Source organism: Primulina eburnea, chromosome 11, assembly GCF_022965805.1.
Source record: "Primulina eburnea isolate SZY01 chromosome 11, ASM2296580v1, whole genome shotgun sequence".
NCBI classification, from domain to species: Eukaryota; Viridiplantae; Streptophyta; class Magnoliopsida; order Lamiales; family Gesneriaceae; genus Primulina; species Primulina eburnea.
The window spans coordinates 36667626-36811804 of record NC_133111.1 but is presented as its reverse complement, the minus strand read 5'-3'; the positions used below and the strand labels follow the sequence as shown (position 1 = coordinate 36811804).

Below are 144179 nucleotides of genomic sequence, written 5' to 3'. Positions count from 1 at the left end.
GACGAAGCTCTTCGAATGCGAATGCATATCGATGTTACTTAATTGAAACATAATTTGCCCAATAATCTTGCTTACAAAACAACTTCTGCAATACAGATGAAATCACTTCAATAGACAGTTTAAATGAGTTGCCAGTGAAGCTAGCACATCGATGCATCAGCAAACCTGGAATGGCTGCAACATTTGAATTCTTGCATCAAAATTTCTTTCAAAATATGAGAAGGTTTTTATGCACTCACAGGTTTCTTAACAAAAGTCAAGCCCTTTTCGATATTGGCCTTAAGCTCAGGCTTAAGAGCTTCCAAAGCCTTCTGTTCGTATTCGGATAATCCTTCGAGATCCGATGTAATCACAGACTCAACCCCGTCTCTTCCAAGCTTCACCCTGGACGCAAAAAAAGGAAGCTCTGTCAAATCAGACTCAATAAAAGAGCATTCGTAGACATCACTATCGCCGTCAAGAGCGCGGAGTGACGACTCGACGAATCGTGCTGCAGCATATGCCATTGAAAGAGTGGCAGATCCAGCCCCAGCCTTAGCATCCACGACTTCCGTCCCAGCATTTTGAATCCTCCGCGTAAGCTCTTCCACTTCTTTATCAGTGAAAATAGTGGCGGGTTTCGTTTTCGACAAAAGGGGCAAAATAGTGATACCAGAATGGCCGCCGATGACAGGGACATCAACATCCAGAAGCTTCACCTTTTTCTTCTCAGCAACAAATGTATTAGCTCTTACGACATCGAGAGCTGTAACACCAAAGAGCTTATTTGGGTTATACACCCCTTTTTGCTTCAAGACTTCTGCTGCTATAGGGACCGTTGAGTTGACGGGATTGCTAATAATATGGATCAAAGCATCGGGGCAGTTTTCAGCAACGGCCTCGACTAAAGACTTGACTATATTTGCGTTTATAGTGAAAAGGTCATCTCTGGTCATACCCGGCTTTCGTGGAACACCAGCAGGTATGACTACAACATTTACACCCTTTAAAGAATCAGCCAACTCAGATGAGCCCGTGAAATCAGCAACTCCAGACGGTGTGTTGCAGTGACTGAGGTCAGTAGCAACACCCTTTACATTCGCTACATCATAAAGATTCAATGTCGAAACTAGTGGTGACATCTTGACCAGAAGGGAAAGTGGCTGGCCTATACCACCACCGGCTCCAAGAATCGCTACTTTATAGGCTGCAGAAGGTCGAACATAATTGTATGATCTTTGATTATGATTTCGAGCTTTTGGAGAACACGAGTACTTGAGTGATGTGTGACTTACACCACCTAAGAATGAAGATTGCGATGCACAATTCAAGGTTTTGGTAGAATAGAAATAGCTGCTTAAAGCCTTTGATTGTGAAAGCAGACCAATTCGGGGACCAGAAGATGCGGTAGACCTAATCGAAAAGGTGGTCGTTGCCATAACCCAAACTGCAAGAGAAAAAATATTTATGATACAGTTAACATATCAAACAAAATGTCCAACACAGACGATCTGAGAGAGAAACAAATCTATTCAGAATAACAGTGCTAATGCTTAAACAGTGCTAAAAGGAAGGAAAGGAAAATGATCCTTTTGCACAGTTTTGCAACACAAAAGAAAAACAGGCATAATATTGTTATCGAGGAGGATCCACTGAGATAGGTATTCGTTTCATCACAAGATGATCACATCCTAACCCCGGCTACTCCCTTCGACTACATACCTTGGTCTACCACTGCCTTCAATTCAAATAACGAAGGGGTGCGTTCGGAATCAGAGTATTCGAAATCATGTATTTCAAATCCATTTCACTTGTGTGGTTGGATTTGATTTCGGGAATCTTAAATTCACCTCAGTAATGGATGCAGCTCAAAATAGCAGATGATTAAACCAAAAATCCTATGTTATGAAATTAAGAGCGATAAAGCTTTGCATAACGAAAATCCCATTACGTTGCTGTATCTCAAATTTCGAAACAGGGCATTTTCATCAAAGATTCAAGAACATCAGGAAATGTTGGATCAATACACAATTTTTCAAAAATAAATTTTTTAAAAACTCGACAAAAACCATTCCATCGACTTAAAAAGCCCATTTCCTTGATTCCAAGAACATGTGATCTCAGAGCAGCTCAAATAACTGGGAATCCTCATTTCAACAAAAAATGGGCTAGATCTACACCTTCCATGGATCAAAAAACCTCTCTACTTGAAATTAAAAATGAAACAATAAACACAGAAACAAAATATCGAACCTTTTCGACAGTTGAACTTTGTGAAACCGAAGAATCGCAACTTTGTACAGTGTGTGTAGCTGCTGTATTACTATATACGTCGTGGGAATCTACTGATGTATATATAGTCGCAGTTCTTCGAACGAATTCCGCATTTTAAATGCTATTTGTCTTTTCTTTCTTTTTTTCGTATTGTGACAGCTCTTTGATTCGAATAAAGCATGCGTAGAGTTCAAAACATAGTGATTGATGTGTGAGGGGTTTTATCCCAACACATCATTTTCATCCTAAAAATAACATTTAGAGAGTCAATTTTGCACTCGATTATGAGTAGTTTTGTCCATAACGATGAATCAGACTCTGACATTAAGTTAAGATTGATATTTGAACACAATTCAATCTCAAAATCTAACTCAAATAAAGAAGATTATCAAATTCCACATATATAATTCTCAGATATTTTATCGAACTGTTTGCTAAAAATAATAATTTGTGCTTTATTTAATTAAAACCTGATAATGAAAAGCATGATGATATCTTTTTTGACGGTTAACTTAATGATCTCTAACTCTAATCATTCTTAGAGGGTTTTTAGTTAAAAAAAAAAAACATTCTTAGAATTTGGTTCAAACGATATATGGAATAGAGTGAGTCTTATGTGAGGTTGTTCAAGTCAGCCTGCGTAGAGAGAGCCCTAGAGAGAGAATTTTTTGAAAATGCTCTCTCCCTTGTGCACCCCGCTTTCTCGTTCGTCACCAATATTCCATCTTAATCCTTAGTCATTCTCCTTCGTCGATCGGTATTAGCGCTGGTCGGTACCGGAGCACGGCTGCCGGTTCAGCGCCGAGATGATTCCGAGCTATTCCAGGAATCGGCGGCATGATTTCTATGATCCAAAGATACGTATTTTTGAAGAAACGGTAAAGATTGAGTTTAAAACTTTCTCCCTGAGATTGGGTAATGTGGGTCAGTCGATTTGGTGGTCAGAGCGCACAAGGAAAACCAGCTACATGCTGGACTTCGAGTGTGATGAGGCGCGATGGATTAGTCAAAGATTCAGGGAGTACACTGATTCGTATCAGTCAGGCTCGGACTTTCGAAGGTTTAGAGGCAAGAATGCGGTTATCACGACACAGGTTTTTGATAATAAACGTGGAAGATTTATAGAGCTATCCAAGTACAATATTCATGGAAGAAGACAGTCTACGATTGTTCCTAGTGGTTTTAATTTAGAGGGGTGGATAAAGATTACAAATGCACTGGACAAGTTGATGGCAGGGAATTTCTACAAGGGGAATCCGAGTTTTAATCGTGTTCCAGGTGCAGAAAAATTGAAGCCGAAGCTTCATCAGCAACAGATGAATTTTCAGGGGAGGAATGTTAACTTGGAAACGACTAGAGTGCCGGAAGATTGCGATAAGGTGAGAACGAAGAAGAACTGGAATGAGGCAATCATAGTAACCAGAGATAGAGTTAATTCTTCTTGGGAATTAATCGAAAGAGTGCTTGGGAAAGAAACACAAAGGAAAATTGAGCTACTTCCTTTTCAAGCAAATAAAGCACTATGGTGGTCTTCCAATGCGGCTGAGTTCTCCTATTTCGTCAATTTGAAAAGAGGATTTTTTGATTACGGAGTGACCTTGGAATTCGAAGGCTGGTCTGAAGATGTTAACATGCAGGACCCGATGGAAAGATGCTGTAATAGCTGGATTTGGATTAGTGGGGTGCCTTGGGATCTATGGTCTCCTGCTACGTTCCAACTGATTGGTGAGCAATGCGGGGGATTGTTGGCTATCAGCGTTGACACTCTACATCTCAGGGTTCTCGGGGCAGCGAAGATAAAGGTGAAAGGTACTCAAGGAGGCTTTATTCATACTAAGATGAATATACCAATGGAAGGGAGGAACATAGGAATCAGTATTAGGGTGGAATCCTTTGACATCAATGGTTATGAGAAATACGAAAGGCAGACATACGCTCAAGTCTTAGTGAATGGGAAAAAAATGATGGCGGGATGGGGAAATAATAACATTTACAGGAATCTTCTTGCACAGGAGGTATTAAATAGCAAGCAGCCTAAAGGAAAAGCTATATTAGATGCAAAACAAGGACAAGAAAAATTCACGGAAGACATAAAGGTCAGAGATGAATCAGCAGGTTCAGGACAGAAGCTGGAAGTTACAAGTGGGTTCCATATATCAAAGGAAAAGACAAAAATTCCAGATAAAGCTCCATCTACAATGCAACATTCACAAGGGGGAAAAGTGACCACTATTTTGAGCAATATCGATCCAAAAGCTGCAACAAAATTCAGAGCAGGTTCTATTGGATCCATGAATAAGCAGCAGGAGGGTGGCCACGGTTCTTCGATCGATAATGAGAGGTTTAGCACTAAGATGAATAGATTTTGGAAAACGTACTGCAGAAGAGGAAAGATGGGTGATAAGGAGATGCAAGAGTCAATGGTGTCGGTGGGGAAGCCAGTGGTGGATATAAATATCGGGGGAGACCATCGGCCGAACTTGGATGATCATTTGGAAGATTTACAGGGAAATGATACTGATGTCCCAGAAGATGAAATGAAGGAAGCGGAAATTTATTACTCCGAATCAGAGAGTAACAGCTCACTCTACTATGAAGAATCTGTTGAAGCTGAAGAAGCTGAACCAGTAGACTTGGCGGGGTTTTTCTCATCGGAGGAAGGTAACAACTCAAAGCCTAATACACCAGAAAAATCGATGCCTAATGTGGGACAGGTACTTCATCGTATTCAAAATTCTAATCTATCTCATTCCTCTTCAGTTCAATCTGTACTTCCTTCTTCATTTCCAGTTTTGGGTATTTCTAGTGGTTTTTTAGGAGGGGGGCTAAGCCGGGTTGATGGTAAGCCTGATTACGAGAGAGATGTACTACCAATGGCTGTGGTGGGGGAGGAAAATTGTGAAGGAAGGGTGGATACAGGAACTGAGTGTGATGAGCAGAGGATTAAAAGGGATAGCAGGCATTCTGTTAATTCTGAGGATGAGGAAAAAAGAATTCTTTGTGACTCAAACGACGATACAGGAAGTCAGTCGAGGGGTTTTAGCGTTAATTTATGAAGCTATTCTCGTGGAATATCAGAGGAGGTGGGGCAGTGAGAAGAAGACAGTTGGTCAAGACAGTTATTAGGCATGAAAAACCGGACATTGTGGTTCTTCTGGAAACAAAGCGTGAAATAATCGATAGGAAATTCGTTGCAAGCGTGTGGAAATCTAGATTTGTTGAATGGGTGTGTTTGCCATCGGTTGGAAGTTCAGGAGGCATTCTTGTGTTGTGGGATCCTCGCGAGATTATCGTCCTTAATAATTTGATTGGGGAGTTCTCTGTCTCAATTGAAATCAAACAAAATGAAGGGGTTACGTGGTGGTTTTCAGCAATTTATGGCCCAGTTACACCGACGCTTCGAGAGAACTTTTGGGATGAACTAGCGGGATTGAAAACGCTTTGTGGAAATAATTGGTGTTTATGGGGTGGTTTCAATGTGGTGAGGAATGTAGGGGAGAAATTGAATAGCCAATCAGTAACTACTAGTATGTCATGTTTCAATGCGTTGGTGGAAGAGTTGGAGCTCCATGATCCACCGTTAATCAATGGGAAGTTCACTTGGTCTAATTTCAGAGCGGTGCCAATTTGTTGTCGTCTGGATAGATTCTTTTTCTCAGGAGGTTGGAGTGATTTATTCTCTACGGTTAGACAAACAATGTTACCGAGAATCACATCGGATCACTGTCCTGTTTTACTGGATGATACCAAGCTGAAATGGGGACCTTCACCCTTTAGATTTGAAAATGCTTGGTTATCACATCGTCAATTTAAAGATCAAGTCAGAATGTGGTGGACGGATGGGGTATGCCAGGGGTGGGAAGGGTATAAATTCATGCAAAAATTGAAACATACAAAAAAAACATATCGGTTTGGAATAAAGAAGTGTTTGGAGACGTGGGGGTCAAGTTCAATGAGTTGACCAACAAGATAGATCGGTTGGATGGGATTGAGACACGAGGTAGTTGGTCGGAAGATTTGAACCAGGAGAGGAAGGATTTGAGGTGTGAGTTGGAAACAGTAGCCTTTAAACAATTTCAGATCAGTAGCCAAAAAGCGAAAATTAAGTGGCTAAAGCAGGGGGATCAAAATTCGAAATTCTTCCACTCATTGCTCAATCACAGAAGGAGTAGATCTTTGATAGAGAAAGTGGAATTGGATGACGGAAGGGTGGTCACAGATGCAAAACAAATCGAACAGGAAATCTTAGGGTTCTATGGGTATTTGTTTAGGGAATCGGATAGTGATGGATTTAGTGTTGAGGAGGTGGAAAGGGGTCTAGATGGTTTGGAGTGGTCCCCTTTACATCAAGTTGAGGCTGAGGAGCTGGAAAAATCTTTCGATGAGGACGAGATCAAACGAGCAGTTTTTCACAGTGATGGTTCAAAAGCACCAGGGCCGGATGGTTTTACGATGGCATTCTTTCAAAGTAACTGGGATACGGTGCGAGTGGATTTGTTGAAAGTTTTTGCGGAATTCTACAAAGATGGAATTGTTAATGGGATTACTAATGAGACTTACTTATGTCTTATTCCAAAGAAAAATGATGCGAGGAAGATAAATGATTTTAGACCGATAAGTTTGATTACGAGCTTGTATAAAATATTGGCAAAGGTACTAACGAACAGAATGAAAGGAATTTTGGGGAAAACGATCGCGGAAAATCAAAGTGCCTTTATTAAAGGAAGACATATATTGGATTGTTGCCTAATAGCTAATGAAATTGTGGAAGAATATCGTCGGAAAAAAAAGAAAGGTATGGTGCTGAAAATAGACTTGGAAAAGGCGTATGACAATGTCGATTGGAGGTTTCTGGATCTTGTTCTTCGAAGGAAAGGATTTGGGGAGAGATGGAGACGATGGATGAGGGGATGTGTGTCAAATGTATCTTTCTCAATCTTTATTAATGGGAAACCGTGTGGGAAAATCAAAGGGGGAAGAGGATTAAGACAAGGGGATCCGCTATCACCGTTTTTATTTAATCTAGTGGTTGATGGATTGGGGAGGATGGTGGACAAGGCAAGGAGGGAGAATTTAATTGAGGGATTCGAAGTTGGTAAGGAGAAGGTTGGTATATCGCATCTTCAATTTGCAGATGATACGTTGTTCTTCGGTAATTCAAAAAATGATTTGTTGGCTTTGGTAGAGATTATCAAACGATTTGGAAAATATTCTGGGTTGAAGATTAATTTAGGGAAAAGTGTGGTTTTGGGATTGAATTGTTCGGAAGAAGAAGTAGATGATTTGGCCTTGTCTAGTGGATGCAAAAAGGAGAATTGGCCTATCAAGTACTTAGGGTTGCCATTGGGGGGCAATCCAACCAACCTGGTCTTTTGGGAACCGGTTCTCACCAAGATGTCCAAGAAATTGGCTACTTGGAAAAAAGCTTTCTTATCCAGGGGTGGTCGGCTTATTTTGATTAAGAGCGTGCTTTGTGCGATGCCTTCTTATTTCATGTCATTGTTTAAAGTTCCGAAGAAGGTGGCTGCATTGATGGAGAAATTGATGAGGGATTTTTTGTGGGATGGTGGTGACGGCGAAAAACATTGTCATGTCGTCGGATGGAAGCAAGTGTGCAAACCTAAGGACAAAGGCGGATTAGGTTTGGGAGATATTTGCCTAAGAAATAAGGCCTTACTTGGGAAATGGTGGTGGAGAGGATCGATGGATAGTGGAAATTTGTGGAAGGCAATTATCAAGAGCATATACGGGACTCAGGATAATGGGTGGGATTTGGGGTTGGCGGTCAAAGTGACTTACAGAAGCCCTTGGAAGTGCATCTCTCGGTCTTATCAGTCTTTTCATCAACTTATTAGGCTAGTGCCTAGGCAGGGGAATAATATTCGCTTTTGGGAGGATGTTTGGGAGGGTGAGATTTCTTTCAAATTTAGATTCCCTTCTCTGTTTCGCATTTCAGTTGATACCAATAAGCTAATCAATCGATTCTTCCAGGTTGTTAGCGTTGGGAATTCTTCGTCAATAGTTTGGGATGTTAGATTTAGAAGAGATCTTAGTGAGAGGGAGTTCGAGGAATTTACTGAGTTGATGACTGTGTTACAGTGTGTTAGATTGCAGATGGGGGTAGAGGATTACAGAGTATGGTTGGGTGATTCCTCGGGGTTGTTTTCTGTCAGTTCCTTTTACAACTCGTTTTTTACTCAATCTAATTTCCATTCCTCTTGTATTTCTAATAATATCTGGAAAGTACAAGTCCCACAGAAGGTTAAGATGTTCTCGTGGATCGTGGCATTGGGTAAACTTCCTACGTGCGACTCCGTGCAGAAGAGGTGGAAGGAATGTGTATTGAAGCCGCAATGGTGTTGCTTATGCCGAAGTGATGAAGAGGACCAGGACCATTTACTCTTGCATTGTCCATTTTCTACTGTCATTTGGTCGAAAGTCTTAAAAGAGTTGGGCTTGCAATGGGTGGCTCCGAGACACGCTACGGACTTGTTCTACTCGGGTTCGGGGAGTCAAAACCAAAAAAAATCCAGCGACTTCTGGCACCTTATTATACATTTCATATTTTGGTCCTTGTGGTTGGAAAGGAACAAAAGAATCTTCGAGGATGTTGAGGATTCCGTCGAGCAAGTATGGGAAAAAATAAAGATAAGGATTGCAGCGTGGGCTTCAAATTTGGAACAATATTCTCACCTAAGGGTTTCGGATTTAGTGAGAGACTGGAAATTCATTCTCGTTTGATATTGTATTGAGTTTTTATTGTTCTTGGGATAAAGAATTCATTGCTTAAGATGATTAGTTGCTAGGCTTTCTTATCGTTATTGTAATTTGGCGGTGGATTACTTATCCAAGCCTTTGTTGTAACATTGTTTTAATATAATATATTAATGTTTCCTATCAAAAAAAAAGTCTTATGTGAGACCGTCTCATGGATCTTAATCTGTGAGACGGGTCAACTCTACCCATATTCACAATAAAAAGTAATACTCTTAGCATAAAAAGTAATACTTTTTCATGGATGACCCAAATAGAGATCCGTCTCACGAAATACGACCCGTGAGACCGTCTCATACAAGTTTTTGTCTATGGAATAATGATGTATAATCAAATATTGTCGGATCCTTCTCAACATACATGCCTAAAAAATATTTGATGACCAACATCGTGAATTTTACAAACAACCGAAAAAAAAAGTTTAACCAAAAGAGATTTTTTTAACATTTTCAACAAAAAAATATTTTTTTTAATGAAAAAATTATGGAAAGTCTTAAGCACACAATTACTTGATTTTGATTTTTTTAAACAAATATTGAGCTCTTGTCAGATAATTTATAAGTTGGTTTATAAGTTGGTTTTATATAACCAGTATTATTTATTAATGCTTTATATAATATAAACTGTTAAATAATATAAAATAAATAAATAATTAAATTTACCCTTTTTTCATTTTTTTTTTAAAAAAAATGATTTATAGTCGATGAATTAAAGCAATCATATACCTATATAAGGTAGTCCAATGAGTCATTGAGTCCGAATTTTATTAATCTAATTATAAACCTAAGTAATAATATTTTTTAAAAAAGGTCCATTTACAGGGTCTCTAGTTTGCTTTGGCTGCTCAGCCATGCTAAGAGACGCAATCGATATTGTTGTATAAGGATATCAAATGGACCTATCGACTATAATGTCTGACAATTTAAAATTTTCACAACTAATATGTTGTGAGTAGGTTCAAGTGCAATGGTTTAATTGACTATATTCGTCGGATGAGTTGACTTAGCTTATATTAATAATAAAATTAATATTTTTTTATTCAAATAAACATATATGACATAATATATTTTTAATATAAAAATAATATTTTCATCAGTTTGATCGGAGATCCGTCGTAATAAGTTGATTGTAAGATTATCACACATGAGTTTTTGTGATATATAATAATGTATTTATTTTATAGGGAAAATAGTCAAAATGGTCCTTTAAGTTTGTGTATTTTATGTTTTGGTTCAATAAATATTCAAATTTAGACTTTGGTTCTGTAATTTAGGTCATGTTTTGGTTTTTGGTATTTTTTCGTTAAAGTGCTGAGGTGAAGCCGGAAAATATTATTGTGACACCGAAAAAGTTGACGTGTTCGCATCATGTCAGCACTCTATAAAAAGGGACCAAAGCCAAAACAAAACGTAACTTAAATTATCAAAACCCAAATTTGAATATTAAAAGCATAAATAATGAAATAAAAAACACATGAATATCATGTTTTTAACGTAGTTCATTCAAAAGATTTAAGTCAGCGGGGCCACACTCATATATCAAATGAATCTATTAAATATAAAATGTTATCATACAAAGACTTATTCAAACTAAAAAAAACTTCATCTTTTTATTGACGCCTCTATAATGAAGACACTTAGTATACTTCACTTCATGAGCGTCACTCGTAGGGATGACAACTTTCTCCACGGGAAAAACCCGAAACGGAGATGGGGATCCCCGATTTTTTCGGGTTTGGGTTCGGGGATTTGTTTTTTAAATCCTCGATGTAGTTCGGGGCAGATATGAGATTGTTATCCCCATCCCCAAACTCGTCCCGAAAATAATATCAATAATAAAATGAGTGAGTCTCATGTGAGACCGTCTCACGGATCATAATCCGTGAGACGGGTCAACCCTACCCATATTCATTTTAAAAAGTAATACTCTTAGTATAAAATGTAATATTTTTTCATTGGTGACCCAAATAAGAGATCCGTCTCACAAATACGACCCGTGAGATCATCTCACACAAGTTTTTGTCATGATTTTATTGTGTTTAATTTTGGTAAAGATACATATTTTATCTCATGATATATTTGAATCACATACATATATTTCATTTTGATATCTTGAGATTTGATGTTAATTATTTTGATTATTATATATAATATTTTAGGAAAAAGATGTATGTGTTTGTTTGATAAGATCGATGAATAGGTATTTGAAAAGTATCTAGGTTTGTGCTGTAAATTTTCTAAACTCTGTATGTGAATGATGAGATACATGTAATATTTGTTTAACTTTTTGAGGAGATTTCATGTAGATATATGATTGCTAATGTCCATATTATGATATGAAAATATCAGTTGTAATATGAGAATTTTGGTGGGGGAAAATGTATATTGGTCATTGTGCATAGCGACAATTGCTACAACAAAGTTCTGACAACACCACTTTTATCATTATGGTTTTGAGGTTTCAGTTACTGGTGGTGCAAACACATTCAACATGACGTGATTCATTCCTCATGGATAGGAATGTGATTTTCTTGGGTGAGAATTGTCCGTGTTATCGAAAGGAGTTCGATTGAGGCAGATTACGAAGACGAGTGACTAGGGATGGCAATGGAGCGGACGGGAGCGGGTTTGGTATCCCCATCTCCGTCTCCGAATTCCATCACCACCCTCATACCCGTCCCGATCCCCGTTTTTTCGGGTTCGGAGAATCCCCAAACCAAAATTTAGGGGATCAACTTCTATCTCATTTAAAAAATGTTAATATGGCATGATGATGACGGATTCAGAGATTTTCTGAAACAAAAATTTATTATTATCAGTGATAATATTAATATTTTTTTAAAAAATAATATTATTATATTATTGATACTAATAATACTATTATTTTATTAGGCAAAAACTTGTGTGAGACGGTCTCACGGGTCGTATTTATGAGACGATCTTTTATTTGGGTCACCCATGAAAAAATATTACTTTTATGCTAAAAGTATTACTTTTTATTGTGAATATGGATAGGGTTGATCCGTCTCACAGATTATGATCCGTGAGACGCTCTCACATGAGACTCACTCTTTTCCAAAACAAACCAATAATAAATATACAAATAACAAAATATACATATAAGATGATAATAAATTGAATGATATAAATAACAAAATAATATATAACTTCAATTATTATAGACCTCGACCTAAATTATTGATGCAACAAATAGTATATTGTCATATACGTATATATGTATGTATGTTCGGTGTATCCATCCATGTCTTGATTAGATTATTGACTTATCTTCATTCCATTTACATCATGATAATGATGTTTAATAGAAGTTGAAAAAATCAACACTTCTTTTATATGCCTTTATTGAATTTTAAAATATTTTGATAATTATAGCGAATTAGTTTGAATTAATACTTAGCAAAAACCATGCTGTTAAAATTAAGAGTAGGTCTCATATAAGACCATCTCACAGATCTTAATCTGTGAGACGGGTTAACCCTATGGATATTCACAATAAAAAGTAATACTTTTAGCATAAAAAGTAATACTTTTTCATGGATGACCTAAATAAGAGGTCCGTCTCACAAATACGACTCATGAGACCGTCTCACACAAGTTTTTGTCTAAAATTAAATAGTTAAATGGATATGGAATATATTCAATCCTGATTTAAAAAAATTTAATATAATACTGAAATGTTATTAACTATTTGATTACTGTATAATGCAAATTCTTTGTATTTTTAGGAATTTTAAAACTTTTCGTGGCACATTTATTTTATTTTTATTATTTAGTTTTGAAATGTTAACTTTTTGTCTTGTGTAGCTTGTCCCAACACCACCCTTTTTATTCGGCTTGTCTATCAATTGTACCATGAAATGTCAATTCATTTTCTTTTGAGTAGATCTCTTGTGAGACGATTTCACGAATCTTTATCTGTAAAACGGATCAACACTACCGATATTCACAATAAAAAATAATATTCGTAGCATAATAAGTAATACTTTTTCATAAATGACTCAAATAAGAGACTCGTCTCACAAAATACGACCCGTGAGACCGTCTCACGCAAGTTTTTGTATTTTTTTAATTAATAATATTTTGATCACTTATATTATCAGATATATATTCTCACTATTTTGAGCTTCTCGCAATACACATCATATATAATTTTTTTTTTACTTCTTTTTCCATTCTTCTCACGACCACATACATCACGTACGCTCACGGCCCACTAATAATTGAATCTCGAGGTTAGTCTAAAAAGCTAACACATGAATTTGAACCATTCTTGGTAACATTATCCTCCAAGTTTTTGAATTGGTCCAAAAAGAGCAAAGGCAAAAAAGGACAAGGATTGTTCAAATGCGGGGAACCAAGGCAAGAATCTTGGCTTCTAAACAATGATGTTTCCATACATTCTTTTGTTCAAACCTGTCAGAGTCTTCTAAAACAGTCTTCAGTTGCTACTTTGACAGGCTCATGATTGGGATAAATCTTAACTTCTCGATATGTTATGGGGCCCTTTGTGCTTTATTGCTTTAACCCCAAAACAAAAGGAGATGCAAATAAGACATCAGAAACACCAAGAGGCACAGTTCAAGACAGAACTCTTATTCTTTTATCATTCTTTTTTCAGCAAGAAGTTGTTTTTGTAGTGCAAAATATGAGCAGCATGGCTTGCAAGATCATCATCCTTCTCATATTTTTTTGCGTTGGGTGCTTGTGTATTCGAACTGACCGAGCCTCGGGATTGAGAAGTGCCAGTGTACCACATGTTGATGCCTTGCAAGAATTGAATGTGCCCACCAGTATCGCCCCAGCACCTGCTATGAGTTTCGCTCCATATCAATCGGAAAAGAGAAGGTTTCGACGAGGACCAGACCCTATTCACAACAAATGTTGATGTATATATGCTGCAAATTCAAAGGCAAGAGTCGATGTAGAGATTATCATGGATGCAGAAAGTAAGGGTGATCAATTTTTGCTGCTTCGAAGTTTAAAGACATTTTTTTTTTCAATTTTCAATTGTTTCTTTTGCTTTAAATGAATGCCGTCTGTAATATAGAAACCTCATTTAATGTAACTTGGTCGAGTACGCAACAATTATATCAGATTTTTTCTCTATCTTTGGACGATTTTGCCATAATTCTCCTTTGTTAGTAACTTTTCTCTTATCGCCAATTCGAAAATAGGGATCAATAAGCTCGCTCTACAAAATCTAAGCAAGAATCCCATTTGAACTTTCTTTGAACAGAATGTGCCCAAAAATGGTATGGTAAAGAGGTACAAATATATATGCATGATGGTCAAACTTTCTCTTCAAATTTTCAAGTACTTACCACCTAGCACCTATGAAGTCACTTGGTTCCTTAGACAATCTGTGATCGTCTGTACCTATTCTTCCGGTGAACATTCAACTGAGTGAACGATTTTTTTCGATAGACTGACTGCCAAATCATATCGACAGCATCACACGGCCGACTTGGATATTGGTATTCAAAGTGACTGCTAACTTCTTTTAATCTTTCCCACATTTTGGTCCACTTTTCTCGTGTGAGCCCTCTGAGCAAACTCAGGAGGTAACCCTTTTTCACAGCATCAACAGCTCTTACAAATATGCAGAATTCTGAATAATCGAGGATGTCTTCAAACGGTAGCTCAATGTCGTCACTAATTATGACAGGAACACAGTGACTAGCAATAGCATCAAATAGACGATTTGATGAAGGTGTATCTCCAGCTATATTCAGGCAAAATTTGGACGAGGCCATCCCTTTGCTAGCCTGCTTTATCCCGTTTGCCTGAGAGCTTCCGAATTGGAAGTGTACATCTTTCTCGTCCTTGAGAAGGTGGTATAGTTCTTGTCGAATAACGCCACCCTGAGCACCCAACAAATATTCGTGAGTACAATAAATTTGTCAGTATTACTTGTTCCAAGCACTCAAGCGTAAGCTATCTCAGATCAGGAATCTGTGACAACATGGATTCAGTTTTCACGAATCAATCTAAGAGAAAAGATAGAAGGCCGTATCATTTACACTTGTGATGAGAAAATCCACATCAACCGAAAGCAAACAAAAAACATATCAAGTACAATTATCATTTGTTATTTTATCCAGCCATCTAAGGATAAGTGGTAAGAAAATTCGAACCACATATAATAAAACCATTAATCATAATAAAAAGTTAAAAACAAATATAAAAAAAGGTTCTTGATAATGGCAAAGTAGATACATAAACTTACATCTTTCCGATAAATTGCTCCTTGAAAATACACCAATGTGGGTCGTTCACTAAATGTAGCCGAATCCACTGATGGAACTGTCCTTACCATATGCTTGTAAGGAGCAATTATATCCTTGTCCAGGTTTGCTATTTCAACCGGGTATCTACCAAAATCTGAAAGCACAAACATTGCTGAACCAAGCTTTTTGCGAGCAACCAACATACTGTTTGGATGGTGAGCTACAATCAAATGATCCCTCCCGCTCGATCGTTTCCACTCTTTCCGACCTTCCAGAAACTCCACCAGTTGTTCTTGGAGCAACCTATCAACACTTACCATTTGCTTCCCATGATTCTTCGAATGCCGGTTGTAACTCAAAGACGAGAAGAAGGGAACAAATATTACTTCCGATTCGCTTGAATTCTGCACTCTAATTGCACCACATGCCCTTGTTACATCTTCTGTAACCGAGGCAAGAAGATCAAGAGTCAGCCAGTACTCTGTACTATGTTGTAAATTTAAACCACCGGGTAAGATGGGATTGAATTTTCATAACTCACATTAGGCCATATTTGATTTTTTCCTCCCTTCCATCCCAATAACCCAAAGTGAAACTCGGGAGGCAAGTCATACATATACACCTTAAGACGAGCCCGATCCTTCACATAACTTCCTCTCATACTTCTCCAGTTCCTCTACATTATTCATCGGATTAGAAACTTGATCAGCCACTTCTTGACTGGCACTATCTTTTATCACCAAAGTTTCGGTCAGGGAGGTGCGGACATTTGGTTTTGAATAAGTCGATGCATTGTTAACGACAATATACTGAAAAACTGATTTACCAATGGAAGAATCGTCACACAACTCAAGAAGGGACAACGAAGAGAGCATCAAAAGCGACACCAAAAAGGCAATCAGGAAATAAAGTAGCCTTGAGGGCAGCATTCTTTTTTCTGAAACTGAAGACATCGCTTAATCTTTCAAAATTTATACTTTGTCATCAAGATCAAAGACAGTATATACAAATGGATCCTAAATCCCAAATTTCATTTGGCAATATTCAACAAAAATCGACAAGTAAATATATTTTGGAGGTTACATACAAAACCCAAATATCTTGCTGTCACTTGCAAGGTAGGGATTCCTTCATAAATTTAATATTTTTATCCTAATTCCAACAACCAGTCTCCTTCTTCATCAACCCCCAAAACAAAAACCAGAACTCAAAAAAAAAATCTCTGTCACCTCAAAAATCCTCTTAAATACATATGCAAATGCAGTAAATACATCCAAAAATCAAACCTGCAGATACGTAAACAAAAACACAGAACCCATTTAGTGTCTTCATCATTTACAGCTCTGCAAAAAGCAACAATACACGCACATATACATACACAAAAGACTACTATTACACAGAACCCACTGTTGTTTTGTTTTTTCATTCATTTGGATCATCAAGATTCATAATTTTTCTCGACATGAAAAAAGAAAAATAAAAAAGAAAAAGGTGGCAAAGAAAATTACCTTCAGCTAGAGCGTAGAATCTTGACGTGGGGCACCCGAATGCCAAACCTCTTAAATTCCCCGTTTTCTAATCCTCCTGTGATGCAATTTGTTCATACGTACTTGTCTTAAATACAAATACAAATTAACTTAAATGACACCACATATTTACATAAACAACATTTTTTTATATAATCGAAGGAGACAACTGGTGCGGTAGATAAGAGAAGGCTATTTGCGTGTCCGCATTCCGTGTATGTGTATCTATATACAATTTTAATATATTGTTCATCGTGTTTGATCAGATCATCTGAAAGATAATTGTCACATCAACGATCGACAAACAATATATAAAAATTATATATATATATATAAATATATTTGATTCTAAAAATTTGAAATAAATTTCAGTTCAGGTAAGAGATAATTCAACTTTAAATCTTATCAAATCATGAAAAAATTTATTTTAGAAAACTCAACACTTTAGAATAATTTCGATGTATTTCGCACATTCATCGTCAAATAAAAGTTTAATTTGGATTTGGTCAAGATTCCAAATTTCCAATCAACTGGCAACAGTGAGATTCGGACTTTGGTAATATGATCGAGATTCCCAAACTTGGGCTCCCTCAAAATTTTGTCAAATATTTACTATAAAATTTTGTGAGTGTATTCAATTTAGAGTTTTGATAATTTTTTATGACTTTTTCAAATGATAGATTTTTATTAACTTTTACAGAATTCACAGATTTATGTGGATTTATGTAGTCTTTTTTGCAAAATTTTTGTAGACTTTTGTGAACTTTTTTTTGAATTTTATAAATTTTGTAATTAATTATAACATATTATTTTTTATTAATTTCTTTGAACCAATAATTAATTGACACACACACACATATATATATAACATATTCAGTTTGAAATTATTTTTAATATTTATATTAATAAATAAATTTACTTATTTAAAAGTTAAATCATGTAATTCTTAAATGTGTATATGTGGGTTTGTATGCATGTTTGTAAATTTTTTAAAAGACATCAATTGATTAACAGGTAACCTTGTTTTTAAATTGATAATATACATGTGAAAAAAATATTATTTAGTATTGTGGGAATATAATTTTGTATAAAATATCATAACTCACATATTAATTGAAAATGCTAAAATGAATTTAAAAAATCATGGTTGTTACGAGACCATTCAAATTATTAAGAATTAAACAACATTTTTTGGATCATCTTTTATTATTATTGAATATTATATTAATTTGTATTAATCATAAATTAAAAATCACAAAATCAATTTTAGAATTCAAAATTTCTTGTGATATTAAAATAAAATATCATTAAATGAATAATCAGCCAAAAATGAAAAATTTGAAAAGAAAAGATGAAAATAAATATAAAGATACAATTCGAAAATTTGAGAGAGATGTAGAAATAGATGAGAGAAGAGAAAACAATAAGAGATGTGATGTGAAGCGATAAAGAAAAAAATAAATAGCTTGTGTATGAGTTAGAAGTTTTAAAAATCATCCAAATCTTTGGTTGAATCAAATACAATTTTTACAATTTATAGTTGTACATTAAACTTTAATGTTTGTATGTTAATGAATTTCACAAAGTTATTAAAAGTCAATGGAAAATTTGAATATCTATAGACTTTTATAGAATTTTTAAAAGTCAATGTTGAATACCACTCGACTTTTTAAAACTCTATGAAAGTCTATTTTGAATATCATTAAACTTCTATAGAGTATATAAAAGTCTTAATTGAATACATCTAGACTTTTAAAATCTACAAAAGTGATTAAAAGTCAATAAATCCCCTATATTGAATACACCCCCTTTGGTATTAATGGTTATTAAAATTAATTTTCGCAAGTCGAAATAAGACATATATTAATTCAAACTTAATGGCTTTAATCAATTATTAGAAGAAAAAAAAGTAGTATATTATATTTAAAATTTAATCAAGCCATTATAAACAAATTATTTGCATTTGTTGTTTTTTATTCATTTAATTTGAAACTAACCAATCTATATTGGTATATTAAAAGAATACAATGATAGAAATTAATAACCAAGATCCTCGAATTCTATTAATTTTTCAAATATTAATTTTAAAAAGTATGGTGTTTTATAACAATTTTTGGGTAGCGAGTGATATGATCCATTAAAATTTGGATAAAATTAATATAATTTTAAACGTAGCAACGAATTTGTGATAAAGGAGATTTTTTACAATATCTAATGTTAAATAAAATAAGTATATATATGATAATAAATAAAAATACTTTCGATGCCATAAAAGTTAGTTATCATAAGAATCTTATGCTTTTGTTATAATATAGGACTAAGTCTCTTATAAGACGGTCTCACGAATCTTTATTTAGAGATGTGTTAACCTTCCGATATTCATAATAAAAAGTATAACTCTTAGCAAAAAAAGTAACATTTTTCATGGATGACTCAAATAAGAGACCGTCTCACAAAATATGACTCGTAAGACCGTCTCATACAAATTTTGCCATAATAAAGAATTATCTGAAAATTACTTATCATAAGAATCTTATGATTTTCTAAAATCTAATGTTATAATATTTTATCAATCATACTCCAGCTCCAACTTCATCTCCTTAATTTCATGATAAAAACCACGTTTCAACCATTTCACTTCATTTTCTTCCCAACACTCATCCAATTCTTCATTGTCCTCACAACTGATCCTTATTCATTTTCGGATAACCAATTGACCGCTCACGAAGATATCCATGTCCAATATGTTGAATACATCACTATTTTGATGTCATCCAAGTTTCTGAAAATCGTCGCCTTCAACTTCTTTTGCATCCCGCCACACTATTTCAAGTGGCAAGTGTATTTCAATATATTTTTAAAATTCTTCAAGGCATAAATGCTTTAGAATTTTTCATGCTTTCATGTTCATGCACTCGAGGTGTTTGGCATTTTATTTGAATGAGGATTGTGAGTCTAATTTTATGACTTACATCAAAATATGTTGATTCAATAGCTTTGAAACTTGAAGCTATGTTATGCAAGATTTTTTTCTTGTGGCTCATCATATTCCAGCTATTTGAGTTTTTGTTTGGCTTAAGATCTTCCGTAGAAAGATAATTCTCACTTATTTCAACGATCTACTCCATCTTCTACAGAGCCTGACTTGTAGCTCCCCTCTCAAGTTCTATTTTCTTTCTAGCTTCTACAGCAGCTTCTGCTTTTCTTTGAGCCAATTCTGCAAACTTAGCTTCAGCTTTCAAGCATGCTTTCCTTCTCCTCTATGCCTCTCAATCTCCTCCCTCTTTGAACTTACATCTTTGACACCTACAACACTTGAGCTACTAAAGTCGTCTGATTCAGCCACTGCCTCCACTGCTTGTCGATAATCTGGAAAAGGCCTAGATGAATAATCATTGAAATTTTTCCATGTATTCCTATTCATGTCAGCTGACACAGTCTTTGGACATTTCTTGATGCTTCAACATGCATTTTTTTTCATGTTTTCATTTATTTGTGTGTACACTTACATCCAGTACAACAAAACATTTGCAAAATTTCCTTTAGGATTAACTTCAAATGCTCGGTACATTTATTTCCCCAAGGTTATTTCCACCCAAAACCTATTTTAGGCCAATAGAAATTCTTTGGATGGTCTGTTTTGCTTGCGTCCTTGGTAACTTTTTCACATCACATTTCTCTAAATGAATGCTTTCTTTGATTACGTATGTTGTGCTACCATTTGATCATTAATATCTTTGTTGATCATCACTCCAATTATTTTTCACCTCGTTCTCATTTATTTGCAGGTAACATAGTTAGATAAATATGATGATTTGATAACCTCAAAGGCACATGCTACCTTAAAAACCAATGGTGATGAAAAATCTTTCATCATGGGAGTGCCGCTGGCCAATCCAAAAGAAAATTACCAAGCTTAAGTGCATATCTTTACAAGCGACTGAACATATACATATGGAGTGTTACGCACATTGAGAGGAAATAAACACGTAGACTGCATTCGTTTGCCATGATTTGACCAATATTTTTCTGATTTTTAGATTTGAGAAAGTGGCTTGAAAGCCAAACTTTCTTTTTGAAAACATGTTACAGTCATTACATCTGTTGTCTGGGGTATATTTGGACTTTTTGGTATTTTGACATGTATCATAAGAGAAACTCTGTTGAATTATTTTAAAAAATGACCAAACAACCTGTTTTAACCATTGAAAAAATATAAAGCCGCTATGAAACATACCATATAATTTTCTAAAAAAAACACATAAGAACCACAACATCATTTAACAACACTTATCGATATTTCACGAATGACATCAACCAATCATTTTATCACTAATTTGGGATAATAAAAACAATAAATCCTGCAAATACGTCCTCGAAATTTGGTAAAAAAAGAAACTCCATGACCTATGATTTTTATTTATTGACAAGTGCCCAATTATTATTTACCAGTAAGTTTTGTAGAAATGACTTACAAGTCTATTCCTCACATCCTTACAAACTTTCTTCATATACCATCAACTTTATAAACAAAATAGAATAAAACTAATTAAAATGATATTACAACTTATTTCATACGATATTGACCAACCATAAAACATCTTATCTTCTCTTAATAATTCAGTTTTCTGAACTTTTTGCCTCATGCTCTCCCTTGTGAAACAATCTATGTTCTTTTTCAAAATCTCTATCATTTTCTTTCCCCGCGTCTTCCTCTAACAACATACTAATATCAGTGGGTTTAGGGCATTCTGTAGTTCCCAAGTTCACTTCTTCTATGAGATCTTGGGTCTCCGGCTGTCGATATTCCATTTGAGACGGAGGTAAAATTTGATCCTCAAATTGTAACTATATTTCCTTATTATCTCTACATTCTTCCTAAAATATTATTTCAGCTCTATCAATGTCTCACAACTCATTAGATTGCACTTCATTCACCAAATGCTGCAATGTGGCTTTCCACGCAGAACCATATTTTTTTAGTGAACTTAATCACCGACCTCCTCAATAATAAGTCGAACCATGGGTGTAGGAGAGACCATGGACCTTCTCAACTGCTTCTTTAATTTTCTGAGTATCCATGTACACTTCCTCTAGTTATCCATTCACCTCGTAGTTGTGAAATTTAATTTGATCGAAAGCTCTATCATAATATCTAGCATATATAGCATTGGAGTTAGATTGATATGACTGACAATCAGCCTGTACTCCTTAGAGTGGATCGAGACCATACAGTGACATTTGCTGATAATACCCTCAAAGTCTTTGTAGACTCTCTGGTAAAAGCTACAACAAATACTTACGTAGGAATCGGGACTTCCACACTCTTTTCCAAATTTTGAAGGATCCTGTAATGTAGAACATGAACAACAGAACATTAACAATGGATCCATTGTCTATAAACACTCTGGAAACAAGCTTCCCATTAACATGGCATGTGGTGCGGTGTAAAGTGACTTGTTATGTTTAGAAATCTCAGTTTTAGGCTTTTTGATAACCACTTTTCTGCCTTCATCAATGAGAACTCCTATGCAATGCTTCAGTGTCTCATTTTGAATAGTTTATACCAGGAATAATGTTAAAGATACAACCAAAATATCGTACAACGATATTTACAACAATTATATCTTGATATTTTGTAATTATTTCGTGAGATTTTGTATTGAATTAATCATAAAATTTTGATAAATGGAATTTTGTATTGAATTTTTTGTATTGTAGGAATTGTTGTATAAATTTGGTTTACATATAGAGTTACTCTTATATCATTCCCCACCTTTGAAAGAATATTAGACTCATACATCCTCTTGCATTTAAAAAACTCATCGGATAACACCAAAGTACATGTGGTACAGTCAGATGAAACAAGAATATGTCCTACTTTGAAGATAGATTTTTTTATTGTACCATTTCTTCCATCAGATAACAAATCATCCTCATCATCTTAAATGACCTTTCTTTCAAACTTCTTATTTTTTAAAGATTTTTCGCCTCTGTTCTAAGTTCTACAGCCCTTTCTCTTAAAAATCTTCGCTTTTGTGTCCAGGACAGAGGCTTTGCAAACTTTAGATATTTTTCACGATGCCACTGTACATTGGGTGGTGTCATTGGAGGAACCACGAACCGTGGTTTTCTTTCTTTCCTTTGATGAATGATCAGGGGTGGCTTTTTCCGCGGTGAGAATGCCCATTGGTCAACCCTTATTCCATAATCAATTGGTTTAGCATAGGAACTTTCACCAAGGTATTATTTCACCGACCTTTTGACGATGAATATTCTATCATAACTTGCATTCCCTCATCTATCAAGTGTCTCCCTTTAGAGTATCGTTGATCTTCCATCAGAAAACATTTTTTTTATAACTCTGACTTCAAATATCATTTTACTGGGCACCCAACACTTCTTTATAACACTTCTCGGCCTGATGGATTTATCTCCCACCACATTCATCCTCCTTTCATTGAGCAAAACACACAAATCGGTGTTATTTACATTCATATTGGCCGTTGGGGGAAAATGATCTTCCACAGTCACTATCTTACTTTTCTAAGGGAACTTTAAAAATTCTCTTATTGATCATTTCTTATAAGACATTTTTAAAAACCCAACAATAACCAATATTATGATTGAAAGAGTTGTGATACTCATAATAGTCTCTTCCCTTCACTTGATAGTTAGTTGGCAGCTTATGAGTTGTAGGATACCTTGTCCCCGGGCATTAATCCTTGAATTCAGAACTAACATTCCTCGTATCCCTCCACCTCATACATTCCAGGTTGCAGATTAAGATATGTCACAATTAAAAATCTGACTAACGGTTTGTTTGTCATTATTGTGGTTTTTTTGAAACAAAAATATGACCATTGGAAAAGTTTTGTATTGTTTCTGCTATTGAAACGGTCATTTTCGCTTTGATGACCACTTTTTCATAGCTTAATTGATTTTGAGCTCTCCTGCCAGTTAATTTCGTCAGCTAGACTGATCATTGGGATTTTTACATTGGGCTTAAGAAATTTATAAAAAATTGTATTACTTGTGAAAATATATTTTGTTCGAGTCCATACTTTATCTCTACTGCAGCCCTCTTTACATTGGGCTTTCGAATTTCTCTGTCGAAAACAAAAACAAGTCCATAAAGATTTTGCTATTTATGTCTTTACAAAATATTCTTATGTTTCTCGAATTCTCAATTCGTTGTCAATTTTCCAACACAATACTGTTGCTAACATAACAGATTCAAGCTTTACAACATCGTAAAGTAAATTAACTGGGATTTCTATTTATGGAAATATGACGTAAACTAATAGTATTAGGAAAAATCATGCATGCAAAATTTGTCACGGTAACCATAGAGAACCTTTGCTCCTCCAACCTTAAAAACGCAACCAACTCACCATAAGGACATATTTTTTGAAATAACGACTTTAAAATACTCATAATTGATAAATACTCTTCAAACCATATCAGTTTTGAGAAACTAATGAGATAATGTTTATATGTAGTATTATCTTTTGAAAAACCATACAGATATTACAAATGCAATGGTTAATTGAATGCATATGTAGACGCGAATTAGAGGTGAAAGTCTTGCACATTGTCCATCCTTGATTCACTTATCAAGGATCCTAGTTTTGAGCTCTACATTTTGGTCTCCACGACCTCTTTTTACAGGGGTCGACGAGATATCGCTGTCACCAGACTTCTCCACTAGAACTTTGCTTTCAACATGGTGTTTGCGTTTCTTTGAAATCTCAGCATTCTCATGCTCGGGTGGAAGGCCAGGCGAACTATATTCCTTCAAAGCACTTTGATTGTTGTCTTCTGTTTTCTCGTTTGACAAGTTGACTGCAGAATTATCAAGCATAGCATCACCGATGATGTCTATAGCTTTTGATACCCCAATATCAGTGGAGCCCTCATCGTCGTTTTTTTTCCTCATCAAGCCCCGATTGTAGTTTTTCGATCACTTCCATGAGTTCCCTGTTGACCTAAAAGGGGAGAAATAATGTGACTCTTTAATTCAAGAAAATACCAAGGGAGCAACTTGGAGTTGCAGCAACACAATTGGTTTGATTGTTTTCAGATAACTATGGAACTCTTTATCCAAACTCTTCATGCGTGACTGATGTTGAGAGCATGAATTGTACCTGAGGATTTTGGAGGAACTCAGATATATCAGTTGGGCATGAAGGGCATTTCATTATGTTCTTTTGTGAACGGAGTTTTCGTCCATTGTGGCACATCCTCTCTTTTGTGAATGTTTGACCGGCAAATGCATTTTCCAGACAAGGCTTACAAAAGTTATGAGCGCATGGAGTGGTCAGGGGAAGATTCATCACTTTATCACAAAGAAGGCAGCTGAACCCTGTATGAGAGTCGTAGTTATTGAATTATTCATCTAGCCAACTAATTCAACTCCATCATCATAGAAATATGAACACAATATCGGGGGAAAATATCCTTCATCATCTGAATGAATATGTGTTACTTTGGACGTGTCTAGAAACAAACCACCACTATCGAAAAATCAAACTTTCAGAAGATGCATGCTTTGTGCGAAACTGCACAAGTTTCTTGAAACACTCAAACTAGAGACTGCAGAAACAATTATTGTGAGAAGTTGATAATAGCCAGCGAAGGGTAAAATATCATCCTCGAGGATTTAATATGCTAAAAACAAGTAAAAGCATAGTTTATGCAGGCATAGATCAGTGAAGGATTTTATACCTTTCAACAATTTCTCTTTCATTGAAGTGTTCTGTGCTTTCCTTATAACCTTTCTGGCATTCTCTCGGTCCTCCAGATTGACATTCGCTACTTTTTCTTCGCTGAGAGGTGGTGGTTTTTTCCATTTCCAGCAAGTCTTTTCTTCCTGAAATTAAAATAACTAGTGATAGATAAAGAAACCCTTTTGTCGTAAACTTTATAAGCAGCATCAACAAGTTCCTTGAGGAAATGGAAAATTGAATAAGAAGATATGGAAAGGAGAGCTTGCAGTTATTTTAGGTCCAAAAATGAAAACTAACTGAAAAATCGACTGAATGACTTCTTCAATGCTTTATACAAATCAATTTCAGATTGATTTATATCAGCAACCATTCAGAGACAATTTTATTCATAAAAACCCAAGAAACAAATAGGAGAGAGGCACTTGTCATTTGTCAAGATGTTTGGCTCAAATGGTAGATGTACTTCTGGAAGGGAAAGTTATGAAGATCAGGATTGCATGGGAACAAGCAAAGCAAGATAGTAGTTCTACTCACATCATAATCCCACGCGGGACTTTCCACCCTTTCAAAAACATCAATTGCATGCTTTAGCTCAGAAATGTTTGGCAATAGTCTTGGCCGATCCCCGTGCTCATCACTAAACATGATGATGAAAACGTTTAAGGAATTCCTCTTAAATAAAACTATTATCATGACCAAGTTCAAACCTTGTCCATGGCGCTGGCTCATTGTCACATCTGACAAATAAGTATCTGCAAACCTTGTATCCCTGATGCAGAAGGAAAGTAAAAATTAACAACCATAACAAAAGAAATCTCAATAAAGTGAAGCTACTTTAGCACAAAAATATACCTGTTTTCCAACTTTTCTCCAACATTTCTCAAGCCTGTAGATTCCATCATAGCGGTACCCCTTCTCCGGGGCATAGGGAGAACGCTTATCCTTCTCAGATCTGTTCAATGCAGATGAAGGAAACCAACTGCTCTAAGGTTTTATAAAATAATCTGATTAATTGGTTTCATGCAGCACTACCAGTGAAGCTGATTGTTAGGCTGAGGTTCCTTTGGGATATTTAGGATGTTGAAGTGGTATAAGTTCATGATGCCCAAGGTCCAGGTCCACAAGGGAAGCACAACAATTACGAATAGACATCATTGTGTTATCAGAGCTCATATTAAGTGAAAAAGACTTTATGTTTCCAATTGTAGATTAGCAATGAATTCAACAAATAGGTTCAAAAATTAAAATCTTATAGTTATAGTCATGGGTACCCTGAATGTTCGAGTTGATAGATGAGGTATTTCCAATCTTGGCAAGGAATACTTTAGGGGAGTGTGTTTAGAATTCCTAATGAAATTTATATAAATGTTTCAAACTGCTTTTCCAATGTTTGAGAGAAGCACAATAACAAATCATTTCAAAAATATCAACCCCCATATTTATTCCTTTTATAGTTATATATAGATATTAGAGATAAAAAAAAACATAGCAGTTGAGAATAATATTAGGTCAATATTTTGAACAATTAGAAAGAGATCTGAACTTATGCTATTGTCTAGATTTTTGTACTAGGATGAATAAGCTCAACTAACAAAACGGAGTGAGGAAAAAAGGTAGTAAATAGTAATAATATATCACCTGACTACTCGAACTGGATACCCTTTGTCGCAGCTAACTCGTAGAGCCTGGTTCCCTTCTTTAAATTCCTGATCAAATGACTGCTCCTTATTAGTACGTTTATTTCCGCTAAGGTCTCGACCACCACTGCACAGACAAGATAATAACAATAAAATCAATACTTTTATATGAGCAAAGAACATGCATTCAGATCACTGAGATTAATTGTAAACAACAGAAATTCCTAAAAGGGTAGCAACAGAAAAGGAGTAAGGAAGGCTTGGATTTGATGTCATTTCAAGGATCATTTGTGAAAATCATAAATTAAGACAACAAAATAAGTAGGTTGGAAACAAAAAGATCATAGAAAATAATAAAAGATTCATAATAATTTGGAAAATAATGGAACAAGAAGAATGGTATTTTAGTATGCAGATTTCTAATTTGCTTTGACAAAAGAAAAACTAATTCAGTAACATTCCATATCTCAAGAGTACAAGCTATACAGCTACTGCATGGATATCAACATTAAGTTTCTATTTTAAAGCCATGGCACTTTAGTCTTCAGGTAAATGTAACTGGCAAATAAAGATCCAAGAAAACTAAAACACGAACAAGATCAACATGCAATTGGCAGAAGATAAACCTGCCAGTGTAGATAAACCATTCGCCACAGTCTTCATCATCCTCATAACCACCGGAAATTACAACCGACTGTGCACCATAATGTGCCCTTCCACCGATGCCAGCAACAGGAGGGTAGTGCACTCCCCACTGCCGGCAGTCCATACGCAAATCCCAAGTCTCTCCAACCAAAACCCCCTGGTTCCTCTCTGGATCATTCTCTGCTGGTATAGGTCCGAAGTGGTCTTTAGGGACAGTGACAAAAATCCTTCCACTTGAAGCATTGGCCATCCCAGCTCTTTTTGCCCTTTCAGTAGTAAATGCCCTATCAGGACGGTCTTGGTTATGCAGAAAATGATAAACAATTTGAGGCCCTCCAGAGGTTACAGATCTTGCCAGTTTCGCCATTCGGATGGCAGCTATTAGTGTGGAGTTGATGCGAGGCTGAATGGCCATTTTGCGGGGAATGCTGCTACGACACTTTATACATGTGTGATTTCCTCTCTTAGTCCAGGTTTCAAAGCACTTCAAGCAAAAATTGTGTCCACATGGCGTCTGACAAATTGAAACAAGAAATAATCAATGCAAGCATGTACGTTGGCTCTTCACTTTTTTTCTGCAGGCTCCATGAAGGATATGGGAATTTCACATTAAACAATAAGAGCTCGATTTTAAATGAATTCAACAATTTCATAATACACACATGTGAGAGATTATTTATTTTTGTTGCACATTAGCACTACTTGTTAAAATTCAAAATACAATTTACTTCAGGTATGAAAATTGTTGTCTTTTTTGGAAGGACTTCATTGGAATTGATAACGTGTTTGTAAGTGAGTTCATGGAAACATGCAGGTGCATGCAGTTGTTTGTTGATAGACAGAATGGTTTTGAAATATGTAATTTGCTAAAGAAGGGTTCATCTTTAGTTTGAACAAAGTCGACCAAGCATAGTTGTCAAAAGCATAATGTCTGCGCTTAAGCGCACGGCTTCCATGAAGCGTGCACTTCAGCATATTCGCGCTTCACATCGAAGTGCGCTTCAGACATTATTTGAAACACAGAGATGATTTCTATATTTGATATTTTATGTATAACATTTTAAAAAAAATAATTTATTTATTTTTGAGAATATTTTATTTATCGAGCTTTGTTTCCATAAAGTGTGCACTTTACACTTAAATCCCAAGGCACGTAAGTGCTTAAATGTGCTTTACGCTTTTAATTACTATGCAACCAATTGACTATTGTAATTCACTCATTCATGAATCAGGACAAGTTGTTGAATAAACAGCATGATGCAAACTTTCTTTATAATCATACAAAATATAATCAAAGTTCTCTAAATGTACTATTGACATATCCATCAGCCACCTAGCATACACCAAAGCATGCAATCTTAAAATACAATAGAGCATAACACTTTACTTCCTACAATTTAGCACCCAGAATGCTACCAGACCCCTGATGCTGTTGATATAAATAAGGAGGGACTGATTAAGGAAAAGTAATTACATGTCTGGTCACTGAGAATCTACTATATAAAAATCCTTGTTTATTTTTGAAAAAATGAATAAGTAGAGGGAGTGGGACAATAAACTATGATTAGTTATGCATGAAATAAATGGCCACATGAATCTACCTCCGTGAATATTTCATGTTAGCGATTTGCATTGCCACTTGCTCTATTTTATTTTTTTCCATAATAGTAACACCTCTCGTTTGATGGTATCAGTTATTTGTATTTAGAGTAGAAATAATTAAATACATGATATCCTTCCATCTGTGTTAGAGAACAGATTATTATGATAAATATTTATGCTGTTTCGCATTATGTAATAACACACGTTAATGTTTCTAACTTATATGCAAGCCTTGGAAACATGGATGGATGTAAAAATCCGTGGCATGGAACTTCAATCTTTCAAGAAGATCTGTTATCATGTCAATGGATATACGTTACAGCTTCCACTGATTTTTATATAACCGCAATAGCCTCTCAATTAATTATATCAGTTATTAATGCTAGGAGTAGGATCATAATTAAATACATACATGTCATCCAGTATTCTCAGTTCTATTTCTATTTGTGTTGTGGAACAAATGATAATGATAAATATTTTTTTCTTTCATACCTAAGTATCAGTCTGTTCTGCCCATTAAAAAATAACATATGTTCCCATGTTTTCAGCTTATAACCTTTACAAAATGGAACTATGGAGCAGAAGAAAAAGTTCATGCCCATTCATTGCACGAGTGTTCCTGTTGGTCCCACTTGCGGTAATTTGATATTACAAAACCCGAAAATAAAGAATAAACTAGTTACGGAGATTTACGTGGAAAACCTCCTAAAAATTATTAGAGGTAAAAACCACGGGCAAGATGAAAAGAATTTCACTATAATCTTTTATGGTGTACAACACTACTCACTGTGTTTTCAAAGATAACACACACTCTCTTAATACAGGAGAACAAAATACATCACAAATATTATAGAACTAATAGGATGAGAGAAAACTCGAAGAAGGGGTGATTTAAGAATGAAAGGGGGGATCTCTATTTATAGAACCCCTTGTCCGTGTGAAAACGCGTTTTCTTCTTTGAATTTTCATGAGTCAAATAATGCGAACCCCACGTTTTTTCCATCTTCAAATTATTTAGTCAAATTAATGCACCGCACATTAATTGCATGTCAAATCATTCTTCTACCGAACATTTCTCCCACTTGGAGCTTAGATTGAGAATCAAATATATCTCCATACGTCATTTCAATCTTGTCATTCCCCGCTGATTACGTTTCCGCTAACCACTTGAGGATCTACACCACTCAAACTTATCAGTGTTCACTGGCTTGGTCAAAAAATCAGCTATGTAATCTTTTGTATGGATCTTTTGCATATCCACACTTTCTTCTTCTACTACTTCCCGCACAAAGTGAAATTGGACTCCAATGTGTTTCGTCCTGGAATGAAATGCTGGATTCATTGCAACTGTGCAAGGAACTCTGACTATCACAAAACAAAGAAACGTTCTCTTGTTTGTGCCCGATCTCCTCCAATAATTTTTCATCCATATTGCCTCCTTACCCTCTTTTGTAGATAATGCCACAACTGTCTGCAGTTTTGAAACCCATCTTACAACTATCCCTGCAAGCGTAAACACATAACCAGTAGTAGATTTTCTCTTATCAGAATCATCTGCATAATCTGAATCGACATAGCATCTGAGTTTAAAATCCGATCCACCATAACACAATGCAGCATTTGAGGTACCCTTAATGTATCTAAGGATCCTCTTAACAGTAACACAATGCTCTCGTCTAGAATTCGCCATATACCTGACTAACTGCTCCTGCTGCTTGAGCAATGTCCGGTCTTGTACATATCGTGGCGAACATCAAACTTTTCAATGTTGATGCATATGGTACTCGAGACATCTCCATCCTCTTAACTTCACTGCTAGGACACATCTCGGATGATAACTTGAAGTTAACAGAAGAAGGAGTCGATATTGGCTTACTATCTTGCATGTTGAAGCGTGACAAGACTTTCTTCAAATAATTTTTCTGCGAAAGCCAAATCTTTCTGTTACTTCTGTCTCAGGTGAACTTGCATCCCTAGAATCTTTTTTGCTGGTCCCAAGTCCTTCATATCAAATTCCCTAGCCAACTGTGTCTTTAATCCTTGGACCTGATCTTTGTTGGGGCCTCCTACCAACATATCGTCCACATACAACAGCAAAATAATATAATCATCAACAGACCTTCTTGAAATATGTACAAGGGTCTGCGCTCAATCTATTGTATCAAAGCCTCATGATATAGGAATCAAATCTCTCGTACCAACACTTTGGTGCATGTTTGAGACCGTACAGAGATTTGTTCAACCTGCAAATCAAGTTCTCTTTGCTTTTTTCTGCAAAACCTTCTGGCTGGAGCATATAGATTTCTTTTCAAGATCTCCATGAAGAAATGCCGTTTTCACATCTAGCTGTTCTAGATGTAGGTCAAACACCGCACACAATGTCAACACTGCTCTGACTGTTGTAAGCCAAACCACAGGAGAAAATATCTCATTTAAGTCGGTGTCTTTTTTCTGAACATACCCTTTTACTACCAATCTAGCACGATACCGTTCCACTTGGTTATTACCATCACGCTTGATTTTATAGACCCCTTTGTCGCTTGATTTTATAGACCCATTTCTTTCCAATGGCTTTACTCCCTCGTAGTAGTGTAACAAGATCCCAAGTTTTATTCTTGTCCAATGCCTCCAATTCTTCTTGCATTGCTATCATCCACAAGAATACATCTGAGCTTTGAGTAGCCTCGTGGAAACTTGATGGCTCGCCATCATCTGATAATAGACAATATGCAATATTGTTTTCAGTGATATAATCTGAAAGCCAACCTGGTGGTATTCTGTCTCGAGTTGACTGTCTCACATTGGAAACTTCAGACTCAACATGTTCTTGTTCTTCGTGCTCTAGTACTGCTTCACAAAAAACTTGACCTTCGTCTGTCTTATTTTCCACCTGCAAAATAGTATTTTCTGAATTCGGTGTGCCTTTGTCTCCCTTTACTTTATCTTCCTCGAAGATAACATCCCTACTGATGACAAGCTTGTGAACAGTAGGATCCCACAAGCAAAACCCCTTTACTCTATCAGCATAACCCAAGAAGATATTTTCTGGATTTCGAATCCAACTTCGATCTTTCTTGCTCATTATACAGAATGTACACAGGACTTCCAAATGTATGCAAATGAGAATAATTTGTCGGCTTCCCAGTCCACATCTCCATCGGAGTCTTCAGATCAATCGCTACTGATAAAGAACGATTGATAATATAACAAGCGGTTTTGACTGCTTCCGCCCAAAACGACTTTTCTAGACCTGCAGTCTTCAACATAGCTCTTGTTCTGTCCAACAAGGTTTTTTTCATCCGCTCTGCCTACTCCATTCTGTTGAGGTGTGTAAGTCGTCGTGAACTGTCTTTTGATGTCTTCATGTTGACAATATACATCAAACTCGTCACTGATATATTCTCCTTCATTGTCAGTCCTCAAACACTTGATTTTCTTTTCAGAATCAAGTTCAACCAGCGGTTGAAATCTTGAAAACCTGGAAAACATCTGATTTCTTCTTGATTGGATACACCTAACATCTCCTAGAGAAATCATCAATGAACGAGACAAAGTATTTCGCTCCTCCTAGGGATACAACCGGTGCCTGCCAAACATCCGAATGAATCAGCTCCAATATGTTTTGTTCCTGACAGTAGAAGTGTCCAAACTTTAATATGTGTTGTTTACGAGACACAGTGCTCACAAAAGGGTAGTGACACTTTTGTAAGTCCCTGGCATCAGCTTCTGTTCTGAGAGAATTTTCAACCCCTCGTTCTGACATATGCCCGAGATTTCTATGTCATAACACTGTTAATTCTTCTCTTGAACCAATTGATGCAACAGCTAGTTCCGCCTCTTTGTGTATTTCTCCCAATAGTACATACAGATTTGCAGCAACTTTTTCCGCCTTCATATCCACAAGCGCACCCTTCACAATTTTCATGATTTCGTTCTGGATACGAATTTTGCACTCGATATCATCTAATTGCCCCAAGGACAAAAGATTTTTCGTCAGTTCTTTCACATGTCGTACCTCATGTATAGGTGCAATGGTACCATCAAACATTTTTATTTTGATAGTACCGACCCCAGCAATTTCCAAAACATGATCATATCCCATGAATACAGATCCTCCTGAGACTGATTCATAATGATCAAATCATTCTCTCTGAGACGTCATGTGCCACGTCGCTCCTAAATCCATAATCCATGTATCACAAAAATTGTTTCTGTCTTCTGCAACAGTTGCTGCTTCGCTGAATAATAATTCACCACCGCATGAAGTACTGGCCACGCTTCCTTGAGAACTTTTGTCGATACTCGTACACTCTTTCTTGAAGTGTCAGTTTACCGCCACATTTAAAGCAGTAAATATTTTTCTTCTTACTTCTCGACTTTGATCTACCTCGTCTTTGACTCCCACTGGAGTCACGATCCATAAATCTTCCTCTTATCATCGGCAAAGTCTCTGCCTGCTTCGAAGTTACCAACATGTCTTCCTTATTCTTGCGCCGGCTTTCTTCACCGAGAACCGCAGTTAAAACATTATCGAATTTTAGAAACCCATAAAAATATTGTATTGATGATAAGTTGATCATATCAATCTAGTAGACTTTGAAATAGAAGCTCTGCACTGTTCATTTTCCCCTATTTTATGCCCCATGGAAGTGAGTTGGGCAAATAGAGTATTAATGTGTTGATATAGTCGGTCTCGATGAAGATTCCGCCATTCGAAGAGTATAAAGTCTTCTCTTTAGGAAAATCATGTTGTGTAGAGACTTGACCTCTTACATCTTTGTCAGAATATCTCAGATAACTTATTTTGTTTTTTATCTCAGAGATACTTGACAATACTTCGTCTGCTATAACCAAGTGTAAATTGGCAACAGCATTGTCATTCATCTCATTCCACTTTCCATCATCCATAACTTCTACCGGTCTATCTCCAATAGCCGCCAAGCAATCCTCCTTTCACAAAACTGCTTGTATCTTTATTTTCCACAGCATAAAATTGCTTCCGTTGAACTTTGCTATCTCGTAGCTGCCCATCATTATGTCTACAACAATTAAGTAGACTGAACAAAATAATTCTGCCTTAATAAAAAAATCTCAAAAAATATTTTCTGATATGGAAGATTAGTCTAGGCTGCAACCACAAAGCATACTCAAAATTTTAAAAAAATTTAAACCAAGGCTCTGATATCACTTGTTGGTCTCACTTGCGGTAATTTGAGATAATAAAATCAGAAAATAAAGAATAAACTGGACACCGAGATTTACGTGGAAAATCCCTAAAAATTATTAGGGTAAAAACCACGGGCAAGATGAAAAGAATTCTACTATAATATTTTGTGGTGTACAACTCACTCACTGTGTTTCCAAAGAGAACATGCACTCTCTTAATACAGGAGAACTAATAGGATGAGAGAAAACTAGAAGAAGAGATGATTTAAGAATAAAAGAGGGAGAGCTCTATTTATAGAGCCCCTTGTCCGTGTGAAAACGCATATAAAAACGTATTTTCTCCTCTGAATTTTCCTGAGTCAAATAATGACAACCCCACGTTTTTTCCATCTTCAAATTATTTAGTCAAATGACAAAAACTTGTGTGAGACGGTCTCACGGGTCATATTTGTGAAACGGGTCTCTTATTTGGGTTATCCATGAAAAAGTACTATTTTTTATGCTAAGAGTATTACTTTTTATTGTGAATATGGGTAGAGTTGACCCGTTTCACATGTTAAGATCCGTGATGGTCTGACATGAGATCCACTCTAGTCAAATTAATGTACTGCACATTAATTGCATGTCAAATAATTCTTCTACCGACAGTTCCATCGAACCATCTCACTTGGTTACACACTTGCACAGACACTAACCTTCCATTATTTTTTAAGACACGAATCAGAACAAAGCACTGAACAATAAGCAGGAGATCGAATGTCCACGTGAATATGCATATGATTGTCTGTAAGATGAATATATTCAGATAATGAAGTACGAGCAAACATTCAAATTAAAGGAGGCAAAAATAATAATTAATTGAGAGAGAGATGGTCATGCCGTGACAGGCCTTTCCGGAAGCTGCATACAAAAGGAACACTTAAAGCTCTCGCCCACCAATCCCAATATATCATTCACTTTCTCCTCCTTTTCTTCCTCATTCACTTCGATTCCATTACTTAAAAGCTCTTGCCTTTTCCTCGCCTTTCCCATTTCTGATAGCGAATCATCGGCCTCAATCTCACGGATCCTGGCAAAAAGTTGTTCATTCTCCGAAACGGTAGGCGCCGGAGCTCCAGCCATTCCGTCTCCGGTGCAGTCAGGACACTCGAAATGCAAGGCCGAAGCCATGGTTTCCGGTAGCACAGATAGGCAGTCCACGTGCCAAGGGGTGGCACACGTGCCGCAGATAAGCGTCGCCTGCTCCGGCGGCTTTGTTTTGCACAGCATGCAGTTGCCGTCTGCGTCCAAGGGGAGGTGAAAGGTGGTTTGCGCCATGGATGAGATGATCACTCCTCCGCCGCGTAGGGTTTGTGGGAGTTGTGCTGCGGAAAGGGAAAGCCAAGTGGTAAGCAATGGAGCGGGATAGGGGGTAACGATATGAAGAAGATTGAATTTTGAACTAGACGTAATCAGGCCTTTTCACTTTTTTTAAATGTAAAATAAAATAGTGATTATAATATAATTTTATATATTTTGATTCATGTTTTTTTCCCAATAATTTATCAGAAATAATATAAAATTACAAGATATTATTATTTTGATCGATTTTTACTAATTACTATTAATATTTACTCATTTCAAATAAAATATATAGACTATATTTCATGTATATTAAATTCTAGTCTTTAAGTTTGTGTTTGGTTCAAGTGATAGGATTATTGAATGATTAGTACGTAAATGATAAGATAAATGATTATTTAAAAGGTTTGTAAGATTTGCTGAAAATATTGTTTTGTTTGGTTTGATTTTGTTGGGTGTGATAAATGAATCAACTAATTTTCAACTACCAAATATACCCTTTGACATCGTTTTGACCTTATTAAATTAAGACCCACTTTTGTCTCCTTTCCTCACATTGTCTTCTACCACATTCCTCCACCAAATCTTCCATCACAACCCTAGGCGACATCACCGTAAACATGTCTGCATAGATATAAGAATTCTTCATCCAAATCTGTGGATCGTGATGCGTTCCAGGTGAATCAAACATCCGAAGGCTTCAAATTTCTCTTGTGCACAGATTATGTAGAAAAAAATAATATTCAGTTCATGTTTCCTTATTTTTATAAAATAAATTCTGAAATCGACTAAAAAGTTCAGCCAATGAGAAGTATTACAAAGAGAATTACTAGGGTTTCGTCGAACACGGAAAAAACAAACAGAAAGGAGAGTACGATTTGAAGTGAACTATGTCAACCAAAAGTAGGAAAAATAAGATTTTTGGCAGAGAAGCTAAACAGAAAGCAACCTCATTTAACGACACATCGAGAGATTACTCAGATTGATGCAAAAATGGGCGAAGTGCATCCCCAAAATTTAACCTCAGCAAATTTAAAATCGATAAAAGTTTCTGCAAATTAAAGTGTGAATGAAAGAAATTTAAACGTTACAAAAACCTGCTAACCGAAGAGTTGAACGGGGAAAGAAAATGTCGCCGACACACTCAGTGTTCTTCGTCCGCTGTTGCTCAGTTGGGAGGAGACTTTTTGGTTGGCCTTCTGGGGTGGATGAAAGGGTATTGTAGGAAAACACACGGTAGATACAAATCACGACTATTAATAATGGGCTTTGCCAAGGTTTATTTTAACTAGCCTAATACCCTTTAGTCCATTGGACATTGGATTGGGTGGGTTTACTTGAAATGTACAAATCAGGACTATTAATAATGGGCTTGCCAAGGTTTATTTTAACTAACCTAATACCTTTAGTCCATTGGACATTGGATTGGGTTGGGTTTACTTGAAAATGAACCAAGCAGTGGATAGTGATGGACAGAATTAGACAAACATATTTAATCAGGCCTACCAAACATTGCCTTAGTAGTTAAAAGTGATTGTTTTTTTTTAATAAAAAGCAAGCATAGTCCACAAAATTAATTAGAGACTAAGTTTAGCCAAGAAAAACTTTTCCAAGAAACCAACTTTCTCTTTCATCTCGATCATATTTGTCTATGTCCCTATGAGCTTAGCTCAGTTGATCAGAAGCAGTGAATCTTGGAGCAATGATCAGGGATCGAGTCTCGCAAGCGGCAGTGTGGGAGTTAAATTCCTTCCAATGAGGGGGAGCTCTTTGTGCGTGCGTAGCGTAAGGTCTAGCTGCTACTGGTTGGCTGAGTCACTATGATTTACCTCCTCTCACAATCCTATCGGGCCGGAGGTGAGGGACACCTAAAGTGAGCGATTTCACCTTTTAGAGCAATACATATGCTTTTATTCCTTTCACTGGTTGATCGACGAGTTCATTGGCAAGTGAAGCAATAAATGTAACTTCAAGGTACGTCACTAGCCTAGGTACTAGAGACTAGAGTGAAGACGTGTCGAAGTGAGAGCCCTCGGAATTATATAAATACCACTTGAGAAATTTAGAATAAAACAACTAGTTAGCGAAACATAAATAACAATCCATTTACAAATACAATGCATAAATATAGTATTTCTTTGCAATAATAATTGTGATCTTGATGCCTAAATAAGTGCTTTATATTATGTATTATGAATTATTTGATGTATTTAATACAACAAATTGTTATTTATTTGTGTTTTTCACTAGAAAGAATAATGCATAGCATACTTGACATATTGCATGCACGAGTACCTGATTTTGAGGAAATGAAATATTTTGTTTGCTACTATTAGGGCACCGAGGTATACAAGGAAAGCTGATTATGTGATATGTTGGACTTGGGTGGGATACATCTCGAGTGATTACAGGGGTTGATAGCAGGCGTGCATTTGATAATCACGAGGGAATGAACCAGGACTTGACGGAAATCTTCTTATGATCGATACGTCAGCAACGAACTTCATAGATGACCGACCATATGAGCTAATAGGGGGCGTGTCTTTTGAGATAATGAGATGATGGTTCATTCGACAGTGCCGATTTTTTCATAGCATGCATGTTTTTTATTTATTGGCATTAACTCACGTAGGTTATGCATTGTAGGTGTAACGCCTGAAAATTGGTGTACGTAAACCGCATGCATGAAAATTATTAAATTGCTAAAATATTTTAATTAAATGATATATTAGATTGACTAAATGATTAATTGTGTAATTTTTCATGGTTCATAATTTAAGTATTTTCAGACGAATATCGAAGGTTGGGCGGGACTGAAGAACGGAGACGATTAAAGTGTTAAAAATTTAAAAGCTAATTTTTTTTTTAGTTAAGAAAATATTTATTTTAAATATTTTAAGAATTATTGAATTTTTAAAGTCAAATTTAAATTAATTAATAGGAGCAAGAAAATTATGTATTTTATAAGATATTTTTTTAGAAATAGATAATTTTAAATCTTTTAATTTGAGCCTTAATGATTTTATTAATATTAATTGTAATGCCCGAGATTTCATCATTATAATCAGACGTTGATTAATTGACATGATTGAAATTATAAGAATTTAAATGAACCAATATGCCGAGACCGAGCGTCGTTGCATGATTAGCCAAGGATTTGGGCAGCACCTCCGGCGCTCGAGCGGTAGAAAACAACCGCCCGAGCGCCAATGTCTCGGTAATTCATCGTTCGAGCAGAAGGTTCGGCGCCCGGGCGGTAGATTTGACCGCCCGAGCGCCAAGGGTGCGACTTGAAATTGTTGGACAGAAGATACCGCGCTCGAGCGGTAGATTTGCACCGCTCGAGCGCCGACCGAAAGTCACGAAAAGTAAACACGTTTCGTTTGCATGCAAGCTTGGATATATATATGTATATTACGTTTCATTTCCTCAGAAAACGAGGAAGGATCAAGAGAGAAGCTTCAGGAAGTTAGTAGAAAATCCTTACGCCTTTTGTGAGAAATCCGCCCGTCTGATTTTGAATCCGACTTCAGTACTGTGTTCTTATCAACACAGGCTACAACTGGACGTAAGTTTTGTTACGTTTAGACAAGATTTGAATTTATGATATTGTCAGAATTTAATATGATTCAGATATGGTGTTTCTGCTACCGTAGACATTATAGAATTGAAGTCAGATTAAAGAGCAGACCGTTTCTGTAATTGTTATGATTTTTGAAAGATATTGACTGAGATTCTATATCAAAATTGTGTTAATATTCAGAGTATGAATTATGTGACACAGATTATGAGTTCCAGTATTACATTGGTGATGTTCAGATTGACGGGGTTATTCAGACTATATTGTTATGCCGTAGAAACATCAGTTGACTTAGATTGATCAGATTCAGATATGATATCGATTAGACTGGGATATTATTGATATGACTCAGATTGTATCTTGTTCAGACATTGATCAGATTTTATACTGAATTGAGTATTGATCAGAACAGATTGTATATGGAATTATTCACTGATACAGCGTATTCAATATTGTCATTTCAGATTCGAGATGGACAGAGTTGAATACAGGTCTTCGTCATCATCAGACCGGGACGACAAAGGTATAATTCATGTGATATCTGGGAAGATACAACTCAAATCAGATCTCATTTGAGTTTCCCAATAAAATCACATACTTGATTATTGTTTGTCTCTTGATATGATTATGATTTGTTTATAGACTTTATATTCAAATCTTTTGGAAATGAGCATGCTTTGTTTACAGATTGTTATACATTGCATTTGAGATAGGAAAGTTTGACAGATAGTCAGACTTCTAGACGTTCGGTGTATCGTACATAGGAGCAGACACCCTCCGATGGTAGCACCACGATACAGCCATGGCCGAAGTCTAGGAATAAGACGTACAGTTACCACGATTGGTTGAGTAGGTAACAGCCATTGACGTCTTATTCATCACGGGATCCCTAGAGTTATAGTTGAGTCGAGTCTAGACATGATTTGACTAGAACTGCATGTGTTTATAGAGGTGGTTTCATAGACTATGAAACCCATGTTTATTGCTTTCAGTTATGATAGCATGTTCATATGATATGATTTGAATTGCATGATGATCTGAACTGAGTCGTATGCTTATTTTGAGTAGATTCCATAGATTATGAAATCTATTGCTTTGAATATATTCATGATAGCATGTTTTATGATTTAGATTGTTTATATACATGTTACCATGTTTTATACTGGGATTTATTCTCACCGGAGTTATCCGGCTGTTGTCTTGTTTTGTATGTGTGCATGACAACAGGTGGGGCTGGATCAGGGTCAAGATGAGAAAGAGGCTGGACTAGATAGCGTGGTGATTCCGGACTTACTGTAGACTTGTTTTATTACTTGAACTTAGTAACTAAACTTTAGACTGAAGTTGTACAGTATTGTACTTTTCTACTGAATTGTAGTTGTTATACAGAGATGTATATTATTTAGATTCCATTACCTTTTGCATTTACATTTTTAAAATAAAAATTTTTAGACCCTGTTTATCAGAACTGATAATTAAATCCCAACGATGATTAAGAAGAGGATTAGCGACCGGGTCCCCACATTAATGGATCTAATTAATTATTTAAAAAATATGGTTAATTGAGCCCATTAATTAAGTGTTTAGGAAACCTTTTTAAATTTTCTTTAAAAGAGTCCTACAACACATGCACAAAATTCATATTTTTCGAGAAGAACACCACAACACACACATTGGCCGAGAGTTTTCTTGCCTTTGGATTCGATCTTTCTTGTTGGTTTCTTTGATCCAACCATCACCAATCTTTCATCCAACGTGGTACCATCTATTCACGATGAAAGTTCCGTTTCCCCAGGGTAAACGTGATGAGGGTGAGTGTTTTGTGTATCAGAAAATAGGTGTTGTGCGTAGGTATTGTAACACCCACGACAACATGCAGCGGAAATTATAGTTTAACACATTAACATACAACTGGAATGATAATCATATGAAAGACGAAATATAAATTATGTACAAGTATAAAATACTTGCGCGATGCCTCAGGGCAAAATAATTCACTAGAAAAACTTGTAAGTTTACAAAAACCAATACTAGTGAAAGAATAAAACAACTCCCTAACTAAGGCGAGTAAAAACCAATTGCATCATAAACCTCTAACAAACCGTATAACCAATATACAGAGGATGCATAAACTGAGAAGTGAAAAATCTTAACAAAAATTAACACACTAATCAAAGCAGTGATTAGGCGTTGTCTTCAAAAACCCGTTGTATGCACTTCACAGCAACACTTTAATACTTGCACGAGATTGCTTCGATCTCGGAAACTCCCCGTACGAATTCGTCTCTCACGAGGATTCTTATGCTCTCCATCTCTCTCTAATCCTTTGAGTCATATATATATATATATATATATATATATATATATATATATATATATATATATATATATATATATATATATATATATATATATATATATTCATTAGGAAACAAACTCTTTTAAAAGAAGGATAATATCTTAAAGATATTGTGATATCATATCTTAAATATATTATGAGATCATATCAAATATAGTCTTATATCAAATATTGAATTTCCACGAGATCATATCATCAATTTCAAGATTATTCTCATGTCTAGAAAGGCAAAATATTAAAGATAAAAAAAAAAAATATCAAGGAATAAAATTCCTTTCAATCTCCCCTTTTTTGCTTTTCTGGACAAAACAACCCAAAAATGGTTGTACGGCTCAGCTCCCCCTGAGTTAGCAAATCAGTGACTCAGCCAACTTTAGTTGACTCTCCCTGAATTCTACCGTTAAGCCTCCTCTGAACCCAAACACAATTAAAACAGATGTTGTATGTTAGATGTTGCAACATTCAGATCATAACATCGAAACAGTTTATTAATCAGGAGAAACTAAGATTAGAGAAAATAAAAATAGCTAAAGCAGTTCATTAATCAGGAAAAACTAAGATCAAAGAAAGTAAAAACAACTAAAGTACAAAACCATCAAGATGGAAATTTCATTATCCTTCATTACTGCCAGCATCATCATCATCAGCCATTTTTGCTCCACTAGTTCCAGTTTTATCTCCTCCCCCTTTTTGTCCAGAATGGTCAGCAACATCCAGTATAAGCTCACAATCAGCCACTTGATTTTCATAATGTTCAATGGTCTTCTTGGCATTTTCAATTTGTTGTCGACCATAGGCAATCTGAGCTTGAATATATGAGATAGACAGTCTTACATAACCAGTAGGAGAGACATCTGAAGTAGGCGATTTAGCAATCTCAGGCACAGGCTCAGATGTTGTATCACCAGTGTTTCCAACATCCGGAGCAACACTAGAATTCAGCCAAGGCAGATCGATCTTTCTGTTGCCTTTGAAATAAGCATTAGAAATCTTCAGAGAATCTCCGACAGGACAGTGGTCTTCATCAATATCCCTAATGAAACATTGAGATTCCAAGATTCCATAAATCAGTGAAGGGTAAGGCAACTTAGTTTTCTTGAAGTCACCTTCAGCATATTGCAATGCTGTCTTAAACACCAGCTTCCCAAAGTTAAAGGCACGTCCAGTACCAATACAAAACAACACCAGGGCCTGAGTTCTAGTCACAGTAGTAGAATTGGTTGACGGTGTCTAATTCCAAATTGAGGTCTTGTGCAGCACAGAGAAAAACAAAGTGAGATTAGCAACACTCAACTTCTTGGGATGGTCAGGGAACACTTTGATCAGGCCTCTAGTGAGCACAGAGGTTACAACATTTATGTCCAGATTCTCTTCAACTTCCTCAACATCAGGAGTGTTGTAGAATGCATTAATCACAGAAGGTGAGAATTTGTAGATACGATCACGAACAAACACTCTCCCATACTTCACAGATTCCTCATCTCCAACACTGCTCAGGAGATTGCAGTAGAATTCCAACACCACATGGTGGCAGTAGGGCATAACTGTAGTGACAGTGGAGAGCAACATTTGGTTCTTTAGGAACTCAATCAAATTGTGTTTCCCATATGCATCCACATCAATATTTTTCTCCTCAATCAGCTCTCTCTCAATAAACAAGGGCCACAATGCCAAGGCATCTTCAGGATAAAACTTGGGGGAAAAAGACTTACTTAAATCATAGTCAGCAGAGTCAATGTTGTGCTCGGTGTTGTCAACATCCACCTCAACACCGGCAGCAGCAGCAGTGACATCTTCAGAAGACTCACTTTCTTCAGAGCCAATATCTTCTGATCCAGCATCATCTTGTTTTTCAGATTCAAAATCAGACACAAAGGATGAAGAGGAATAATCAGAAGCTCTAGGCCGGTTGTCCTCAAATTCTCTCATCATTTCTGAATCAGGTTCATCATCCTTAGAAATTTGTTTCTTGACAGCCTTTTCTTCTTTAAGTTGAGCAAGAAACTCGGCCAGAGATTGTTCATCTTCTTCAGGCTCAGCAGGGAAGCTTTCTTCTGCAACATTTTGTGGATCTGTGACGGGGCTTTGCTCTTGAACATCAGAAGTAGAACTGGGTTCTTTTGCAGCAATAGTTGGTTTGGGGCAAGCCACCAACTCAAAATCATCATCATCGGAGTCATCTCCAAATGAGAAATCAGGGTCCAGAAGATTTGAGGAGGTAGATGCCCGAGGCTTCTTGGTTGGAACAAAGTCAAGGTCCTGCTTGTCTCTTTGACCTTCGGCGCAGAGGAGCAGGGGAAAAAGCTTTATTCAGGGCTTCAAAATCCGGTGGATTCTCAACGTTGATTTCATTCCTAGGTTCACCGGGGGCGATTATTTCCAGCGGAGTTGGTTCTTCTGGCACACCCACAATTTCCAGGCCCTCAACATTGGCTTCGGCGGTGGGTGTTGTGCCCGATGACTCTCCACGCATGCTCGCGGTCATTTCACTCCTAATGTCGTGGGGATCGAAGCCAGCCATCTGGGAAATCAAGAACAACAGAGGTAGAGTGGTTCGAAGGACACAAAAAATTGCGAAGAGCAGAGACAATTTGCGCGAAAAAAAATTGAATAGTGAGGGCAGGTGAAATTTCAGAATCTGAGGGAAAATAATAAACGGTAAAGTTATTCCTCATCAATTCCTAATTATTTAAGCACAACCCTCCAACAGTAACATTCTGTTGAGCCGCAACTTCAGCACCTTTCCAAATCAATTTTTACTCTCCCCCAATGGTAACTTTCTGAAATAGTGCAATCATTATTTCAAGAAATCAGTCAGGATAAAACACCACGTCGAATTAACCCCACAAATAGTTAGAGATCAAGATATTTCAAAATTAAGTTGGTTAGGGTTTTCTTCGTATTTCATAAATTAAAATCTGATAGCTCACTGGACTCGATGAATTCACATACCATCAGAATGAATGACTTAAATTTATGCCTAAAATATGATCAAGAATGAAATTCACATGCATGTGATCAAACTGTGATCTGTCTGTACTTGGGTGTTGGTAACACCTCCTGGCAACACTCACAATTTGGACTCAAACTTTCTAGAACATTTTTAATTCAGACATGGTAGCTCCCACTCTAGAAGAACGGTCTACATTGGACTCCTCTAGGTAGCTTTTTCCATCTGTATTTTGACTTAGAAGTGGTAGCTCTCACTCTAGAAGAACGGTCTTCATTGGACTCCTCTAGGTAGCTTTTTCCATTTTTTTCAAAACATTTTTGTTCAATTTTTCTCCTCTTTTCTGTTTTTCACCTTATTGCTCAAGAATCTTCCAAGTCATTTCCCACATTGGACAAGATCATGTGATACACGAACATCCTCAATTACTTAATGACTTAGATTGAGCATAATCCACATTTTAGAAAATTTTGAGAGAAAGTTTGATTCTCAACTGAGAGCACATCATTTAGTGTCCTTCACTTGTACAGGATTCACACAAAACATGATGAATGTAATATCTCTAGCATCCTAAAAATATAGTGCACATGCATGCTGAGTGTTGTCCACAGATGTTGTAACACCCAGGACAACATCCGTGAGTGATCATTGTGCACACAAGCTGAGAGACTTCCTAAGATTGGAAAATCTCTCAAAATCTAATGGTTTTGTAAAAATATCAGCCAGTTGATTCTCAGTTCCAACAAATTCTATTCTAATTGTACCTTTCTCAACCAAATCTCAAATAAAGTGATGTCTAATGTCTATGTGTTTTGTTTGAGAGTGTTGTACTGGATTTTTTGAAATATCAATTGCACTTGAATTGTCACAGTATACAATTAAGGTGTCACTGTTGAAACCATAATATTTAATCATTTGATTCATCCACAAGAGTTGTGAGCAGCAACTAGCAGCTGCAACATATTCAGATTCAGCAGTGGTCAGAGACACACAATTTTGCTTTCTACTATACCATGACACCAAATTGTTACCAAGATAAAAACATTCACCAGTGGTACTCTTCCTATCATCTTGGTTTCCAACCCAGTCAGCATCACTAAAACCCACAAAATTGGTGTCTGTTTCTTTGGTGTACCACAACCCTATGTCAACTGTCCCAACTATATATCTCAGAATTCTTTTGACAGCTTTTAAATGAGTGACTTTAGGATCAGCCTGGTACCTGGCACACAAACATACACTAAACATGATGTCGGGATGACTAGCACTCAAGTAAAGAAGACTGCCTATGATGCTGCGATACTGGGTGTTGTCAACACCTGCGGCAACATCGTCTTTAGACAATTTTTCAGTCGACCCCATTGGAGTTTTCATGTGTTTACTATTCTCAGCAGAAATTTCTTTACCAAATTCTTAGCATACTTGGATTGACATAGAAAAATACCATCATGCATTTGTTTAATTTGCAATCCAAGAAAGAAACTTAATTCTCCTACCATGCTCATTTCAAATGTGGTAGACATGCATTTAAAAAAAACATCAACATGCTTTTGAGAAGAAGCGCAAAAAATGATGGCATCCACATAAATCTGACACACAAGAATATCATGTTTCGAATTTTGAATAAAAAAGGTTTTATCAACTTCACCTCGTTTGAAGCCCAAGTCAAGCAGATATTCAGTAAGCCTACCATACCATGCTCGTGGAGCTTGTTTTAGTCCATAAAGTGCCTTCTTCAACTTGTAGACATGGTCCGGGTGGTGTGGATCTTCAAATCCTTTAGGTTGGCTTACATAAGCTTCCTCATTCAAAATGTCGTTCAAGAATGCACTTTTCACATCCATTTGATATAGTTTTATGTTCATGTGACAAGCAACGACAAGTAAAAGTCGGACTGATTCAATTCGGGCAACATGTGCAAATGTCTCATCAAAATCAATCCTTTCAACTTGTGTATACCCCTGAGCAACTAGCCTTGCTTGTTTCTCACAACAATTCCAGATTCATCAGTTTTTTTCTTAAAAATCCATTTAGTACCAATAACATTCACATTATCAGGTCTACAAACCAAATCCCATACATCATTCCTAACAAATTGTTCATGTTCCTCATGCATCGCATTGACCCAAAATTCATCTTTTAAGGCTTCATTTATATTTTTGGGTTCAATGAGTGAAACAAAATAAGAATGACTTACTTGATAGTACACGGAAGTCATGCATACTAGACCAATCATTTTTCGATAATCTATTTTCTCCTTTCTTTTAGTTTGCATTCCTTCAAATGCTTCTCCAATGATCTGAGATGATGGATGATTTTTCTGAATCTTACTGGGAATATCCATCCCTTCATTGTCTCAGGTGTTACAACACCGGGTACACCATCTGTGTTAGGCAGTGTCTCACTTATGTTCAGTAGCCCATCAACATCATCCTCGTTTGTTTTTCCAGTTAGATCTGCAAGATCATCAAAAACAACGTTAATAGATTCCATAGTCGTTCTTGTTCTAAGATTATACATGCGATATGCACGAATATTGGATGAATAACCAAGGAATAAACACTTATCACTTTTTGAATCAAACTTTGCAAGATGGTATCGGTCATTTAAAACATAACATACACACCCAAAAACATGAAAGTACTTTAGGTTTGGCCTCTTTCCCATGATAATTTCATAGGATATCATAGTAAAACCACTCCTTAGGTACACACGATTTGAAATATGACATGCTGTGTTTAAGGCCTCAGCCCAAAATCGTTTTGAAATATTCTTCGAACTTAACATGACCCTAGCCATTTCTTGCAATGTCCTATTCTTCCTTTCGGCTATTCCATTTTGTTGAGAGGTTTTAGGGGCAGAAAATTCATGAGTTATCCATCTCTTTTCACAGAATGATGTAAAGTGTGAATTTTCAAATTCCTTTGTCCTTATTTTACCAACCCTTAAATCATGTAGATTAGTAATCTTGGCATGTAATTTCTTAAAAGCAGCAAATGTGTCGGATTTTTCTCTAAGAAAATTTACCAATGTAAAACGAGAAAAATCATCCACACAAACACATGAATACTTCTTACCTCCAAGGCTTTCCACTTCCATTGGACCCATAAGATCCATGTGCAAAAGTTCAAGACACCGTGTTGTCCCAAAGTGTTGCAACACTTGATGGGGAACACGTGTTTGCTTACCCTTTTAACATGCACCACAAACATAAGGAATTCCAGAGGATAAATTAGGCATACCTCTCACAGCATCGTACTTACCAAGGTTCTTTAATGTCTTGAAGTTTGCATGACCCAATTTTTGATGCCAAAATTTTAATTCACTCACCTTTGAATGATTGCACACAAGGTCCTCTCCAAGTTGATAACAGTTGTCAGCGGAACTTGTACCTGTCAAAATACAAGTATTAGTGTTATCAAAAACCTCACAATTGTCTTTATCAAAATTAACATGTAAACCATCATCACAAAGTTGACTTACGCTTATTAAGTTTGAGTTAAGTCCCTCGACATGAAGCACATTGTGTAGATTAAGAAATCCATCAAAATTCAAGGTCTCTTTGCCAGCAAGTCTTCCTTTAGCACCTCCACCATACGTCACATGACCATTCCTCAGTTCAACATAGTCAATCAAATGGTCTTTAGAACCTGTCATATGGCGTGAACATCCACTGTCAAAGTATCATATTCTTGCAATGTTAGTCTTTAACGAAGTATAGATAACAGCACATTGAATATTAGCCTTTGGCGCCCAAACCCTTTTTACCGATGGTTTCCTATTGGCAGTGTTGTGCCGGGTGTTGTTCAATACTTGAGGCAACACCTGTTCAGATTCCCATTTCTTGTAGTCATCTCTCAGTTTAAAACAGTAGGGTTTGATATGTCCTGTTCTAGAACAATAGTGACAGATAAAGTGGCGTTTCCTGGAATTGGACTTCTTGGTAGATATTTGCCTTTTTGATGAGACACCTTTGTCAGTGTGTGTAGTATTAGAGATTTCAGCACTTTTTTTGACAAAGACAGTTGGTTTTCTTTCAGCATTGGAAGATTCTCTAGTTTCAAACAGGCTATTTGTATAACCAAGTCCAGCTTTGTCATTCTTTCCAATCATCAAGAGTGAATCAAGTTTGGGTGAACTTGAATTAAGTTTAGCAAGAATTTGAGTTGCTTCTCCAAGCTCTTCCTTGACTTTGCATAATTCCAGATCTTTCTTGCTTAAGATTACTTCAAGTCGTGATACTTGTCACTTCAGCTCAGTATTCTCTTTGGAGAGAATTGCATTCTCTTTATTTCTTTTGATCCAGTCTTCATACAATTCTTCATACATTGTCTGCACACTTTCCAGAGTGACTTCATCACCATCAACTTCTTGGGTTTCAGACTGACTTGATTCACCAAGGGTTGTAGAATTGAGACACACTGAATTTGAAGAGATGTTGCGACCAGGTATTGCAGCACCTGTGGCAACACCCAAAGGATTGATTTGCATTAAACGTTTCTCCTTGATCACAGCAGACAACGATGTGTGTTATTCAAATTCATTTGATCTTTGATCATCATCAGACTCTTCATCACTCAAGGTGACAACCATGCCTTTGTTTTTCCGAAGTCGATTGGCACACTCATTGGCATAGTGTCCAAATCCAGAGCACTCTCTACATTGTACTGAATCCAGGTTTCTAACATTTGATTGAATTTGCAATTCATTCCTTGGTCGAAATTGTCCTTTCATAAGAGTAAACTTTTGAGCTTTTGCAGACGTGGTGATATTGGGTACCACGGATTTTTGTCCAATATTCTTTTTCTCTTTCATTTTCTTCAGGTAATCACCAAATTTCTTAGTAATTAGAGAGATAGAATCTTCACCTAAATCAGACTCATTCACCTCTTTAGATATTTGAAGGATTTCATCATAAGAGTCGGTTGAAAATTCAAGGGCTATTGTCTTCCCTTTATCCTTCTTTTGTAAATCAAGATTCATCTCAAACGTTCTGAGAGAACTCATTAATTCATCTAGGTTGATTGTTGAAGTGTCTTTAGATTCTTCAATTGCACAAACTTTGACATTAAATCTCTCAGGAAGAGATCTTAAAACTTTGTCCACCAATCTTTCATTGGACATGGGATCTCCAAGACTGTGAGCTTCATTAGATAGTTGTCTCAAACGGCTATCCTACTCAAGAATAGAATCCTTGTTCTCCATTCTCAAGCTTTCAAATTTTGATGCCACAATCCTTAGTCTAGTTTTGCGCACACTCTCGGATCCTTCACAATGTCTCTGGAGTATATCCCAAGCTTCTTTGGCACAGACATAATTGGTGATTAGATTAAACATCCTTGTGTCAATAGACGAAAATATAGCATTGAGAGCCTTGGAATTAAAATTTGAAGTTTGCACTTCATCGATTGTTCATGTACTTTCAGGTTTGAGCCGAGTGTCTCCATCAGCATCCTCAATCTTTGGTGGACTCCAACCATCAAGTACACGTTGACAAGCTCTTTCTTCAATGGATTTAATGAAAACCCTCATTTTTACTTTCCACAATGCATAGTTTGATCCATCCAACACGGGAGGTCTAAAAACAGTGTTTGTTGATGCATCCATAAACTTTTTTTTTAATTTATTTTACCTGTGAAAACAAAACAAGATCTCACTTAGTAGCGTCAAGTGGAGGCTCTGATACCAATTGAAAGATCCGTTTCCCCAGGGTAAACATGATGAAGGTGAGTGTTGTGTGTATCAGAAAGTAGGTGTTGTGCGTAGGTGTTGTAACACCCACGACAACATGCAGCGGAAATTATAGTTTAACACATTAACACACAACTGGAATGATAATCATATGAGAGACGAGATATAAATTATGCACAAGTATAAAATACTTGCGCGGTGCCTCAGGGCAAAATAATTCACTAGAAAAACTTGTAAGTTTACAAAAACCAATACTAGTGAAAGAATAAAACAACTCCCTAACTAAGGCGAGTAAAAACCAATTGCATCCCAAACCTCTAACAAACCGTATAACCAATATACAGAGGATGCATAAACTGAGAAGTGAAAAATCTTAACAAAAATTAACACACTAATAAAAGCAGTGATTAGGCGTTGTCTTCAAAAACCCGTTGTATGCACTTCACAGTAACACTTTAATACTATCACGAGATTGCTTCGATCTCGGAAACTCCCCGTATGAATTCGTCTCTCACCAGGATTCTTATGCTTTCCATCTCTCTCTAATCCTTTGAGTCCTATATATATATCCATTTCATTAGGAAACAAACTCTTTTAAAAGAAGGATAATATCTTAAAGATATTGTGATATCATATTTTAAAGATATTATGATATCATATCAAATATAGTCTTATATCAAATATTGAATTTACACGAGATCATATCATCAATTTCGAGATTATTCTCATGTCTAGAAAGGCAAAATACTAAAGATAAAAAAGGAAAATATATCAAGGAATACAATTCCTTTCACACGCCACTTTTACACAAAAGAAACGATCGAAAATTTGTTACGATCGCCCGTCGACTTCCCCGCAACAATTATCGATGGTTCGATCGTTTAAAAATGCGAAGGCATGTTTTTAAAACTTTCTTTATGCACCATTCATTCCATATTATTGTGATTTTTGAATTATTCATGAAATGATTGGATATGCAAAATTAAGATCAAAACAAATTAGGAAACGTTTTTCTGAAAATTCTTGTGCATGAAGCTGTCATTCTTGAGTTTCTTGGCTTTCTTGATTTGAACCTTCGGTAAATCCCTCCGACTTATTGATGCGGTGTATGGTTAGATTATGGAGTGTGTCTAGATGGCGGTAGAGGGTTTGGTAAGGACTGGAACCGAATCTGGTACACCAAGAAGTCGTGGGAAGTCATCCAAGCGTGAGGTTTGGTTTTCAGTCACGGTGATGGTTTTGTGGCGCAGTTTGGTGTATGAGTCGGCTTGGGGCCTGGGGCTAGGGTCTGGTGCACGTCTAAGGGTCCTAGGATGAGCCTATTTATGGTGGTTCATGGCCTGGAATGGCAGCTAAGAGGATGAGAAAGGAAAGCCGCAGATGTGCAGTTGTGGTTCACGTGAGAGCAGGTCACGCTTGTGGGTTTGGGGCGGTTGCTGAACAGGACCAGGGCGTGGGGTAGTGTCTTGGGTCGTGCGTTAGGGTCCTAGGGAAGGCATGGTGGTGTTGGTTCAGGGCTGGGTTGGATAGGGAAGTTGGCTGGACCAAGAAGCAACCAACTGCGCAGATGGGAGTCGGTTTAAGCTAGTCACGACTCTTGCTTGTTTTGAGGCTTAGGAGTTGGTTCTGAGTTTGAAAGGGGTTGATCATGGTCTTAATTTATGTCTAAGGGTCGAGTGTGGGGCCTGTTTCGGGTCCGGTTTGAGTCGGTTTAAGCATGAAGTCGTTAGAAGTGTTTATGTATCGAAACGTGCCTCCTTGGGCAGTTTCATTCATGGGCCGTGGGGTTCACGTTTTAGGTGGTTCGAGCATGATTCAGGTCCTGGATAGGGCTTGGACAGTAGATTAGAGATGAAAAGGCAATGTTTAAAGTTGGGAAGGAAATATTAAGTTTTGAATTTATTCGGTTTGAAAACGCTTCACGGTTTAGCTATTAAGTCAATAAATCGAAAGGCTCGAGTTTACGCTTAAGAAAAATATTAGAAGTCAAATTTAAGATTATATGATGCTATGGGATAGGATTGAGTCAATAAAAGTAAGAAAAAGTTAAAATTGGGAAATTTCGTTCCATAGATAAAATGGTCATTTTACGTCCCGAGTAGTTAGAAAGGTCTGGCAGAGTCCCGAAGGTTCATAATACGTGAAAAAATGATATTTTAAATGTTTGTGCTTAATCTACGATATTTTTTACGATATATGCTAAAGTTGTACGACTTTTCCTGAAAAATGTTATTTTACGAGTTTTGAAGGATACAATATTTTATAAATAAAAGGAAAAAATATTTTGAAGGATATGAATTGACTGTGACAAATATAATATGATATGATACGATATGATTAATGATATCATGAGGGAGAAAGCCTGAGAGGGAGTCCGACAATCGTATTTTCATTGTTGGCCACGGCCCAGTGACGAAAGTTAATGTCGCCCCGCCCCCATGTACAACCCGTCTAACCCGCCTAACCCGAATTTTATTTATTTATTTTAAAAAATAAATTAAAAATTTGAAAAAATAAAAAAATAATAATAATATTTTAACTTAAACACATAATAACAAAATTTTCGATTTAAATTTGAAAGTTTAATCGTAGAAAATTAAAGTATATTTACTAAATCAAATAAACAATTGTTAAAAAAAAATAAAAAATGTACAAAATAAATATTAAATGATGAAAATTTATCATATAAATATACAATTAATTTTTTTTCAAACATACAATATATAAAAATATAGGTAACATTTTCAAAAAAAAAAATCGGGTCAACCCGCGACCCAACCCGAAACCCGTCTAACCTGACACTAACCCGAACCCACACAACATGAACCCGGCCCGAACCCGAAAAACACCAACCCGAACCTGATGTTGGGTCGTGTCGAGTTGACGGATCGTGTTATATTTTGACACCCCTAATTTTGAGGGAGGTGCTGACGCTTGAGTGGATCGAGTCCGGCAATTACTTCAGAGGACATTTATTTTCCGCACTTACTTAGTATTTAAAAGTTTACGCGAAGATTTTGAGGATTATTTATTTAGAGATTTTATGCTTTATTTTGAAGTCTAGTTTTGAATTATTTAAATGTTGACGTATGATTCTGGTGGTCGACGAGTTGTGGATTTTTATGCATATTAGATTTTTAAATGTGGAGTTATTTTTAAGGGAGTTTCGAATTTTATGGTTTATAAAATTTTTAAAAAAAACTTTAGCAGAATTTTAAAGTTAAAAAGTAAGGGACGTTTCAGTTGGTATCAGAGCGAATGATCACGAAAGGGTTGTGTTATTGTCACTCCGAGAAGCTCGAGAAGTCATGCCTCAAGTCTTTGAGTTTTCACTGCTTTAAATTTTATATGCTGAATTTTAAATGCTTTTATGATACACGAATTAGGAGGTTAGACGTATTTTAAAATTTAAAATGCATGTTAGTCTCGTGGTTTGGACGATGTGTACAGTTATGCTTCAAAGACGTGAGGAAATTTTGATTTTTGTGTATCTCAAAATTTTTCACTACCTAAGATTTAGTTGAGGCGAATTGAACTTGGTGATTTAGGACCGCATGTTTCGAATTCTATATAGTGTAGGAAGAGAATTTTGAAGTTGATGGTGTGGTTGAACTTTAAGGATTCATGAACTTAGGGACTGAATTAAAATAATTTGAGAGAATTAATTGCAAGTTTTCGGAAATGTTGAGGGTGATTTAGCTATAATTCAAAAATATAGGGGCTTAGTTGTATGAATCTGAAAACTTGGAGGGGTAAAATGCGAAATTTTATGGTTAAATTGGAGAATTCTTGGGTCTTGATTGCAAATTTTAGGATTATTATGGGGTCATTTTATCAATCTTCAAAAGTTAAGGGAGACGTTCTGCATTAAATTTGATAGGTTGAGGGGTTGGAATGCGATAATTTAGGCTTAATCGAATCATCCGAGAAATTTGAGATTTAGGTTGCATTTTTTTGAAAAATAAAAAAAGGACTATTTGAATATAGTCAGCAAGTAAATTACCAATTAAGAAGGTTTACATAAGAAGTTGTGATTGATGACACTAGACAGATATGTAAGCATGACAATGTCATAGGAGGAACGAGAAATATTGGTATTAGAGATTTTTGATGAGAAATTGAGATTTGTCAAATTAATAATTTTTGGGTATCATATTGGATTATAAATAATTACAATTGTGTTATAGGTGTTATAAGTGTGTCGTGAAACAAAAAGGATATAAATATTAAAAATAAGATTTAATCAACAATCGCTATTGTATCGGAAAGTTTGGGGAGTTTATGTTTTAGATTTCAGAATTTTAGTAAGATATTTGAGGGGACCGATGACTAAAGGAGAAAATCAGTAAATGAAATTCATTTATATTAGGATATTAGGCATAAAACTAGTGAATGTTATGAAGGATTCAAGGAATACAAGCTAAGAATATCGGAGTTCGTATAATTTTTCTAAGCTTCAATTTATATAATTTGAGAAAAATATTATTTCTGGACTATACGAGGTAATTGCGAAATTTGAGAAGTAAGTTAAAAGAAAGAATTTCATTTTTGGTTGACATTGCAATTGTTGTGATTTCTAAAGTCTGAAAACCTCTATTTTTGAACTTTGTCGCTAAACCTTATAATGATGAATGTTGGTCCCACGTGCGGAATTTGAGATAGTAAAAACCCGAAAATAAAGAATAAACTGGACACCGAGATTTACGTGGAAAACCCCTAAAAATAATTAGGGTAAAAACCACGGGCAAGATGAAAAGAATTTCCACTATAATATTTTGTGGTGTACAACTCACTCACTGTGTTTCCAAAGAGAACACACACTCTCTTAATACAGGAGAACAAACACCTCACAAATATTATAGAACTAAGCACTCAAATGCTTATAAGATGAGAGAAAACTCGAAGAAGGGATAATTTCAGAATGAAAGAATGAGCTCTATTTATAGAACCCCTGGACCGTGTGAACACGCGTTAAAAACGCGTATTCTTTTTAAACACGTTCCCTGCCAATTCATTTTGAAGACCACACGTTTGCAATTCAAATTCTTCGGCTCATCCAATCAAAAGAGTCTGCACCAACATTAAATGCCCACTTGGCCACTTGGTCGACATTTCTCCCACTTGGAGATTTGATTGAGAATCAAACACATCTCCACACATCCTTTCAATCTTGCCATTCCCTGCTGCTTACGTTTTCGCTAGACCACTTGAGAATCTACACCACTCAAACTTATCAGTGTTCACTGGCTTGGTCAGAAAATCAGCTATGTTGTCATTTGTATGGATCTTCTGCATATCCACGCTTCCTTCTTCTACTACTTCTCGCACAAAGTGAAATTGTACTCCAATGTGTTTAGTCCTGGAATGAAAGGCTGGATTCCTTGCGATGTGCAAGGCACTCTGACTGTCACAAAACAAAGGAACATTCTCTTGTTTGTGTCCGATCTCCTCCAATAACCTTTTAATCCATATTGCCTCCTTGCAACCTTGAGTAGCTGCCATGTATTCTGCCTCTGTTGTAGATAACGCCACAACTGTCTGCAGTTTTGAAACCCAGCTTACTGCTCCTCCTGCAAGCGTAAACACATAACCAGTAGTAGATTTCCTCTTATCAGGATCACCTGCATAATCTGAATCGACATAGCCCCTGAGTGTAAAATCCGATCCTCCATAACATAATGCAGCATTCGAGGTACCCTTAATGTATCGAAGGATCCTCTTAACAGTGCTCCAATGCTCTCGTCCAGGATTCGCCATATACCGACTAACTGCTCCCACTGCTTGAGCAATGTCCGGTCTTGTACATATCATGGCGAACATCAAACTTCCCACTGCTGATGCATACGGTACTCGAGACATCTCCATCCTCTCTGCTTCACTGCTAGGACACATCTCGGAGGATAACTTGAAGTTAACAGGAAGAGGGGTGGAAATTGGCTTACTATCTTGCATGTTGAAGCGTTGCAAGATTTTCTTCAAATAATTTTTCTGGGAAAGCCAAATCTTTCTGTTACTTCTGTCTCGGTGAACTTGCATCCCTAGAATCTTGTTTGCTGGTCCCAAGTCCTTCATATCAAATTCCCTAGCCAATTGTGCCTTCAATCCTTGGACCTGATCTTTGTTGGGGCCTGCTACCAACATGTCGTCCACATACAACAGCAAAATGATATAATCATCACCAGACCTCTTGAAATACGTACAAGGGTCTGCACTCAATCTGTTGTATCCAAGGCTCATGATATAGGAATCAAATCTCTTGTACCAACACCTCGGCGCCTGTTTGAGACCGTACAGAGATTTCTTCAACCTGCAAACCAAGTTCTCTTTGCCTATTTCTGCAAAACCTTCTGGCTGGAGCATATAGATTTCTTCTTCAAGATCTCCATGAAGAAACGCCGTTTTCACATCTAGCTGTTCTAGATGTAGGTCAAACACCGCACACAATGCCAACACCACTCTGACTGTTGTAAGTCGAACCACAGGAGAAAATATCTCATTGAAGTCGATGCCTTCTTTCTGAGCATACCCTTTTACCACCAATCTAGCACGATACCGCTCCACTTGGTTATTGCCATCACGCTTGATCTTATAGACCCATCTGTTTCCAATGGCTTTCCTTCCTCGTGGTAGTGTAACAAGATCCCAAGTTTTATTCCTGTCTAATGCCTCCAACTCTTCTTGCATTGCTATCATCCACAAAGATACATCCGAGCTTTGAGTAGCCTCGTGGAAACTCGATGGCTCACCATCCTCTGATAATAGACAATATGCAATGTTGCTTTCAGTGACATAATCTGAAAGCCAACCTGGTGGTCTTCTGTCTCGAGTTGACTGCCTCACATTGGAAACCTCAGACTCAACATGTTCTTGTTCTTCGTGCTCTGGTAGTGCTTCACAAGAAACTTGACCTTCGTCTGTCTTATTCTCCACCTGAAATATAGTAGTTTCTGAATTCTGTGTGCCTTTGTCTCCCTTTATTTTATCTTCCTCGAAGATAACATCCCTGCTGATGACAAGCTTGTGAACAGTAGGATCCCACAAGCGAAACCCCTTTACTCCATCAGCATAACCCAAGAAGATACATTTTCTGGATTTCGAATCCAACTTCGATCTTTCTTGCTCATTGTACAAAACGTATACCGGACTTCCAAATGTATGCAAATGAGAATAATCTGTCGGCTTCCCGGTCCACATCTCCATCGGAGTCTTCAGATCAATCGCCACTGAAGGAGAACGATTGATAATATAACAAGCGGTTTTGACTGCCTCCGCCCAAAATGACTTTTCTAGACCCGCAGTTCTCAACATAGCTCTTGTTCTGTCCAACAAGGTCCTGTTCATCCGCTCCGCCACTCCATTCTGTTGAGGTGTGTAAGCCGTCGTGAACTGTCTCTTGATGCCCTCATGTTGACAAAATGCATCAAACTCGTCACTGGTATATTCTCCTCCATTGTCAGTCCTCAGACACTTGATTTTCTTTTCTGAATCAAGTTCAACCCGCGCTTTGAAATCTTTGAAGATCTGGAAAACATCTGATTTCTTCTTGATCGGATACACCCAACATCTCCTAGAGAAATCATCAATGAACGAGACAAAGTATCTCGCTCCTCCTAGGGATACAACCGGTGCTTGCCAAACATCCGAATGAATCAGCTCCAATATGCTTTTGCTCCTGGCAGTAGAAGTGCCAAACTTTAATCTGTGTTGTTTACTGGTAACACAGTGCTCACAAAAGGGTAGTGATACTTTTGTAAGTCCCGGCAGTAGCTTCCGTTCTGAGAGAATTTTCAAACCCCGTTCTGACATATGCCCGAGCTTTCTATGCCATAACACTGTTAATTCTTCTCCTGAACCAATTGATGCAACAGCTAGTTCTGCCTCTTTGTGTGTTTCTCCCAAAAGTACATACAGATTTGCAGCAACCTTTTCCGCCTTCATAACCACAAGCACGCCCTTCACAATTTTCATGATCCCGTTCTCGATCCGAGTTTTGCACCCGATTTCATCCAATTGTCCCAAGGACAAAAGATTTTTCGTCAGTCCTTTCACATGTCGTACCTCCTGTATGGTGCGAATGGTGCCATCAAACATTTTAATTTTGATAGTACCGACCCCAGCGATTTCCAAGGCATGATCATTTCCCATGAATACAGATCCTCCTGAGACTGGTTCATAATGATCAAACCATTCTCTCCGAGACGTCATATGCCACGTCGCTCCTGAATCCATAATCCATGTGTCACAAAATTTGTGTCTGCCTTCTGCAACTGTTGCTGCTTCGCTGAATAATATTTCACCACTGCCTGAAGTACTGGCCACATTTCCTTGAGAACTCTTCTCGATACTCGTACACTCTTTCTTGAAGTGCCCTTTACCGCCACATTTAAAGCAGTAAATATTTTTCTTCTTACTTCTCGACTTTGATCTACCTCGCCTTTGGCTCCCACTGGAGTCACGGTCCATGAATCTTCCTCTTATCATCGGTAACGCCTCTGCCTGCTTCGAGGATACCAACCTATCTTCCTTATTCTTGCGCCGGCTTTCTTCTCCGAGAACCGCAGTTAAGACATCGTCGAATCTTAGAAAGCCCATAAGAATATTGTTGGTAATGTTGATGATAAGTTGATCATATGAATCTGGTAGACTTTGAAGTAGAAGCTCCGCACGTTCATTTTCCCCTATTTTATGCCCCATGGAAGTGAGTTGGGCAAATAGAGTATTTAGTGTATTGATATGGTCGGTCATCGATGAGGATTCCGCCATCCGAAGAGTATAAAGCCTTCTCTTTAGGAAAATCATATTGTGTAGCGACTTGACCTCGTACATCTTTGTTAGAGTATCCCAGATAACTTTAGCTGTTTTTATCTCAGAGATACTTGACAAAACTTCGTCTGCTATAGCCAAGTGTAAATTGGCAACAGCGTTGTCATTCATCTCATTCCACTTTCCATCATCCGCAATCTCCACCGGTCTGTCTCCAATAGCCGCCAAGCAATTCTCCTTTCTTAAAATTGCTTGTATCTTTATTTTCCACAGCATAAAATTGCTTCCGTTGAACTTTGCTATCTCGTACCTTCCCGCCATTACGTCTACAACAATTTTAGTAGACCGGACAAAATAATCTCGCCTTAAATAAAAAATCTCGAAAAATCTTTTCTGATGTGGAAGATCAGTCTAGGCTGCAACCACAGAGCATACTCAGAATCTTAAGAAATTTTAAACCAAGGCTCTGATACCACTTGTTGGTCCCACGTGCGGAATTTGAGATAGTAAAAACCCGAAAATAAAGAATAAACTGGACACCGAGATTTACGTGGAAAACCCCTAAAAATAATTAGGGTAAAAACCACGGGCAAGATGAAAAGAATTTCCACTATAATATTTTGTGGTGTACAACTCACTCACTGTGTTTCCAAAGAGAACACACACTCTCTTAATACAGGAGAACAAACACCTCACAAATATTATAGAACTAAGCACTCAAATGCTTATAAGATGAGAGAAAACTCGAAGAAGGGATAATTTCAGAATGAAAGAATGAGCTCTATTTATAGAACCCCTGGACCGTGTGAACACGCGTTAAAAACGCGTATTCTTTTTAAACACGTTCCCTGCCAATTCATTTTGAAGACCACACGTTTGCAATTCAAATTCTTCGGCTCATCCAATCAAAAGAGTCTGCACCAACATTAAATGCCCACTTGGCCACTTGGTCGACAATGAATTCATTTATGGAAATATTTAAAGTTATTAAGAAACAACTTGTAGTGTCATAATTTTTTATTTTTTATTTTTTAGATTATGAAATTGAGAATCTAAGCTCTAATTAGTAATTAAGAGTATAGTTTTTAGTATGAGATATTTATTTTGGGATCAATTGGAAATATGTGTTGGGATTATGTAGTAAGTTTTATTAGATAAATAATTTATAATTTTATGGATGCTAAGTTCCATGGACTATGAGATTTATGGGAATGGATGATACTAAAGCTCCTTGGATCAATTTTCATGTTCTAGTATAAAAATTATTTTTGGGTTAATGATTAACCTTGTGAATATTAAGTTTAGATTTTAAGAATGTTAAACACTTAAGTTGATATACGTATAACCTTGAATTATCTTGACTACAATAAATTAAGGAATGAAATTTTCAGGATAAGGGAATTAATCTAATTTTTTTTGGAATAACAAATAGATAACTACCTTACATAAAAATAAGTCACAGAATATAGATAGGCATCAAGGAAAGAGTAGCATAATAAGTATACGATACCAATAGTAAATTATTGAAACGTCTCCTACATTTTAACTTTGAAATCTTACTAACTTTTTTTATATACATACTTTCGAAATTCAACATTTAAAATAATTTAACATTTCCATAAATCAAGATACTTTAACATTTAAAATCTCAAGTGCATAAAAATCTCTAAGTCGTCAATTAACAAAGTTCAACTTCAACATTTAACATGATCAAACTATCTTCAAAATAAAGTATAAAAATATCTAATTAAATAATTAACAAAATCCTTTAAAACTTAAACTATCAATCTAATGCGGAAAATAAAATCCATCGGGAGTGTACTGTCTACCTCGGTCTACTCAAGCGTCAGCTCCTCCCTCAATATCTTCATCATCTGCAGCGTTCAAACATAGTGAATCTAATGATTCAGCACGCTCTAAACATGAGTAACAAATAAAACATATACAAGCACATGCATTAAAATCATAATTTTATTCAAAATAACTTGTAATCATAAAAAATCATAAATCGTTTATCATTTGGGTAAAGTTTGATCCTTGAAAGTGAATAGCATTTATCCTCTGGTTGACTGATCAGTCTTAGGTCAACATTGCGCATGGGGACGGTCACTAGGCACCGACGTAAAATGAAAATACGATCGTTGCTACATATTGCGACGGTTTTCCAAATTAGCGATGGTTTTTTACCGTCGCTAATTTTAGCGACGGGTTCTGAGTAAGCGACGGTTTAAGATATACGGTCGCTAATCAGCGACGGTTTTAATTAGCGACGGTTTACAAAATCCGACGTAATTTTTTAAATAAATAAAAAAGTAATTTTATAATTTAATAAATGTACCAAAAGAACTTACAATCTGAATAAGCTAATAATATTCATGATCTTAACTTACATTTAAAAATTACCAATAATTAAAGCGAAAAAACTTACATTAAATAGAAACTAAAATCGTCTAAGAAAGAAACATTTATCGTAGATGTGAAACGTTGTGGAGGAAAATGGACCGAAAATGCGTATATTTATAGATAGTTTGCGACAGTTTTTTATTAATAGCGACGGTTGTTCTTAAATCGTCGCTAATAAAAAACTGTCGCTATTTAAAATATTGCGCCAGTTTTTGTTTAAACCGTCGCTATTTTAAAAATTATGTTGTCTTTGCTAAAAAAAATACTTTTTAACAACAGTTTACATTAAAACCGTTGTAAACAAGTAAAGAAAAACCGTTGTCTTTTGAATATTGTTAAAGGCATATTTTCTTGTAGTGCATGCCTATACTATACGGGATTCAACTGTAAAATTTTATCATCAAGATTTGTATCAAATTTCATTCATATCGGGGATTATTGGAAATTTGAATCAAATTTAGAGTTTGAATGAAAGTTTTGGCTCATGAATGTGAGAGTGTCTTTTTGGTTCTCCACATTCTTGAGTTAGTTGTGGCTCATGGTTGTGTAAGTATCTTTTGACTTTACACATTTTTTAGTTAATTGAAGATTCTTGGTTCTTCATATTCTTGAGTTAATTGCAAGACTAATTGATTTAGGTAATCTTGCATGACTTTTGGTTTGCATTTTGGAGCTTATAAATAGTATGACAATTTCCTCTATCCACATATATAAAATATATTTTACAAACACACTAAAAATCTCACTTAAGCATTATTTTGTATTTCATATTATTAACTTTTCATTTGGCCTCGTTTAAATTTTGGTGATAAAGTGAATACACATTTTCAGTTCGCTGGTGTAGTTAATTCGTGCTCAGTTGCTGCATGGTTTTGTCGTTGTATCCTGGGAAACAGTTGTCCGTCCTCAGGGTCGATCCTAACAATATTTGGGCCTGAGTCTAACTTTTAAAAAGAGGCTTTCGAATCATAATGTGTGTTCATATTTTTTTCGTTCCATAGAAATATTTCAAATTAAATCAATACTTCAAAGACAATATAAAAAACTAAGGAATAAAAATATCAAACATGTCCAAAATGATCACTAAAATACAACCCGCCTAACAGTTTTAGAGCTAAAAATACTAATCAAGTTGTTCAGCAATTTTTTTCTCAATCGATAACATAGCCAACCCATTTAATCTTTCTCGTAACATGGTTGATCGGAGAAAAGTTTTGATGAGTTTTGTAGAACCCGTAAATTTGACTGCGTATAAGCCATGCATAATTCTAGTATTTAAAATTTAAAATGATTTTATTGTATGAGTATTTAAATTCTTTTCTTTAAATTTATTTATTTTACGCAGTAGTTTAATTGTTATCTTTTCAGTTAAATAAGTGAGGCCGGACTGGAGATGAAGTATTGAGATAAGTGAATAAAGACTTATTTAAGAAGTGGTAATTTACCATGTTAGTAAATATAATTTAAAAAGTTGGCATGCATGCAAGTTATTAAACTTTTTTGGTATTTTATTTAATTGTTTTTAAAGCATTAAATGCATGTTTATTTTATTAATTGGAATTTAATTATTTTTATGCATTTCATGCATAATTCATGCACGATAAGAGTTAATTCATGAAATGTTATAAGTTCATGAATTAGGGTTTCTAAGTGCATTTCACGCTCGAACGAAGGACGGAGACCGGAGAATTTTTAGGAAAATTATTTTTATTACACGAGTTATTTTTATAAATTAATTTAAAGTATTTTTAAGTGTATTTTTCAAAAATGGGAATTTTTGGGGTATTTTTACCCGCAGGACTGTATTTTTAACGGTACGCAAATTTTATCGAATCGGGGGACTTTTTATTGGTTCGGCTAATATTTTCAAAATCTTTTCAACTCGAAATATTTTACGGGAGTGTGTTTGGATTAAATGGACCGAATTTTAAGTCTATTGGGCCTAATTCTCTTTTAATCTTTTAATTAAACAAAATTGGCCCATTAACTATTTGTTTACTATATAATAATCTCCTAATGACTCCTAGTGGTGTCAAGGTGCTGTCATGTGGTTTAGAAAAGTTGCTGGACGTTCGGGTGAAGGGGCGAGAAGAGGGTCTTCGGGAGTGGCTCGATTCTTGGTCTCCTTCTCACCAGTCGTGCGAGGGCCTCCTCCAGCCCTGGACCAGACCCTGGTGGGTCTGAGTCAGGGTCTAGGACGGCTTGAGCCGTGATGAAAACCAGGGCGCAGGCGATCCACCGTAAGAGAAGCGATTTGGCTCGGTAGGGAGTGTGTTGCGCTTTCTTGATTACTAGCGGTTAGGAGATTGCATGGGGCTGGGTTCTTGGTGCAGGGGTGTTCCTTAGTGTCTGGAATAAGTCCACAGTAGGTGAATTCATGGCTGGAATGACGGGTACAGCTTGAGGCGAGAGTTTTTGAAAGATAGGTGCACATGAGGTGGCTAGAAAAGAGAGGACCGAGAGTTTTGGCATTTTGGGAAATTTTAGCCGTGGGTTTAGGGGTCTAATGATAGTGTTTTAGGATTTATTAAAGTTTTTTTAAGGTATAGTATAAGTTGGAGAAAATTTGGTTAAGTTTCGGTTCGATTCGGGTTAAAACCGGGACTCCGGTCCAAGTTTTAAAACAAATAGATTAAGTTGGTTTTTGGGCTCGAGTTTACGACTAGGAATACTTATAAAAATATTTTGGGACATTTTAAGGGTTTTGGTAAGCTTCGTGTTAATTTTAGAGGTCCAGGGTTGAAACGATAATTTTTGGGTTCCAGGGGCAAAATGGTCATTTTGCACCCGGGGTGAGAATTTGGTCATGGCAGCGCCCTGAGCACAAATAATAATATTTTTAAATGTTCATGCATCACGTTTACGATTTTTACGCTATTATAATAATTATGGTGCATGCTTAATTTAAAGGAATTAAGTGAGGAAGAGAAAAGCACTCCGTCTCCGCTGCGCCGCGTCGTTATTTTGTTTGTTTTCTGTCAAAACAAACCAAGGCATGTTTATATCTTCTTTCACTCTTCAATCAAGTCATATAGGTATTTTTAAATATCGCAAGTACATGATTTTAATGCAAGAAGATCGAAAGTGTTCATATTTAATTATGTTATTTAATTATATTACGTGCAAATACAAATTTTGAGATTTATGCGATATTGCTTGTGGTCACTTTACTATCAGTATTAAATCCGGTCCCCAGTATCGGTCCGGTCACCAGTTACCGGTTAGTTCAGTTGTTTCACCCAGTACTGTGGCAGTAGTCTGATCAGACGTAAATCCGATCCCCAGTATCGGTCCGGTCCCCAGTATCGGTCAGCTCAGTTCAGTTCAGTTCAGGGACCACTTGCATAGACCATAATCTCACCAGAAAATTTATTACAAGCTATTTCAGTACAGGGCTCCAGGGAGCAAACATTTTCACTATGATTTTCAGTTCAGTTATGCACGTATTATAATTGCTCATGATAAATTATTTTCACGATTATGCCTCATGACATGATAATTTTACTCCCATGCAAATTTTACTATATTATTTACTCGTTATTTACGATATATGCATGTTGAGTCTTTAGACTCACTAGACTTGATTGTTGTAGGCACTGATGATGTCGGGACCGAGGGCGGGGACCAGTGAGCTAGCTTGGGTCGGCAGTAGTGGCACCCGAGGACCTCATTTACAGCAGTTGCCATTTTTTATGCTCAAACTTTTTATCGGCTGTTGGATTATTTTAAATTATTATTTGGCAAACAAATATTTTCTTCCGCTGCAAATTTTGAACATTAAACTTGATTTATCAATTTAATTCGTGAATGAGGCAATTTTGATTATATTAAAAAAAGAAAATTTTAAATGTTTCCGCAAATTTTCAAACACGAATTTTCGAGCCGTTATAAGTTTTATCTTTGAGAAACTTCGCTATGTACTTGTTACTGTGACCGGGACAGTCAACAAGATTTTATAAGCAATATGAGCATTTGAAAGCCGAATAAGTATTACATTCACCAAAATTTCAGTCAAAAAACGTAGATTATAGATACCACATAAAGCCCCGAAGAAAGTAAAAAACTACAATAAAAAATTAAAAGCCCGGACAAAGCAAATATAAGAAAATAGACTTACAGCTCCTCACGGGTCTTTCAATCAAACCTAGAGACGACGCAACGACTGAAGTCGATTAAAGCTTGTCTGCAGATGAATATTGAGGAATAAATCGATAACATGCTAAGCAAGTTCCATTTAATAAATACTTGATTTAGGGCTATCTAATAACTAGTATTATATATAATATTTTTTAAAAAAAAATTTTGGGCCCCAAAAAGATATGGGGCTGAGTCATTGGACTCATTTGCCTCCTAATAAGCACGGCCCTGACAACATGCCGACCCAATTATATGATATCCAAAGCAATAATATCAGGGCTGATCTTAACAATATTTGGGCCTGAGTCTAACTTTTAAAAAGAGGAATCTGAATCATAATGTGTGTTCATATTTTTTTCATTCCATAGCAATTTTTCAAATTAAATCAATATGTCAAAGACAATATAAAAAACTAAGGAATAAAAATATCAAACATGTCCAAAATGATCACTAAAAAACAACCCGCCTAACAGTTTTAGAGCTAAAAATACTAATCAAGTTGTTCAGTAATTTCTTTATCAATCGATAACATAGCCAACACATTCAATATTTCTCGTGACATGGTTGATCGGAGAAAAGTTTTGATGAGTTTTATCTTTGAGAAACTTCGCTCTGTACTTGCTACTGTGATCGGGACAGTCAACAAGATTTTATAAGCAATATGAGCATTTGAAAGCCGGATAAGTATTACATCCACTAAAATTTCAGTCAAAAAACGTAGATTATAGATACCACATAAAACCCCGAAGAAAGTAAAAAATTACAATAAAAATTTAGAAGCCCGAACAAAACAAATACAAGAAAATAGACTTACAGCTCCTCACGAGTCTTTCAATCCAACCTAGAGACGACGCAACGACTGAAGTCGATTAAGGCTTTTCTGCAAATGAATATTGAGGAATAAATCGATAACATGTTAAGCAAGTTCCATTTAATAAATACTTGGTTTAGGGATATCTAATAACTCGTAGTATATATAATATTTTTTTATAAAAATTTTTGAGCCCCAAAAAAAGAGATGAGGCTGAGTCATGAGATTCATTTGCCTCCTAATAAGCATGACCTTGTCTGTCCTGATCCTCGAAGTACCTTTGGAGATGACAAATCTGTTTAAAGAAATTGTACGTCGTACAGGCCTCAATTTGCTTTACTATTTTAGTTTTGCATGACGTATTTCTCATGACATTGTTTATTAGTTTATGTTCAAATTTATGTATCTTTTACAAGTTTAATGTACTTTATTTCTCAATCGAGAACAACGACATTTGCTTACATTTTTTACCATGAGGATTTTCTTGTAAATATCTATGAGATTGTGAATATGAATTCGATGATGTTGATTCTATTCTTTGCGATGTAGAATGATATAATCATTGAGCCTGTTGTGTCTCTAGATGTTATATAAAAGAGAGATGTGTCGATTTATATATATATATATATATATATATATATATATATGTGTGTGTGTGTGTGTGTGTGTGTGTGTGTCTCATCAGAGTTCTTGTGTGTGTAGCATTTAACTCATTGGAGTATATGTGGAATTATAATAATTATTTCATGCATCCAATTCAATTACTCTATTTATATATTTTTATAATTAACTATAACTATTTATATTCAATTTTTAAAATATAATTATTTAATTTCAAAATCATATGAACAATTAGACGTACGAATTTTACACCATTCTCTAAAGAATGCTACAATTACACCACATATTTGAAATTGGGTCGTGCTATGTATACAAATTATGTTACAGATTAGGTTACAAAATGCATTTAGAATAATAAAAAAAAAAAACTATCTTAAATATATTTTTGAAAAGATTTTTTCAAAATAAAATGTTTATACGATTTTATAATTTCAAATATATTTTATAAATTTTTCTTTAAAATTTGAATTTGACCTTGCAAATTATATAACATATTTGACCTCAATTTTAATTTTGAAAATCTACTATATTAATGAGACATTGTTCAAATAACCTTTTCTTTTCTTTTGGCAAAAACTTGTGTGAGACGGTCTCGTGGGTCGTATTTTGTGAAACGAATCTCTTATTTGGGTCATCTATGAAAAAATATTATTTTTTATGTTAAAAATATTATTTTTTATTGTGAATGTCAGCAGAGTTGACACATCTCTTAAATAAAGATCATAAGACTGTTTCACAAAACACATACTCTTTCTTTTTTCGTAATAACTTGTATGGGCCTACAAATCTTTTAACAATTTGCAATCAGAAATATGTAATTAGTACACCTTTAAGTCCAGGAACATCCCTCAACTCTACAATCACTTGTGTCATTGAGTCGAGCCAATTTTTATATAACTAATATATTATTTTGTTCGAGCTTATTCTAATTTTTATAATAAATATAAATCATAAATTTAATTTTTATCTAAAAACTAATTCATTAAGCTTATCAATGAACAAGTTTACATACTAACAAGCCAAATATTATAAAATTTGGAGTGAATCTCATGTGAGACCGTCTCACGGATCTTAATATGTGAGATGAGTCAACCCTACCTATATTCACAATAAAAAGTAATACTCTTAGGCTGCGTTTGATTGGAAGGATAGGATAAACTAATGATTAATATGTAAATTATAAAGAAAATGATTGTGGTAGGATTGTAATATATGGTGTAAAATAATATTATGTTTGGTAAGATTTTTAAGTGTAGGATAATTTTGAATTTTTTGATGAAAAGGCAAAATTGCCCTTTCCCTTCGCGACGGCGGCGGCGACAGTGGCGGCCTGAAACGGCAGGCGGGAGGCGGCGGCCAGAAACGGCCGCCGGAAATGTCGACCGGCGCCGGAAATAGTCGGCACGGCCGACGACGATCGTGGCGGCGGCGTCGGCGGTCGGTGGCGGGAAGTGGTGGTGAGTTTGAATATAAGAGAAGGGTAAAATTGGAAAATAGGAAGGATTAAGAGTTGGATAAATAATCCTAGGGGGTGAGGAGGTATTATTTTAACCTACCTAATATATCCTAATCATTCATAGGAGGGATTGACTTGATTAAATAATCACGCGTACCAAACAACTGACTAGGTAGGATAAAATAATCTATCCCGGCTAATCATCCGAACCAAACGCGGCCTTAGCATAAAAAGTAATACCTTTTCATGGATGACCAAAATAAGAGATCCGTCTCACAAATACGACATGTGAGACCGTCTCACACAAGTTTTTGCCTAAAATTTGAACTTGATTTGTTTATCTGTTAACAAATTTTATTAAAAAAATAAAACAAACTTTTATAAAACAAATTTTGAATAAATCACGAACGATTTAATTCATTTTCTATGATTCCATACAAAAACACGTAATTTTGACTTAAGAAATCATATGATTAACTGCCTGTCAGCGGGCCCACATGGGTCCAAAGGGAACTGGAAAAACAGTGAAGAAGAAGATGATGCACAGAATTCGGATTGGAAGATATGGGGTTGCTGGAGAGCGCAGCGACGCCGTATCTGGGCATGGTGCTGGCCACAACCGCTCAAGTGGGGCTGATTATAATCAGCAAGAGGGCCATGGCCAGCTGGGATGACTACGTTCACATTTGTGGCCTACTCCAATGCTCTTGCTTCGCTTATACTCCTCCCTCTTTCTATCATAATTCACAGGTTTGATCAATTCTTGCAATCCCTTTCATTTTTTTGTTTAAATTGGGAAAATTACTGGGTTAATGCCCGGAGAAACCCTGTTTTCCTAACTTGGGTACTGTTCTTTGGCTATGGGTTTTGATGAATGATGGTTTGCAGGTCTTCTAGCAGGCCTCCGCTTACTGTCTGGCTCATTTGTGGCTTTTTTATTTTGGGAGTTTTTGGGTATGTTTCTTGATACCCTTGCTTCTTTTTCTCTGTTTTGAATGGATGTATATTGGAGAAGGGATCGTGTCTTTGGTTCGTGAAGGAAGGTGGTGATTTTATTGGGAGGATGGTGTTGTCATTGATTGACCAGCATGGCAAGTAGGCTACAACGCTAAAGATCCAAAATTTATATTCAAATTTCAAACTATAAATTTCAGCTCCCAAAATACATTAAGTTATCCACTCGTTGCTCCCTTTACTAATACCTAAGTTTCCTCCTAGTTTACCTTCTTCGTGTTTACTTGAATGATCATTGGTTTTAACTATTCTTCTGTTTATTATCGCTTTGCAGATGCTCGGCGCAGCTGACTGGCTATACTGGAATTAATTTAACCAATGCTGCATTTGCATCAGCCATGCTTAATCTGATTCCAGGATTTACCTTCATACTTGCCCTCATTTCCGGGTTTATTATTCTCATCTTAATTTTGGGCTTATGTTGTTTTTGTGCGTGTGTGTTTGTTTTCCAAATTCCAACTTATGAACTGAGACTTGTTCATGCTACTTGGGCGAAGCTGTGTAGATTTATATTCTTGAATGCACTCTACTCATTTTAATTCAAATGGTAGAAATATTAACACTAGGAATTTCTCCAATCTTTTTAATTTGGATTGAGCTGTAGCATTCTCTATGAATTGTCACTGTAAGTTTAGCACTTCACCTTATATTACCAAATTTATTTAATCTCCAATCCTATCCCTTGAAGGAACGATAATATCTTGAACATGTTATTTTGGTTAACTGTGTTAAAGAGAGATTAACTGGACTTATAAATGAAACCGCAATAAAGTTTGTATCTTCAAGTTATGTCTTCGCGTGTTATATGTTTGATTAAGCTATTTACTAGGTGAATTTCGCATTTTATTGTAAATTATGACACAAAATGATTTAATCGCTTGCTATCTTGTTATCAAAATTTTAAGTAGCTGGAACTGTTATATGCCTGAGAAAGGTGATGATTCTGTGTACATTTTAACTTGGTGGTTGTTAGGATGGAAAAGCTAGCTTGTAGAAGTTCAAGTTTTATGGCAAAAGCCATTGGAACAGTAGTGTCCATTACTGGTGCCTTTATTGTAACTCTCTACAAAGGCCCTCAAATCCTTGCTCCCTTGTCGTCATCAGAGTCGAATGATATGTATCTTCAGTCATCACAATCAAACTGGATAGTTGGAGGATTATTCCTTGCAGTGGATTGTGCATTGTCTTCTGGCTATATAATTGTACAGGTATTTTTCTTTACAAAAGATTTTAAATAAGAGATGAGATGCCTTTTGATGAGGAGAAACTTTCTCACTGCGATAGTTGTAGAAATTAGCATCTATTTGTGCGGATGAAGGTGATAATATAGCCGATTATGTAATGGTGGTAACTTGGGCTGATCATTTTTGTGAAGCTAGTAATGTGAAGTAATTGTTAGTAAAATTAATTGTGCTAAGTTTCTCAACAACTCTCTCTTTGTGACAGTCTACGAACATTTTCTATGCAGGCACTAATTCTGACGAAATACCCAGCAGAGTTGATTGTGGTCTTCTTTTACTGCTTCTTTGCTGCCATTTTATCTATAGTAGCCTCTCTGATTGTTGATAAAAACCTAAGCGCTTGGGCATTGCAGCCTAACATCAGATTGATTGCTGTTCTATACTCGGTACCATTTCTCCAACTCATTTGAGATCCATATTTTTTCATCCCACTCATATCATCATCATTTGAACAATAATATCACGCAGTTTCATTGAATTTAAGCTTTGTTGTTCATCAACAGGAAAGAAATACGATCATTTTCTTAAATGTTATTTTCGAACATGCACTGGTGCAATTCAATTCAGGAATTGGATTATCATACTTTTAAAAGATTTTTCCTTTTTTTACAAAAGAAATACATCAACCTTGCTCTTTTTTTAGGGAGTTTTCGGTTCTGCATTCCAAGTTGGTGTAACCGCATGGTGTCTAGGGAGAAAGGGTCCACTTTTTGTTGCTGTGTTTCATCCACTGAGCATTGTAATATCAGCTGCAATGGGTTTTCTCTTCTTGGGAGATATTCTGTATCTTGGAAGGTAAGTGTGTCTTGTGTCTCGGGCGTAAAAGAAAGTTCAAGAAATTTAACGGAAATCATTTGAATCTTGTGCAGTTTAATGGGTTCCGTTATTATTGTTGTCGGATTCTACTCCGTGATGTGGGGTAAGGCAAAAGAAATCTTGGTGATTGAGAATGACATCGACATAAGTTCTGAATCAACCAGCGAAAAAGCTCCCCTTTTGCCAATCAGGAATGATAGCACATAAAATTTCAGAGCTGAAAGCTTTGGATTGCGAATTACGAACGGTTTGATTCTTTCTCAATGTAATTTTTCCTAAGATAGAAGAAACAGTTTGCATTTCCTTCCACCATAAATTCAAGAATTTAGTCACCTTGAATGAAGATGAACTATATATCATGGTGAACTCCAGAGCGTGTTAAATGTATGGAGAAACAAAAAGAAAGCTTAAATCTTATATAAGGCGGCCAGATCCTTGATGATACACAACTGTAGTCAAAGATTCTGTGTTAGCATCCTGTGGTTTTCGTGTTACTGTAATTGTTAGCCGGAGCGATTGTAGAACAAAATCTTTGTCATCAAAATACTGTGTATAAACATAATTCTGAACATTTTTAATTTGCCTTCAACTATCTCAAGTCACTTATTTCGTTCATACTAGTAGCAAAGCAAGTGCGTTGCAAGTGGGTAGCGAACTTAAATGCGCTATGGATATTGATAATAAATTTGCAAAAAAATGTAGACACATAAATTTTCACAAATTATTCAATAATAAATATTATTTAACATCTTATCTATCATTTTAAACAACCATGATTTAATTTCTTCAATTCTTTTTTTGTATGATTTTCGAATCTTTCAGTATTTTTTTCATTTTTTTTTTCATGTTTCTTTTTTCAATTAAATTTAGTAATCATATCATTATATCTAATTTTCATGTTTTTTTTTTCGTTTTCGGATTTGATTTTGATTAATCTCTTTGATCCTTGCGTGTTTTTTCTTTGGTTTTCTTATTTTATTTATTTGAGTTATTCACGCTTCGGGTCTAACTCCATTTTTTTTATGAAGTCTCACTCGGTTTCATATTATATTATATTTATTTTGCATTAAAAAGATAATTAAGTGTATGAATTAATTGTTAATGAGAAAGAATGTATGCATGAATTTTGAAGTATAATGAATAGAAAAACAAGGAAAAAAATGAAGTGATTAAAATAAATGTTATGTATATATTAATTTTAAAATTATTGATATAATTACTTGATATAAAAATAGGAGAAAATACATGAAAATGCAAAAGCACGTAATAATGAAGATAGATATTTTATCAAAGAAGCAAAATAAAAAATTTCCAAATAATTCATCATTAGAAAAATCTAAAATATAATTGTATTTTCTTTCAGTTAAAACATCATAAAATATAAAAAAAAATATGGATATATTCACATAATTCAAAAACTAATTTAGAATATATATATACACACAAAATATATGTAATCATTAAAAAATAATATATAGTAAAACAATATTTTGAATAATGTCGAATCTTACAAAAATAATTAAGCTACTGTCACTACATCTTCAATTAATTTGATGTATTTTATAAGTCCATATAATAGTTAAAATTATCCTAAGAGATATAAAAAAAACTTTTAAAATAGTAAATAATGTCAAATATTACAAACAAATTAAGAATTGATAGAAAAAATGACGAAAGATTTCAAAATTTTCATAATTTAGAATTTATAATTCATGATTTGAAAAAGATAAAAAAATAAAATTAAATAATTTATTTTGTTTATTAAAACATTTTGTAATGAAAGTTTTCTTGAATATTTTCTATTAATATTTGACTTAATGTATTTAAGAAAAAATTCAAATTCAAACTTTATTATTTAATTAAATTAATGTAATATTAGTTGAGTCATGATAGAAATAAATCTTGTATAATAGAGCATTTGTCGTTTTACCAACTTGTCGTAACAATGCTCTAACATTAACTAAAATATTTTAAAACCATACAGTAGCTCAAACGTGACGTTTCGATTGCTCTATCCCGCATCAACAATTATTGTATCCCCAAAAATTATATTATTTGCAATCAATGAGAATCGAACTCGTGACATTAACTCTGATACCAATTATTGGACCAGATATTTTGTCGTTTTACCAAAGTTATAGCTGATAGTAAATGTGCAACTAAAATATTTTAAACGGTATACTAGCTCAATCGTCATGGTTCGATCGATGTATCTAACAAAGACAATTATTGCACTTCAACAATCTCACTCTTAATAATTACATAATTTGCAATCTATGAAAATCGATTTCATGACTATGGTTTTGTTGTAGGATCACACAATTGCGGCTTTACCAAAAGTTATAATATGTGGTACTGGTGCAATATTAACTAAAATCTTTTAAAATCGTACAGTAACTCAAATGTCACGTTTCGATTGTTATACCTCACATGGACAATTATTGCACCTGAAAAATCCAATATGGATGTTATTTTACATGAGAAAATATTTCTCTAAATCAAATATATTCTCACTAATCAAATAATTTCATTGAATAAAAAGTAATTTTAATTAATAATAATAATTTATATAGAAATATTAATTGTTAGGGTGCCCTATGTCCTCACTTATGCTCCATTAAATTATAATCAAAGTAATAATACACAGTAAATTAGTAAACTTAACTTAGTTAACTTAGCAAGGAGTAATATTAAATAACAATTATGCTATCTTGAAATGTGAAAAATAGTTTTTTTATGTATATTAATTCATCATATATAATGAGAAATTAATTAATATGTAAAAAATATGAAAAAAAATTAAGTATATACAATGAAAAATTAATTAATAGTTTGAAAAAAACAAACAAGACAACAAATCAATATATATACGACGATTTCATAGTAAAATAATGCTAATACAATCATAATTTGTATTATGTTTAGAACATAACTGAAAATTAGATAACAAAATATATAATAACAAGAAATTTAATTTTAAAAACATTAATACGTAAAATATTATCATAACACATAATGATAAGTGAAATGATTAAATTATTGAGCTACTGTTTATTTAATTATTACTTAAAGCAATTTTTTGAAATTGTCAACATTTAGCATTTCTTATCATCTACATAAAAATATCAAGAACTTCATAAATTTTTTGATATTAACCAATAAAATTAATTTAAATACATAAATAAATTCTTAAGTTCTTTAAAAAAATTATTTTATCATAATCTAATGTTCTTGTAATAATCTAAGAAAGTTGGAAACATATAATAGAGTTGAAAAGTTCACAAAATTTATTAGTTATATCAGAAATATTAAACATTTTATTTGAATTTTTCAAATTTTAGTCTTTCTTACTATCTAAATAAAAATTTCAAGAGTTTCACACATTTATAAATATTAATTAATAAAAATAATTTAAATTAAATATATAAAAATTCATTAAAAAAATAATATCATGCGTTTATAATAGTATGAAAAAATTGAAAAATAGAGTTAAAGAGCTCAGACATTTTATTATTTATATTTTAAAAATTAAAGCGGCTTACATCCATACATGACACCAAGTTTTCTATTCCGCACGATGAGAGGTACAAATAGCAAAACCATAATTAAAAAATAATTCATTAAAAAAATAATCTTAGAAAATTACTACAAAACCACAATCACGGAATAATTCGATTAATATTTTACAATAAAAAAGTATTCTTACAAATAATATTTCACATATTTCAATATCTACATTATGTATGATACTTCTTAGTTCATATTTAAAAATCAATTTTTTACAGAAGTGATGTATTTATATATAAAAGAAAAGAAAATAAAACTTAAAAATATTAAATATTCATTAATAAAAATCCACTCGTTTTAGTAGCAATAAAGAAAACTAAATTAAAAGTCATATGTTTATACATATGTTAGATTAGAATATAATTGTTTGTACAATATTTGGTGTTGCGGGCGTGCCAGGTGCGAAAATGCACCGATTTGTGTGAAAATGATAAAATCTAACTTCTAAATATTCAAGCGGCGTGAATTCTAAATTCGACCGTCAGTTATAGTCTCCTAAAACAAATGCAATGCCAAAAATAAAGAAAACTATTGGAAATTGATGCAAATAAGCCCCTGACATGATTTTGAATTTACAAAACTGTAGGAATTCATTAATGACATGAAAAATATAATAAATTGTTGCTGAAATCTAGAATGAGAAGACGTAAAATGCTAGAAATATACTGAAACGCTTGAAACTAATGCTTGAAGATTGAAAATTTTGCAAAGAGTATTTTTGCAGATTTGTCTGTAGAGTTGTGTTGTGTGTGTCGTTTGCCGATTCCTCCATTTTCTTTACTGTGCGGTGCGGTTCGTTCCACTCCCCCATGACTCACGATCTTTTCCCATTTTCTCCAACAATCTCCTCCTCTCTCCACGATCTCTTGGACGTTATCTGCTTATTTAAATACACTAATGGGCTTCTTCTTTTTCTCTATCAATTTAAATTTTTGGGCTTAGACAATTAGTTGGGCTCAATTTAATTTTTGGTGCAAACAAATGCCCCCCGCAAGCATTGGCCCATTGGGCCAAAATGCTTGTGTACGAGCCCAATTTTAATTGTACTTGTAGCGGCCCGTGATTTTATTTGTATGTGAGTTGGGCTTATGATAGTGGGTTGAATAACCCAAGCCCATTCACAATTGGATTTCAAGCCACTGTCTCTTGGTTTTCTTCATTCCCGCTTTCTTCATTCTCCAGATTCAAAACTCCCTATTCCACTTTCTTCAACCTCTCTGCCTCTCCTTTGTCCGATTACTCTCGCTACCGCTGGAAGATCGCTGCCCTTAGAGCTTGCTCGCATTTCCTTCGCTGGCGTTTCTCCTGCTCCATCTTGCATAATCCCACACCTCACTTTCTTCATTTAATTTCTAGATTTTAAAATCTGGCCACAACCCCTCTTCACCATTGTGCCTTCATGGTGTTTGTGAATTTGATCCAATGAGAAATACATTAAAATTTTGTTGTTTTCATTCTCGGCTAGACAAACTCCCCAACCGTCGTGGCTCCCCGGTTCACCACAGCTTCTATCGGAATCTGCTCGCCCTGCAAGAGCGAACACTACTATCTTCTCGAGCCATGATTTTGCGGCTACCACGACCTTACAAGATTTTCCTTCGGTTGTTTCTGCTTCTTCTACAGCTATTGGTAATCTTTCTCCATTTTTCTCGAGTACTATGTGATGCTATTCTTCCTTGAAATTTCTTGCTGTCTTTATTGGAGTAGACTCTTTACTTCTTTCTGCTTTGCATTATTAACCCTGAGGCACTTTGACTCTCCTGGAGAAATTTGAGGGAATGACGACTGGTTTGCCACAATATTGATCACTGCCATGTTACTCTATGTTATTTCCATGTTGGCTCCTTGTAGATGTTTACATGCCACTGCCTTTGTTTCTTTTCTAGTATCGAGTTCCTGTGGGGAGTTGGGTGGTTTTGTGTACCCCACCGACAAACAACTGATTCAAGCCATGTGTTGGCATAACTCCCCGCTAGATCACTGACTCTCTTATTCAATGAACGTGCATATGGCCATGAATTGGTAGCCAAGACGTAACTCTAATATTTTCTTTGTGTGTTGCACATCACTTGGGTCACATTCCCCATACCCAAGCAGCCATTTGCATGCATTGCACTTCAGTTGGACCCCTTTCCCTCATACACGTTTACTTACTGTTCTTGCATGCGGTGATTCCGCCTTTGAGTTGTTGACTGTTGGTTTTGTGTTGTGGTTGTTGGGTGATGGATGTGGAATGAGGGTGGGTTTGTATGTGAGGTTGTGTATTGGAGGTTGGGAAGGAGTTTCTGTTCGTTCTTAATCCATTTAACTCAACTCATTTCAATAGCTTCAATCAAAACCATAGGTTGGCTTAAAACTCCCCGCTCGCGATTATTTCCTCCCCTGATCTCTTATCAAAACAAAATGAATTCAATATGATAAAAGTGGCCTCCTGGCCAACTTGAATTGATCATCTTTATTTTTAAACCATAACGAATATTTACACTAGTGGCCCTAAGGCCTACTTCAAACAAAATCTCACAACCTGAAGCTAAAAACATACAAAAATGGCTGGTTAGCCTATTTTTCTTCCATCTTGGGGTCCGCATAACGTCCTTGTTCTCTTCTGTTCTTCATTATTACTCGATGTTGCGTTCGGTGAGCCCAACTCCCCGCTCGGTATGTTTCTTTCTTGCCCTTTTCTAAGTGGCCTAATGGCCACGGGTCTGTCACTGCACATGCAAGCAACCATTTATGCAGTGGCTGTATAGGCTACTTCACCATGATTTCTGGTAACATAAAAACATTGAAAATATCGACCGAATTCATATATAATGAGTGGCCGTAAAGCCGACTCCCTAGTGAAATAAATGGTCTTCCAAATAATGAAAGTGGCTTACTGTCCCACTTTCTCCGATCAATTTTATTTTGTTGAATCATAAACAACAGATATTTATTTCAGTGGCCCTAAGGCCTACATCACGTGACATCTTGAAATAAGGAACTTAATATATACAAAAGTGGCCCCGAAGGCCAACTCCCCACTGAAGAAGGCCAACTCTACTTGCTTTTATTTCCTCACCTGACTCCCTAATGAAACAAGATACATCCAAAATGATGAAAGTGGTCTATTGGCCCACTTCATTTGATCAGTCTCATTATTGAACCATAAACAACGGATATTTACATCAGTGGCCCCAAGGCCCACATCACATTTAAGTCTCAAAATGAAGAACTACACATATACAAAAGTGGCCAATAAGCCTACTCTTATATTAAAACAAAACTTCCACGCTCTTCTGTTGTTTGCACAATGTTCTCATTCTGCTCTGTTATTTCTTCATTCCTCATTGTTGTCTGGTTTGGTGAGCTTTAACTCTTCTTCTAATTTGTTCAGTACCTGCTGCACATGTGCCTTCCATATAGAGGTTGCAGCTACCTCTTTTCCTTTTTGGTTCATTTCAATCCTCAACCTCTTCAATAAGGGATTGAATTATCGGCCTAGGCGGCACGATAACAATAGGCTTAAGGATTCTTTCCAACACCGAGCTTGGAGTTGGTGTTTGCATGTACAATGGACTTTCTTTCTTGCTATTGCTACGAATTTTGATAGGCCCAAAATCCCCATTGTAATATTTGGCCTCCACTGCACTTGCACTTGTTTGAAACGGCTGTCCATCAGCTTCTACAACCTCCACATCATCTCCTTTCCAAAATAACAACAGTTGGTGCATTGAGGATGGGATGCACTGGTTTGCATGGATCCAATCTCTGCCTAACAATACTTGGAAGTTGGCGGAGGAGTTCACCACAAAGAATGCACATAAAGACGACATGCTCCCTACAGTAACATCAGCGGGGAACACTCCAATGGTCTTGGTGGTTTCCCCGGTAAACGCAGCAACAGAAACCTCAGTAGGGATCAAATCTTCTTCAGTTTTGCCAAGACTTTTTAACATCCTTACTGGAAGAACATTCACGACTGAGCCATTGTCAATCAAGACCCTAGACACTGGTTTTCCATTGACATGGGCCTTGATGTACAACGGCCTTATGTGCTTGGTCATGACCGGTGTAGGCTTCTCAAGTATCACCTGTTGAGGCTTATTTGGGTGGCCCTCCTTGATAATCACTCTCGAACTCCCTTCAGGGAGTTTATCGGCATGCTCTTTCTTTTGCACTGATTCTTGGGACATCAACTCCCCATCCTCTTCTTCCATCATCTTAAATCTCTGAGGTAGTATCACTACTCCTGTGGCACAATCCACAGTGATGTGAAACTCTCCAACGTAAAAATTGATCGTTTTTTCTCTTTGATCGTCCTCCTCACTTAACAGATCGTCATCAGCGTCTACTAACTTATCCTCAGTAGCCGATCTTCCAAACTTGGATTTACTCCCCACCTGATCTCTGATGACTGGACTATCAATTGTGGGTTTTTTTTCTCAATTTAGCTGACTCTTCTCTCCTTGCAATAGCTCTTTCTCTCAATAGCCGTCTCTTTTGAGTCCTAGTCGGTGGCCTAGGGAACGTTTTGTGTTGGGCCATCCTCCAAGACTCACTGAACTCCCCTCTAGCCAAAAGGACGTATCTGGGCCTTTCTCTCCTGCTCTCAATCATTTTTCCTTTTGATATTTCATCCACACGCCACTCTCTATCTTGGTCAGCTGACTTTTTCTTGATTTCCATCTGTCGCGGCTCTACTCCATATGTATCTCTCTTGTTCGAGTATCTTTGGTATTGATTGCAAGATGACTCCCCTCTGAACCCTTGATTCTCATGCACTGGTCTCTCGAAGAAATGTTGGTTCCTCGGCCGATAGGCCGCGGATTCACCAATATTTCTAGGGAAATGCTGTTGAACTGTTCTTACTCGATCAGTACTATTCCTTCCATTAGCTTCAAACAGTTGACCCTTTGGGATCCAACATTTCTTAATTATTAGGTCTTTCACTGCAAAGGATCGGCTTCTTTTCTCCTTGAGAAGATTCTTCAAATCTGTCACATTCACATGAACAGAAGCTACTGGGAGAAAAGAATCATCATCCACTGCCATGGAATCATGTTTGTTAGGGAACTTCAAGATTCCATGGTTAATTCTGTCCTGCAAAATATTTTTGAAAGCCCAACACAATTTAGTGGAATGATTATATGAGTCATGATACTTACAGTATTCTTGACTTTTCAAATCGTCTTTCGCAGGCATTTGATGATCGGGTGGAAAAGTGATGAATTTTTCTTTAACCAGAAAATCAAATATGTCGTCTGTCTTGGAAACATCAAATGTGTACTGCATGTCCTTAGGAGGTTGGGTGGTGCTCTTCCTATCTGACTCTGTGGATTTTCTCTTGAGTAAAGGGACTATGCACGAGCCGTTCGATCGAATCTCGGCCAGGGCAATCTCTTCTACCTCGTGGTAATAAGAGCTCACTGTTGTTTTCTTCTTAGCCGACTCCTCTGTCAATAGTTCCTCGTACTCCCCAACCTTTGCTGCAAGTTCAAAAAAATCTCTGAATTCCATACCTTGAAACTTCTTCTGGAGCTCAAAGTCTAGCCCCTTTTGGGCTATTTTGACAAACTCAGTCTCTGGCAGAAACACCTTGCACATGTTCTTTGTTTTCTTAAACCTATCAATGAACATATCAATTGTTTCTTCTTTCTTCTGAGACATCCTTGACAAATCAGCGATGCACACCTCATGCTCAGTTCGGTAAAACTGAGTATGGAATTTCTTCTCCATATCTTGCCAACTTAAGATTGAGTTTCGGGGAAGTGTGGCATACCACGAAAATGCTGTGCCAGTAAGGGTATTTGGGAACAATCTCAGCTTCAAATTAGTAAAGTTTTCCAAGTTTTCCAGCTCCCCACACCTTATAGTGAACCTTGCAATGTGTTCAAGGCTAGATTGACTATTTTCTCCAGAAAATAGGCTGAAATCTGGTACCTTGTAACCTTTGGGAAATGGATTGTTGACATCTACGTAGTCGGGGTATGGCTTGAGAAATTTTGGGCGGCCAATTTGTCTCAAGGCCGGCCCATATAGCTCTTGAACAGTTTCTCTCACCACATCATGATCGATCACTGCTGCATTTCTGTTGGGGAGCAGATGGTGATAATAGTTTGCCCCCCGAGTCTGAGCCCCTGTACTGTAACCAGCATTCCATCCTTGAAAACTTCCATCAACTCCCTGATAACCCAAGTGTGGTATATCATCATACATTCTTGGTTGATACAAAGGATTAGTAATCGCATGGACTTGGTTAACAGGTTGTTTCGAACTCCCCACTCCATCCGTACGTGGATATGGCCGAACTCTTCCACCTAAAGTTTCCTCCCTGTTATGTGAAGGTGTGTACCTTTCTTCCTGTTGGTTTGGGAGTGCGAACTCTGGGCGGCGAGCATCGCCAGCCTTTGAATGTCCCGCTCCCTGGTCGAGTTCAGTGAATTGATTACTTCCCTGGACTTGTTTGCTTCCTTGGCCAGTCTCTTTGACAGTGGTATTTTGCTCCCCTCTGGTAGATTGATTCGGTCTACTCAGTAAAGTCTTCAAACAGTCGGCCATTGCCTTGGACAGGGCCAGTGAGATTTCCTCAATCTTTATAGCAGTTAACTCTTCCATCACCTTGTTTGAAACTTGATCGTATGTAGTAGGAATCTGCAGATCTACTTCTTCAGTATGTGGTTCAACAGTAGGTTGCTCTGGCTGTGGAACCTGAGTTCCCTCTTGATTAGCCAGAGACTCCCCACTCTCCTGGTTGACGTTTTCTTTTCTCCTTGGCGCCATAGTGCGGGTCCCACTGGGCGTGCCAAAAATATGTTTGCACAATATTTGGTGTTGCGGGCGTGCCAGGTGCGAAAATGCACCGATTTGTGTGAAAATGATAAAATCTAACTTCTAAATATTCAAGCGGCGTGAATTCTAAATTCGACCGTCAGTTATAGTCTCCTAAAACAAATGCAATGCCAAAAATAAAGAAAACTATTGGAAATTGATGCAAATAAACCCCTGACATGATTTTGAATTTACAAAACTGTAGGAATTCATTAATGACATGAAAAATATAATAAATTGTTGCTGAAATCTAGAATGAGAAGACGTAAAATGCTAGAAATATACTGAAACGCTTGAAACTAATGCTTGAAGATTGAAAATTTTGCAGAGAGTATTTTTGCAGATTTGTCTGTAGAGTTGTGTTGTCTGTGTCGTTTGCCGATTCCTCCATTTTCTTTACTGTGCGGTGCGGTTCGTTCCACTCCCCCATGACTCACGATCTTTTCCCATTTTCTCCAACGATCTCCTCCTCTCTCCACGATCTCTTGGACGTTATCTGCTTATTTAAATACAGTAATGGGCTTCTTCTTTTTCTCTATCAATTTAAATTTTTGGGCTTAGACAATTAGTTGGGCTCAATTTAATTTTTGGTGCAAACAATAATATATTATATTAGATTATCAATCATTTTGTATATCTTTTGCCTCAAAAAATTGGATATATGATGAATCATCAATGGAAAGATATTGAATAAAATTCCATATCCATAGGAACATAAAAACTTAGGATTACTACAATTGCTAGTAGATTCAAGTTACTTCTATGCCACAAGTACTACTACATCTATCACCTAACTCAAAGCAGTTTGCACTCTTAGTAACACACGTTAGAAAAGCAATTGATCTCCTCCGGAGCCGCCATTCGTGGAAGTCGAGACGACAGCAACGCTGCTACGCTCAGTGTGGCAGAGCTGACGAAGCTTAGTGGGGACGTACCAAACCGAGAGGCGAGGATGAGCATTAAAAATGGCATCGATATCCCAACCCTGCCTCGCGGCTATGGCCACCAAAGGCTTGTAGCATGCCTGACGCCACGCCCCGACGTTCTCGCCACGTTCCTTGAAAGACCTACGCATCGAGTTGGAGGTGTCCTCGTCGAGGCAATGCAGCGCGTAGCAATGCACGTAATGGCGCATTTTGGGCTTGTTGATGTAGCTTGCCCCAGCCTTCTTTGCGTACCTGAACACTTGGTTTGTCACATGTGTTTTCGCATTCCAGAATTACTGATCAAATACGTGTATTCATTTCGTAGGTCTTTAAATATTTTGGAAGATATTTTAAGCAAATCATAAAATTTAGCCAAACAAGATATGTAAAGGTTGGTCTTTTGATTGTACAAAATATAATGGTGTCAAATATTACAGTTTGGTACATAGGATATGATAAGTAAGGGATATATAGTATAAGTATAAATCAAGGATAAATATAATGATAAGATAATATGTTGAATGTTTGGTATGATTTTAACAAGAGTGATTAAATTTATATATTGAATTGTAATGACAAAATTAACCTTATCACAAAAACTTATATTTCATTGTTATCAAGATCTTGTAATTGCATATCTCAATCATTAAATTATGTTATATAATATATATATATAAATATATTTGTGTGTGTATATATATGTATCTATATATTTGTATATATGTATGTATTTAATAAATATTTAACATTAACTTAAATGCATTTAAATTGGGGGTAATTAAGTCATTTGTAATGTAGTTTATCATTACATTAAAATTATCACACCTCTTACAAAGAATGTTTTATCCTTCTCAAAATTTATTTATCAAGAGCCCATGATATTATCATGGACTTTTTAAAAAGATACCAAACATGAGATAAGGGGGATTATTTATCAATCCCACCCTTATCCCATGTACCATAAATTAACATTTTTTTTAGTATTAAGTAATTTTTATGTAAAACTTTAAAGATAATATCAGAATTATGAACTTGAAAGCGGACTCTTGATCCGGTCTTTGATAAATAATTATTCAAATAGAATTTTTTTTTAATATTTTCAGTTTTGATGTTCTATGATAATTTTTTGAACTTTTGACTGTTTACAATGACTAAAAAGGAGTGATTTTTGACTTAAAAAGTCAGTTTTGTGTGAATATATCAACTCATTCTTTTTTTCCCAATTGTCTGAAAGGGACAAGAGAAGAATTTTGTTGTTAATTCAACCATTTTCGATTTCTAGTGGATCTCTCAGAATAATTCGAACCCAAATGAAGTTTCGACCATATATCAGAGAAAAAAGAACGAACACATCTGGTAAGATTCCCAAGATATTCTCCGATTTCTTCTAGAAGCATATGATTCACACCTTCCGTGAATAATCGGGACATTGAGGAATATCCCGGAAGGCATTTCAAGAATTTGTATGTGTTACATTTTGTTTAATTTAATTGAAATCTAAAAGCTTATGAGAGGTTAATTCAGCTTCTACAAAAATCATTCTATTAACAAGTTAGTATTAGAATAAATTAATTATCAAACACTACTCATTTCTGATGTTCAATTTTTTACTTTTGTTTTCAAATGCTGCTCATATTTTTTTATCAACTTTTTTATAATTTATAAATTTAGGTAAAAACTTGTGTGAGATGGTTCACGGGTCGTATTTTGTGAGACGGATATCTTATTTGAGTCATCTATGAAAAAATATTATTTTTTATTATGAATATCGATATGACTGATACGTCTCACAGATAAAAATTCATGAGATCATCTCATAAGAGACCTGCTCATAACTTTAATCGTTTAAAAATAGAAGTTGATGCAAACAATTCTTTGGAACATGGGTGATATAATGAGAACATGGAGTTTTAATATTTCAAAAAATTAATGTTTTTTTTTAAACACAAATCATCAATTTAAATACGTGCTGTGTAATGATGATAATTGGGCCCCCTTTTTGAAGCCTGTAGTTGAAACAATAGCAGAGGCCCAGAACTCCGTACAATAGCTGTCGAGTTCACATGAAGACAGCTGGTTTTCGAAGATCTGCACTCTGAGCCCAGTTCAGGCCCAATTGTACGGCTCTATTTTCGGAAACGAGCAAAATCTACATCCCAACCGCAACTTTTTATGTTTACTATTATTCAAGATTTTTATATTTTAAATTTCTATTTAATTTTATTATATTATTATTATTTTTATTTAATATAAATTAATAATTTAAATTCTAATGGTTTTACCATTTTGCTAGATCAATTAAGGAACATGTAGAACAATGTTCAAAATAAAATAAAATAAAAAGAAAAAAATGGCATAATGTTAGGTTTGTTTCTCAAATTATATGTAAAAATTGGAAAAACTAATAATTTGTTCCAAATGTTTTAACTCAACATTGGGATAATTAATTAAAGCCAATAGTTTTTATGTATACATAATGCTTTTGATAATTAATTAGAATAGTTATTTTATTAAGTTCTATGATTTCTTGTTATTTTTCAAATGTATATAATAGTTATAATAAATTTTTTAGTTTATGAATAATATAGTTATTTGCTATCAATCCGAGAACCATGACCATATGAGCAGTCCCTACTTTAACGAGAAAAATTCGTCAGTATCATTTTCTGTAACAATATGTGAATCATCAATAGAAATTTATCATATGAATCGATTATAAAAAGTTAAAAGAAACTACGACTTGTTAATTAAGAACGTTATAGAAAATGATACAGAAGATGTAGCTAAGATTTTTGAGTAGGTTTCTTGAGAGACAGTGTCACGAATCTTTATTGTGAGACGTGTCAACCCTACATATATTCACAATAAAAAGTAATACTTTTGGCATATATAAAAGTAATATTTTTTCATGGATGACCCAAATAAAATATCCGTCTCACAAAATATGACACGTGAGACTGTCTCACACAAGTGTTTGCCAAGATTTTTTCTCCTAATTAGTACACCCTTCATATAAGTATTAAATTATGTTTTATATAAAAATATACTATAACTTCTTAGCAAAAATTTGTGTAAAACGGTTTCACGGGTCGTATTTTGTGAGACGAATATCTTATTTGAGTCATCCATGAAAAAATATTATTTTTTATATTAAAAATATTACTTTTTATTGTAAATATCGATAGAGTTGACCCGTCTTACAGGAGACCTATTCAATTTTCTAAATGAGATATAATTTGTAACATGCCAACGAAATCGAACAACAAAAAACTAAATTAATTTTTTTAAAAAAAACTTATAATAAAAATATAAAATTTGAAATAAACGTTTAGTTGGTAAACTAACCTTGGTGGGGCACTTTTCACCTCTTTCCTTGGCAATATTCTGAACCTGGATCAAGAACTCCCGGCACTGCTCGTAAAGGTGGAAAAGATAGTCCAGCCCGTTCTTCTTCCCACGCGCCACCTCCCCTGGCTCCGTAACGATAAATGGATGCTCCTTCTGCCGCTCACCTCCACCTCCACCTCCGCCGCCGTTCTTATCATCCTCCGGCCCCTCGGTTTCATCATCGTCATCCTCCTCCATTGATGCCATTCTTAACCTACCTTTATAATTCTTCCTCCGCCGCTGCTTCCTCCCGCTGGAATTCACCATTTCCCACGCCCTTCCTCCGCCGCCTCCGCTTCCGGCGGCCTCCTTCTCATGTTGTGCATGCTCCTCCGATATTCCTACTTGGCGTGAGATTTACATGCAAAGTAAGTCAGTACGTGCATACACGGTGGGATAATGTATGCCATAACATTATTGAACGAGGTAGATGATTTTAAATCGAAGAGGTACATGAAACATAAACATGTATATATAATTATATATATATGGAAGTTTCTTGCCAGTATTCACATCCAGGGACGTAGCCAGGAAATAATTTGAGGCAGGGCTGAATGCTAGTTGCGAGTTGCGACGGCTCTTCCAAACACCGTCGCCGATCTAAATCAACGACGGTTTTACGCAACCGTCGCTATATAGCGACGAATGTATTAAAACCGTCGTACTTTTAGCGACGGATTTATTCACACAGTCGTCATTAGCGACGGATTTATTAAAACCGTCGTCATTTTAGCGACGGATTTATTAAAACCGTCGCTAATCCATCCTTTTTTTAGTGTGGGCTATGGGCTAAAATTTTTAATAAATTCAAAAATTATAGGGACGGAGGTAGAAAACCGTCGCTAATCCATCATATTTTTCTGGCCCCAAAAATCTAGTCTCAGCTGGAGTCCACCCCAGCCTTTGGGGTGGCTCCGTCCCTGTTCACATCCATGCAAGTACCCAACAACTTGGCCAAGTGGTCAAACATAAAATGTACTTTTTGCACTAAAGAACTTCTTGGTTTATGCCCATCCATCTTTGTTAGAAATGAACTTTACCTGGTCTCTAATTAGATTAATATAATATTAATTAGGAAATTGTAATTATGATCCTATTTATTTGTCTATTATATTTTTATTTTAGTCTTCTAAATTGTCAAATTTCCATCTTAGCATGTTATATCTAGTTTCTTTCTTCTTATTTTCTTTTTGCAATTTTAGTTTTTTTCTCAGACGGTGTTAATGAAGTGTTGACGCAACGTTACATGACGATGACGTGTACGTTGTCACATTAAAACTTAGAGACACAACAAAAATATTTTTTGATCCTGAGCTGACTGATCCGATAAAAAAAATATTATCGTGGGTTCCAAAGAAAATTTCTTTGATACCTAGCAGGATGTTGGTCATCATGGTTTAAGATCTCGGAATTAGTTGGAGAATACTACTCACTAATCGATGTACTAGTTTTTGATTTAGAAAATGAAAACATAGTTTTTTTCTTTCTTCCTTGAAATTTCATTATAAAACCAACATGTCACGCCCCGAGACCGAGGCGTATGGTATATGATTTCTTCTCGGTTTGGAATTTGACATTCTCACCCCAACAATTTACCATTTCATGAGTCTTGGCTAAACAATCCATTCTCAGAATGATGTCAAAATCCACCATTGAGAGTTGAATCGAGTCGGCATTGAACGTATGCATATTGTTATTGATTTTATAGTCTCGATGTAACTCGAAGGTTTCGATAGACTTACTAGTAGGTGTTGCTATCCTAAAAGGTTTGACAAGCATGTTAGGTTTAACCCCTAATTTCTTAGTGAACCTCTTAGATATAAAAGAATCTGTGTCACCACAATCAAACAACACATAAGCAAGTAATTTTTTTATTAGATTAGTAACTTCTAAAAAAAAATAGTGAAGGTCCCTCTAAGTTGCTAAATCTCGAGTTCGAGGTTACTCATGGTCTTAGATTGGGTCGCCATTTCTTGCTCAAACTTTGTCAAAATTATGTTCGAAAATGGTTGCAACATGCTCGAGATTTTAGAGAATTTACGCTTAAATCGGCGTGATCTTCTTTGTGCAAAATGGGAGGGTTACTTATATGTGAGGAAGAAAAGTTTTTAGTCACGATTCTATCCCTTAAATGCATCACTGATGAGCATAAATAGACCAAAAAGTAAGCTTGTTACCAAAAATAGAGGATGTCAAATCTGATGAGACTCTGATTACGCCTATAAATTAGATTTTAGGTCGTTGATTGATGGTTAATATACTACCTCGAAAATAATTGTCAAGGATATGAATGCACTGGTCCTTTGGCAAATTTTGACATCTTATCATGTTTTGTATATTAGGATCTCAGTCAGATTATGATCATGCTGGCTCTAATATCATTTAAATGTCATGTCCTGAGACCTAGGTGTACAGACACATTCGTTTTTTAACAATCACATAATTTTAAAATAACATGCTCGTAATACAATATATAACCAAACCAGTTTATAAAATAATCCGTCATTGTCTTTACAACATGAAAGAAATCAAATAGTGCAGAAGAGTAAAACTTAAAATGTAAAATGACAACATGGAAAGTGGCTTCTTCACCAGCTCCGGACGTCTCATGATTTGTCCATCAACTTGTTTGTTGGTATTGTATAGGGAGAAAGGTAAGGGTGACTTAATTGGGAAACACTCAGCAAGTGGGGATTGTTCGGATATATATAACAAATACATATATTTTTTCTAAACGTAACATTTCTTAACGGAAGACATAACATATCATAATCATATCCTGAACACGAAGCATTGAAATTTCATCTAATTTCCACTATTTTACTAATATATGTCCCCTATATGTTAATACTCAAGTGATGAGGCCATACAATGATTATAATATCATCATATAGAGGTCATATAACAGTTATAATCCTACCATATAGCGGTCATATCTTATAATAGCTTTCCAAATTTTTATTGAATTATATCAATGTTTGGAACATAGAATATCATACGTGTATACACTTTTTTAATTAGTGAACGTTTTAAGGCTTTTAAGCAGATTATTTAATGCTATAATGTAGCCATCAATTGGGTGTTACAATATGAATACGGACATGGCTTAATTTTTGAGATTTGTCATTATAGGTTGTCATCAAGTCATTGAATGGGTTCAAACTTATTGGATGTGCCCAAAATTTCGAGTTCTTGGGCTGTAGTATTTATAAATTTTTGTGGCCTTCACACAACCTATTAATGAATATATAATTCAGTCTTCGGAAAATTAATCGACAAAGTATACCATCCGAGTAGATCCTATATACGGTTTCTAGCTTATACATATCATCAAACACAATGCATATGCTCCTATGTATGTCGATACCATACCGAACCTCGCCATCTGATTACCCTAGTGGAGTCGATAAATGAGTCAAAGTCTAGCACTAGTACGTAGATCACCTATGTTGTCTCAGATCAAAATACTAATTATATAAAACCTTAACCGCAGACTAATCTACTCGATAAATAATAACCAATTGGAAAGCCAGATGGAAGATTGTCCAGTGACTCATCATATGATCACACATCTGTATGATTGACTATCTCTATGCACATACCAATGAAACGTGACCTATAACATCACATATATGTCTCGAAATAGAGTGACCAATGTATACCTTATTTTTTAATCAAAATTGGATAATCGTTTTTTTTTTCCGACGAATTAAGGTGTAAGACTTGTCATACAAAAGTACAAAGCAAATGTTTTTTTTTTTTTTTTACTTTTACCCCATCATATATTGAGATGAAGATTTCATTCCGTGGATTCATGAATGATTTCAACTTGTGTCAAATTTTTGTCTATCTTTTCCTGAACTAATAATGTTGCAAATCATTAATGAATCAAGTCTTAAAAAGATTTTTTAGAAAAAAATCATAAAGAAACTAAATATTTGGAAAAATATATATTATCAGTATATAGTATACATATGATTTATGAGCTAAATTATTTATATATTATATTAAATAAACACCATGTGTATGTCGGCTAGTTTAAGTGTAAAGATAAAGTTAAATCATTGGGATACTTTTGCACGCGTGTGGAGATTTTGTGTGCTTACACGAATGAATCAGTTGGAATATGTGAAAAAGTCGTTTAAAGATGAAAAAGTTGATTCTTTGATAGATTCGGATAAACATTAAATTATACAGTCACAAACACAAAACGTGGTAGTAGAGGTGTCACAAGGGGTTTTGTGTGACAAAGTGTGTAATAGGTGGAGGGATGACAAAGGGGTGGAGTTGGGTTTGTTATCTCCATCCTAGTCTTCGAATTACATCCCTACCCCTATACCTGTCACGATCTTCGTTTTTTCGGGTTCGGTTTCGATTCCCATTTCAAAAATATTAATGGGGCAACACGGCGTGGGTACAGGGATTCTCCGCCCCGACCCCCGTTTCGAGTTTTCCCCGTGGGTCTCCAAATCTGTGAGAAAAATTGTCATCTCTAAGTAGGTGTTGGTGTTTAAATTTATGGAAAATAACTTTTTTAATCAACCAATATTATTTATTTTGAATTTTAGTTTATTAACAGGTTAAATTTTGGTCATTGTACACTAACTATTAGTGTTCGGTTATTTTGGTTAAATTGCTGATGCGACGCTGAATATATTAACTTTTTCGACATCATAGCAGCATTCTTTTTAATGTTAGTAAATTTTTGGTTCAACTTAACAATTTTCAAGGTCAGATCCATATTTTTTGTTTCAATGTCACAATTTTCAATATAAAATCAATACTATAAAGATAATTTTCTTAACTAAACACATAAACTAAGCTTTACAATAATGACATTCTATTACAATTAACTATAAAAAATTGATTTTTTAGCATTTTTATTTGCAAAGTGATCAACCCATATTTCATAAATAGATTTTTATTAGAACTCATTGATGTTGCGGAATATCACGAACCGGAACCTTCTTGTGCGTTCCAAAAACTTCTAAATAGGTGCTGAAGAACCTAAAGGGGGGGGTGAATAGGTTCTTTTAGGCCCTTTAGCGTTTTTAAAACGAGTTTGCAAAAATTGCAAGCGGAAGACTTGAGGGACAATCACAAATAAAATGAATGCGTAAAGTAAGTGCGTAAAATAAATGCGTAGTAAAGTAAATGCGTAAAGTAAAGAGGGATAGAGATGTTTATGGAAGTTCGACGAAGAATCGTCTACGTCTCCCCTTCTCGATGAGGATCGAGGTATCACTATATCGACTTGGCTTTAGGAGCTCCAAGCTAGCTTTTACAACCACGCCTCGATGCGTCTACTTGGCCTTGAGGGCTCCAAGGATAGCCACGAACTTTACAACCCACTCGAGAGTATTACTTTCACTCTTTTTCTACAACTCTTTTGATATTACAACTCTTTTAATCAACGCACACAAGAGATAGTAGAAAGCTTTGTAAGAGACAAGAGAGTGGAGTGGGATGATTGAAAATGCATCCTCAAAGGCCTATTTATACTAGTCTTGGACGCCAAGGTTCGGATCTTCTGTTTATGCTTCGGAACGTCCGATGTGATTGAAATCAATTTCCGTAATTTTGGGATGACTTCGGATCGTCCGTTCTTGACTTCGTAGGGTCCGAACATGCGCTTCGGAGGGACCGATCAAACTTCGTATCTTCCGAACAGTTCTTTCAGACAGTGTGTGAACAGCTTCGGAAGGTCCGAACTCAAGTTCGTACCGTCCGAACATTCCCGCGTTTCCAGAGATTTGAAATCTTCAACACTTCGTAGCGTCCGATCATGTCCTTCGTAGCGTCCGAAATCTTACTCGATCAATCAGTCATATCAATTTGTCTCCGCATTGAAGTGATTTGATTGCTTGTGTTCGGAACGTCCGATCACGTCTTCGGAACGTCCGAACGCTCTCCTCGCAGCTTCCGAACAGCTTCTATTTTGCTTCTGAATTGCACAATTTCGGACCGTCCGAACCGAATGTCGGATCTTCCGAACGTAACCTGTTCTTAATTTCCTGCATGCCTCAATATAAAACATTAGTACATTTTTAATCCAAGTTTTGGTATCATCAAAACAAAAACTTTGGGATATGTTACAGCATTAAAAACATTAATCTCATCCTCGAGATTTGTATGCGTTTAAGGCGTAACAATCTCCCCCTTTTTGATGATCACAAAACTTGGTTAAAAAATGAGATAACAATAATCAACATAATCGAAATGGTTATTAAATAACTCCCCCTTAATCAAATAACAAGTCTAAGAGGTTGAATTAAGGCGAATTTATTTAATAACCAATTAACAGCAATTTTAACCAAATAAATTCTCCCCCTTTTTGTGATAAGCAAAAAGACATAAGCATAAAGAGAGACAAATAAACAGGTAAAATATCCACTAATAAATGCAAGTCTTTTATACAATGATGCATAAAGATAAAATAAACAAAAATAACAAAAACATAATCTAAGAATCCGCATCCCGCGACTCTCTATGTCTCCTCATCTCAGCCTCGATGGAATCCAGACGCGAAGAAGTCTCGGTATGATGGCGCTCTAAGGTAGACTCTAAAAGAGAAAAACGAGTGTCGAAACGAGTCTCCAATCGCTCGAGATACTCGAAAATCCGATCGTAGGGTCCAGAGGGAGCAGGCGGAGTGAAGCCATGAGGAAGGTCATCCATGGTCATCAAAGGAGTGCTAATAGGGTCGGGAACACGCTGATGGGATGAAGAGGGAATATCAACCGAAGGGGTAGGAGTGGTACCCGTAGTAGGGGGACCAGCGGGAAATCCTCTCGTCTGAACGTGAGGAGGAAGGAGACCGAAGGGAACATGAAAGTGTTCGGTCGGACGATAGGACGCAAAGATGCGATCCTTGTCGATGACCCAAGAGGATAAGACGGGATTCCAAGAGAGTCCCATCTTAACAACAGTATCATGGTCGATAGTCTCGCGAGGAGAAATAGATAAGGATTCTTCATCTGTAAAGTCAATGCCCAGATGGGCTAGAATCCGGTTAATGAACCGGCCAAATGGAAAAGAGACGCGAGTAGAAGAAGCCGCGTACTCCATGGCGTACATAAGAAAACGGGGAAGGTTAAAAGGACGCTGGGAGACTAAATAATAGAGAATGTACAGATCGAGATATTTGCAAGTGGAGAGGTCTCCACTGCGAGGAACAATAGAAGAAGTGATGAGCTTCAGAACAAGCTGAAGCTGAGGAGAAAGGTCCTTCGCATGAGGACGGTCATCGGCAGGAGTAGGCGGACGACCGAAGATGGTGGTCAAGGCAGTGACTCGATCAAAAGTGGGGTCATTCTCAGTCCAAGACTGAGAAAAGAACTCACTCGGTCCGTCTCGAGGAAGATCGAACCAAGTGGAGAGGTCGGCGGTAGAAAAAGAAATGAACCGACCCTGAACAATGGTAACAACACGAGTGTCATCACCACCAAGAACTAAGGAAAAGTTCGCATAGAACTGATGTATGAGAGAGGGGTAGATGATATCGGGTACGGAAGGTAGAAAGAAGTTTCCCCAACGTTGAGACTCAATAAGAGTAATCAACGTAAAGAAATTTGCACGAAGATAATCGGTGTGAAGGGTACGACCAGGCAGAATGTTACGGGTTTCGAATTCAGGTGGGATAGGACGAGGGTTGGGTGGTTGAGTAAGATCATGGTGAAAGGCACCGTGACGAGGGCGAACATTTCGGCCAGCTACGTTACGGCGCGGAGGCATAGTGAGTAGTGAGTGTTTTGTGTGGGGAAAGAAAGAAGGAGTGAATGAGCAAATAAATCAGAGGATCCGAACGCCTATTTATAGGCCATGTTCGGACGGTCCGAACATGAGTTCGGAAGGTCCGGAATTTGAACGGAACGGTTATCTGGCAGTCAGTTCGGACGATCCGATTCACAATCGGACAATCCGATCATAGAACGGAGGCTACGAAGCGTAAACGGAGAGTCCGAAGTCTGACAATCAGGCATGGGAAGGCGCGAACATTTAATGACATCGGAAGGGGGTTCGGACGATCCGATGTGTGTTCGGATGGTCCGAAGAGTGAATCGGAGGTTCTGGAACCTATGGTCAGGTTCGGACGATCCGAACAGGTTCGGTGGATCCGAGGTGAAACGGAGCATCCGAATAGGAGCGGTGATTCCGAAGTAGCCAAGATGAGGAACACCTAAAATTTAAAATATTTAGCACATAAATGAATGTTGAGCCATAATTATGGATAAATACAATTAATTTGTATTATCCGACATTATAATGCTCACATTAATAATACTCCCCCTCAATTTAACAAATATGTACGAGAGTATTCGACTAGTGTTTACAACTCAATCATGCCAAGTTCACCACGCAAACGAATAAAAGTAGATTCATCTAGTGGTTTTGTAAAAATATCAGCAATTTGATTCTTGGTGTCAACATAGTGAAGTTCAACATCATTTTGCTCAATGTGATCACGAATGAAATGATGTCGAATGTCAATATGTTTAGTACGAGAATGTTGAACTGGATTCTTTGTTAGACATATGGTGCTTGTATTATCACAAAAGATTGGAATTTTTGAAAAAGTAACACCATAGTCGAGTAATTGATACTTCATCCAAAGAATTTGTGCACAACAACTACCGGCAGCCATATACTCGGCCTCGGTCGTTGAAAGTGCAACACAGTTTTGCTTTTTAGAAAACCATGACACCAAGCAATTTCCCAAAAAGAAACAAGTTCCACTAGTGCTCTTTCTATCCACCTTATATCCTCCAAAGTCGGCATCACAGTAAGCTTTTAAATCGAAAAATGAGTTCTTAGAATACCATAATCCGAGATTTGGAGTATTTGAAAGATATTTGAAAATGCGTTTTAAGGCGAATAAGTGTGATTCCTTTGGACATGATTGAAATCGTGCACACAAGCAAACACTAAACATAATGTCAGGTCTACTAGCAGTCGCATAGAGTAGGGAGCCAATCATGCTACGAAATAACTTTTGGTCAACAGGTTTACCTCCCTCATCTTTGTCGAGTCTGACTGTCGTGCTCATAGGTGTGGATGAGGCTTTGGAAGACTCCATCCCAAACTTTTTTAGCATCTCCTTGATGTACTTTCCTTGGTTGACAAAGAAACCATCCTTGCATTGCTTGATTTGGAGACCAAGGAAGTAGTTGAGTTCGCCCATCATGCTCATCTCAAAGTGATCCTGCATAAGCTTAGAAAAATCTCTACACAAGTGTTCATTAGTAGCACCAAAAATAATATCATCTACATATATTTGTACTATCAGCAAATCATTATTTTTAGTCAAGGTAAATAAGGTAATATCAACTTTACCCCTACAAAAACCATTAGACAGCAAAAAGGTAGATAATTTCTCATACCAAGCTCTAGGAGCTTGTTTCAAACCATACAAAGCCTTATCAAGTTTATACACATAATCAGATAAGTGCACATCTTCAAAACCAATAGGTTGCTCAACATACACTTCTTCTTTCAAATCACCATTAAGAAAAGCACTTTTAACATCCATTTGAAACAATTTAAAGTCTCTAGAGCAAGCAAAAGCAAGTAGCATGCGAATGGATTCTAGTCTAGCAACAGGGGCATAAGTCTCATCATAATCAATTCCCTCTTCTTGACTATATCCTTTAGCTACTAGCCTAGCTTTATTTCTAGTGATTGTACCATGCTCATCTAACTTGTTCCTAAATACCCATTTAGTTCCTATGACAGGTCTATCAGTGGGTCTAGGTACAAGATTCCAAACTTTATTCCTTCTAAATTCATTTAGTTCATCTTGCATAGCAATAATCCAAGAATCATCAAGTAAAGCTTCTTCTATGTTCTTAGGCTCTATGTGAGAAAGAAAAGCAAGATAATTGCACATATTAGAAGAGCGAGTAGATACTCCCTTCGATGGGCTACCAATGATGAGGTCCATGGGATGATCCTTGTGTGTAGTCCACTCCTTCGGAAGAGGTGCGTCCTCTTGATCTTTAGGAACATCATCTAGGCTTGTGGACTCCAACTTTTCGCCAAGGATATCTATATCATCATCATCAGAAACAACAGTTCTAGGCAAGCAAGGGTTAGTTTCATCAAATATGACATGAATAGATTCTTCAACTAGTAAAGTACGTTTATTAAAGACTCTATATGCTTTGCTAGAAGTAGAGTAACCAAGAAAGATACCTTTGTCCGATTTAGCATCGAACTTACCCAGGTTGTCCTTACCATTGTTGTGGATGAAGCATTTTGATCCAAAAGCGCGGAAGTAAGAAATGTTAGGCTTTCTCCCTCTCCATAGTTCGTATGGAGTTTTCTTGAGAATTGGCCTTATTGATACGCGATTGATGATGTAACAAGCAGAACTCATTGCTTCAGCCCAAAAATATTTTGGTAGAGAATGCTCACATAGCATGGTCCTTGCAATCTCTACTAGGGTCCTATTCTTCCTCTCAACGACACCGTTTTGTTGAGGAGTTCTAGGACAAGAAAAATTGTGACCAATGCCTTTGCTTTGACAAAAAATTGAAAAATTTTCATTTTGAAATTCCGTTCCGTGGTCACTACGGATTTGTTTGATCAAAAGATTTTTCTCATTTTCAACCTTTTTGACAAAAATTTTGAAATGATCAAAGGCATCATTTTTGTGGGCTAAAAACAATGTCCAAGTAAAACGTGAAAAATCATCTACAATGACAAAAGCATAAGATTTTCCTCCTAGACTAGTTGTCCTCGAGGGACCACATAAATCTAGGTGAAGTAATTCAAGGGGCATAGAAGTGGATACAAAATTTTTATTTTTAAAAGATTCCTTTGTGTGTTTACCAAGTTGACAAGCATCACAAAAAGAATCTAATTTTAAATTCAGCTTTGGCATTCTGGAAACTAGGTCAAGTTTTAAAAGTTTTTCTATGGTGCTCATCCCAACATGACCAAGTCGTCTATGCCAAAGAATGTTGTCATCAACATTTAATGTTACAAGGCTTTTTATTTTTGAAAAAGATGAAATCTTTAAATCGACCTTGTAAACATTTTCACTTCTATAACCTTTGAAACTAATGGTTTTGTCAGTTGTGAGTGATACAGTGCAATCGTGTGGTGTGAATTTGACTTCATAACCCCTATCGCACAATTGACTAATGCTTAGGAGGTTATGTTTAAGCCCTTTCACAAGAAGTACATCATCAATAATAGTAGAGTTAGATATACCTATTGAGCCGATGCCTTCTATGATCCCTTTGCTGTTGTCTCCGAAGGTCACCGATCCTTTTTCTTTTGGTCGAATGGATTGTAGCAGCTTCTTTTCTCCCGTCATGTGTCGAGAGCATCCACTGTCAAGATACCAAGTGCTCGATGACTTGTCTCCCCTTTGTCCCTACAAGGTTGAGATACAGTTTGATAGTTTGTACCCGTTTCTTTGGGTTGATTGGTTCCCTCGTGGCAAATCTCCAATTTGTCCCAAATCTCTTTGGCGGAGGTGCAAGCCGAGATTCGGTTGTATTCATTCATATCTAGAGAACAATGAAGAATATTCATAGCTTTAGCATTTTGAGAGATAAGTTTCATATCGTCCTTGGTGAAGTCATCCATTCCCTTAGGAATTTCCTTATTATCCACCGTTTTCATGGGGATATAGGGACCTTTCACCGTTATTTTCCAAAGGTCGTAATCGACGGATTGGATGTATAGAGATATTCTATTTTTCCAATATCCGTAATTTGTACCATTGAAAAGAGGGGGACGATTTGTGGATTGTCCTTGGGCATACTCGCTTGCTAGATTGGCCATTTTAAAAGATTTTGAAAAACCTTGCTCTGATACCACTTGAAGAACCTAAAGGGGGGGTGAATAGGTTCTTTTAGGCCCTTTAGCGTTTTTAAAACGAGTTTGCAAAAATTGCAAGCGGAAGACTTGAGGGACAATCACAAATAAAATGAATGCGTAAAGTAAGTGCGTAAAATAAATGCGTAGTAAAGTAAATGCGTAAAGTAAAGAGGGATAGAGATGTTTATGGAAGTTCGACGAAGAATCGTCTACGTCTCCCCTTCTCGATGAGGATCGAGGTATCACTATATCGACTTGGCTTTAGGAGCTCCAAGCTAGCTTTTACAACCACGCCTCGATGCGTCTACTTGGCCTTGAGGGCTCCAAGGATAGCCACGAACTTTACAACCCACTCGAGAATATTACTTTCACTCTTTTTCTACAACTCTTTTGATATTACAACTCTTTTAATCAACGCACACAAGAGATAGTAGAAAGCTTTGTAAGAGACAAGAGAGTGGAGTGGGATGATTGAAAATGCATCCTCAAAGGCCTATTTATACTAGTCTTGGACGCCAAGGTTCGGATCTTCTGTTTATGCTTCGGAACGTCCGATGTGATTGAAATCAATTTCCGTAATTTTGGGATGACTTCGGATCGTCCGTTCTTGACTTCGTAGGGTCCGAACATGCGCTTCGGAGGGACCGATCAAACTTCGTATCTTCCGAACAGTTCTTTCAGACAGTGTGTGAACAGCTTCGGAAGGTCCGAACTCAAGTTCGTACCGTCCGAACATTCCCGCGTTTCCAGAGATTTGAAATCTTCAACACTTCGTAGCGTCCGATCATGTCCTTCGTAGCGTCCGAAATCTTACTCGATCAATCAGTCATATCAATTTGTCTCCGCATTGAAGTGATTTGATTGCTTGTGTTCGGAACGTCCGATCACGTCTTCGGAACGTCCGAACGCTCTCCTCGCAGCTTCCGAACAGCTTCTATTTTGCTTCTGAATTGCACAATTTCGGACCGTCCGAACCGAATGTCGGATCTTCCGAACGTAACCTGTTCTTAATTTCCTGCATGCCTCAATATAAAACATTAGTACATTTTTAATCCAAGTTTTGGTATCATCAAAACAAAAACTTTGGGATATGTTACAGCATTAAAAACATTAATCTCATCCTCGAGATTTGTATGCGTTTAAGGCGTAACAGGTGCTCTGTAGAGGTTCAAGCACTTCTAAAACATTCTCCATATTTCATCAATTAAGAGTTTTCTGTGAAATCTTTTGTGCATAGAATAATCATTTAGAATAGTATAGAATGGAATTAACTAGAATAGTGTAGATCTTAGAACCTCCTAGAGAGTTGATATGTATGGCTTTCATTATAGAAAGCTACTAGTATAAATAGGATTAATATAAATAGGTCGAAGCTCTTATTGTAAACTACCAAGTTTTCAAGCAATAGCATTTTCTTTCAAAGTTTTCTAGAAGCATTTTTACTTAAGTCACTTGTACACATGCACCAAAAGACTTTATCTATGCAGCTTACATGGGTAAACAGATAAAGTAAATGTCATAATTGTACAAAACCGTAAAATATTATTAAAATAAAGATCGTTACATTAGAGCAAATAAAAACCCAAGCCACAAGTTGGCTCGCTGGACACCTACTCTAACAAATACAAAATACTAGGAAATTCAAAAATCCAACCATATTTTTCCTACCAATTAATAGAATAAACATCCTTCCATGGTAGTTATTACGTATAGGACATATCAGTGGATTTTCACAGAAGCACCGCAGAAGGAAAAATTGGAAACACAGACCTGTTGACGGAGATAGAGGCCTGTCATAAATCATAGATTGTAAGGGGCTGCTGACTGAGGATTTCAGTCGAGAGGGCGGACTTTTCATTGACAATTTTTAAAGAGGAATTTCGTTATACTGGAGATGGGGAGAGTAAATATTCAGGCTGTAATCTTTGTAGAAGTATCCCACATAAGGGACAACATGGTGAGAAAGATTTCTTGAAGGCTGAAGATTCGAAAAAAGATATAAAATTGGAAGGGTATAAAGGCATCGTGAAAAAAATTAGAGGTGCCAACTTTGAAGCTCGTCTTTGACAACACATGCAAAACCAGGAATATTTAGCAGGGCAAAGTTGCATAGATACAGAACACCGGTGTAGCTTATGGGTTTGATCAACTCCATTGCGATTCTTCACTCCCGAACAAATGGCGTATTCTATTGATTCAAATGGCACAATTGCTGAACAAAAACTGCAATGTTCTTCATATTCAAAACTCTCTCTCCTGTTAATAAAGCAAGAATGGAACCAGCATTCAGCTAATAGATTGATACAGTATCTTAAGATGCTATTCTATGTATGTGTGCATGAATGAACCAAAAGAAGTTCAACAAAGATAAGAACATCATGAATTACCTCTTCTTAATTTTACCAACTTTGGCAGCAAGAAATTTTAAATCATCCTCGACAATTTTCTCATGAAGTGAGATATAGTGTTCCAGTTGTGGCCATTCATCAGGACGCGAACAGCCAACATCGCAAAAATTTGTTGGCACATCTGACAGAAGATCTAAAATGGCAGAAAAATATAAACCAACAAGTCTTCTACGTAGTTCATTTTCACAGCACAACTGCAACTCCTTCCATACATTTGTCTGTTCCTCTATGGCACTACTGAATCTTTCCAAGTCTTGGTGTTTTCTACTCTCGCTCACCTCATCATTTTTAAGCACAACATGCCTGATGATTACATTGATGAGGTGCAACTTACGGGTTGAAAGAGTGGGCAAAATTTTAAATGCCGTAGACAAGAACGTAGTACAAATGCCAAAATTGGATCCAAAATAAGATGTCAACCATTTCTGCACAATATGCTCTACATAGTTTGGTATCGACTGTTTGAAAGACACGAGGGCTGCCACAATATCCCAAATGTTCAGAAGCCCACTGAAACTCCCACACAGACTCAGAGACCATAATATGTTTTTTTCCCACCAAATTAATTCTACCTCAGGGAAACCAGGAAATGATCCGAAATCAATATCAAAACATATATTGGAGGAAGTGTCCAATTGCTGCCCTCCAATCCAAAGGAACTCGATAGCAGCTTTCTGAGTTCTGTAAAATTACAATAACATTTATTGGTCAATCAAACATAGGTAACTGTTTGAACGGTTAGTTCTTATTGCTTCCATTCAGCTTTTGACTAAATCATCAAAATTTTCTTTTAAAGAAATGTGGGTGCTTGTTTGTTGCAAGCATCTATCCACATGGCAGTTGCTATTTCATAATTTGTTACCAGAAAATATAATTTTAAAAGTTCACCTTTCCTGGTACATGGGATTTAATAAATCGGAATCAAATCTTCGAGCCTGCAAATAACAGACACCAAACTTCTTAGAACTAGATTTAAGTACAGGGGTATCAATGACATCTATTCAGCATAAGGTAAAAAGTGACCAAGTGCAAGAAAAGGATCAAGAGATTCCATTGCTTAGAGTCATTTCAATAAACTAAGCTCCTTTCCCTATGTATTATTATATGATTACTGTTCCGGAGAGATGAAATTTCGATCTTTCTATTTTCCTCTTTATTTTTATTTTCAGTAAATTTTCTTTATTTTTGTGAAGGGCAAGAAGCAAGATATTGACCAATCTCATCTGAAACATAATATGAGAGAAGTAAAAAATCAATTTTTTGGATGGTATGTTATCTAAGAGTTTTCTCAAAATGATATGAATAGAATTCAGTTTTTTCTTCAAATCTTGAATCGCTACATCGAGTGAGTTTATTATTTTGACTTAAAATTTGATAAGAGAGAAAAACTAGTACAATATTCAGGATAAGTTCATGGACATTCCAACTATAAGAGAATGGACGGATGGAATATGATACCACAGCAATTGCCAAGCTCCCATGAGATACTGCCAGACCAAAGCAAGAATCATATACATAGGGAACCTGCAGAGAAAATCTAGAGTCTATTGGAAACAAATACGCAAATTTAAAACAGAAGTAAACATGAAAAATTAATGCATACATCCGGGGAGCTATTCAAACCAGGAGTATTTGAAGGAATGTGTATTTCCCTTAGTGCTTTCCCAACTAAATTCCACGCTTTCATAGAGTTGTCCTGTAATACATGAACTGATCAAATAATCTGGAGGGCTACCAAGCTTTTCAACCTCAAGGCTTTCTGCTTGAGGCATTACTTGATAACAAAAGCAATTAACATGGATTTTTTAATTTTTAATATCTGTTGAACTAACACTCCCTTAATACTAAAATTCATATTTATATCAATAAAACACTTCCTTCAATATTTATTACCTGGCTGCAACTGTACAAGCAGAGTCCATCAAAAGCCCAAGCTAAACCAGTGACCTGATTGTTATTTTACAAGATAAATCATATGCCATTCCATATGCCAAAAAAGGTGTTGAGAACTTACAATGTGGTCATGCGCACTATAACAGCCAATTATTTCAAATTCATGGCTGGTCATATTCATGGTCCACACTTCAAATGATCCGGATCCTTTACCAATAGCCAGGAACAAATTTAGTGGTGTTTGCAGGGGGGCAGTAAATGAAAGTATGGAGACAGGTGCTGAATCAACAGTAATAACCTAATTACACGAGCAATCACAAGTTCCAAAATAAGATATAATCAAAGTAGCTGGTCTAAATTTTGAAAGGATAAGTAGCAGACTTTTAGCAGGATATGCTGACCTCCCTCAGCAAAGAAAATGAAGCATGAACAGTTTCAGATGACTTCAGCAGTTCCTTAATATTCACCTGCCAAATCTTCACTCTATAAACAAAAAGAAGAGGAAAGCCACAAAATTAAATTTTATAATCAAATAAAAAGTAAACCTTATATGTATGTGTGTGTATAATTCAGTAGTTCTAACTCATGTCAAGCAAATGTGCTAGACTTTTGGCTTCGAAAACAGAGAAGGTTAATTAGTTACTCACCTCCCATTAGAACTTCCCGTCGCTAAAAGAAGTTCAGGTTTTGAAATATCAGAGCCATATAAAGCCCAGCAAATAGATGTGATGCATGTATCATGTGCCTTGAGAAAGCCACCATTTGATGCTTTACATGGGAGTTCAGGGGTAATAATGGAATAACTCTCTGGTGCATCAATTCTCCAGAATGAAATTAGACCACATTTCAATCCAATAGCAAGAATAGAGCAGCAGCCCGAGGAGTTATGAGGAATAGAAACCCAATCTTCAGATGTCCTCAGAATCGGTGACCAAGCCACAATAAGGGGTGTCAGCATTGCATTGCGAGAAGCATATTGTTGTGCCGTTATTAGTTGAACATTGCATTCTTTGATCTTCAGAGGTGTCCCTTCAGAAACAGATATGGGAATAATTTCCCATGTATTGTTTTCTTTTACATTGTCAAGTTTTTTTGCAGCAACCTAACAAAAATAGCAACACATTCAATGTAATGGCATATATCAAATGCACAACTTTTCAAATTGAAAGCAGATCATGTAGCTGCATTTAGTAAGTATGGAGGTTCATGTCATGGAATAAAATGATAAAACTAAATCAGATAGTGAATGCAGTGTGCAGTACATTAGTTTCATTCTGTCTCCTTCGTTTTCTTTCCTTTCTTAAACTAGATACAGGTGGCTCATTAGGGCATTCAGATTCTGCATTATCTCGACTCCCTATCACCTGTATAAAGAAAAAACCCCAAGAATAGTTGGAATTCATATCATTAATTGTTGTCATCAAGAATATTTAATCTAGAAAAGTATATGGGGATATGCAAGAAACGCTAATCAGCAAAAAGTTGAAAGATAGAACCAACTCACATCTAAACTTTCTGAAGATATAATTTGAGACTCTCCGAAATTGATCTTGGAAAGATAATTATACATCATCTCTGATATGTCCATAACCTAGAAAATTTCAGATTATAACTTTAGCAAATGTGTGAAAAACAAACATTAAATTTAGGAATCACATATAACATACTAGATTCCAAATTCATGACATTTATTATGCATAAGCAACAAAACCGTAAATACAACAAACTTGAAGGGCTATGAAATTCTTTTTGAAAGAAATGTTGATTAGGTATTGCCTCTCCAAACATAAACAAAGCCTACAGTACTAACACAACAAATTTACACATTAGCACAAATATAAATCTACTCATGGGCTCATAGCCAACACAGAACCAACAGTAAGAACATAATTAAGAGCATCTATAGACACAAGAATTGAAACAATTCCATTGCTAAAATTTTCACCATTTTTTTTGGTTCAGGAAGATTATTAAAGTGAAGAGACAGCAAGCTCGAACCATAATTCTGGTCCTGCCACCACTACTTCCTGAAAGCTTCATTTATAAAATACTTAATACCTCAATCCATTCAGCCGAAAAATCACAGAAGGGAAAGCGGTAAAGTTTGACGCGTCCGCCAGTGGTGCAAACAGCAAGCAAACAACTGCACGATTCATAGCAAAATGTAGAATTAATTCAGGGAGGCAACTTGCGTTGCATACTCAAACAAAAACTTCGATAAGGGGTAATGGTATCAGTACCCAGCATTGCTAGCAAGACCTGCAGGAGACCAGGAAATTGACCTAACACATGGCCATGTATCCCGCGACACATGCATTGGCAACAAGCACCCAGAGAGAAAATCTATCCCTGTGACAAAATGAAAACAAAATCAAATGCAGTGACCTGAGAAAATAAAAAGTACTTGAAACCTCAACTCAAAATTACTTTTCATTTGCACTGTAAAACCACAAACCCAGAAATCCAAATGGCATCCAAATTGTGTACATACATACATACATACATACAATGAGCTCATTCAAAACTATGAAATTCATTTTTTAATATGATTCTACGTACCTCCAGCATTTATGACACCAATGGAAAAAGGCTTGCTTGGGAGAACAGAAATTACACCTCGACATCCAGCTCCAGAAGGTTTAGCAGGATTCTAACCAAGTGAACAACAAGCATATACCAGTGATTCGAAGGCTAAATCAAACAGTATAAAATTAAATCCTAATTTGAAAAAACAAATAAAAAGTAAGGTAATATGAATTATATAGACCAACTACTATAAGATTCTCTATCAAATTCAAATCAGACCCTGTATTGAACTCCAACATAAAACAGCTTCCAGACCAGTTATGAAGATCATGTAGATTAAAATGTAAGCATAAATTTGGCGTTTAAAATTCAATGACAATGCAAAAATCTTCGGCTAAAAAATAAGCATGCTATTCAGAAATACTATTACATTATATGCAATCAATTGATTTAGTAGTTGTCTTTCCTAAGTCATGGGATCAGATCCCACCAGGTGGATCACAGGATACTGGACTCAGAATCAGTGGTCATTGATTCTTGTTCATGTCAGTGCATGGTTAATAATGTCATCTGCATAATCCTCACACTAACAGAATCACTTGACAGCCCAAAATTCTGGATCAACTAAAAACTCAGCTAGAACAGATTGAATGCCAGGATACTTCTGAACTTGAGCAATTTCAATGTTGAGACTCAAATGCTATACATCGTATCAGTAAAATTGCATCAAAGCAATTCAATACTAAAATCAGCAAACTTTGAAAATTTAACAATTACCAGGATCGTAACGAGGATACCAGAAGCGACCGCCACCAGATTCTCTTCGGACCAAGCAACAGCGTTCGGATAACAAGGCGCTGATATGAGCACCGCTGCTTGGAAGCGGGAAGACATTGTTGAAGAGAATTGAAACAGAAAGCAGAGCGGCGTTTTATTATTTTGGAGTGAAGCGGATTCGATGCTTCGACCTAATTTGTGAAACAGCTCGAATAGTCCAAATCGAATTACACCATATAACCTACATATATTTGTATTTCCTAGACTAGACTAGAAGACTAAAAAAAATCTTCTATTTTATATTATTAAAAAAAATAAAAATATTTATTTTTATGTGGATTTAGGGATTTCTCGCTTAGAGAGCAAAAACAATGGATATTGAGGAAGCAACAAGCATCGAAGAAATGAAGCTGAAACATTAGTCAATCTCAGTGCATTACCCAATTTAGGGGTGAGTTGAAACCAAAGCCAAATCAAATAGTTGGTTTGGTTTTTAGTCGATCGATTTATATTGTTTTTAAAATTAATCATATCGAAAAAATTGGTTTTGTTCAAAGTTTTGGTGAAAAATCCTAACTGAACCAATTTTATAAATATATAATATTTTTAATTATATACATATTATTTTATTTTATGTCATATAATTGATATTATGAATGTTTGATGATTGGTATTGGTGGCACATTTTATAAAGCTAAAAAAATTGACCATTATCCCGTTCAATCTTCACAAGTATTTATTGATCTTCATGATGTTTTTGAAAAGGTTAAAAACCTCGATCAAGAAATCTTGGATGCGAGTGAATTTACTCTTACCAAATACCCAAGTTGGATAAACATAAAAGATAAATGTCTTTCTTTCTTTAAAGTGTGATAATGGATGATATTGCAGCTATTCTAAAAGTTGAACTATTGAAAACTTATATTTATCTATTTATAATAGCTAGTTTTGAAAATTTAAATTATGATTATAAAAAGTCAAAATATTTTATTTGAACAAAATTAAAATTGAACATCCAAAGGTTCGCGACGGTATTGAAAAAGCCGTCGCTATATTAAACGGCGATTTTTTTTAAAAAACCGCCATTTAAGAAGCGACGGTTTGTAACCATAACATGCATAAAAAAAACTACTACGCAAAAATTAAAATTATGTAGTAAATTTTCGTTGCAAAAAAAATTAAAACCTGATTTGCGCGCAGATATGCAGCTCCACGTAACGCTGGAAGATCGTACCGACGAGTAAATCTAGGAAATAAATACGAAAAAATGTTAGTACAAAATTAAAAAATCGAAACTTCGAAAAATGGATAGAGTTTAACTACTCCTAGAGATAGACGAAAAATCGTTTAAGAAAATGTCTACGAACCTCGGTATATATAGAATAATAGCGACGGTTTTTTTATAAAACCGTCGCTATATAGCCACGGTTCAACCAAAACTGTCGCGATAGTAGCGACAGTTTTGGTAAAAACCGTCGCCGATTTAGATCGGCGACGGTTGTTTAATAACCGTGGCTAATATGGCGACGGTGTTGCGAAAACGTTCGTCGATCCAGTTCGGCGACTGTTTTATGAAAACCGTCGCTAATATAGCGAGGGTTTTCCTTAAACGGTTGCTATAGTAGCGACAGATTTTAATAAAACCGTCGCTTTTTGAATTAAGAGACGGTTTCCCAAAACCGTCGCTAAAAAATAACGACGGTAGAATACAAGACCGTCGCATAATTCGACGGGTAAAACTCCCGTCGCAGAAAATAACGACGGGTTTATCTAACCGTCGCAATATGAGCGATAGTGGAGGACAAATGATATGTTTTGGGGTTGGTGATGAAGTTTCGAAATATGAAGATTAATCGCTTATGTCCTTCCTAAATTTTAATTCAAGTTGTACAACAGTTCCGCATATTTTATTCGTTTGGTAATTTATCGTTGCAAGACAAGATTATTTTGAGTTAATTATGAAATAAACTGATTTTTGTTTATACTGAACTACGAGGTTTGTTGTTTGGCGATTATGTGATCGCTGACCAATGTCGATGTCAATTAACCCCGATTTCGGTGCGTGTCACATAGTACCTGAGCATTATTGATAGAGGGTAGGTGAATCAAATATGTCAACAGCCTCGTTCCAAGGAGGAGGACAAAAGATTTTCAATTTCAACCGATCAGTATTTGATAGTAAGGTTGTGTAATTAATACTTGGGATGATATTATTAACTGTGCTAACCTTGGTACGGAAGTTATGCATGAACGTAATTCTCATAACTTCCCTTTAGATCTAGTTGCTATAGAAGCTCCAACAAATGAATAAGACTTGTTCTTAGTGTATATTAGTGGAGATGAGTTTTTGAAAATAGAATATTTCAATATTAAAGAAGCAATAACCCCGTGCTAAAGCAAAAAATAGGTTTATAAAATATGAATAATAAGATTATATTTGTGAAATGAGCCAAACGTAAGATAAAAACAATGATATGTAATAAATTATCTTATGATTCATATCAAAACTAGAATTCATTCTAGTTTTTATCAATTCCAACATAAAGAAAGACAATATTGGAATTATGAAAAATATTTCACCAAAACGCAGTAACTAAAAAGGTCTCTTTAAAAGTAAAAACTCTTGATGTTTCATCTCCACTTATCGAACTAAATTCGTCCAATTACTATATCATATCTCTACTCATATTGAACAAGAGTTTTCCTTTAGTTTACGACATGATGGATCATATGTTTTTAGTATATTAGCTAGCAATCTTGAATAGGAACAAGCTGCAGTTTTCCACCATAAATCTCTGGAAGCTGGCATTCCTCTATGTCTTCTAGTAGAGTATCCTTCATTCTCTTGTTATCGACGAAGACGATCTATATTTACAAAGAAAATTATGTTACATTCATCATCGAGCCGTATTAATATCCAAACCTCCCACCTTCGTTACTTAATTTTAATCAAATTAAGCGCCACTTTTCAATAGCTCACGAAGCCATATATAGATGTTGTAATTACCTTATTTCTGGTATTTTTGTCGATAAATGGGTAAATGAACTTCCACAGTGTCATGAATATGTTGGGTGCGTTAATAACCAGCACTTTCCCAAGTCTTTCCGGATAGTAATCCTGCAATGGATGGATCATTAGACAAACAAACAAACAACCAGCCAGAATCGTTAAATCATGCATCGCAAGATTTCGTTCCAGGAACTTCATTAGTTAGTAATTAATAAGCCCTTTTGGTTTGGTGTGTGTAGATCGAGTGTTTGTCGTTTCACCAAAAACTATATTTGATTGTAACTAACACTATAACTCTAATGTTTTAAACTGTACAACGGCTCAAACACCACGTTTCAATTGTTATTACAACTAAACGAAAACTAACCTGTAAAATTGCAAGGGCTGCAAGGTAACCGCGAACATCACTGTTACGATAGCCATATCCTTTTAAATCTCCTATAATTATGAACTTTTCAGGTCCATCTGTTATTCTGAAAGGCATCAAGAAACACATGGTAGCTAAAATAGAGAAAAAAATATTTGCACATTAGTAACTTTTCTATAAAATGAATATTTTGAAAATATGTTTAATAATTTATTTAATCTCATATCTATTTATAAACTTATTAATATATTTACATACGTATTAAATTTACATTTAAAATAACTTATGTAACTTATTTGATTTATTAAATAAACTAATTCAATTTTGGAATAGCCAACAACCTGATTATTAACAACATGTATATTTAAGACTATTATTTTACATATATAATTATTTTTGTAATATAATATTATATAAATAATAGAAGATGGTACGTACCTTGAACACAATTTGTCAAGACTGAACACCAGAAACCCTGAAAAAAAATAAGCAAATTAATTTTTGAGCAACAAATTAGCAAAAAAATAAAAAATAAAAAAAAATCAAGAACTACAATTTAATTTAATTCCAATAAATAATTACGTTTGAATTCATCTATTCCTCCTTTGCACATAAAATGCCTTGCACCAAAAACTACCGCAACGGGTTGGCCTTTCTTGTCTGTTCCTTGCTTGAACATCTTGTTTTGTGCTATTTCATTTCCGACTTCTGAAGCCGAAACAAAACCCTTGGGAATAAATGTTTGCTTCCATTTAAGGTATTTCAAAAACATCGCCGAGGCTTTCTCCACGTCTAGATCGCGCGCACGAAGAAATCTTCTTAGCGTCGAATCATCTACATCCTGTTGCTTGTACATACACGAAGATTTAAAATCGAATGATTCAAATTCGTGCGACAGATCAAATCTTTACTTGTTAGGCGTTTGTAACGTCTATTACAAGCGCACTAATTTGATTTGATATTAGTTCTAGTTAATTCTAAAAAATTGTCAACAAATTTTTTATTTTACATTAAAGCACCATTTTTATAATTTTGTTAAACAAACTCTGCGTCAACAGAATTTCTAGAAAAAAGGAAAAAAAATCTTGAAGAAACAAACTTAAACGTACATAAATTACTTTAAAATATTAATAAGTTATAAATTTCATCACTGATAATATTAAATTAAATTCCAAATAAGAAATTATAAGATTTTTTTGTTCATTAATGGGTTGGGGAGCCCATGAAATTACTTGTGCATTCTCTTAATTGAATGCGTTATCAGTTAGTTGGTCAAGAAATATGTTTTAACTTAAAGGGTACGTTATTATATTTGTCCACAACAGCTTAAATTCGAGGCTACAGTTTATCAACCAATTACCTGATTTAGATTTGACGATGACTTGTAGTTCATCTTGAATTAAGATCTCAAGCTTGAACGAAGCAATTTTGACGATGATTTGTAGTTTATCTCGAATCAAAATCCTAAGTTTGGACGAGGTTTCAGGTTTTATACTCAATTATGACAATCTTTTCTCAACTTTTAAAAAAATAGATTTAATTTTTCTTATATGATCTCCATTTTTGAGTTAGTGTGAATATTCCAATATAATTTCAAGAACCTAAGATCTAGAAACTCTTTGCTACCGACCTCTATATAGTGTTTGTAATATCTAAAAATAAAATTATTTTTCAGTAATTAATCATTTAAAAAATTAGTTTTTTGTGTTTCTTAACTTCAGATTTTTCTTCATTTTCTTCTTGATTTAATCAAAATATCAAATCTAGTTTCATGGTGATTTTGAATTTTCAAAAATGATTATGACATTTTGGTAAATAAAATGAAATATATTTGATGCTTTTACTCCCAATAAATTTAATGCAAAAACTTGTGTGAGTCTGTCTCATAGGTCGTATTTTGTGACAGATATTTTATTTGGGTCATCTATGAAAAAAAATTACTTTCTATGCTAAGAGTATTACTTTTTATTGTGAATATCGGTAGGATTGACCCGTCTCACAGATAAAGATTCGTGAGACCGTCTCACAAGAGATATATTCTAAATTTAAAGAGATAGACATGTGTTATCAATTAAAAGTAATTTTGATATTTTTATTAAAACATTCTAATTAATTTTTTTTCTATTTTTCATTTTTATTTTCAAACATTATGTACTTTTGATTTTTTAGGGTTCTTCACCGTATATAAATTTAATTACTTTTCCTAATGCAGGGGAGAGTTGAGTAGGGACAAGGTGTCGCCACTCGCCCCCTTGGCTCCGTTTCTGAATGTATACATGCAATATATATATATATATATATATCAAAACTTGACTTGGACGGTCAAGATTTAGAATACCGAGCCATCATCCATCATACCGAACCGAGTAAAATTATGTGTTTCTTATTTTTGTTCTTTTGTTGCATACTTTGCTGATTCATATCGCATTCTTGTTTGTATTTCTGGAAGGAAAGTTTCTTAACACTGATGTTGCGCCGGCTGCTTCTTAGAGTTTTTTAAACATGTTTCATGTTAAGATTGAGACTCGAATTTAACTCAATCCTAAATACTACTTCAAGAGGAAATGATTGTCCAAGTCTATATATGCATCTCTCGAGGATTTTATCTAACCGATTGGACAACTAACACACTCTCTCATGCCCATAAATCAATACTTGGAGCGTGAAATTTTCAAATGACCAAACTAGCGGGTGACTCAACTATGAGAAATCAACACACAACGGTGGAACAGAAGCTCTAATACCATGTTAAGATTGAGATATGTACTTAATTTAACTTAAAAGTTATCTTAAAAGAATGGTATTGTCCAAGTCCATATATGTAAACTCTCAGAAATTTTATCTAATCGACTAACATTCCAAGCTCTTATTTTATAAAGATTTTGACTATTTTAACAAACTTTAAATTTGTTTTTTCTTTTATATTAGTCAAACATATATTTCTTATAAAGCTTTTGAGGGTATATTGCCGCTCATTTTTCCTTACATGGCTTGGTAGATAAATTACATAGCATTTCCATCAAATGAATTAGAACTTCAATAAAAAGGATATTAAAGCTCATGAAATACTTATATATATATATATATATATATATATATATATATATATATATATATATATATATATACCAGTATTTGTGCGTACAAATATATACCTACCTTGCAACCAGAAACTTGCTTTTCAACCATATTTCTCATCAAGCCGATCTTCATCTTCTCCTCATTTTTCTCTTTGATTTCTTCTGGGGAATAAACATTTACGTCTTCTTCTTTCTCCATCATTCTTTTCTTCCTCGAAGCAAATTTCAGCAGGAATATAATGGTTTCCTTCTCTACCGAATTTTATGAATATAAGTACTTAATTTAATGAATTTATGGACTTATAAAGGGTGAAGGATGGCGAGTCGGGGCATATTCATAATTTCACAGTTTGGTATTTTTGAATAGCATTTGGTCAAGTCATCATGTAGAAAAATAAAAAAAATAAAGCAATCTTCAATAAAAAAATACATGTTTTGAAAAAAATCTTCAATATAATTTAAAGATAAGGGGTGAAACTGATATAGGTGGCTCATGCGAGAGGTGGGCGATCTATTGTTGCGTGAGCTGCATTTAATGGTCATAACTAACCTACAACCACCCTTTTGAACCGATTTTTTTATTGGGTTTTTAAGAAAATTGCAATTTTTATTGATTAATTTCTTGTATATATACATTTATTTACATATGTAAAAAGAGGGAAGAAAAGTATTTACTAACTACAAGAAGTCGAGTTTGACAAAGATTAGCTAGGTTATGTTTGGTGACTTCTTTCTTGTATTATTGGCGATGTTTTGTTTTGACTTTCGAGAGCTTTTGAAAAGTATATTGAAAATAAAACACACTTCATAAAATATTGTTACGGTTTGGTCCAATATTGACCGATAATTCGAATTAGGGAGGTATACGACCTAAGCCGTTGGAGAGCTACTAGGATTTTGGTTCGGTTGAAATCTCGCTCGAGATCGTTCGTTAAGTTTATCGAGCCGAACTTGAGTTTAAGGATATTAGACTCCTAAACTTGGTAGCTTGTTAGCGAGCCCGAGATTGACTAGTTTTTTTGGGATTTGAGTGTACAATAATAACTTGCATTGCCCACGTCGAAATTTGTGCGTAAGGAGAGTGATTAAAATGAAATAAAATAAGAAGCATGCCCCCTTAATTTCTCATATATATCTTAAGAAGCATTGCAGTCGGCTAAGAATGCTTTCCGATCTCGAAAACGATCTTGTTTAATGAGCTTCAAATCGAGTCTGCTTAACAAACCAAACTCGAGCTAGACTTTTTAAACATGATAAATAAACTATTAACAAGCCAAACAAGCTTAAATCGAGCTCGAATTTATACACCTTACAAGAGGCAAACTCGAGCATCATATTATTCGGCTCGACTCAACTCGTTTACATCCCTAATTCGAATAGATTCCACTTGATAAAATGAAAATGGATTGAATAAAAAAAATCTTCATCGACATGAGTTTAAAATATTTATTTCAAAAATTAATTTAAGAAGAATAACATATTATATAAAAATTTATCTTATTAAAAATTCACGGGGAAAGTGAAAGTTCACTTTGTCTCAGGTTGTAAAAAATATAGAAAAATATTTATTTGGTCTACTAATTTTCTTAATTCTTGGTTTTGATCAACTAGTTTTTCTAAGTTTGGTTTTGATATACTAACTTTTAATTTTTTTGATTATTTTGGTCTAGTTGTCGATGTGACACTAGAAATTCTGATGTTATATCGAAAAATGCTTATATGTCATCGAAAATGATGATGTGATGTTGAAAATTGATGACTCGTCAAATGTCACATCAACAATCTGATCAAAAGAGCCGAAAACTATAAGTCAGCCAACAAAATCAAACTTTGAGAAGTTAATGGACTCAAACCCAAAACTGAGCAAGTTAATAGACAAAAAAAATTATTTTTCCCATAAATAATATCATCTTTTTATATATATATTTTTTCGTGGTAAAATTGTATAATTAATAAAAGTTATCATTTCCTCAAATGCTAAGAGCTATGAGGAGTCAGTCTATGTTCCACGAGAGTGATTTTTTTGATATCTTAATACTATTAGGCATAGTTTGGTACACATGATAGGATAAACATGTGATATATAATATAAGGATAAGTTAAGGATAAATAAGATATATGATATTATATTTAATGTTTGGTATGATTTTAATAAGAGTGATTAAATTTATATATTAGATTGTAATGACAAAATTAACCTTATCATAATAAATTTTATAATTTCAAATTTGTTGCTTGAGTTCATATTTCTTATTTGTTCATGCGTCGACAGTGTTTGCATGATTTATTTTTATTTTACCTAACTTTATATATTATATAATATGATAATTGAGCCCTTAATTTTGTTAGCCAAATCAAATATAAATTTTTAAAGTTAATCGAGTGATACTAATAATTTTATTGAGATTCATACAAATCATTTATATAATTATCTCAAGTTCATTTATATATTTATCATATTATATAATATATAAAAATATTTATTTAATTTTAATTTCTACTTAAAAGTAAAATAAGAGAACAATAGGGTTTAGGATTTTTATATATTGAGGGCAATTAAGTCATTTGTGGTGTTTTTATCATTAGATTAAAATTATAACATCTCATTTAAGGGATACTTTATCCCTATATAAATTATTTATCACGGGCTCATGATAATATCATGAGCTTTTAAAAAAATGTACCAAACATGGGATAAGAGATGATTATTTATCAATCCATCTCTTATCCCATGTACCAAACTATGTCTTAGATAATGTGAGTAAGCTGTCATTCGATAATTAAAATCCTCAAATAAGGAAACCCCATAATTGACAAAGTCATTCTAATTATGTATGCAATTATATTTGTATTATTGCGTACATGCATTTCCTTTTTTTTTTTTTTAAATAAAGACCGTTATTCTTAGTTTTAAAGTCAAATCCAAACACAGCCTTGATGTATAGTTCTTTGTAAAACATTTTTCGAAGACTAATATGGCGAGTTTGACTACAATTATTTGAAAAACTTAAAGAAAAAAAGAGAAGAAAATTACAATTATGGTTTTAAATATTTGTCTATTTACGATTTTTTCATCAATTTTAGTTTTAACTTTGTATCTTTTAATTTTTGGAAGTTCGGTTATTTTTTTACACAAACCCTCGTGAGTATCATGTTGGAGAAAGTACTAAAATTTCACAAAAAAATAAAACTAAGATAAATAACTAAGATCGAAATTTGACAATATCAATTGCAGAGAGATTAATATATAAAATCAATATTATAATTTTTCCAAAAGTAAATTATATCTAAAAAAAATTCATCCAAAATTTTCTGAAAGTCATTTCGTTGGGACGAAATAATGGCCCATGTCAGGAAAGTGATCGACACGTTGATCTTGGATACAACACAAGAGAGGAATTGTATAGTAACTATCAGCTATGATTATTGGTAAAACAACAAGCGCTTGATCCTACAATTGATATCAGATTCAATATCATGTGTTTGATTTTCATAGATTGAATACAATCAGTGAAATTATTAGAAAAGAAACCGTTGGAATGCGAAGATTTCATCTACCAGGATAATGGTCGACATGTTATGGTTGGACTATTATACGGTATGAAATTTGAGTCGCGTTATTACCATCAGCTATTCCATGAATTTGAAACATACACGAAGGAATTAGCATTAAGACAACTCGGTAACATCATTTAATTTGAACGAGGCGGATAGCTAGATATGTAGCCCACATACACGTGAAGATTGGTGAGTTTTTGTTTGAACTTTCTCTATTATTTTTTGATAGAAAATTACATTTGGAATACCGCAGCATAGTACTAGTGGTTGGGAGCTATTATTACGGACATACTAGCTACTTCCAAAATTTAATATCCAAACCAAATATATTTTTAAAAATTTATAGTGAAATACTTTTTAAAAAATATTAGTCAAATTATCAATAATTTATTCTCTAATTATTTTATTTTTGCTTGAAAAATATTTATCAATATCTCTTGGGTATCTTTGAATTATTCCCTTTTAATCTGTGCTTACACAAATATTTAAGAGTAATTGCTTAGTTATTACTTCTTAAAATATTATAAATATATTTGAATATATATATAATTTTCTCCTTCCATGCTGGATAAATTAATTCATATAAGATAAACATTAAAAAATATTCTTAAAAAAATAAAAAATCATCATTTAATTATAAATTTATTCAAATCATAATAATATATTTTCATGTGGGTTATATAATTTAAAAGATTTTTCTCCTAAAATTTCACTCGAAATCCTTAATTTACCTCTATTACAATGTAGATTATTGGAAGATTGTATTTTAGTTAAACATAAAACAAAAGCAAAGAATTACCACAAAAATTTGAAAGGGAAATTATAGATAGGAGACAACACACTAATAAATGTTATGGTGGAAAAAAATTGTAATTTTTGAGAATACAATCAAAGTCCTATATAGAAAGAAAATATAAGGGTAAGAATATAAGTTAATAAAATAGAAAGATATCTCCATTGGGCAAAGCAAATCAATGAGAGATTAGTCTTAAAGTGGATAATATCATATTATTGTATAGATATATGAATTACATGGCATAATAAGTGACACCGTTTGTGGGAAACAGAGTCATGGTTTAGATTGATCCATGTTGGTTGAATCCTCAGATACTTAAACGAAAGATGTAAGGACTCCCAGTAAATCCGTGATGAGCTCTCGAGGTGGGTGATGCTTGTATTTCATTTAAAGCATGTGCCCCAACGCAGTGAAGATGAGTGACCTCGATTGGATGACAGATAGACATGAAGTTGAACCACGATAATAATGGTGGAACTTCGTTTAAAGGATGAATAGTTGGGAATGCAACCAAAGTTCCACATTGAAAATACAGGAGAAGGCCATTGGTCAACAAATTCCACGATTATCATTTTCTCCGAACCACGTCGAAATCCGATTTCAGTGCCTGTAACTTGTTCCGGTTGACTAAACCTTTTGATTTAACAGAAACGGATCTGATTTTATCATCATCCAGAACATCAAGAATCATGTACGTGTCGGCAAGAATAGTCAGGCAAAAATTAAATAAGGTGGGGACGGAATGTTTTGCATGTTTTAAAACATGTGGTTGGCCGAAGGCAAATTTGAAATGGAATTGTTTTACGCGTATAAAACGCGTCTTCACACGGTCAAGAGGCTCTATAAATAGAGCTCCCCCCTTCATTCTGAAATCATCCCTTCTTCGAGTTTTCTCTCATCTTATAAGCATTTAAGTGCTTAGTTCTATAATATTTGTGAGGTATTTGTTCTCCTGTATTAAGAGAGTGTGTGTTCTCTTTGGAAACACAGTGAGTGAGTTGTACACCACAAAATATTATAGTGGAAATTCTTTTCATTTTGCCCGTGGTTTTTACCCTAATAATTTTAGGGATTTTCCACGTAAATCTCGGTGTCCAGTTTATTCTTTATTTTCGGGTTTTTATTATCTCAAATTCTGCACGTGGGACCAACAAGTGGTATCAGAGCCTTGGTTTAAATTTTTTAAAATTCTGAGTATGCTCTGTGGTTGCAGCCTAGACTGATCTTCCACATCAGAAAAGATTTTTCGAGATTTTTTATTTAAGGCAGGATTATTTTGTCCGGTCTACTAAAATTGTTGTAGACATAATGGCGGGAAAGTACGAGATAGCAAAGTTCAATGGAAGCAATTTTATGCTGTGGAAAATAAAGATACAAGCAGTTTTAAGAAAAGAAAATTGCTTGGCGGCTATTGGAGATAGACCGCTGGAAGTTACGGATGATGAAAAGTGGAATGAGATGAATTTAATGTTGTTGCCAATTTATACTTGGCTATAGCTGACGAAGTTTTGTCAAGTATCTCTGAGATAAAAACAGCCAAAGTTATCTGGGATACTCTGACAAAGATGTACGAGGTCAAGTCGCTACACAACATGATTTTCCTAAAGAGAAAGCTTTATACTCTTCGGATGGCGGAATCCTCATCGATGACCGACCATATCAATACACTAAATACTCTATTTGCCCAACTCACTTCCATGGGGCATAAAATAGGGGAAAATGATCGTGCAGAGCTTCTACTTCAAAGTCTACCAGATTCATACGATCAACTTATCATCAACATTACCAACAATATTCTTATGGGCTTTCTAAGATTCGACGATGTCTTAACTGCGGTTCTCAGAGAAGAAAGCCGGCGCAAGAATAAGGAAGATTGGTTGGTAACATCGAAGCAGGCAGAGGCTTTACCGATGATAAGAGGAAGATTCATGGACCGTGAGTCCAATGGGAGTCAAAGACGAGGTAGATCAAAGTCGAGAAGTTAGAAGAAAAATATTTACTGCTTTAAATGTGGCGGTAAAGGGCACTTCAAGAAAGAGTGTACGAGTATCGATAAAAGCTCTCAAGGAATGTGGCCAGTACTTCAGGCAGTGGTGAAATATTATTCAGCGAAGCGGCAATTGTTGCAGAAGGCAGGCACAAATTTTGTGACACAGTGGATTATAGATTCAGGTGCGACGTGGCACATGACGTCTCGGAGAGAATGGTTTGATCATTATGAACCAGTCTCAGGAGGATCTGTATTCATGGGAAATGATCATGCCTTGGAAATTGCTAGGGTCGGTACTATCGAAATTAAAATGTTTGATGGCACCATTCGCATTATACAGGAGGTACGACATGTGAAAGGACTGACGAAAATCTTTTGTCCTTGGGGCAATTGGATGACATCAGATGCAAAACTCGTATCGAGAACGAGATCATGAAAATTGTGAAGGGCGCGCTTGTGGTTATGAAGGCGGAAAATGTTGCTGCAAATCTGTATGTACTTTTGGGAGAAACACACAAAGAGACAGAACTAGTTGTTGCATCAATTGGTTCAGGAGAAGAATTAACAGTGTTATGGCATAGAAAGCTCGGGCATATGTCAGAACGGGGTTTGAAAATTCTCTCAGAACGGAAGCTGCTGCCGGGACTTACAAAAGTGTCACTACCTTTTTGTGAGCACTGTGTTACCAGTAAACAACACAGATTAAAGTTTGGCACTTCTACTGCCAGGAGCAAAAGCATATTGGAGCTGATTCATTCGGATGTTTGGCAAGTACCGGTCGTATCCCTAGGAGGAGGGAGATACTTTGTCTCGTTCATTGATGATTTCTCTAGGAGATGTTGGGTGTATCCAATCAAGAAGAAATCAGATGTTTTCCAGGTCTTCAAAGATTTCAAAGCGCGTGTTGAACTTGATTCAGAAAAGAAAATCAAGTGTCTGAGGACTGACAATGGAGGAGAATATACCAGTGATGAATTTGATGCATATTGTCAACATGAGGGCATCAAAAGACAATTCACGACGGCTTACACACCTCAACAGAATGGAGTGGCGGAACGGATGAACAGGACCTTGTTGGACAGAACAAGAGCTATGTTGAGGACTGTGGGTCTAGAAAAGTCATTTTGGGCGGAAGCAGTCAAAACCGCTTGTTATATTATCAATCGTTCTCCTTCAGTGGCGATTGATCTGAAGACTCCGATGGAGATGTGGAATGGGAAGCCGACAGATTATTCTCATTTGCATACATTTGGAAGTCCGGTGTACGTTCTGTACAATGAGCAAGAAAGATCAAAGTTGGATTCAAAATCCAGAAAATGTATCTTCTTGGGATATGCTGATGGAGTAAAGGAGTTTCGCTTGTGGGATCCTACTGTTCACAAGCTTGTCATCAGCAGGGATGTTATCTTCGAGGAAGATAAAGTAAAGGGAGAGAAATGCACACCGAATTCAGAAACTACTATTTTTCAGGTGGAAAATAAGACAGACGAAGGTCAAGTTTCTTGTGAAGCAGTACCAGAGCATGAAGAACAAGAACATGTTGAGTCTGAGATTTCCAATGTGAGGCAGTCAACTCGAGACAGAAGACCACCAGGTTGGCTTTCAGATTATGTCACTGAAAGCAACATTGCATATTGTCTATTATCAGAGGATGGTGAGCCATCGAGTTTCCACGAGGCTACTCAAAGCTCGGATGTATCCTTGTAGATGATAGCAATGCAAGAAGAGTTGGAGGCATTAGACAGAAATAAAACTTGGGATCTTGTTACACTACCACGAGGGAGGAAAGCCATTGGAAACAGATGGGTCTATAAGATCAAGGGTGATGGCAATAACCAAGTGGAGCGGTATCGTGCTAGGTTGGTGGTAAAAGGATATGCTCAGAAAGAAGGCATTGACTTCAATGAGATATTTTCTCCTGTGGTTCGGCTTACAACAATCAGAGTGGTGCTGGCATTGTGTGCGGTGTTTGACCTACATCTAGAACAGCTAGATGTGAAAACAACATTTCTTCATGGAGATCTTGAAGAAGAAATCTATATGCTCCATCCAGAAGGTTTTGCGGAAATAGGCAAAGAGAACTTGGTTTGCAGGTTGAAGAAATCTCTGTACGGTCTCAAACAGGCGTCGAGGTGTTGGTACAAGACATTTGATTCCTATATCATGAGCCTTGGATACAACAGACTGAGTGCAGACCCTTGTACGTATTTCAAGAGGTCTGGTGATGATTATATCATTTTGCTATTGTATGTAGACGACATGTTGGTAGCAGGCCCCAACAAAGGTCAGGTCCAAGGATTGAAGGCACAGTTGGCTAGGGAATTTGATATGAAGGACTTGGGACCAGCAAACAAGATTCTAGGGATGCAAGTTCACCGAGACAGAAGTAACAGAAAGATTTGGCTTTCCCAGAAAAATTATTTGAAGAAAGTCTTGCAACGCTTCAACATGCAAGATAGTAAGCCAATATCGACCCCTCTTCCTGTTAACTTCAAGTTATCCTCCGAGATGTGTCCTAGCAGTGAAGCAGAGAGGATGGAGATGTCTCGAGTACCGTATGCATCAGCAGTGGGAAGTTTGATGTTTGCCATGATATGTACAAGACCAGAAATTGCTCAAGCAGTGGGAGCAGTTAGTCGGTATACGGCGAATCTTGGATGAGAGCATTGGAGCACTGTTAAGAGGATCCTTAGATACATTAAGGGTACCTCGAATGCTGCATTATGTTATGGAGGATCGGATTTTACACTCAGGGGCTATGTCGATTCAGATTATGCAGGTGATCCTGATAAGAGAAAATCAACTACTGGTTATGTGTTTACACTTTCAGGAGGAGCAGTAAGCTGGGTTTCAAAACTGCAAACAGTTGTGGCGTTATCTACAACAGAGGCAGAATATATAGCAGCTACTCAAGCTTGCAAGGAGGCAATATGGATTAAAAGGTTATTGGAGGAGATCGGACACAAACAAGAGAATGTTCCTTTGTTTTGTGACAGTCAGAGTGCCTTCCACATCGCAAGGAATCCAGCCTTTCATTCCAGGACGAAACACATTGGAGTACAATTTCACTTTGTACGAGAAGTAGTAGAAGAAGGAAGCGTGGATATGCAGAAGATCCATACGAAAGAAAACATAGCTGATTTTCTGACCAAGCCAGTAAACACTGATAAGTTTGAGTGGTGTAGATTCTCAAGTGGTCTAGCGGAAACGTAAGCAGTAGGGAATGGCAAGATTGAAAGGATGTGTGGAGATGTGTTGGATTCTCAATCAAATCTCCAAGTGGGAGAAATGTCGGCAAGAATAGTCAGGCAAAAATTAAATAAGGTGGGGACGAAATGTTTTGCATGTTTTAAAACATGTGGTTGGCCGAAGGCAAATTTGAAACGGAATTGTTTTACGCGTATAAAACGCGTGTTCACACGGTCAAGAGGCTCTATAAATAGAGCTCCCCCCTTCATTCTGAAATCATCCCTTCTTCGAGTTTTCTCTCATCTTATAAGCATTTAAGTGCTTAGTTCTATAATATTTGTGAGGTATTTGTTCTCCTGTATTAAGAGAGTGCGTGTTCTCTTTGGAAACACAGTGAATGAGTTGTACACCACAAAATATTATAGTGGAAATTCTTTTCATCTTGCCCGTGGTTATTACCCTAATAATTTTAGGGGTTTTCCACGTAAATCTCGGTGTCCAGTTTATTCTTTATTTTCGGGTTTTTATTATCTCAAATTCTGCACGTGGGACCAACAGTACATACCCTTAGTTTTTCATAAATTGCATGTAGAGATATGAGCCTAATGTTTTCAGAACCATATCAGTAAATTTCAGCCCTACTAACCTTACCACCTTCTTCTTGTTTCCCTGATACAGTGCATCCTAAGAACTAGCCTCACTTAATATTTTAATGCAATTACACAATGTGGTACTGGACTGCTACGGTATGATCAGTTCGAGCATTCCTCTTGTTCTTTTATTTTACACTTTATCTTGAATAACCACGGTTAGTTGTTACGTGTCTTTTCTTTAATGTGAAGTTTTTGGGCACGACCGTGCCTATTATGAGGCAAATGAGTCCAATGTCTTAGGCCCATCTTTTTTTTGGGGTCAAAATTTTTTTTAAAAAAATTATTATATATAATACTAGTTACTAGATAGTCTTAAACCAAGTATTAATTAAATGGAACTTGCTTAGCCTGTTATCGATTTATTCCCCAATCTTCCTCAATATTCATCTGCAGACAAGCCTTAATCGACTCCAGTCGTTGCGTTGTCTTTAGGTTTGATTGAAAGACCCGTGAGGATCTGTAAGTCTATTTTCTTGTATTTGCTTTGTTCGGGCTTCTAACTTTTTATTGTAGTTTTTTACTTTCTTTAGGGCTTTATACGGTATCTATAATCTACGTTTTTTGGCTGAAATTTTGGTGGACGTAATACTTATCCGGCTTTCAAATGCTCATATTGCTTATAAAATCTTGTTGACTATCCCGGTCACAGTAACAAGTGCAGAGCGAAGTTTCTCAAAGATAAAGCTCATTAAAACTTTTCTCCGATCAATCATATCACAAGAAAAATTGAATGGATTGGCTATGTTATCGATTGAGAAAGAAATTACTGAACAACTTGATTATACAGACTTGATTAGTATTTTTAGCTCTAAAACTGTTAGGCGGGCTGTTTTTTAGTGATCATTTTAGACATGTTTGATATTTTTATTCCTTTAGTTTTTTATATTGTCTTTGACGTATTGATTTAATTTGAAAATTTTCTATGGAACTAAAAAAAATATAAACACAAATTATGATTCAGATGTCTCTTTTTAAAAGTTAAACTCTTGCCCAAATATTGTTAGGATCGGCCCTGTTTTTGGGGAATGCCGTCTAAGGAACAAGGGGACGCTGCTTGGGTGTGTATGATGGATATAATCAATTGTTTAAGTTCGCGAAGAAAATAGAGACTTCTGGTGAAAGGGGAAGGTCGGTGGGGTGTTGGATTTGTGGCAGCCACGCTCTTCTCTTCTCACCACCAAACCTCAAAACTTTATTTACCAAACAAAACAAATATTATACTTCGAGCCGTACCTGTGTTCAATCGAGCTCGAAGTGAAAATTTAAAACATGTCATCTGATTATAATAAATAATGCAATAATTCAGTTAGAAAATAATAAATACAATAAATAATACATAAATATACCAAAAACAATATATTACATAAAAAACAAGTAAATAAATATTTGAAATAATTGCATAATACTGATCTAGCTCTTTTATAGAAAAATAATATATATCAAATTTGTTATAGAAAAGATATTATAGATGATTATTGATATTGTTACCTATTCAAGTTCTGTAAATCTACTCTATAAATAGAGGTCTCCAATGATGAATAAAGTACACAAAAATCATTCTCTCTTCTCTATATTCTCTACTATTCACAACACGTTATCAGCACGAGTGATCTTCAAGGTAAAATTTATAAATAATTTATTCTTATTCTTGTATGAATGCTCTTGAAGAAGCACAATATTTAGATTTAATATTGATGCTCCCGAAATAGCACAAATTATAGATTTATATTGATGCTCCTGAAGAAGCACAACTTTTAATTTTATGTTGATGCTCCTGAAGTAGCACAACACGACTTTATGTTGAAGATATTGATAGATCTATGAATAAAATATTAATGAATAAGATTTATCAATATTCCCGAAGAATCTTGATCTAAAATCATAAAGATCTATCAATATCTATGAATAATATTGATATAAAATATAATGTTATCGTATTCCTAAAGAATTTAGATAACTATCATATGTTTCGACAATATTCTTGAAGAATATTGATTATAAATGTATTGTTGTTTAAGATTTATATTATTTGGATTTTGATGATTTAACTAGTCGCTAAAATTTTGTGTGAATACTAGTATTTACTAGTTCTATGATAATTTTTGAGTCAATCACAATACTATATTTGATATCAATTAGACCAAAAAAAAAAAAAATATTTAATTGGCTTTAATTTATGGTACAAAATTTTAATGTTTCAACTTAGATAAAGGATCAACATTTTAGAAGCATTTTGAAATGATAAATTAATCGACATTATAGAATAAAAAAAAAAAAAAGAGTTTTAGATTTTCGATTGAGGATCCGAAAATATTTTTTTATTGTGTTTGAATGGATAAATTTGATTTTGATTAACGATTTTTGAATTGATGATTTTATCTTAGAACGATTTAATAGATTGATTTCAAGTTATCTCATCTTCTATGTATTTTAAATCCATCCCCGATGCTATTGAAATTATTTAAATTTGTATAAAGTTCATTTGAAATTTACTTGGATTTTGTATATCTAAACAAATTATTGGTATTGCAGTTCTTGAACTGTGAAATTCTAGGTGTGGGAGTAATTTTTTTAAGACATAAATTTTCTTATAATTTCTTTAAGTCCAAAGTGTTGGATTTTTTTTTTTTTTCCTTTTCAAGAAATATATGGCTTGTTTACGAAGTTGGGCAGGATTCTGTGATATTTGTTTTACGTATTTAGAATAATTGTGCGTAAAAGAGTTTTATTTTCTTTAGTTTATAATGCTACAATTTGTAATTAGTGCAATTTGTAATAGATACATAAATTATTAATTGAGCACATCTCAATGTACACCTGCATCGATGTTAGTTTAACAAATAGAATAACAAAATTTCAAAATTGCATAGTAAAAGTAGTAACATGCATAATTTGTTATAATATTTATTTTCAATAATAGTAATGCAATTTTACTCTATTTATGTCATGATTCTAATTATATAATTTTTTCTTTTTTTTTTAAGTTGCAATGGCGAACATCACCAAACTTGAATTTGAAGCACTTGACTTGACTGGAAAAAATTATTTATCATGGATTTTGGATGCCGAGGTCCACCTTATCTCTATGAATTTAGGAGATACAATAAAAGAAGGAAATGAAATGTCCCAGCAGGACCGTGCAAAGACACTTATTTTTCTCCGTCATCACCTCAATGATGGGTTGAAAGTCGAATATCTCACTGTGAAAGAGCCACGAGAGCTTTGGAAAAATCTAAAAGAAAGATTTGACCATCAACGAACTGTAATTCTCCCAAGAGCCCGATATGAATGGATGCACCTACGGTTACAAGATTTTAAGTCCGTAAGTGACTATAACTCTGCATTATTCAAGACTAGTTCCACACTGATACTTTGTGGAGAGAAAGTCGCTGATCAAGACATGTTAGAAAAAACATTCTCCACTTTTCATGCATCAAACGTGCTCCTGCAGCATCAATATCGTGAACGTGGATTTCAAAGGTACTCTGAACTCATCTCATGCTTACTATTTGCTGAACAAAACAATGAGCTGCTCATGAAAAACCACCAAATGCGCCCAACTGGATCCACACCATTTCCTGAAGCAAATGGAACTACATTTCCTGAAGAATATGAAATTGCATTTCCTGAAGTGAATGCTAATTCCACTAAAAATCATAACAATGAAAGTGGACGTGGACGTGGACGTGGGCGTGGGCGTGGGCGTGGGCGTGGCCAAAGAAGATACTATCAGCAACAAAATGGAAAGAAACATAAAACAAGCCACCAGCAGTGGAATTCCAATAATGAAGAAGCAAAGGAGAAGAGTTCCAAAGTATATGAAGAAAAATGTTATAGATGTGGAATGGAAGGGCATTGGTCTCGTACCTGTCGTACGGCAAAACATCTTGTGGATCTATACCAAAAATCAATCAAGGAAAATGGAAAAATGGAGATAAATTTTGTGGACAATGATGATCCAATTGATATAACTCACTTGGACGTCTCTGATTTCTTTGCTGATCCAGATGGAAATATAGATAATTTGATTGGTGGTGGTGTGTTAGAAAATAATAAGTAATTACTTTCATTGGTCTTGTTCCTACTTTGAATTTCTATTGTTTAATAGGTTATCGTGGTCTCGTTTTTATTTTGATGTTCAGTTCATGTTTAAGATTTGTCATGGAGGTTTATTTTGTTATTCAATAAATGTTTTCATTATTCAATAAAATATTTCATTTGAAAGCTTTACACATTATTTATTGAATTTATCTTATTGAATTATATTTTTATTTTATATTAACGATGGAATGTCAGGATGAATGCTTAGTGGATAGTGGTACAACACATACCATTCTTCAAAATAAAAGGTATTTTTTGGAGTTAACATTAGCTGAAAATAATGTTACAACAATATCGGGTGCATCAAAAATTATTGAAGGTTATGGAAAGGCAAAAATTATTTTACCAAATAATACAAGCCTATATATTAAAAATGCCCTATATGCAAGCAAATCCAGTAGAAATTTGCTTAGCTTTAGAGACATCCGCCGAAATGGATACCATATTGAAACATTAAATGAAAATAATTTCGAATACTTTGCATAACATCTATTATATCTGGCCAGAAGCAGATAAAAGAAAAATTATGTGCACTCCCTTCTGGAATGTATTTTACAACAATAAAAACAGTCGAAGCAAACATTGTCACAAACCAGAAGTTTGTTGACCAACAGAGCTTCAAATTATGGCATGATCGACTTGGTCACCTTGGGGCAACAATGATGCGCATAATAATAATTAACTCACATGTACACCCTCTAAAGAACCAGAAGATTCTTTTACACAATGATTATCCATGTGTAGCTTGTTCACAAGGCAAACTAATTATAAGACCTTCCCCTACAAAGATTGATGTTGAAATCCCAACCTTCTTGGAGAGAATTCATGGGGATATTTGTGGGCCTATACACCCACCATGTGGACCATTTCGATACTTCATGGTATTGATTGATGCGTCTACTAGATGGTCACATGTTAGTTTACTTTCAACTCGAAATATAGCTTTTGCTAGATTACTTGCGCAAATTATTAAATTACGAGCTCAATTCCCAGATCACTCAATCAAGACAATTCGTCTTGATAATGCTGCTGAATTTAAATCGCAGACATTTAATGACTATTGTATGTCAATAGGGATTTCAGTTGAGCATTCGGTTGCTCATGTCCATACACAAAATGGCTTAGCAGAGTCATTCATTAAGCGTTTGCAATTAATTGCTAGACCATTATTGATGAGAACCAAACTTCCATCATATGTGTGGGGACATGCCATATTACATGCTGCATCATTGATTCGTATAAGGCCAACTAATTATCACCAATACTCACCCTTACAACTTGCTTATGGTCGAGAGCCTGATGTTTCTCACCTTCGAGTATTTGGTTGTGCAGTACAAGTCCCTCTCCCACCTACACAGCGAACCAAAATGGGCCCACAACGTAGACTTGGGATTTATGTGGGATATGATTCACCATCTATTATTAGATTTTTGGAACCTTTAACAGGAGATTTGTTTACTGCGAGATTTGCAGATTGCCACTTCGATGAATTGGAATTTCCAAATCTAGGGGAAATAAAGTTATGTCCCGAAGAACAACAAAAGATTTGTTGGAATGAGAAAACACTATCTCATTATGATCCTCGAAATAATCAATGCAAGCAAGAAGTTGAAAGAATCATTCACCTGCAAAGAATTGCAAATCAATTGCCCGATGCTTTTGTTAATACAAAGAATGTGACAAAGTCACATATACATGCAGAGAATACCCCTGTCAAAATTGATGTCCCCGTAGGACCAGCTATTATTCAACCTGCAAATGAATCTAAAATACGCCAGAAGCGTGGTCGACCAATTGGTTCAAAGGATATTGTACCTCGAAAAAGAAAGGTACAAGAGAAAGAAAATTCAAAAGCTCCCGAAGAAGAAATCTTGGATGATATAGTAAGAGAGATCCATGAACCAAACTTGGATAATATTATTCCTGAAGAATCAAATTCTCATGAAAATAATGAGATTTCAATAAATTATATATCATCTCGAAAATTGTGGGATCGAAATAACACGATTGTTGACACTGTCTTTGCCCTAAATGTCGCCCTTGACATCATACATGATGAAGACCTAGAACCACAATCCGTTAAGGATTGTCAACAAAGAGATGATTGGCCAAAATGGAAGAAGGCCATACAAACTGAATTAGACTCACTAGAAAAACATAAAGTGTTTGGACCTGTAGTACGAACACCTGAAAATGTAATCCCAGTAGGATACAGATGGGTTTTTGTACGAAAGAGGAATGAAAATGGTGAAATTGTAAGATACAAGGCCCGACTCGTAGCCCAAGGTTTCTCGCAGAGACCTGGAATTGACTATGAGGAAACATATTCACCTGTGATGGATGCCACTACTTTTCGATTCCTAATCAGTTTAGCAGTATCAGAAACTCTTGATATGCGACTTATGGATGTTGTAACTGCTTATCTTTATGGTTCACTTGATAGTGATATATATATGAAAGTGGTGAAGCACCCAAGGCTATGTTATCAATAAAACTGCATAAATCCTTATATGGATTAAAGCAATCTGGTCGCATGTGGTACAATCGTCTTAGTGAATATTTGTTAAAAGAAGGATACACAAATAATGCTATTTGTCCATGCGCTTTTATAAAAAGAACAGATGAGGGTTTTGCAATTGTGGCAGTATATGTTGATGATCTAAATCTTATTGGCACTCCAGAAGAGCTTACTAAAACTGCCAATTACTTGAAAAATGAGTTTGAGATGAAAGATTTAGGAAAGAAAAAATTTTGTCTCGGATTGCAAATCGAACATTTGCAAGAGGGAATATTTGTTCATCAATCATCATATACAGAAAAAATATTAAAGCGCTTTTACATGGACAAGGCACACCCATTAGCATCACCCATGTATGTTCGATCACTTGATGCTAACAAAGATCCTTTTCGACCACCTGAAAATGGAGAAGAAATCGTTGGTCCAGAAGTACCATATCTAAGTGCCATTGGTGCACTGTCATATCTCGCAAATTGTACTCGCCCAGATATATCATTTTCTGTTAATCTTTTAGCGAGATATAACTCATGTCCAACCCGAAGACACTGGAATGGTGTAAAACACATATTTCGTTACCTTCGAGGTACAATTGATATGGGATTATTTTATTCGACAAAATCAAAGTCTCCTTTAGTCGGATATGCAGATGCAGGATATCTTTCTGATCCACATAAAGCTAAATCCCAGACAGGTTATGTGTTTACACGAGGAGACACTGCTATATCATGGAAGTCGGTGAAGCAATCCTTAACAGCGACATCTTCAAATCACTCTGAGATCATTGCAATGCATGAAGCAAGTCGGGAGTGTGTGTGGTTGAGATCTATGACACAACATATTCAAGAATCATGTGGACTCCCAACAGCCAAAGATGACCCAACAGTAATATTCGAAGATAATACTGCTTGCATTGCGCAGTTAAAAGGAGGCTACATCAAAGGTGATAGAACAAAGCATATTTCACCAAAGTTTTTCTATACACATGAGCTTCAAGAAAATGGTGATATTGACGTCCATCAAATTCGCTCAAGCGACAATGTAGCTGACTTATTTACAAAGGCATTACCAACTTCAACATTCAAGAAATTGGTGCACAAGATAGGGATGCATCAGTTGAAGGATCTCAGATGATTGAGATCAGGGGAGTATCTATTGTTGTACTCTTTTTCCTTCGTTCAGGTTTTCCCATTGGGTTTTTACTGACAAGGTTTTAACGAGGCAACATTTGAACTCCCACATCTCTTAGAAGTAATTTAATGAGTCGATAATCATCTAAGGGGGAGTGTTATAGAAAAGATATTATAGATGATTATTGATATTGTTACCTATTCAAGTTCTGTAAATCTACTCTATAAATAGAGGTCTCCAATGATGAATAAAGTACACAAAAATCATTCTCTCTTCTCTATATTCTCTACTATTCACAACAAAATTTGTATAATCTAGTTTTCAGATCATGTTTTTGTTAATCAACAATATAACTAGCTCATTTATCTTGTGATATTATTTATCGAAGATAAATATTTATTAATTTCAACTTCAATAAGTTTATTTATGCTTAAACAACTAAAACTGGTATGATTGAAAAATATCTTATAGGTAATATATTTATTTGAAAATAAATTATTCAGTTTTTTTTCAAACTGTCACGCCTCGAGACCGGGGTTAGTTGACATCGGCATTGTTTATCAATCACACAAACGAAAACAACCAGTCTCGTAGTACAGTATAAACCAAAACCAGTTTTTATCATAAATATCATAAAAATGGAATCATCTTTACAACAGTAACTCTGAAAACGATAAAAATTTGTGGAAGCGTTTACAACTTGAATTAAAAACTCACTAGAACATATTCTTAATTAAAAATCTTCATGCGTCCACTATCAGTCCAAAAACTGGTGTCCGATTCTTTTTTCCCTATTTCTTTTTCTGATTTATCTGGGGAGGGTAGAGTAAGGTGTGAGTATTTTGGGAAATACTAAGCAAGTGTGGGCGTATCGAGCACAATAAAACAAAATGCAAAAATTTCGAAACACATGACTTGCATAACATCATTCATATCACATGCATAACATTGACCGACACTGAGATTCATCTACTTTCAATGATTTACTGATATCAGTCCCTAATTTTTACTCCTCTAAGGGGGCGATGCCGTATAGTGGTTATATCCCTTACCGCGTAAGGGTACTTCATGGTTGAGATTCCTAACCATATCAAGTTGAATTCTCACAGTGTCAAAACATTACTCATGCCATACATCGTAACCAGAAGGGGTAGAAAAAGAATTTGCGTTCTACTGAATTTTCATAAAAACGAAATGCATAACTCGAAAATTCAACATTTAAAACATGCCCACTTACCTTAATCCTCGAAGAAAAACACAAAGAATTCGAAAATCATAGAAGAATCATGTAACCGACACTTCGAAAACGCCACAGCACCATCGCTCGAAAAATCAGCCGTCTTGAAAAATTCATTGCGCCTTATCGAACCGTTGGATCATACTCATATTTTCATAGTATGTTCAAAAGTATGTCAAATAAATTATGAATGGTGGTGATCGGGTTTAGAAGTCGTTTGATACTTATGGACAAAAAATCGTAGGTATATTGTTTCCCGCCTAGAATCGGGGCAGTTTTCTTGCGAAGCCCATAAAAAAAAATTAACCATTGGATTTGGCCGAAATTTGGATATGTTTGTCGAAACATATGGAAGCACATTCTGAACGGTGGAGATCGGATTCCGATAAATCGAGCGAGAGAAACGAATTTCTGAACTTGATCAGAATTTTGATTACTCGTGCAGAATTTTTGGATAGAGAATTTCGAAATTTTGGAGAGGAAACTCGAAAATTTGAGGTGTAAATTCTGAATGAGAGCTTCTCCTATTTATAGAGGGTTGGATGTGATCCATATCATATGTTATCTCCTCATTTAAACCTTTGAATTAAATTTTAAATCTAAGATAATTATCATATACTATCTATCATTATCTTTATCCAAATATCCATATATATATGTATTATCTCTTATCTTATATCTTTATCTGATATAATCTATATCATCTCAAATCTTAGATCTTTATCTGGTATAATCTTTCAAACTTTGAATTTATATATCAAAAATTTCTTATTTAATATCTTAGATCATGATCTATTTATTTATCCCAAGTTCAAAATATATACACATATTATCTTAAAGTTTGAGTTCAAAAATATTGTACACGATATAATTATTCACTAATTTTAGATAATCTTGCAAATCTTACATCTTATAATGATATAGATACCCGAAGATTGTGCAAATCTTAGTACCATTAAATTACAAAATATTATCATTATTATGCAAAAATCTTGGATTTTACACAAACATTGTAGCATATTAAAAAATTGTCGAAGTTTTATACAGTAAGTACTACACAAGCTAGTTAAATGACTAACTCTTTAACTTATCCAAACTCAACAAATACCCCAAAGTCTCTTGATATTGTTTAAATTATTCAAGCCGAACTTGAAGAAAATATCGAGTTTGTTCAATTATAAACTAAAAAAATATTCAAATTAATCTTTTTTATTTAACATTAGACCAATTTTTTTCCTTTTCGGTAGGCCACCAACTCAAAATATAGATGTTGGACTCCCTCCAGGATCGAACCTTGAGTCAATGGCCTCCTTAGCCTCGTAGAAGGTCCGGCCCTAACACCAACGATAATGATTCTTGATTTGGTTTACATTGTGATGCAGCTATATTTATAGTGATAAGACTCCTTTCGAGAAATGGCCTGATAAGTACTCTTGTCCAGGTAACTGGTATGATACACCCCATAGATGAATGATATTTTTGCACTAATCAAATTAATTAGAATGAAGATATCTTATATGCATATATCATATATCTTTGTTCAATTACATAGATCTTTGCAGTTTGCATGTTCGTCTCAAATATGTAGAGAAAAATACTTATGAATATAGAAACTGCACTATATATCTAAGACAGTCGAAAAAAGAAATGTATCCAATATGTTCATCGTATAATCGTGAATTTTCGATCTCACAAATGTAGTTAATATTATTTTATATTTTACTATATATTTGAAAGTTTAAAATAATTCATCCAATAATTTTGGTTTGATAAAAATAAGACAGCAACTTTATATTATGTGTATAATGCAGGCAGGCATTGCCCTTTGCAGTTGGACTTGGAGCTATGGTATTAATAGGCTTATTACTTCTATGTCAACTCCACCTACCGATATCTTCGACCAAGCAGTATCGCTAATCTTCTTCTTTTTTTCTTTCTTTTTTTCCATGATTCAAATTGTAATCAAGTGATAATACTTAAATTTCTCTCTTAACGACAAAGATCACAAGATAAGCGAATAAATTTAGTGGGTTTTCCATGATTAAATAATACTCTCTATTGTGATGCAAGCTACATATCAAACAATCCATCGTCGACGACGGGTAATGATAAATTTGGATACTCATAGTATGAAACAAACAAAGTAAGTTGTTTATCAGTCAATAAATACTCACTTTATTACCCATCTTCCATCCATCTAGTTGCGGAAATACACCCAAAATCAAATCGCAAGAGGAACACTTGGGAGGATTTGTCTCATCAAACTCCAATAGTCAAATGGCGATCGAGCCACGCTACTGTTTTCCTTAAAACAATAGACTGGAGCCTGCCAATTGGGATCTTCAAGTATTTTTCCAACCTCAAATGTGATTACATGAGCCACCATGCCTGCATTTCATAAATCTCTGGGGCGAAATCAAAATTTTTTAATCGAATGCAAAAAAATCCGTTGATAAAAAAGATTAATTGCATATATTAATTACTCAGTGAAATATCAAGATTATTTAAAACCTCTTATGGAAAAAATACTATCTATTAACTTCTCGTGTTTTCAAATCTTGAGCACACATATATTTGCTCATAAGTGTTTTCAGGGTTGTGTTGAGCTCAAAATTTTAAAACATGGAGAGTTAATAGTCATGTGAGATTTTCTCCTTATTTGATTGTTAAATCATTTTTTTTTTTATCTATTTTCTATTTTTCCTACTTCTTTGTTCTAATAAATTTAGCAATCTCATCATTATATTTGATTTTCATTTTTTTCATCATCAAATTTGATGTTGATTAATAATCTCTTTGGTACTTGCTTTATTTTTTCGTATGACCTTCTTATTTTGTTTCTTCGAGTAGTTCACACTTCGAATCTTACTTCATTTTATTTTCTCCCGTTTTCTACATCTTTCACCACCATTGACAACAAATCATTGTTCAAAGTAACTAATTGGTCTAATTTGAAATGAAACTTGTGATGTTTCTTGTTTCGTTCTCTGAGGTTTTCTTTATGTTTAAACATATATTTTTCCTGCCAATGAACTAAACCCATACTTAAAATAAATTTTCACCTCTCACATTGTTTTCATTTATTTCATTTCTCAACGTATTTATATATTCCACCAAAAAATCTGATATTTCCAGATTATTATTCTTTCATTAGACAAATGAAAAAATACAATATCAGAACTTATCTATGTTTTGCTTATATTTTAGGTTATGCAGCATTCTAAATCAAATAATGATAATTTAAGTTTTTCTTTTAAATGTGTTCGATAATTATGTTTCAAAATAATAAAAATTTCAATGAATAAATAACAAATCATCATAAACAAAACAGACGAATCAATTATTTAAAATCAGATTATAGAAGTCCATTTTATAATGTCTAAATATAAATAATAAATAGTGAAAAAGATGAACAATATCTATATAGCAAATCTAAAATATAAATTAATTTTTTTTACTTATATAGTTTCTATTTTAAGAAATGACATTTACTTCGATGTCATACTCCAATTATTCATGAGTTGGAATTTTGATTTACAATCATATTTCAAAATAAAATGAGTGGAAAAAAGAAAGGAATTAAGGGAATTAAGACACAAAAAATAACCATAATTTTTATTTTTTGGAAATACATAACATTTTTTCCACATTTATTATAAAATCAATCAATTGACAACTCAATATTTAACGCAGAATTATTTGATGATAATAAATGATACTAATTATATATACATTTTTTTTAATCAAAAAGAAAAACTATGATTTGAAAAAATAAGAAGTTAAAACATATAGAAATTATAAGAGTCGTATATAGTTTTTTTTTAAATAATATCAACTTAGCACAGTGATAATTGAAGATAAATTAAACAATTTTACATATTAAATCTCGGGGAAAAAACAATTTAAATACATGTTATATAAAATTTAATTGTTCAAAAAATAAGAAACAATACAACATCACATTGATGAATCTGTATTGATTGAAAAAAAAAACTGATTTAAATTACTTGAATCATTATATAAAATTGTTATAAAATAGGAAAAAAATGGTCAAACATATCTACGTTATGAGAATAAATAAAAGAAAAACATGTATTGTGATTGCATAAAAAACCAAGCCAATTTTTGTCGATAAATATAACATATCCGAATGAAATTAAAATATGATTTTAAAAAAATTTACTGCAAATTAAGTGTGTCAATTAAAAACATCGTGGAATGAAGTAATATGAATCATTATGATCAGATAATTATGAAAATCGAAATTTTTTTTATAAATAATTTACCTTGACTATGTTTTAAGTTAAATAACATCATATTTTCAATTTACTCGAAATGAAAACTAACAGTGTGTTTGGCAACCAGGATTTGAGAGGATTTTGTGGGATTTGGAATTTGATTTGGAATTGGATTTGGAAATTCAAGTATTTGAAATTCCATTTGGTGTTTGGTTTAAAATTTAAAAATGGTATTTACAAATCCATTTCTTGTTTGGAGAAAAAAGGATTCGAATTTGGAATTTTAAAATTTTACTAAACTACCCTTAGAAACTTTTGGTGGAGAATGATGTGTTGGATAAAAAAGTAATTTTATGTTTTTAAAATCCAAATCCCACCAAATCTTATCAAATTTGATGGGATTTGGATATGCTTGATGAAATCCCATGAAATCCCAAGAAATCCTAAGCAAATCCGAATCCTTTTATTTTAAACATCTTGCCAAACAGTAAAAATAGGATTGCCAAACACACTGTAAAGATTGAATTTCTAAACATTTTAACAAAATAAACAAACTAAAATGACAGGAATACATATATATTAAGGATAGATTTATTATTTATGATAAATATGACATATCTAATACATTCGAAAGCAACTTCTTGATTCAATTTTTATAAAAAAAAAAAAAAGTTAAATCTATCATTATTAATATAAAAATATATGTACTCAACAAATAAAAAGTAGATGAATAAAAACTGAACAACGCACGTTAAATTATACATAGATCAATCAAAACAATATACATTAGATTAACACTAATTTGATTTCTTTAGTATATTAACTCATTTGATTAAAAAAAAAAGCTCAGCACTTTCATATAAGAACGAAAATAATGATAATTGTCTACAAAAATTTATTTAAGTTAAAAGATGTAAATCGAAAGCACATATTATTTAAATCTGATTGTGTTTTAACATAATCGAAGGAAGAAAGCTTCCAAGTTTCAAAGCAATAGATATAATAAAAGGCAAAAGTTTGTGTGAGACGGTCTCACGGGTTATATTTGTGAGACGGATCTCTTATTTGGGTCAACATAAAAAAGTATTACTTTTTATGCTAAGAGTATTACTTTTTATTGTGAATATGAGTAGGGTTGACCCGTCTCACATATTATGATTCGTGAGACGGTCTCATATGAGACTCACTCATAATAAAAATACTCAACATCGAAACTCGAGATGTAATTAAAGCAAATAACAAAATACTTATAACGATACCTAAAGATAAATATAAGATATGAGGACAATTCAATTAAAAAATAATAAAAATTCAAACTTTTATAATAATGATAATAATGATAATAATAATAATATATTAAAGATTTGAATGTTTACCCGTGAAAAAAGCCCAGTAAACAGGTCTCTTGGTGGCAACATCCTCATAATAGGTGATAAAATCGACCTTCTTCCACACATTACACAGGAATCCATCCTTAACCACCTGCCCAACATACTCCGCCGCATCGAGCCAATCCGGCCGGAGAATCCCGACCGGGAAATGCTTTGTGCTGCACTCCTGATTCTCATCCAATGTGTAGTAATAAGAGGTCCCATTATCCCATTCCAAATCGTATAGCTTTTTCCCGAGCTGGTGCTGGATTATGTTGAAATTGCGCCCATTGGGCCAGTCGTACCAAAGATCCGTGACTTGGAGGAGGCCTTTGCTGCTGTTTATAACGAGAATCGAGTGGAATTGCGGAGGCCATGGCGTGGGTTCCGGGGATTGGGATGAAAGGGAGGGGAAGAGAAGCAAAAATGCGAGGGAGAGACGAATTGCCAGAGGGAAATTCGTTTCTTTCATATTTGCTTCTTGATGCTGAGAGTGGTGGATTGAATTCGAAGAAAGTTTGGGGAGAATGGATGAGGTTTTACCAAAATTATTTAAAATTTAAAGTTTTCACAAATAATGACCAAATGAAATTTGGTCTTTTTTCTTTCCTTTGTCTTTTTTTTTAAAAAAAAATCAGAGAAATTTTAAAAATTATTGAACAAATATCAGATTTTCTAGAAAAGTGAATGATTTTTTTTGGACAAATTGACCTAAGGCTAGAAAAAATAGGACATTTGCTCATTATATCTAATTGTATAAAAAATAAAGTTATCTAATAACAATTTGAATGACATAAAATATTAAATTTTATATTTACCTTTCTTACATCCAAGGTTCTAAAAAACGTGAAACGCCCCGAAGCGCGGATGTCGAACTCCAAGCTTTTCGAGCTTAAGCGAGATTAGCACAAGCTTAAGCGTGAAAAATCGTTTTTTATCTTTAGTGTAATTGTTTATCTCAAACCAATAAATAGATAAAATAATACATAAATATGATAATTTAAGTTGATGCATTAATTCACATCTTTATAAAAGCATAAAAATCTGAAAATTACAATCTTTATTTGTTTTCTAGAACTAAACCACATTAAAAATGCTAAATATTTGTCAAATCATTATCGGAAATGCCTAATCATAATTAAAATTTAAAAATAAACATATAAATTATAAACCTAATTTATTATTTTAAAATAAAAAAACATACATTCAAAATAAAAAATTTAAATATAAATAGATGCGATTAATTGTGCTTAAGCATACTTAATTAGACGTCTTAATTACGCTTAATTCAGTAAACTACAGTTTAACCGCTTTTTTCCGTTTTCTTCGAAGTGGGACGTTTTTGTCGAGCTTTAATGCGCTTAAGCGGGCTTTTTAGAATACTACTTACATCTACCTCCGCTGAAACTTAAGTCACTCAAAATTTTTATAGAGAAAAAAATTTAAATAATCTATTACTACTATAAATATATAAGTTGAATTGTGAATTTTGTTGCGCGTTTTCCTACCGCAAGTGTACGGTGTCAAGTTTTAGTACTGGTTAGAGTACAGATATCAATCCCACGAGGAGTGTGCGTAAAATGGTATATCAATTCTTGTAATTAAAATAGTCTCAACTTTATTTAGAGAGATTGAATAAACGGTTGGTTTGTTTGAAATAATTAACTGAAAACAATGAATTAATTAAGTCACCGAATTGAGAGATAATAATGAGAGAAAATATCTAGAGAAATGATTTCACAAAGTTTCCACGATAATCATTCACAGTTTAATTTATATTCCTGAATTCCAATCAATTAATGGCCAAGAACACTTAGATTGTTTTATTCTCCCTTTCCCAAGTGACGAATAAAGTGTATCTATCAACTTCGATTCAATTATTCCTAATTAGAATCTACGTTTCATAGATAAATGCAAACAATGTTCTTACTAAGCCTCGCTAAAGTTATACGCCTTCTGAACGCTATAAACATTTAACGATGTGTCTCTAATGATCTATAATCCTAGTCCCTCTCCCGAGTTATAAGATTAATCAAACAACAACAATTTATGGCCAGTAAATTGCAGTGCAGTAAACACAGAGAACACAATTAAACGAAAGCGGAATTCAATCAAATAAACAATGGTGTCAAATCATCGTTTCAACAGAGTTACGTCATTCTCTAGACTGGAAGTTTAGTTCATCACGAAATCCAAGAGAACCCAAGACATATTTGTAATTCTAGGCATCGATACACAATAGAATAAAGAAACAAAGGAAAAGATAACAAATCCGAAGTGTCGTCTCTGTTCCCAGATCTGTCGTTCTTCGTATTTGTGACTGTTCTACGCCCTCTGAATCTTCGTCTCGTGTATGCGCTCCGTTTCTCGCCTCTTTTCCTTCCAAGATGGTGTATTCTCGTGTGATTTCTCTCCACGGCTGCTCCTCTTTTCTGACCTAGCGATCGCGCTTTTATACCTATTCTGGCTGCGGCGCGCGCGCGGTGGCGCGCGAGTTGCTGTGTCTGGCCTTGCTTGTGCGCGCGGGTCTGCGCGTGATCTCGCGCTGTGGCGCGCGATCTACTGTGTTTGGCCCATGCGTGTGTGCGCGCGGGTGCGCGAGAGTTGGCGCGACCGCGCGTTCCTCTCGGGTTTCCTGCTGCTTCTGTGCGCGCGGGTGCGCGACATCTCGCGCGGCCGCGCGCAAGCTTCTGTCGATCTCTTGCTTCCATGCACGCGCGGTAGCGCGAGATCCTGCGCGGTGGCGCGCGCCTCTCTGGTCATGCTCCATTATGGGTGTACGCGCGCCTGCGCGTGAAATGGCGCGGCCGCGCGCACACATCTGTTCGGTGATGTACTCGTGGTCGTGCGTTTCTTGGTCCACTTGGCTTCGTGTTCGTTATTTTCTCCATTCCTGAAATGACAACATAAACAAAACAAAAACGCATAATTCTGTTCGAAACAAGCATAATTCAAAATGGATTTAAATGTAAATTAAGTGCAAATCCTGCACTTATCAAACCCCCCAAACTTGAACTTTTGCTAGTCCCGAGCAAAATAAGATAAAAACAGGAAGTCCATTAACAAGTAAAGAAACTCTTAACAGTCATGGATTCGCAAGAAGTGATATTGGCCTCAGATTTTATCCATTTAATGTAATTCACGATTTCCCAAGAGTCATGTGTGTGTGTGTATGTCAATGTTCGTTTACCCCATCGAATGCTCAGATAGAGTAATAATGCCCATTCGCCTTACAGAATCGAGAAATCCTCAGTTTAGTTCAACTCACATTTCATTAAAATCCAAATTCACATTCATAGATCACATAGGACTTTATTGGTGATTAACTGGCTCAATGAATATTCAACGAAATTATACCAAAGATGAAATCACACAACGAGATGCTTGCAAGCAAGTGATCAAAGTCTACACTTGATGATTATGTTTTTCAGGTATCCATAGGCTTAACTTGAACAACTTTTCTCCACTAGTATATTGGATAAATGTGACAAGGTTAATAGGTCTTGTAAGCTTGTAACGTTAGGCCACGGCTCACGGCTACAATAAAAGGTATGGAATTCAAAATTTGAGAGAAATAATCAACTCTTCATCAATTTCACTCTTTTTTCATTTTTTTTTATTCACCATCCACTTATTGTTTTCTTTTCATTCATATCCTTCATCTCCCTTATATTTTCTTTGATTGAACTTTTTCTCTTTCTTTTTGTCTATTTTCAACTCCCTCTTTGCTCACTTCAATTTTTCTTTTTCTTTTCAAGTAGCTTTTGAATCACTACACCACCAATGAATTTATTTCTCTCAAAATCAGGTAGGAAAATAAGTGTATAGGCTTCATTAGGTAGTTGTTGTGGGATGTAGAATAGATACAAGTGGGGGCTAATTGTATGTCATTGACACACACCACTTGATTTTTAGTAAGCTCAAAATGGGACACTAGGGATATTCCGTGTTCATTTGGTAGGCTCGAAGGCTCAACGGTTTCAAAGATCGCCTAAATCATTCCTATGTCACATACTATCCGTATTTCGCCTCAAAAAGTGCTCAAACAAGTTCTAGATTACCGTCAATCCATTAATCATCTCATAAAAACTAGTCACATGCAATTTTCAATCAAAATGATATATGAAATAGGTGCACGAAGAAAAAGTAAGCATCTCAATTAACTTTTAAGCTCAAAGGGCTACAATTGACAGTAAACAAAGAACACAGGCCCAAGGATGTTATGAAAGACTGCCTAGATCATTTCTAAGTCTGCAAAAGTGTCAATCAATGTCATGCAAGTTTTACCAAGAATCGGGTCTCCCTCATCTATTTAGCATCATAGGCATGCAACTTGTCTCTAAGCAACAATAGTATCAATAAACACGACAGTGCAAAATATCTGTGACTCCTAGGTTCTTGTGAACACATATAGATCTCATGACCACAATTCAATTTTCATCATCGGCCACACGTTTTACTTATCCATGACTTTCCCTAACAAATATAGAATGCAAAAAGTAAATAGAACCTAAATTAACTACTGAGCAAAATACAAAAAATTCATAAAAATTCCAACAAGCAATTTGTTACCCCCCAAACTTAAAGTATGCATTGTCCTCAATGTATAGAAATGAAAAAAACATGACAACACATACCTCGCTCCCGAGTGTCAGAACTCGGGGCTCGAATCATCATTCCCAGTATCTTCATCATCTTCGTCCATGTGCTGCGGGTACTGTGGTGGCCAGGTTGGTTGTGGTGGGTAAGGAACATCTTCGGGTCCAGGTGGGAATCGCTGGGCAAGCGCCGATGTGAAATCCATCATGTAGGACATGAAAGTATTAGTGTTTTGTCGGTGTTCGGCCTGCTGTCGGCGTTCAGCCCGCGACTCTTGTTCCAGTCGGAACATCCTATCTCGCAAACTAGAACGAGGAATCGATGGTGGTGGTGGTGGATTGCGTGCTCTGGCTCGCTGGTTGTACTCTGCCCTGGCCTCTTGCCGTTCTATTTCGTCTCCAAAGCGCGAACGTTCTACTTCACATACCAAGATTGGGCCTTTGGCTTTCAAGACCTGTTCATCTGCGCTCCATTGCACACCGGCATAAAGACATAATGCAGTGATAGTATGTGGGCAAGGGAGGCTGACGGTCATAAGTCCTGTACCAGCACGCATGATATAACTGTTAATAAGCTTCCCCAAATCCACGGTCCGCCCAGTCATTATGGCGTAAATCAACGCCACTTTATCTTTTGTAATTTCTGTCTGATGTGAGGAGGGCATGATACGTGAGAGAATAAAAGATGCCCAACTGCGTGGTTTACGGCGTAAATCAGATTTCTTCAAAGTGACTGGGAGCCCTGATTCAATCGCCACTCTGCACCCTCGATGCCTAAGGTCCTGATAATCTCATCGTAGTTCACATCCCCAGTGATCAACTCAGTGTACCCGTCATTTTCAAACTCCGGCAGATTGTAGATTGCATTAATCGTGGCCGAGTCAAAATAGACGAGCTGCTCTCGCACCAAAACTCCGTATTCTTCATGTTTGATTCTCAAATTCGCATAAAATTCACGGACTACGGATATCACAGCGTCTGGCGGAGACTGGGCTATATCCATCCACCCTCGTCGCTCGACCTCTCTAATGAATGCAGAATCGGGGTATGTCATATCTAGCCCTCTTTTTGGAATAATCGACCTAGACATGGTGCTCTCATATACCCGAAAGGCTTCCTCGTTCCAAAATTTGTTAGCATTGTAGGAACGAGATGAGGAAGCCCCGTCCTTTGATTTTTTTCGAGGCGGCATAATTTTCAACACTTTGTATCCACACCAATAATCAACAAATAAAGAGCACAATGCCACCAACAAAGCTTGAATTCTAAAAATTGACCCCAAACAATAATAATGAGGAAGAAAGTACCCTTCAAGAAAATAATTTGAGATGAGAATCGACGGCAGGAGACGGCGGCGGCGGCGGCGGCGGCTGCGGCGGCTAGCTGAGAGGCGGTGGCGGCTTAGAGGTGTGATGGTGAGGAGGAGATTTTGTGATGAGGGAGAGTTTTGGGGGTGGAGGGTTATGTTTTATGAGAGGTTGAAGATGATTTGTGTAGGGGGAAGAGGAAGGATTGGTGGGGAGAAGGATTTTTGAGAGGAAATTGTATGAAGGAGAGGAAATTTTAGATGGAGAATTATGGGTCTGCGGTGGCTGTGAGGAGAGAAGAAAATTCGTGAGTGAAAATCGCGAGTTAGGGTTATAAAGAAGTGGAGCTGAACGCGGCGCGCGGTCGCGCGAGATGTTGCGCGGTCGCGCGCTGTCCTCGGGTCTGTCGGCAATAAATGAACGCGCGCGGTCGCGCGAGAAGTCGCGCTGCCGTGCGCAAGCTTCTGTCTTCCGAGTGTTGGAGGTGCGCGCTGTAGCACGAGATGTTGCACGGTCGCGTGTTGCTCTCGGGTTCTGCCTACTGTTCCTGCGCGCGCCATCGCGCGTACTATGGCGCTGCCGCGCGCGCGCCACTGGTCTCCTTCGGTAATGATATGCGCGCGCGGCTGCGCGGAAGTTGGCGCTGGGTAGCGCATGCCTTTGTATTCTACCCCTTTTTTTTTTTAAAATAATAACCCGCAAAAATAAAATGATTCAAATTAATACTTAACTAAAAAAAAAATTTAAAAATATTAACTATGAAATTGAAATGAAATAATGAAGCAGAGCGATTGCGAAAATAAATAAATGCGGGTTGCCTCCCACACAGCGCTTGGTTTAACGTCATCAGCCCGACTACCAGTCCTGCTCAATTGGGTTCACCCAGACTAAGATTGTCAATATTCTTCACTTCAGTTCCATAATATGCTTTAACCTTCTGTCCATTGACCTTGAAAGTTCGTCCATCACTGCACTTCAACTCGATAGCCCCATGAGGATAAACTGTTTCTACTACGAATGGCCCTGACCAACGTGATTTCAGCTTACCAGGAAACAATTTCAGACGAGAATTGAATAGTAGTACTTGTTGTCCCGGTTTGAGCTCCCTTCGAACTATGATTTTGTCATGCCACTTCTTAGTCTGTTCTTTGTAG

At 35.5% G+C, this 144179-nt stretch overlaps 6 protein-coding genes, 2 long non-coding RNA genes and 3 pseudogenes across 9 annotated transcripts in view; 1 reads left to right on the top strand and 10 right to left on the bottom strand.

Annotated features, from left to right (window-relative positions):
- LOC140805715 (malate dehydrogenase, chloroplastic-like) overlaps positions 1-2395 on the bottom strand; it is a 2429-nt gene extending 34 nt beyond the window's left edge. Inside the window, exons 1-2 of the mRNA XM_073161996.1 lie at positions 2233-2395; positions 1-1426 (exon numbers count right to left, since the gene is read on the bottom strand). The exon at positions 1-1426 is cut by the window's left edge and continues 34 nt beyond it. Of these exons, the coding sequence (XP_073018097.1) occupies positions 228-1418 (1191 nt within the window). The 5' untranslated portion in view covers positions 1419-1426; positions 2233-2395 and the 3' untranslated portion in view covers positions 1-227. The remainder of the gene's footprint in view (positions 1427-2232) is intronic.
- Positions 2396-14248: 11853 nt separating this feature from the next.
- On the bottom strand, positions 14249-16918 carry LOC140805714 (probable arabinosyltransferase ARAD1; annotated as a pseudogene).
- Positions 16919-24223: 7305 nt separating this feature from the next.
- On the bottom strand, positions 24224-36022 carry LOC140805713 (E3 ubiquitin-protein ligase ORTHRUS 2-like). The gene is given in 10 exon segments (XM_073161995.1): positions 24224-24725; positions 24727-24788; positions 24948-25165; positions 25528-25672; positions 26064-26166; positions 26237-26298; positions 26382-26481; positions 27168-27293; positions 27793-28325; positions 35459-36022. Coding segments are annotated over 10 exon segments (2103 nt in total). The 5' UTR covers positions 35897-36022; the 3' UTR covers positions 24224-24409.
- A 33134-nt stretch (positions 36023-69156) lies between these two features.
- Positions 69157-72351, top strand: LOC140805710 (WAT1-related protein At3g28050-like; annotated as a pseudogene).
- A 6418-nt stretch (positions 72352-78769) lies between these two features.
- LOC140805593 (uncharacterized) lies at positions 78770-82091 on the bottom strand. Its single transcript, XM_073161855.1, has 3 exons — positions 80553-82091; positions 79871-80411; positions 78770-79725 (listed from the first exon to the last, which is right to left on the bottom strand). Exons 1-3 carry the CDS (start codon positions 82089-82091, stop codon positions 78770-78772), a joined length of 3036 nt encoding a protein of 1011 aa, XP_073017956.1.
- Positions 82092-82851: 760 nt separating this feature from the next.
- On the bottom strand, positions 82852-86794 carry LOC140804999 (floricaula protein-like; annotated as a pseudogene).
- Positions 86795-100148: 13354 nt separating this feature from the next.
- Positions 100149-102461, bottom strand: LOC140805592 (uncharacterized). Its single transcript, XM_073161854.1, has 6 exons — positions 102395-102461; positions 102148-102233; positions 101578-101624; positions 100669-101370; positions 100399-100537; positions 100149-100259 (listed from the first exon to the last, which is right to left on the bottom strand). The coding sequence occupies exons 1-6, from the start codon at positions 102459-102461 to the stop codon at positions 100149-100151; spliced, it is 1152 nt and encodes a 383-aa protein (XP_073017955.1).
- A 215-nt stretch (positions 102462-102676) lies between these two features.
- Positions 102677-103242, bottom strand: LOC140805896 (uncharacterized). Its single transcript, XR_012112388.1, has 3 exons — positions 103230-103242; positions 102984-103065; positions 102677-102880 (listed from the first exon to the last, which is right to left on the bottom strand). It is a non-coding gene; the product is annotated as an uncharacterized lncRNA (long non-coding RNA).
- Positions 103243-104082: 840 nt separating this feature from the next.
- LOC140804405 (uncharacterized) lies at positions 104083-104933 on the bottom strand. Its single transcript, XR_012112172.1, has 3 exons — positions 104823-104933; positions 104641-104725; positions 104083-104173 (listed from the first exon to the last, which is right to left on the bottom strand). It is a non-coding gene; the product is annotated as an uncharacterized lncRNA (long non-coding RNA).
- Positions 104934-108475: 3542 nt separating this feature from the next.
- On the bottom strand, positions 108476-112655 carry LOC140805761 (uncharacterized). 2 transcript variants are annotated; one of them, XM_073162057.1, is made up of 6 exons: positions 112422-112655; positions 109845-110109; positions 109701-109737; positions 109263-109368; positions 108893-109003; positions 108476-108750 (listed from the first exon to the last, which is right to left on the bottom strand). In XM_073162057.1, the coding sequence occupies exons 1-6, from the start codon at positions 112542-112544 to the stop codon at positions 108634-108636; spliced, it is 759 nt and encodes a 252-aa protein (XP_073018158.1). In that variant the 5' UTR covers positions 112545-112655; the 3' UTR covers positions 108476-108633. The 2 variants fall into 2 exon arrangements, with proteins under 2 accessions (XP_073018158.1, XP_073018159.1); XM_073162058.1 differs by having other exon boundaries at positions 109845-110103; positions 112422-112635.
- Positions 112656-133589: 20934 nt separating this feature from the next.
- On the bottom strand, positions 133590-137672 carry LOC140805703 (uncharacterized protein At4g14100-like). Its single transcript, XM_073161982.1, has 2 exons — positions 137127-137672; positions 133590-133900 (listed from the first exon to the last, which is right to left on the bottom strand). Exons 1-2 carry the CDS (start codon positions 137590-137592, stop codon positions 133734-133736), a joined length of 633 nt encoding a protein of 210 aa, XP_073018083.1. The 5' UTR covers positions 137593-137672; the 3' UTR covers positions 133590-133733.
- Positions 137673-144179: the final 6507 nt, after the last annotated feature.

Coding starts and splice junctions, on each gene's coding strand:
- LOC140805593 (XM_073161855.1), bottom strand. CDS start 82,091: ATGGCGCCAAGGAGAAAAGAAAACGTCAACCAGGAGAGTGGGGAGTCT. Junction 80,412..80,552: donor ACGACATATTTGATTTTCTG/GTTAAAGAAAAA, acceptor AATATTTTGCAG/GACAGAATTAACCATGGAAT. Junction 79,726..79,870: donor TTTGGCTAGAGGGGAGTTCA/GTGAGTCTTGGA, acceptor TTGATAGTCCAG/TCATCAGAGATCAGGTGGGG.
- LOC140805592 (XM_073161854.1), bottom strand. CDS start 102,461: ATGCCTCAAGCAGAAAGCCTTGAGGTTGAAAAGCTTGGTAGCCCTCCA. Junction 102,234..102,394: donor AGATTATTTGATCAGTTCAT/GTATTACAGGAC, acceptor TGTTTCCAATAG/ACTCTAGATTTTCTCTGCAG. Junction 100,260..100,398: donor ATAAGCTACACCGGTGTTCT/GTATCTATGCAA, acceptor TCGAATCTTCAG/CCTTCAAGAAATCTTTCTCA.
- LOC140805761 (XM_073162057.1), bottom strand. CDS start 112,544: ATGATGGAGAAAGAAGAAGACGTAAATGTTTATTCCCCAGAAGAAATC. Junction 110,110..112,421: donor AGCAAGTTTCTGGTTGCAAG/GTAGGTATATAT, acceptor TGTATGTACAAG/CAACAGGATGTAGATGATTC. Junction 109,004..109,262: donor CAGCCCTTGCAATTTTACAG/GTTAGTTTTCGT, acceptor CATCCATTGCAG/GATTACTATCCGGAAAGACT.
- LOC140805703 (XM_073161982.1), bottom strand. CDS start 137,592: ATGAAAGAAACGAATTTCCCTCTGGCAATTCGTCTCTCCCTCGCATTT. Junction 133,901..137,126: donor TTACTGGGCTTTTTTCACGG/GTAAACATTCAA, acceptor TATGAAATGCAG/GCATGGTGGCTCATGTAATC.